The sequence below is a fragment of the Pseudophryne corroboree genome, chromosome 4 (genome assembly GCF_028390025.1).
Source record: "Pseudophryne corroboree isolate aPseCor3 chromosome 4, aPseCor3.hap2, whole genome shotgun sequence".
In the NCBI taxonomy this organism is placed as follows: Eukaryota; Metazoa; Chordata; class Amphibia; order Anura; family Myobatrachidae; genus Pseudophryne; species Pseudophryne corroboree.
The window spans coordinates 618,019,144-618,163,322 of NC_086447.1; the positions used below are offsets into that span (position 1 = coordinate 618,019,144).

Consider the following 144,179-nt stretch of genomic DNA (forward strand, 5'->3'; position numbering starts at 1 on the left):
GTGTATCTTTGCTTAGCAGAAGTGCGAACGAAAGATTAGCAGAACGGCACAGGAAAAATGTCATGCCGTTTCTGAGTAGCTCCAGACCTACCCCTATCTTGGGATGACTGTAGTCTGCTTAGTTCCTGGTTTGACGTCATAAACACGCCCTGCGTTCGGCCAGCCACTCCCCCGTTTCTCCAGCCACTCCTGCGTTTTTGCCTGGCACGCCTGCGTTTTTTAGCATACTCCCTGAAAACGCAGAGTTGCCGCCCAGAAACACCCACTTCCTGTCAATCATACTACGAACACTCGAGCGACTGAAAAACGTCACTCGAGCTTGGGTAAAACTACAAAGTTTTCTGTAAAATGCGCAAATTTGCCGCTTTTTCACTTGATCGCTGCACTGTGAAAAACGTCAGCGAGCGATCAACTCGGAGTGAGGGCCCACGTGCGGCGAGTCCAGAGCAGACTGCAAATTCCTGCGGGACACCACCAAAACAGAGTCGGGGATGGGTAACTGGAAACTAAAACGAAAACCATCAAGCAAAAACCCAGAATCCACAGAATGTGGGTAACGTGCCAGCAATTTCGACAGCTCCGGAACGAGTATGGGTGAAGGGTCCTTACTGAGTACTAGTGGAGGGGTCCCCGTGATCGGCGCAGTGGCTGCCGGGCATGGACGTATAGTCCTTGGCAGGGTGGCCTGCTCCACAAATTCGACAGAAGTGGCGAAAATTACATTTCGCCCCCCTGCCGCACATAGAGTCATTAAAAGTGAAACACTTACCCTTACCCAAGGCCCCCGCGCCCTTCCTGCTATCAGAAAAAACTTTTTTGGTAGGGGCCTCAACCTGTTGCCTGTCTTGGTTGGGGACCTCCAACCAAACCTCGACATTTTTACAACTGAAGGGCATGACCTTGGACACGTCATGTTTTTCCCTGAACTTGGTGTCATACAGCCGCCAAACGGAAACCTTATACTGTATGAGGGTTTTGTTAACCAAAAACAAATACCTAACAATGTTCTTGTATTCCCCCGGCCTAGTGTTCAAGTAGCAGGCCGAAAAAATCAAGAAACCACGAAACCATTGTTGAAAGTTGCGAAAGGAATTTTTGCCAGCGGATCTTGCCTTTTTAGCCTCAGCATAAGCTTTCTTCATCTCCGCTGTGATAGTAACAATGTCAACAAATTTACCCTTATTAATCCTATCCTTAACGCTCTTCCTCAAACCCTTAGTGACCGCCGTGTTAGCGCAATGTATCATGTCCAAGAAATCAGGCACCTCGGGTGGGCTCCTGGACTTCTGCGGGCGCCTGATGCCACCCAGTTCCTTCCTAACTGCCCTAACCACCAGCATGGCCATCTTGCGTGGGTGCGAGGAGGAGCCAGACCGGTCGCTGCTAGCTTCAGAACCAGAAAAAGAAACTACAGAGGAGGAATCAAAAACAACATGCTCACCATCAGCGGAAGGGCCGGCCGAAGGACCTGCTGTGCCGCCTCATCCAGCACCCGAAGCAGACACTGCATCCGAAACCAGGACATCCGAGGTCAGGGGAGCCCCATCCAGGCCAGCCATACGATTTCCACCACAGACCTGCAGCGACACCAGAGACCCATGATCTTCACCGCCAGTCACCTCGGGAGAGAGCAAAGGGTGAATCACCTGGCTTTCAGTAGCTGCCACTACTGGTGTACCCACCACCCCCAGGGAAAACTCAAGCGGAGTGGGACGGGGCAGCAGAGGCAATGCCGGGACAGGGAGAGGAGCCCGTGACGCGCTAGAAGGTGTGTCATAAATCTGCGCCCATGGGTAAGCCCTCAAAAGTGGAGGGAGGCCACCCCGCCTGATAGGGACCGCCGGGCATAGGAAAAGGGTTATCCGGCTGCTGGTAAAATGGGGGCGCGGCAAAAGCAGAAACTCCCGCTTGCGGCAAACCCTCGTAATACCCAAAGGGGCCCACGGGCTGCGCAATAGTATACGGCCATGCCGGAGGCGCCGTGTGCCCAGGAGGAAAAACTGGCGAAAAAAACGTGGAGCGGTAAGCGGAAAGGCCCGGGATAGGCTAGGAGGAAGGCATCCCAGCCAGCAAAAATTTCTGGTAAACTAAACCTGGGGCGGGCCCCATGGGCGGTTGCCCAGGAACACCTACGTTAGAAGACACCACCGACTGTGTGTACATAGAGAGCAGTACACTCATGTGACCATCAGGTGGCGCCACTGCTCTCCCCAACGTGTGCCCAGGGAGAGCACCAATAGCAGGACTGCCCGCAGCAGTAGGTAGAAACGCAACACGCCCCGCAGCCGCAGAGGCCCCGCCGGCGCCGTTCGTGGGGAACACCACAAGGGTACCTAATGAAAAAGGGGCCTGGGTGGCGCGGCAAGCACCACGGGAAACAGAGCCAGGGGAGAGGAAGGCGCAGGGCCACCTGCCAGTGCCGCAGGCGCAGCCAAGGCAGATCAGGGGACCCGCCCGACGGGTCCACAAGCGCCGCGCGTCCCACCGCAGGGCGCCGGGATGGCGTGATGTCATCGGGTGCCCCCCCGCTGGAGGCGGACCGTGGTGGTGAGGCAGCCGGGGACCCGGCGGGAACGGACGCTGCAGGGACAGAGGCCGCGGGCAACACAGCAGGACCAGGCAGGGTGGAGGAAGCAGCCGGAGGTGACTGCGAACGGTAACCACGACTACCCGGCAGAGGTCAGGGGGCAGGCGGCTTCAGCCAGCTAGCGGGGGGGCATTACGCCTGGGCCGAGGCATGGATACAATAAAAGCAGCAGGGACCACAGCAAAGAGGGCACTGGAAAGGCAGCAAGAGCCTAGAAAAGTAGAGAGGGGAAGGAAGAAAAAGCACAGAAATGACAGAAATGTGAAGGAGAAACAGGGAGACCACTAGCTGCTGATTTCCAGGTACCCAAAAAGGAAGTGCTGCTGCTGCCTCCCTATCTATATACCCCCCTACTGTTACCTCCCCCGCACACCCTGATAGGCTAATGCAAACACAAACCAAACCCCCCAAGGGGGAGGCTAATCTAACTAGCAAAAGCTCTCTCAGTAACCCATCACAAACCAAAGATCCCTTATATAATTTCATGCCTATACAGCTTTTATTTACTCAAATCACTTGTTTATATAAGACCAGCATATTATGCACACTCTACAGAGAGTATTTAATCATACACTTTAGCTGCTTCCCATTAAAAATTTAGCAGCCTTTTCATGTACTAATATAGGCCTGTTACACGTTTTTGCATATTTCTTTGCAATGAACCCATTCTTTACTAAGGGCCTGTGGGAACCAACATTATTTTCAGATGGTGTTGGTTCCCACTTCTTTTGGTCCAGAAGAATAAAGAATAACAGGAACTTCAGTGTGTGTGTGTGTGTGCGTGTGTGTGTGTGTGTGTGTGTGTGTGTGTGTGTGTGTGTGTGTGTGTGTGTGTGTGTGTGTGTTTTATGTAACTAATACATTATGTCCAAAAGTTTTTGATCATTCTTGCAGCTTTATTTTGCAGATAAAGATTAATGTAAAAAATAATCTACTGCAAATAGATGACCCTACTGTTCCTTTAATACTAATGAATAGACGTACTGCCCAATCAGCAGATCAGTGCTTCTCTTCATTAATATTAAAGGAACAGTCAAATATGGAAGTTGGGGTGCATTTCCTTCATACATGCTGGAATTCACGTGAACAGTAGCGGGCAGGAGCAGCTGACTACTGTATGATGTAAATTACCTGATAACAAACAGCAAGCAAAGCAGATATGGATAGCTAGCTAGAGTTAAATAGAACCATTAAAATGTAATAAAAGAAAGAACGGACACTCTGGGTGGACTAATGTGTGTGGTATGTGTTATATAGCTGTCTGTAGATCGAAACAACCCCCTCCCCCACCCCCCAACACACACACACACACACACACACACCTATTCAGGGGATTAAATACAAATAACTTGTGTGTGGATCTCCTGGGCACCACACCACAAAATGAGTTCTTGACAAATGGATGCCCAGTATCACAAAATATTGATAGTATAATCAGAAGCTTTTATATTCTGAAAGTGCATAAACAATTCATTCAATAAAAATTACAAAAAACCCAATTAACTTTTAGTAAAAAGGTAGAATGGATTCATAAATACACAGGTTAATATCTTGAAAAAGACCACTACAAAATCGAAACACATTGGTGGGGGACGAGAACAGATTTGTCACTAGACCAAAAGCATCCATGCATTGAGACCCCCTTACCTCCCTTCAGAGGAATCCGGAACTCGCTGAGAACTTGTGGTAGAAGGACCCACCAATTTCCATCTTGGTGAAATCCTATTTGTTGTCTGGAAATAGCCTATTTATTTATGAATCCATTCTCCCATTATACTAAAGGGTAGAGATGAGTGGGTTCGATTCTCAGAGAACTGAACCCACCCGAACATAGGGGATCCAGGGCGATCTGAGCCATAGCTCGGATCTCCCTGCCTGACCCGGATCCTCAAGCGAGCCAAAATCTCAGGATCCCGCTGTCGGATCCTGAAGTTTTGGCTCAGACGTCAGTCTCCATAGTAACCTACCAGAACTGTATCCCGCACTGTATTCGGTCTGCACTGTATCTCGCACTGTAGCCAATGTGCACTGTATCCAACCAGCACTGTAACCTGCACTATATACAACCCTCACGCTGACCTGCACTATATCCAACCAGCACTGTAATCTGAACTGTATCTGACCCACACTGTATCCAACCCACACTGTACCTAACCAGCACTATATACAATCTGCAATGAACTCCACCTACACTGTATACAACCTGCCCTGTATCCACCTGCACTGTATCTGACCCACACTGTAACCTGCATTGTATCTGACCCACTCTGTATCCAACCTGCACTGTAACCCGCACTGTGTCTGACCTGCACTGTATCCGACCAGCACTGTAATCTTGGTCAATATTTAACTATGTGTCCCAATGTATTCTGCACTGCACTACGCAGATACGGAATGTTGTTTTTGGTGATTGGGGAGATTTTGGGTAGCTACTCGACAAAAAGGCTGATTGAGCGGGGCATTAAATGGGCACAGGGTGCCAGTCAGCAGAGACCCAGGCTCCCAGGAGGGTGGTACAGAGGCTGCTGTTGCTATTTTACACATAGTTTCTGGGGTTTTTCTTTGCTGTTTGGTAACTACTTTAGAGCAATGATATTCTACACATGATTCTCAGGAAATGTCTGTGTTGGATTGCTTCTATTGATAGTACTTGGGAGTTGGTTTGATTGTTTTTTGCTAATACATTACTAGTTTGTAAAACAGTTTTAAACAAAAATAACTGTTGTGTGTTTGTGCTGCTGCTCTGTTGCTTAGCCAGGCTTTGGCCTATGTTGGCGAGGTGGTCAAAACTGACAGAAAATGAGTGGAAGTGAATGTTATTGAGGTAAATAATACTGTAGGAACAAATAAAAATTCTAAAAAATTACAGATCCAAAACCAAAACCCGCAAGAACAGTTTTGCCAAAACCAATCCAGATCCAAAACACGAAGGAGATACAGATTCAAAACCAAAACCACAAAAATGGCCCGGCGTACACCCCTACTAAAGGGTAATTGAGTTTCTGATCATTTTTATTGCATAAATTATTTATGTACTTTCAATCAGCTTCTTTTAATACCATCAATATTTTGTGATACTGGGTATCCATTTGTCAAAAGTTAATTTTGTGGTGTGAGCGCCCAGGAGATACTCAGACATAAGTTATTATTTGTATTTGCATTAAAAGTTAAACCTGTACATATAGCACTAATATTTTCTATAGTGGCCCTCTAAACAAGCTTAAAGATGAACAAGTAGTTACACACAATGAAGAAAAACTATGGTCATCATTTTGGGTATTCTTATCTTCTTACACAAAAAAAAGGGAACAAAACATAACTATTCAAGGAATTTTCAGTGTGTGTTATTGTTAATCTCACAAAGTAGATACAAATCTTCTCTGACATTTCTGTAATCTCATATAACCTTTAATATGGATCCAATGTCCTCTCTTTACTTTTGTCTTTAAGAACTGGCAAGTTAATTTCTTCCTTATAATTTCCAATATAGTGAGCAGTATCCAGTAAACCTAAATACTTATGATGCAACCATGTTTAGAATAAGTATACTGTAGTTCTATAAAAAAAAATAAAGAAAATTGTTTTTTACTGTGACTCTAAATCATAAAATCTTACACATTGGAGGGAGTGTAATAGCCTGCAAGAAGTAGGAAATGTGAGACTTTGTGCGAGTTCTCCCGTTTTTTAAAGCGCCAGTCATTTACACAGCAAAACCAGTATATGGGTGGAGGGTAACCCCTCAGATGATTATGCACTGGACAAATTATTCAAAACTGATAGTATAGTAAACCAACCATTTTGTGACTAATTTGTACATCCAATTGTCATGTGTCAGAGGTCTGGTGGTGGGTGTGGTATGGAAGGTAGATAGTAACTAGGTCGACAGTGTCTAGGTCGACCACTATTGGTCAACAGTAACTTGGTCGACAGGGATGCTAGGTCAACAGGGTCTCTAGGTCGACATGTTCTAGGTCGACAGGTCAAAAGGTCGACATTAGGTTTTTATGGGGGTTTTGTGTTGTTTTTTTCATAGAGTGACCGGGAACCCCAATTAGTTGACCGTGTCCCCTCACATGGCTCGCTTCGCTCGCCATGCTTCGGGCAAGGTGCCTCACTCTGCTACCACTGCGCTTGGCACAGGTTACCATTCCCAATTGTAGTCCATGTGGATTGTTAAGTATGAAAAGGTTCAAAAAAAAGAAAAAAATCATGGAAAACTCATGTTGACCTTTTAACCTGTCGACCTAGAACATGTCGACCTAGAGACCCTGTCGACCTAGAAACCCTGTCAATCTAGAGTCCCGATCCCTTTGGAGGTGCACCAGAAAGCAAAGTGCAATACTGTATGTCTATTTTAGAGTGAGTGAGCTGTTGGAGAAGTTCATTTAAGGAAGGCTTTCTTTTTGGTGCACTCTTCTATAAATTATTTTTTGTTAAAACATAACTTTTATTGAAATTATTTATTTAAAATTAAGTAACACTAGTTACACACAAAAAAAAACACTGTGAATAACAATACAATACAAGAAAAAATAATTTTTTATAAAGGATTTAGGAGATGAAGATGACTGTTAATTAAGTCATATCTCCATTGATCTATCTTGTTGTGACCAACATAGTCACTGGAGATATGACTTAATTAACAGTCATCTTCATCTCCTAAATCTTTTATAAAAAATAATTTTTTCTTGTATTATATTGTTATTCACAGTGGGGGGGGGGGGGGGGGTTGTGTGTAACTAGTGTTACTTAATTTTAAATAAATAATTTCAATAAAAGTTATGTTTTAACTAAGTAACAATCATTTATAAAAGAGTGCACCAAAAAGAAAGCCTTCCTTGAATTAGCTTTTCCAACAGCTCACTCACTCCAAAATGGGTTCACTACGGCTGGCCGGCGGTCGGGCTCCCGGCGACCAGCATCCCGGCGCCGGGAGCCCGACCGCCGGCTTACCGACAGCGTGGCGAGCGCAAATGAGCCCCTTGCGGGCTCGCTACGGGCACGGTGGCGCGCTACGCGCGCCACACTATTTTATTCTCCCTCTATGGGGGTCGTGGACCCCCACGAGGGAAAATAAGTGTCGGTATGCCGGCTGTCGGGCTCCCGGCGCCGGTATACTGAGCGCCGGGAGCCCGACCGCCGGCATACAGAAGACCACCCCTCCAAAATAGACACAGCAAAACCAACCTGTTTTTTCTGTGTAAATAGTTGTTGCTTTAAGAAAATGGGAGAACTTGCACTTCCTGCAGGCTTTTACATTCCCTCTATAATGTGAATTAATTCAATCACAAAACATAAATTTGTTCAACCACAAAACATATACTGTGCATAAATAATAATATAATACAAGTATCGAAATATAAAGCGTCTAGTGATATCCTCATTGCAGGATGGCCGCGGACATTTTATGAATCACACCAAATCCAAAATATGAAATATAAAACACATAACGGTACCTCCTAGTGCAGAAGTGTATTAAATCCACCATAAGTGCAGAAGATCATAAAAAGTCAGAGCCAGCCCTAACCAATATGATGCCTTAGCACCACCACTAGTTCAGCCACTGCCCCCTTTGCCAGCACCATCACCCCTCACCCATAGTAGTCCTCATTTTGGTGATCCTATCCCCTATATTTTAAATAGGAACAGTGCACACATTAGGCGCACAACTCAAAAATGGGCGTGTTCTTGCTGGGAAGGGGCATGGCAACACAATAGTACCCCCAATTTAAATTACGCCACACAGGCGTTACATTGTTACATCACACAGTAGTACCACTTTACCTTATATACGTTAATCCACACTGAATTGCTCCTTATTCACATTATACCAAACCATATTGCTCTTTATTCACATTAGACCACACAGTAGTGCCCTTTCTATATACGTTACACCACACCGTAGAGCACCGTATACACATATTGCCACTTATTATTAATGCCTTTATACACATAATACCTCACAGTAATGCCCCTTACACATATGACACACAATGCTAATGTCCTTATAACATAATGCACCTTACACATTATGCTAACCTTTATTAATGCCCTTATACACATAATATCCCTTACACGTATGCTGCACATTATTAGTGCACTTATACACATAATGACACACATAATGCTCCTTACACATATGCCTCACATTATTAGTGCACTTATATACATAATGACACACATAGTGCCCCTTACACATATGCCACACATTATTAATGCCCTTATACACATAATGACACACACAGTGCCCCTTACACATATGCCACAGATTATGAATGCCCTTATACACATAATGTCCCTTACACATATGCTGCACATTATTAGTGCACTTATACACATAATGACACACATAATGCCCCTTACACATATGCCACACATTATTAATGCATTTATACACATGACACACATAATGCCCCTTACTTACACATATGCGAACACTACTGCACAAACAAACCCACCCAAACACAGCACTCACATGGCCACTAACACTGTGACCTCTACTTCTGCTTGGATACAGATGTGTCCTCATACATTTTGCCTCAATACGCCATGCAGCAGGAGATGCCTGGCGTGAGTTAGCTGGCAGCTCTGCTAATGTCGGGCGCCTTTTTTGATGACAACGCTTCTTATTTACATTACTATGTGGCTAGGATGCACAAGCAGCTTCTGCCGATTAAAATGAAATGTGGCATGCCTGTATTATGTGTGTGACTGCGGCTGTTTCTGCATCCAAAATGCGACATTACAGCGATTTCCAGGATTACACTGTAATGTAGCATTTCCTATGCAGATACAGCCACAGTCACACACAGAACATAGGCATGCCGCATATCATTTTAATCAGTAGAAGCTACTTGTGCCCCAAGGCATACCAAATGCCCTAGGCATTTACCTAGTTTGCCTATGCCTTGGACCGCCTCTGTAAAAAGTGGCCCTGTACCAAATAGTAAAGTCTAACAAACTTATCGGAAATTATATTTTCACTTCATACACAGCTATCCTTTTACTATATTTTCTTTACTAGCATTCAAAAATTATATATAAACAGACATATAATTTAATCCTATTTCAACATATGCTTATCTGACAAAATTAGGAATCACACATACAATGAGTATAAAATAGCAATCCTCACCTCAATAATGATGACACAGCTAGTGTACTGTACATTACTGTAGGATACCCTTTTCTTACACAGATTTACTCTATATATAAAATATTGTGGCAGTATGAGGGTAAATGACAATATATTGACACATGTATTATGTGTGGAATAGGAGAGATCTATCCACATAGGGAAAATAATGCAGTGTAAGAACTCCTAATTACTGCAGTGGAGAGTCAGACTGGAAGACTCTGCAGTCAGGACACATTGTGGCCTGTAAAGACAAAGCCAGTCAGAGCTCAGTGTGCTGTTGAGCCATTGAGGGCCAGGAGGCCTGAGCCTAAACCTGTAGGAGACAGAAAAGGCTATGAAACTCTGGGACTGAAGGACACTTTATTGGGAAGAAGCCAGGCAGGGAGCCTTCAGTGTGTGTAGGCCGGAGTCTATGTTATGCCTGCAGGAAGCAGGACTGAGACTGTGCATGGTACCTATGAGAGACAGGACTGGGACTTCTCATTTAAGAGACTTTGGGGTAGATGTATGAAGGGTCGGTATGGGGAGAAGAGGAGGGGGGAGATATGTGCACTGATACCGCTTCCCCCCATGTATTAATTAGAGATGAGCGGGTTTGGTTCTCCGAGAACCGAACCCCCCCCCCCCCTCTCCCCGAACATCCCATTCCAAGACAGAATCCAAGTCCGGCTCGGGAATTCCTACCAGACTTGGAAACCAGAGCGAGGCAAAATGTCATCATCCCGCTGTCGGATTCTCGTGGGTTTTGGATTTCATATAAGAGTGAGGGAGACAGACCTCTGTCTCTCTGTGGGTGGTGGCATAGGGTGGGGTCAGCGCTTGCTCTCTAGGCATGCTGTTAGGGGTGCTGTGCTGTCACTGTGATGTTAGGGGTGCTGTCCTGGCTGTCACTAGTGTTTCATGTACTGTTAGGGGTGCTGCAGCTGTACATGGGTGTTGTTGCTGTTCTGGCTGTCACTGTGTTGTACAGGGAGCAGGGGCATTGTCCTCCTGTATGCTGGAAAATATAGGGGCGCTGGCCCTGTCTTGTATGCTGTAATAATTCAGCTGTGCGGTAAAATAATTGTACACTGGCCCTGTCTTGTATGCTGTAAAAATTCTGGGGTGCAGCAAAATAAATGTACACTGGCCCTGTCTTGTATGCTGCAAAAATTCTGGGGTGCAGTAAAATAAATGTACACTAGCCCTGTCTTGTATGCTGCAAACATTCTGGGGTGCAGTAAAATAAATGTACACTGGCCCTGTCTTGTATGCTGTAATTATTCCGGAGTGCAGTCAAATAAATGTACACTGGCCCTGTCTTGTATGCTGCAAAAATTCTGGGGTGCAGTAAAATAAATGTACACTGGCCCTATCTTGTATGCTGCAAAAATTCAGGGGTGCAGTAAAATAAATATACACTGGCCATGTCTTGTATGCTGTAATAATTCTGGGGTGCAGTAAAATAAATGTACACTGGTCCTGCCTTGTATGCTGTAATAATTCAGAAGTGCAGTCAAATAAATGTACATTGGCCCTGTCTTGTATACTGCTGAAAATTCAGGGGTGCAGTAAAATAAATGTACACTGGCCCTGTGTTGTATGCTGTACTAATTCAGGGATGCAGTAAAATAAATGTACACTGGTCCTGTCTTGCATGTTGTAATAATCAGGGGTGCAGTAAAATAAATGTACACTGGTCCTGTCTTGTATGCTGCAAAATTTATGGGGTGCAGTCAAATAAATGTACACTGGCCCTGTCTTGTATGCTGTAATAATTATGGGGCACAGTGAAAATAAATGTATACTGTCACTGTCTTGTATGCTGCAAAATTTTTGGGGTGCAGTAAAATAAATGTACACTGGCCCTGTCTTGTATGCTGTGATAATTCTGGGGCACAGTGAAAATAAATGTTCACTGGCACTGTCTTGTATGCTGCAAAATTCTGGGGTGCAGTAAAATAAATGTACACTGGCCCTGTCTTGTATGCTGCAAAAATTCTGGGGCACAGTAAAAATAAATGTACACTGGCACTGTCTTGTATGCTGCAAAAATTCTGGGGTGCAGTCAAATAAATGTACATTGGCCCTGTCTCGTATGCTGCAAAAATACAGGGGTGCAGTAAAATAAATGTCACTGGTCCTGTCATGTATGCTGTAATAATTCGGGGGGGGGGGGCAGTAAAATAAATGTACACTAGCCCTGTCTTGTATGCTGCAAAAACTCTGGGGTGCAGTAAAATAAATGTACACTGGCCCTGTCTTGTATGCTGCAAAAATTCTGGGGTGCAGTCAAATAAATGTACACTGGCCCTGTCTTGTATGCTGTAATAATTCTGGGGCACAGTGAAAATAAATGTACACTGGCGCTGTCTTGTATGCTACAAAAATTCTGTGGTGCAGTACAGTAAATGTACACTGGCCTTGTATGCTGTAAAAATACAGGGGTGATGCTGTTAAAATAAAGGTACACTGCTCCTGTATGCTGTAAAAATACAGGGGTGCTGCTGTTAAAATAAAAGTACACTGGTCCTGTATGCTTTAAAAATACAGGGGTGCTGCTGTTAAAATAAAAGTGCACTGGTCCTGTATGCTGAAAAAAGACAGGGGTGCTGCTGTTAAAATAAAAGTACACTGGTTCTATATGCTGTAAAAATACAGGGGTGCTGCTGTTAAAATAAAAGTGCATTGGTCCTGTATGCTGTAAAAATACAGGGGTGCAGTGAAAATAAATGTACACTGGCCTTGTCTTGTATGCTGTAAAATTACAGGGTGTTGTGAAACTAGAGGGGTGCTGGCAATGTCCGCGGTTGTTATGTCTAGGCCTGACCTTCACAACACTGTATGGGAAGAGGAGGTTCCTACTACCATTTGCATGCCCGTTGCAAGTGCTGGGAGGAGAAATGCCAGTCCAGGTGCTGATATTGAGATTGAGGATGTCACTGTAGAAGTACACTAGGATGAGGAGGATATGGGTGTAGCTGACTCTGCGGAGGAAGTTGCTGATGAGGATTCTGATGGTGATGTGGTTTGTTTGAATAAGGCACCACTGGAGACAGTTGTTGGCCATGGGATGAAAAAGCCTCTTCGGTGTGGGATTATTTATCCACAAATATGGACAACAGGTGTCAAGCCATCTGTTGCCTTTGTCAATCCATAATAAGTAGGGGTAAGGACATAAACGACCTACGAACATCCTCCCTTATACGTCACCTGCAGCACATTCATCATAAGTCATTGTCAAGTTCAGAAACATTGGGTATTAGCATAAGCAGTCCACTGACACCTAAATGATGTGGTTTTCTTTGAATATTATTTATCTGTGTAGATGAGGATGTAAACATTGAAGGGGGGGTATCTGAGGATGAGAACGACATCTTGCCACTGTAGAGCCAGTTTGTGCAAGGAGAGATTAATTGCTTGTTTTTGGTGGGTGCCCAAACAAAGCAATCATATCAGCCACAATTGTGTGGCAGACCCTGTTGCTGAAATGATTGGTTTGTTAAAGTGTGCATGTCCTGTATATACAACATAAGGGTGGGTGGAAGGGAGGGCCCAAGGACACTTCCATCTTGCACATCATTTCTTTGCCATATCATTCCAGGGGTGCTGCCATATATGGGGTGTTGCCCCTCTGCCCTATCAGTCCAGGGGTTCTGTTGCTTTCCTGCTGTGCTGTGTAATTCTCCAGGGGTGCTGCCTATGCTGTATAAATCCATGGGTTCTGTCGTATAATTCCAGGGGTGCTGCTGTACTTGATCCTAGGTTTAAATGAAAGCCTAGAGCAGATATGAAACAAACTTCACCATCACAAACAAATTTGTGAAAACATAGCCGCCAAGGTGGAAATAGAAATTGCTATTTTGACTGTGTTTTTAAATATAGTGGGGAGAGACCACATTTGTGGCCAAAGTCAGTGTGACTCAGAAGAGACTGAATCCTAATCCAGCATAACTGCCAGAGAGTTAAAGTGATATTTTCTGTTGGAGAGAGGTTCTTCTCAATTATTTCATGTTAGGGACTCACTCAAATGAATGACTCCAATTAGTCAACCTTAATTTTGATTTATTATTGATGCTCCACATTTTGGGATTATTTATTTAGAAGATGCTGCCATATATGGGGTGTTGCCCCTCTGCCCTATCAGTCCAGGGGTTCTGTTGCTTTCCTGCTGTGCTGTGTAATTCTCCAGGGGTGCTGCCTATGCTGTATAAATCCATGGGTTCTGTCGTATAATTCCAGGGGTGCTGCTGTACTTGATCCTAGGTTTAAATGAAAGCCTAGAGCAGATATGAAACAAACTTCACCATCACAAACAAATTTGTGAAAACATAGCCGCAAAGGTGGAAATAGAAATTGCTATTTTGACTGTGTTTTTAAATATAGTGGGGAGAGACCACATTTGTGGCCAAAGTCAGTGTGACTCAGAAGAGACTGAATCCTAATCCAGCATAACTGCCAGAGAGTTAAAGTGATATTTTCTGTTGGAGAGAGGTTCTTCTCAATTATTTCATGTTAGGGACTCACTCAAATGAATGACTCCAATTAGTCAACCTTAATTTTGATTTATTATTGATGCTCCACATTTTGGGATTATTTATTTAGAAGATGCGCATTTGTTGTACAGGGATCTTCTTTTCCTAAGGGCTGCATAGGGTTATCACAAGACCTTGCGGTGTTAGAAGAACAGAGTTTCAGTGATTTGCACTGCATACGCTTTCCATTGCACTGCAGCACTAGATGGGCCAGGAGCACCAGCGAGGCACAAACAGTTACTGAATAAGGTCCAGTATGGAGACTCATGGTGGCTTACAGCCAGGAAGATGTCTGGTTTGCCAGGCTGATGCATGCTGTGGGCACAGAGGTTAGCATTGTTTCCTCCCACAGTCCTACTTATAAAATGAAATGAGTTTGGACTGTAGAGTGGTAAGCTCCACTAAGGCAGGGGCTGAATAACAAAAATTCACTGCACAGTCATGATTAGTACTTTATAAAACCCACCCCGAACTCAACTTGCCCCATCCTGGGCTGCTTTGGGGGCTCAGGAGGGTCTGCTAAAACATCTAAGGGGCTGCTTTATTTAATAATTAAATATGAATAAAATAAACAAGACATGCATGTGAGGCATGCTCACATGCGTGTAACAGGGACACACAAGTATGCTCACATGCGTGTAACTGGGAGCTGTGAAAAACAAAAATAAGGCATCCGCCACAAAATATGTAAATAAAAATGCAATTAAAAACATGGGAAAAAAAGAAACCCACGAGATTTTCACAAAATAAGTCTCCAGACTCCATGGAGGGGAAAATATCCAACCTTGATCTTGTGGTATACACCAGTTTATTTGCATCCCAGCATTAAATCCGATATTATTTTACAATAATCCCTGAAAATGGAGAAGGGGGTACAATTTTGGAGGTTTTAGCCCCTAGTTTTTCAGTTTGTCCAGAAATGTAATTAATAATTATATATTTGCTTGGTTGAAGTTCTTTCTGTTCCACATCAATATAGGAGTGGAGGTGAAAGCCTGTGTGTTGTTCCTGATTGTGTGTGCCTCTCTAATTTTTAATTAACCTTCTTGACACTGTCCTTCTCCTCTTGCCTCTTCTCATAATGTCCTGTTTAAACAAAATATGGGTGGGCGGGAGGGCCCAAGACAATTCTATCTTGCGTCTCTTTTTTTTCTTTGCATTATGTGCTGTTTGGGGCCTAGTTTTTAAAACTGCCATCCTGTCTGCCACTGCAGTGCCACTCCTAGATGGGCCAGGTGTTTGTGCCGCACACTTGTGTCGCTTATCTTAGTCATCCAGCGACCTTGGTGCACCTCTTTTTTTTTTCTTTGCAATATGTGCTCTTTGGGGCCTAATTTTTAAAAGTGCCATCCTGTCTGCCACTGTAGTGCCACTCCTAGATGGGCCAGGTGTTTGTGCCGCCCACTTATGTCACTTAGCTTAGTCATCCAGCTACCTTGGTGCACCTCTTTTTTTTCTTTCTTTGCATGATGTGCTCTTTGGGGCCTAGTTTTTAAAACTGCCCCCCTGTCTGCCACTGCAGTGCCACTCCTAGATGGTCCAAGTGTCTGTGCCACCCACTCGTGGCGCTTAGCTTAGTCATCCAGTGACCTTGATGCAACATTTTGGCCTAAAAACAATATTGTGAGGTGTTCATAATAGACTGGAAATGAGTTGAAATTAATGTTATTGAGGTTAATAATACCATAGGATCAAAATTGCCCTCAAATTCTGTGATTTTAGCTGTTTTTATGTTTTTTCAAAATATCATCCAGATCCAAAACCAAAACCGAAAGGGTGGTTTTGGCAAAACCAATCCAGATCCAAAATACAAGCTGGGATCCAGAACCGAAACCAAAACACAAACCTGAAAAAAGTTTTTCTTACTGAAATGGGTAAATGTTTTCTTTGAAAAAATAGATATTAATTGAATTGGCCAAAACAAATCAGGCCAAAAAATCACGAAAAAGCCTGTTAGCAGAACTATTACCATGACTAAGTAAATTTACAAAGTTTAAATTGTGTACAAACACTGAAGAACTTTTTGAAACAAATGATGCAGTATATTCAATCAGATGTGTATTCTAAATATAATGCACTTTCCAATGGCACACCAAACACATCAACTAAATTCAAGAATCATACCTCAGGGCCTATATTTCTGTATACCAAAGTGACTACGTAACATAGTTTCCTTAGGTAGAATTTGACAATAATAGTCATATTCATAGTGCACTATAACATATGAATTCTTGCTAGATCAGTGATATTCTTTCAGAATTACTTTGCATTACTTAACGGTTATTAATAATGTTAGACATTCTCAATATACTAGCAATTAATAATAATATTCTATCGTTAATACAATCATGAATAAAAAAAATATGAACAGCGTTCATAGAAAAATAAAGCGAGGGAGAGAAAAATCTATACAAGGTTGTCAATTAATTTACAAAAAAAACCTAATTCAAAAATCTATATATACACAATTACTGTATGTGACAATGCCTGCATTTTATTAATTTGCTTCGCTTTTTTCTTTCGATATACTGTATTTGCAATGACTTTTTTTCCCTTGTTTATTTCCCACAATTAGAAAAAAATGGAGCTTACATGTAGTTTAGTCAAACATATTGCAGATCATATGGACACTGTAATAGATAAGTCACCCTCTATATTACAAATAATCCTATCTGTGCTTCTGTAACTTACTTTGATAACGTTTGGAATTTTGTGTTCTAAGATCTTTTGCAACAGTTTCATTTGTTACAATAAAAGAAGCCCATGCTCTTATTTGCCTAACTAAATCTTATTTTCCACATAGCATAGAATGAAACATTTCTGTTGAATTTTTATTTTTGCATCATTGTTTTAACAACTTTTTCATTATTCTTTTGCAAGGTATGCTCACAACAATTTATTTAAATTAATTTGAATTGTCTTCCAGTACGGTTTAACCAATTTAAAAAATGTTTTTACACACTGGATTAAAGATTTTACAATCAACTGGTTTAGTAAATGCGCCTTTACTGAGAATACCATCATTGATCTTGATATCCAGATGAAGAAATACTTCTATTAATTTGTGTATTTTTTTAATAAATTCCCTTTAATATACAATAGCTTCAAAATGTAACTAAGGGAGACACTAATGGGCAAAACCATGTTGCACTGCAGGTGGGGCAGATGTAACGTGAAGAGATTAAGCTTTGTATGGACTATATTGTTTCGGTGAAGGGAAAATACTGGTTACTTTATTTTTATACGGCAATTTAGATTTCAGTTTGAACACACCCCACCCACATCTAACTCTCTCTGCACATATTATATCTGCCCCACAAGCACTGCACATGGTTTTGCCCATTAGAGTGCTTTTTTGGGTTGCTAACAAACCTGAATAGCAGGGATCACTATTCAGAGAAATCACAAACTGAGCGATTATTGAATGACTGTGCATGCATAGCGTTCACATTGCACATGCGCGAGGGGCAATAGCAACAGAAACTGCGTACAGATCATAATCATAGCCACTGTTTGACTGGCAGGAAGCTGGTGTTTCTGGGCGGGAAGCTGCCAGTTTCCAGTTGTGTCAGCAAAAATGCAGGCGTGCCCAGGTGTTTTTGGGTAGGGTCTCTGACGTCAGCACAGACCACTTCCAGGCCGTTTCAGTCACAGATTACTTGCAGCCTCAGACCTATTCACATTTACTCAGACTGCAAAGTTTCTTTTATGTTCCGGAAATTGCGTATGCATCTGCGAGTGGATAGTGATCTGCGATGCATTCTCAATTTTGCACGAGGCGTTTCTTCTTCATGTCGGGGCGGTGCCTTTCTATTCGCAGACAATTGCAATTTCTCTGAATAGCGATCCATGCTGAATTAGGCCCTAAGTCTGCTAGTGCATCCTGCTCTAATAAGAACATCAGCAATTTACCTGCAGTTTCCAATTATTTTTTTTTACAAACACAAAATATTGTCTATACAAAGCAGTATAAAAGAATTATAATTGTAGTCGTGTTTTAAAAAATAAAAGAACGATAAATACAATATAAAAGCGTAAATTAAATCTTCAAAAATAGAAATATCCAAACTCTTTTACAATTCTATGAGCTATGATACATTAAGGACTCAGTTGACGCTTGTAAAAAAAAAATCTGTGTTTTGGAACATGGCCTCCCTACGCCAAATTTCCTCAAATCAGTCTACCATACACCTTCTGCCTATTATCTGATGAAGCAAGCAGAGTGATCAAAGGTCATCTGAAACTACTGGAGACCCCTGGGACAGATGGCTTAAGTAATTCATTTTTATAAATTACTCCAAAGCATATTTGACTACCTGACTGCTTATTTATACCCATTTCAGAGCTCCAGCTATGAACATGGGTTATTGGCACGTGAGCGCGCATAACCCATTTTCATGTGCGGTCTGAAAGGTGCCAGGGGAAAATACCGGGTCAGGTGACCCGGTATTTCAACCCTGTTAGCGAGCAGTGTGTGTGCCACTCATTCAGTGTGTGTGCCACCCATTCACTGTGTGTGTACGGGTGGCACTTGGAGATCATGTGATCTCCAAGCGCCGCCCCCACCGCCTCACCACTGAAGTCACCAACCCGACAATATACCTGGTTGCAGACAGCGGCAGCAGGGTGTCTGAGGTGGGTCGCACCCTGAGAGCTCCCAGGTCAGGCTCCCGGGTGCGACCCGCCTCAGGCGGTGTGAAAGGGGTATTAATGATATTAGTAATAATGATTTATTTTCACTTCAATTTGAGTAGTACCCTCTTCCTATCTACTCATTTCTTTATAAAATACTGTCTATAAAATGTTTACAAAAATCTCAGTGGCCAGATTTAAGTTTATTCTTCACTCTATTACACACTGTGGCCATTGCCATGGGTTACGGTGATTCCTCAAAGTCATATGACATGACAGTATGCATTCTGTGTGCCCTGGGTAAACTGTGTTCACGGTTTTATGAGTACAACCCGGCCATGACCCTGATGTGAATTATTATAGTGCTCCCAAAATGTAGATTTCATGAGTGTCTGTTTGGCATAAATTGCTACAGTAGTTTCATAACTGTATAAGCATTGTGTAAGCTACTGTACTTGCTGAACCAAGTGACGAGGTGTTAACTAAGAATTTTTTAAAGGCTAAACTTCCTTGGAAATAATAGTTGCTTTTCACAGTAGGGGGCTCTTGTTCAAGCCCTTGGACACAGACAAGCAGGCTGGAAGAGGGTCAGTGTATCAGTCTTTCGTTAATCTTTTCCTGCCATAAAAATACTATCAAGGTTGGGGGATTCCATATCCTGCAGGAGAAAGAAAAATGCTGATGCACACTCTAAGTGACGTGTCATGACTACAGTATATGCAGTCTGTGTACCCTGGGTAAACTGTGCTCACGGTTCTATAAGTAATAACCTGGCCATGACCATGATGTGAATTATTATAGTGAAATGTAGATTTCATGAGTGTCTGTTTGGTATAAATTGCTAGTTTCATAACTACAGTATATTTGTATTGTGCAAGCTACTTGCTGAACCACGTGACAAGGTGTTAACTAAGAATAGTTTGAATGCTAAACGTTTTTGGAAATATTTTTTGCTTTTCACAGTGGGGGCCCTAGTTCAAACCCTTGGACAAAGACAAGCAGGCTGGAAGAGGGTCAGCTTATCAGTCTTTTGGTAAGCTTTTCCTACCATAAAAATACTGTCCAGGTTGGGGGATCCAATATCCTACCAAAAGGTATAACTATTCTATGTCCCTTTGATGCCCAACTATCTGGATAGCCAGAATACATTTCTTAAGCAAGAGAGCTATATGATATTTAGTGTCCCTGGAGACAACTTCATTTACATCTACACAGGTATTATCAGAACAAGGAAAGCAGTCATTTTTTTAAGCCTGGAAAGGGTGAGGGGCTGCTAGAAGGACAGTGGTTGTGGGACTCTAGAGATCAGAAACCCACACTACTAAGGGTTCACTCAGGGGAGTAGGTTTGTGCTTATGTGCCTCATGTGGTTTCACCCAAACAGATCATCTAAACTTCAGAGTTAGATAATTTTGGGTTATGACTTTTATAACTTTTTATTTACTTGAAATCAATCTGTGCATTTTATAACTGAATGTCTTGTTATTTTTCTTTGTAACTTAAACCTAAAGATATTTTCACAATAAATCCTAAAAATGTATCTGCATTATTGTGCTCTATGAATTCACATTCATGGAGAAGAATAACTATGGATTATTAAGTGTGTTGTGTCTAGTGATCACAAGAGTGCTATTCCAATACTCTTCATGGTGGCAGCTTGAGTAAAACCAACATCACGTCTGCCCATCTACATCAGTGTGGCATATCTGAGCGCAAGCAGGGTTGCGGTTTTGTGACATATACCATGATCAAGGTGGTCTCATTAAGGGTTGCAAAGCTGTTGGCTGTGATAGAGTCCTTATAAGGTTAATGAGGTAGATTCCAAGTTTCTGTGAGGATGATGTATCAAACCTTGAATCAAAATAAAGTAGACAAAGGCAAAGTACCAACAATCAACTTGTCATTTTACATGCTGTGTTAAATTGGTTGATACTTTCTCTCTCTCCAAGTTTTGATACATCTCCCCCAGGACATTTACAATATCTTGATCTTTGCTTACTCACTTTTTTTTCAAATATATATCAGACTGTCTTCTTAACAATGATTATTATACAAATCTGTTATTAGAGGAAGAACTCTTCCAACCCTGTGCTTTGTCATCCCTGTTACATGTTACATACTCCACATACATTAAATATCTTTTCTTATAGGCAAAAACTGTTCTTTAAAACTACATATGCAGCTTGGCTAGTAATTATCATTTGATCTTTGCTCGCCTTACCTCCTGCTCTGGAGCAACTTTTCCTTCTTTCTTTCTTTCTTTCTTTCTTTCTTTCTTTCTTTCTTTCTTTCTTTCTTTCTGCAGATAAACCTACAATCAAGATGTGACCACTTACAGATGCTTTATCTATAAAAGATGTGTTTTGTTCCTGGAGGACTCACATTAAATTTTAAACAATTATGAGAATGCTTTAACCTTTTGCACATAAATTTCTACATGTTCATTTGGTCCCTTTATTTTCTTCAATCTCTAACACTACCTTTTATTTCTGCTTACAATTAGGGACTGGATGCACTTCTATCTTTTTCTCCAACTCATAAATTGAATTTTTTTTAATTATATTTTGATGTTTATATACAAGATGTGTGTCATGACTGACAGGCTGATTCTCTAGATACATCAATCTGAGAATTGCCACCAGAGACTTATGGTTAAAACATGTGGTTAATGAAAACCCGGTAACTGCAACTAGAAAAAGTTCCTTTAGTGATACCACATTAGATGGGTTATTCAGAGTTGTTAGCAAACCAAAAAAATTGGGCAAATCCATGAGTGCAGGTGGGGCAGATGTAACATGTGCAGAGAGATAGTTAGATTTGGGTGGGTTATATTGTTTCTGTGCATAATAAATACTGGCTTCTTAATTTTTACACTGTAATTAAGATTTCAATTTGAACACACCCCACCCAAATTTAACTCTGTGCATAGGTTACATCTTCCCCACCTGCAGTGCATCATGGTTTTGCCAAATTATGAACTCTTTTTTGGTTTTCTTTTACCTTCATACAGAATTATCAATTGCACACTCACTTAAATTTGCTGTAGGTATGTAGGTATAGGCTTTCACCTCACAGGCTCACAGATTCACCAAGAGACATGGAAAATACACTAGAATTTATTATATTTTAATTCAATCAAAATAATCCAAGGTATTATTATAACAAAAATATAAGATTACAAATATGGACAGAAATACAGTACTTGAATCTCAAAAAAAATAAACAGGGCATAATACTTCAGAAACTATCAGTTACAGAAAAAAAATACTTGATTCCAATGTGGGGGACTGCACAATTGAGCATATAGGTTCACCTCCAAAGTATAGCTGAATCCCCAAGAAATGAACACTGAGCCTTGAGGGAGAAGTGACATTATACTTTTTACAGCTCCACTCTTCCCTCCCACCTTTTTACCTAGCTAAATGCTGGACACTGGACATGAAGGGATAATGTGCTTTCTCCACATAGCTTTCCTGCAATAGATAGAATGGGGAGTTAGCCCAGAGGGACATAACATTCCACTGCTCCCTGGTGGTGACACTCTGCTTTAATTTTTTATTCCTGGCCTTGCTTGACCAGGTCTGGTTGTTTGAGAATGAAAGATGCGGTTTTCCAGCCCCAAACATTTATGACTAGTACAGAATAAGAGATGATTATCTGTTCTCCCATTTCCCTGGATAAAGTTAGGTCAACTACAGGACACAGCTTAGCATCCATGTTGTTCCACCCTAGGGTCATTTTATACACTTACATAATAGACAATTCTGATAATGCTGACTGCATGTAAATGTCACACCTTTGTCAGAATGTGTCTGTGAAAACATGCTGGGGAGTTCTGGTAGGGGAAGTAGCAGTGTATGACTCACTGGGAGTTTCCAATTAGCCTCAGTTAATTACCGCAGCTAATTGTCCCACCGGGGGATATCCTATCATTGAACCTTTGTGTTTTTGGGAGAGAATGTAATTTTTTTTACAGGCGACCAAATTGGATAGCCTGTAAAAAATATGGGTGAAACATTGAGAAAAACTTCAGATTTTTGCACCCGTTGTTTCTTCACTTCTAATTGGCTACATCCCATTGTATTTTGTATAAGCTCTTTATTCTAACTTCTGATAAAGTTATGTCTATCCCAGCTCTGTAAGAAAGTGAACCCCATTAACAACTCTTAATAAGATGTATATTTCATCTGCCCAGAGACATCACTTTGTGTCTGGAATTTTCCTGTTTCCCACCTCTTCATTATGGTGATTAACTTACTGTCTTGTTTCTTATTCTATTTATAATGACAATCAATATATGATTCTCATTTTAATTTGTTTCTTCTTTTATTTTATTTGTCATGTTTTGTGCTACATATAGACTTCTTTATGTATAAATGTATTTAAAATGTTTTGGATTCTCTGCTTTTTATTATTTGGTTTACTTATTATATTTTTTTTACCGTACAAAGTTGTTACCCCAAACAAACTATAATTTTTTCACTGGTCAATTTATATTACAAAATGCTCTGTAATTTAGTTAGCGTAGAAATTAAAATACTGTTAACGTTTTTTTCGGTTATTTTGTAATCTGGCAGATTAAAAACAAAACTAAAAAACTACAAAATGTTTTACTGTCCTAAACAATTTCTTGGAACATCTGGTCTACACATTTCTCTTTTTCACTCTTTGTTCGCAGGGAACTCCGAACTTCAGTTTCCTAACACCTCCCTTTCCTCTTTCCTTTATACCTTCCTATACTAACAATCCCATGTTTGCTCCTCTTTCATAAGGGATACTGTTTATGAATACATCAGCACATTATCCATTTTACTGCTCCGTAAAAGTTTACTTATGATACATATGTGCCTTCTTTTATTGAGTTCCATATTGACTAGTTTATGTGAAATTTGCCACTGTTGGTGTATTATCAAATAAGAAAACAATAAAAACAATTATTATGAGTGAATTATGAATTAGATCACTGTTATATTAGGTTTAGAAAAAAAAACTAATTAATTTATGGAGTTTGGGAAATATGGCTAAAGGGAACCATATGTAAGCTAACACAATTTATTGTTTTGCAGATCTTATTGATTTATTTCCCAGATATATTGTTACCAGTGGTGTGCGGTGAGGTCAGTGGCTGGTGAGGCACTGCAGCCATAATGTCCACCGAGCCCAGCCAATCACCCCTACCACCGCCAAGCCAAAGCCTGCTACTGCCCCCTAGCCGATGCCCACTACCACCACCACTAATGGCCTCTGCCCATGCAAATGGCTGCCACCTTCCTGCCCTGTCTCCCTCAAGCGCCACCATCCTGCCCTGTCTTCTTCCACACCACCATCCTGCTCTGTCTCCCTTGACGCCACCATCCTGCCCTGTCTCCCTCAATGCCACCATCCTGCCCTGTCTCTCTCGACACCACCATCCTGCCCTGTCTCCTTCTACACCACCATCCTGCCCCGTCTCCCTCAATGCCACCATCCTGCCCTGTCTCCCTCAATGCCACCATCCTGCCCTGTCTCCTTCCATGCCACCATCCTGCCCTGTCTCCTTCCATGCCATCATCCTGCACTGGCTCCCTCAACGCCACCATCCTGCCTGTCTCCTAACCAGGGCTGATGCTAGGGTGTTCGGTGCCCCTATGCAAACTATAAATTTGTGCCCTACACCCCATACCCTGTAAAGGAACAGTTTGCGCCAAAGGCGCGCTGCGCAAAAATAAGGGATGTGGTTTACACTTAATGGGCATGGTCACACAATAGTAACCCCAATTAAAATAGCACAATCTTATTCATATTACAACACATAGTAGTTTCCTTTGTTCACATTGCACAACACGGTATTTCCCCTTATACACATTATGTCACATAGTAGTGCCCATTATTTGCCTAACCTTATTTGGTTCAATTTTTCTAACTGCATGCAGGACTAATATTGTTGCTCAAGCTTCAGCCTGTGTGTGGCCAGCTGAAGTACCCTGTGTCACACCAGTATCTCCCTACCCCTGTGTCCTTGCAGCAGATACATGCCTTTGTGTCCCTCCTGCAGCTCCCTGCCCGTGTCACAGCAGTAGCTCCTTGATCCTGTGACCCTCCTGTAGCAGTTTCCCTCAGTATTTGTGACTCAGAGTGTGCTGTGTGGGAGCACAGAACCAACTCTTTCCCCAGGCTGCACATTTGTGCATGTCCCAGCCCACATCGATGACTATGCTGCAAAGTGACAGCAGCACTGTCCTGGCAAGTGGGATACCAATTCCCCTGGCAACAGACCCAGTAGCACACAGCACAGGCATATATCAGTGCTCACCCAGACAGCAGAAGATCGCTGTCAGTACCGAGGTCCTGGGGGGTGTAGTTCTACCTCCTTGCACTTGTTTGCGGTAACTGAACATAAAGAACTACAAGTCCCTGCTGCCAGGAGTCTTGCAGCAGGGACTTGTATTTATTTATGTCCAGTTAACATCATGTTAAACACTGCTGCTGGGAGCCAGCCAGGCATCAGTTCAATAATTGGGGCAGTGTGGGAGGGTCCCCATGGGGCGAACACACCACCCGCTCCCCTATAATCCATCCTTGCATGCTGACAGTGACCTAGCGCTGCTGATGAGGAATATATCAGCTACATAATTGGGATAAGGTGCAATCAGGGACATTACTAGACTTTTCATGGAGTCGGGGAGATTGCTACTCTTTCAGGGAATCTCCCTGACAATCAGTGAGAGATGGCATATATGATATATTTACATACATACATACATACATACATACATACACTTGTTATTTGTTCAATACTATATATCTGTCATTAGATGTATATCTTGCATAAATGTCTGTAAAACTCACTCTGTATCTGTTGCCTCTTGGTGTGGGTAATTAATTTCACAGGACCACATAAGTCACTCTGGGGTCTTTTCATGAAGCAGTGAAAAATGTGGAGAAGTGAGCCAGTGAAGACGTTACCCATGGCAACCAATAAGCATTTACTGTAAGTAACATTTATAATTTGAATATTATACAATTGTACGGAGCAGCTGATTAGTTCTCCACAGCCTCACTTCTCCGCTCTTTTCACTGCTTCATGAATAGACCCCTCTGTATGAGATTTCGGGGCCCATTTATTAACATTATTTTTACTAAAACAATGTGAAAAGGGGTGTTTTCACACCCTTTTCACATTATTTTAGTATTACTTAAATGTATTAAAGGGCTTTTGGAGCAGTTTTCATGAAAAACTGCTCCAAACCCTTTGTCATTTTTTTAGTAACCCAGATCGCATTCCCCATACTTATAATGGGAAATGCGATCTGGCCCAGATTTACTAAAAAAAAAAAAAAAAGTAAAAAAAAAAATACCACAGTGAGCCCTGTGATAATTTTGCCATCTCAGGCTGGCAAGATCACAGGCCAGCACTGCGATGTGCACCCTTATGCCCAGCTTTCTCTGCCCCTAGCAGAGAAAGGTGTGCGAGGAGCCAGCAGTGTGATCAGCTATGTGTGTCCAATGGACACACAAGCTGATCACAGTGTTAAAAAAAAAAACGTAAGAAAATAAAAATCATACTACCAGCCCCAGGAGCCGATGTCCGCTGCTCCGGTGAGCGCTGCCGGGCGCCGGGTCCCTCACATGCTGCTCTGTGACCCCGGTGCATTAAAGTGATCCTGCAGAGTGGCAGCGCACTTTACAGCACCGGGGGTCACAGCGCAGAAGAAGGACTCAGCGTCCGGCAGCCTCCTGAAGCAGTGGACACCGGCTACTGGACTGGTAAGTATATAATCCAGGGGCTGGAGTAGCCGCGAGGGGGGGGGGGGGGGTCTTGGCGGTGGTAGTGGTAGCGATGGGCGGTGGTGCATACTCAGCAGTTTTAGATTCCATATAAGGCCGCCGCCATTTTCCCTCCGGACTTGGAGTGTGAGGGAGACAGACCTCTATCTTTCTGTAGGTGGTGGCATTCGGTGGGATCAGTGTGTGCTGTTTAGGGGTGCTGCGCTGTCCTGTGTGCTGTTAGTGGTGCTGTCCTGTCACTGTGGTGTCCTGTGCTGTTAGGGGTGCTGTCCTGTCACTGTGGTGTCCTGTGCTGTTAGGAGTGCTGCAGCTGTACCTGGGTGTTGCTGTCCTGTCACTGTGGTGTCCTGTGCTGTTAGAGGTGCTGCAGCCGTACATGGGTGTTGCTGTCCTGTCCCTGTGCTGTACAGGGAAACTGTCCTGTATGCTGTAAAAAATACAGGGGTGTTGTAAAGGTACACTGGTCCTGTCTTGCATGCTGAAAATTAAAGAGGTGCTGTGAAAATAAATGTACACTGGCCCTGTCTTCTATGCTGTAAAAATACAGGGGTGCTGTGAAAATAAATGTACACTGGCCCTGTCTTGTATGCTGTAAAAATACAAGGGTGTTGTTGTTAAAATAAAGGTACACTGGCCCTGTCTTCTATGCTGTAAAAATACAGGGGTGCTGTGAAAATAAATGTACACTGGTCCTGTCCTGTATGCTGTAAAAATACAAGGGTGCTGTTGTTAAAATAAAGGTACACTGGCCCTGTCTTGGACACTGTAAAATTACAGGGGTGTTGTTAAATTACAGGGGTGCTGAAATGAGCTGAAATGTGTGAAAAGTGATCCATTTGGACACCCAAACGGCACTTTTCCCAATAGCGCCCATTAGTTTACTAGCTTTACGCAGCTAAACCCGACACTAGTGGATGCGATCAGTGCGATAGGGGGCGTTAATTGTATATTGTCCCCTGCGATCTCTTGCCACTTTAGATGGGAGATAAGAGGCAATGTCATTTAAATTCTCTCCATTAAGTGTTAATGTGCAATCATTACTATAAGCGCAGTGAGTCACAGCGCTGTGTGAAAAAAAAAAGAAATATGGATCAGTTGATAGACGAGCAGGAGCAGAAACCCAGTACCAGTGCTGCGGCTGCTGTCAGGATTGATAGGAATTACTTACACATCTAGTTTAGGAAAAGACCTGAAATCTAAACATTTTACATCACCTCTAATAATAAAGAGAATATTACAGCCAAAAAATGTAAATTTGACAATGTACATACACCATGCGCAGTGGCATGGAAAGGGTCAGGTCATGGCCTTTCTTTGCAATCGGTGGTCCTGCTAGCGATACTGCTGCTTTGTGCACTAGAAGAATGCAGTCAGGCATCTTCTATAACCTCATATGATGATGATGCAATATCTTCTCACTCTGCGTTAGTAGAGGTGTCACCTTTAAATAAGAGAAATCAGTACCGCGCCCCCCCCCAAAAAAAAAAAGAACATTACTAAGGCTGATGAACAAACTTTGTGTTGATAAAATCCCTGAGGAGAGTCTAGTGGTGTCCACATTAGCTGTGTTTGAGTCTGACATTTCTGACACTGCACTTGTAGAGAAGTGGCCTTCTACCATTTCTGCACCTTTTGAACATAAACAGTACAAGTAAAGTGCCACAGGATGAAGGGAATATTTGTGTATCTGGTGCTGAGGATGTTAATGATGAGGATGTGTCAAAGTACTATAAGTCAGCTACCAGTGGCAGCAGGTCTTGCCCATGATAAAAAGAAGGCCACTATCATGCCTAGGTATAAGACAAGATTTACCCAAATCCTGACATTTATTAAGTCATCTGTACCATTTGTGAATCCAAAGTAAGTAGAGGTAAGGAACCATCTAGGAACCTTCTCCCTGTTACATAATTTGGAGTGAGTTCATGCAAACTATTTGGGAAAATCTGAAACTTCTGGTAAAATAATAGCAAACAGTTCAGCATCAGCTAGCTCCCAGCTCTCAGCTATATCTAAGCACATACAATCTTCATAGCCAACACCTTCATCATCAATATCCTCATTAATGATCAGAGGTACTAACTGACTCCTCTCCTATCCAGAAGTCCCCAGAAGGGCTGCTGCTGCTGGAGGTGATCTTCATCCCAGGAGGGGACCAAAACTATTTTACTGCCTTACTTAAACTAGTGGAAAAGCAACTAGAAATACTGAAGGAGAGTATGAAATGAAACAATTCCACTAAGTATATTGGACTTGTAGATCAAGGCCCACATGTATTAAGCCTTAAAAAGTGATAAAGTGGCAGTTAGGAGCTGGTTGGCTGGTCATTCATCACTCTTTATCCATCTCCAATTTATCATTTTTTAAGGCTTAATACATTTGGACTCAAGTTCCCTGTTTGCTTCACCAGGACCAAAGGGTTGTCAACATCTTCCAATTGGATCACTACATTTTGGCAATCATGTTTGATGCTAGGTATAAGGCATATTTAATGTTTTTATTTCCAATGGATCTTAAGAGATGCAAAGAGCTCTTTGTGAACAAGTTGTCAGCTCAAGTGGCACATGACACGGCAAAGTATCTTGTTTCAGTTTCTACTACTGCTGCTGTGAAAAAATGAACCTTTTCCCAAAGACCCATTGGTGATGAGGATGAGTCAACTCCGTGCACCAGAGCGAAACAACATCATGACATCCGATCAGGCCTAAAAATATTGCCCAAAATTATTGACACATCTACCGTGAATCGGTCTGGTACAGTAACCATCGATAGAATGGTGGAGGATTATTTTAACAACAATGTACAAGTTAATGTAGCATGTCAGACAGTACCTTTGACTACTGGTAGGAAAAAAAGGCACTTTGGACCCCTTGTATTAAGTAGTTTTGGTTTACTTAAGCTGTTCACCCTCCAGTGTGTACACAGAAAGGGTGTTTAGCAAAGCTGGGAACCATGTGAGCAATCAGCATAGGAGGCTATTTCCTAAAAATGTGGGAAAGCTGATGTTTATAAAAATTAAACTACAAATTCAATGAGAAAAACCTTTCCCACCAATTACATCAAAGTACAGAGACTTTAATGGTGGATTCCAGTGGGGATGAGCTATTAAATTGTGGTGATAATGATATTAGCACTGATGGGGGTGAGGAAGCGGATGAGGAAAATGACATCTTACAACTGTAGAGCAGATTAACAAAACTGTTACCTGCCTAAATCCCATTGGGAGTTTGGTTTGTGTCCCAAACAAATCAAGCAGCCACAAAATTGGCAGTTCGTTGTCACTGAAGTGCTCGGTTTGTTAAACTGTGCAAGTACTTTTTAATATAAAACATAAGGGTAGGAGGGATGACCGAAGGACAATGCCATCTTGCACCACTTTATACTATGGGCTGTAGTTTGGGGGAGCAATTGTGATGGTCTTTGTGCATAGACAAACATTTATGGTTATTGCTCTAATACATTAGTCATTTGTTAAATCAAAATAGATGACGCATTTTTATGCCGCTGTTCTTTTGTTTAGTTTAGCCAGCCATCCTTTGATCAATATTGATGAACAATATTGTGAGTTATGAGGTGGTCAAAATTGACTAGAACAAACTGCAAATTACAGAAATGTTATTGCGGTTATTAGTATTGTATGAAGAAAAACAGTCCCAAATTACATTTGACCTAATGCCTATTACACATCCAGACATATGTATCAGTGCAAACTAACCCTACCAATTATGCTGGTGGACCATGGGGGCCTAATATTCAATAATATATCAGGGCCTTTCTAATAATAGAGCCTTGTTCTTTAAACAAAACGCCTAGTGTCCTAATTATCCCTTTTACCTTGTGCCCTAGATTTACTACCCTATTTTTTTCATCAACATTGGCTAACATACCTGTGAGCTCTTTTGCATGGGGTGTCCTGGCCAGTGGTGGTTTTAGGTATGGGCTATCAGGGTGGCAACCCGGGAGACTGATGTCTGAGGGCACGGCTGCAGTCAGCCCATCTGCTGCCATGCACCATGCTGTCCGCCTCCTGCTGGGCATCCCCAGCTGGCCGCTTCCCACTACTGACTTCCGCGAAGCTTCACGTTTGGCAGAAGTGATGTATGAAGTGGCTGCAGAGATGGTTGGGAGCCAGGGGACCTACTTCCACGGCCAGACCTGGTGAGTGACACACACACACACACACACACACACACACACTAATTCTTTCTTTATAGAGAGGTTCTAACTTAAGGGGCACTATCTGGTGCAACATGTCTAAGAGGCTCTACGTGGTGCAATGTGTATAAGGGGCTCTACGTGGCATAACATGTGTAAGGGGCTCTACCTGGCACAAAGTGTGTAAGGGGCTCTACCTTGTGCAACATGTATAAGGGGCTCTACCTGGTGCAGCATGTGTAAGGGGCTCTGTTATAACATGTGTAAGTTGCTATACTTGGTGTAACGTGTGGAAGGGGCTCTACCTGCCGTAATGTGTAAGGGGCTCTACCTGGTGCAACGTGTGTAAGGGGCTCTACCTGGCATAACATTCTTCTTCTGGCCTTTTTGCAGCAGCATTTTTCCTCTCTATTCGGCTGTTATCCTTCATACTTTATTCAATCTGGCATCTTATCTGTATTATCGTGGGAGCTTTTTCTGTTTGCTGGAGCTCATTGGGAACTTAGCGCGCTGGATGCAGAAGATGTTGGCTTCCTCCAAGATGTATCAAGAAGAGTCAGGATGTTCCTTTTTCTGGTAAATTTCCTCACCCCTCATCAGGCGCAGCTCCATCTCCTCTATTGGCATCTTCAGATTCAACACTGGGCACCACTCCTTAGCACTGATCTAATTGTTATCCCAGGAACTTGGATATAAACTAATTTACTATATTAAAAAAAGTCGGACTAGACAATAACTTACCATACACTGTGCTTGCAGTACAGTTTTCAATAACACTTGGTCTGTAGCTATTGCCATATTCAACATTGGGATCTATCATATGGAATGTGCCTGTGCATGGTAATTTTGTTTGTGCTTGGCTGGGCGCGTCAGCAGACACTGTCACTCCTCGTCCTCCCTGCTCGGTGCTGGCCTGGCTGGGCATGTCAGCAGACGTTGTCACTCCCTGGCCTCCCTTCTCGGTGTCTGCAGGCTCTGGGAGCACGGGCGGGTACGGCACGTTACATCATGACACACGTAACGTCTGCCCCACCTGCAGTGCTCCTCTGGGAACGGAACCAGGGCGAGAATTATTGGGGTGAGTCCGTGGGCGAGGTTGCCTTGCGGGAAATCCGGTCCTGGTGCCGGCATGCACACCCCCAGGACCCAGCGTTCCAGGGTGCAGCCTGATCAGCCTATTGATTGATTAGGCCTTGCTGCAAAGGCAGTATAAAAAAATCTGTGAAAAATCCTGGACTTGGGGCTAATTAGATAGCATCAGGGGATCAATTACTATGTAGAGTGGCAAAAAAACATGATTTACTTTTTCTCTCCATGAAATATTTATTATCTAAAAGAAATTCCAAGCAGCAATGCTAGCCCTAAAATTGCCTGAGAGTTTTATATGTATGCCTTAACCCAGAAATACTACAGGATTCTTATATCTGTGCTGAAATCATAATGTATTTTAAAATATATTTTGATTTCCTAAGACGAGGGGCTGCATTTCATCTTAAACCCAGTTATCAGTAATTTCAATTCAATGTATGCTTTTTTATAGATAGGCCTGTCCACCTGCTGTAGGCAGCACGCAGCACACAGAGGTGGGAGACAAAAATGGTCTTATATTACATTCATCTCCACAGAACCCTAAAACACTCTGAATCAGGCATTGGCAACATTCATAGTACCTGAAAACATCAAAGACATAAAGGCGCACATAGGAATAAGAAATATATTCTAACAACATTAATCATCTGAGTTTATTGCATTAATACTTTCCTACTTTTCCTCAGAATGAGAATAGACTAGCATGGTTGCTGATAATGTCACTTGCAGTGTATTCCGGGATGCTTCTTGGACATTGGATGTGTTTTCTAACAAGCTGACACTGTTCATTATGGGTTACATGCAGGATACACATTACTGAATTTTACACAGGCCTCTTAATTGAATATCCTTGTCTGGCTCCACAAGCCCAGCTCTGCTGGTACAACTGAAGAAGCTAAATGGCCTCATTTCTCATTACTGAGCTAATCCATTAGCCTGACAGTTCCTCCAATTGGGATTGAAATCCAATTCCTCCTTACAATTTCAGGTGCTTAGGACAAGGAATGGAGTGCTTTATTTTGCTTTCCCAGCAGCCTAACTATGCAGTGGCTTTACTGGCTTAGGATGGAAGGGAAACATAAAATAAACTGGTTTAATACCTTGCAACAGTTGTATGCTTGTTTGTAATCTGCACTCAGAAATGTGCTGTGGAAAGCTGCCATGTAATAAAGAAAACAAAAAAATCATTACCTTTAGGAAAATGTACAAGTAAGGGAAATTAGGAAATACAAAGGATTATGCTAAAATTATTTGCTGGAATCGTTATTTTCAAGTTCACCAAAACTAATATGCAATATATTAATCAGCAGGAGCCCACAGTAAACTCTGCCACCCTCAGGGAGAGCACTACCACTGGCTACACATTAGAAGCACTTTCTACTCATCATACACTGTACAGGCAGCCCTAGGAATAGTTGCTTTCTCCCCCTGGCATTTATCTACAGAGCACCAGAAATAGCTCCTTCTTACCAGGTCCAGTGGCGTTGGTTCCTCAGGCCAAAACTGGCACCCACCGCAGTTTTTCCTCACTGCCAGCAGTCCCTCTCTCACACTACTGTTCTCCCCAGCCGCTCTGGCTTCAGCTGGCTGCAGCTTCCATGAAATTTAAAGACTCAGGCGCTCCAAACCATGAAATCAAGTTGATATCAAGGCCCCCATTTTTATCAAGCTTTTATCGAGCAGGAGAAACACTTAACAGCAAAAAATAGGACTCATCGTCATGTAGGTAGACTTTACGCATTCCTCAGGTGGTGAAACAACATGGAAGAGAGCTGTGCTTTCCGCTTCTACATGAATTGCAGATACCATACAAGTGTATGTTACTGCGATTCCAGCACAGAGCAGGGCTACCACAGGAGAATTAATAATGTTCGCCGCAGTAGCCCTGGTCTGTGAATTGCGGGAAGCGGAGTAAAGCCCCACAGGAGAATTAATAATGTTCTCCCCGGTTCTCCTGGTCTGTGAATTGCGGGAAGCAGAGTAAAGCCCTGTTTACTGCAAAACGGGGCTTTTCTCTGCTTTATGAATAGACCCCAAAGTACCAGCCAACCAGCTCCTACCTGCCATGTTACAGGCTGTGTTTGAAAGATGACCGTTAGGAGCTGATTTGTCGGTACTTTATCACCGTGCAATTTATCACTCTCCAAGGCTTGATAAATCTGGGCCTGTATTTGAATCTACTCCCTGTATAAGGAAGACTGTGGGCACTATTCAGTGCCAGAGTATTGGGCTCACGTATCCACAGGGTCTGTTCTGCTAGAATGCCCTGCCTACTTACCTATGTTCTGATCAAGTCCGTATGAAGATTCTCCTTGCCTGCTCCCTTGGAACTGCTTCTTGTGACTTCCGGGTTCCGACTTTGGCTTTCTCCTGACCTGATTCTGCTTCTCCCCTGATACCGTCCTTTTCAGTTGCAGGGCCATAACCAGGTGGCAGTGCCCTGAGAGCTGGATTTGAGATGCAGGACTGAAAGCAGGGGACAGTGGGAGAAAAGCTGCCAGTCTGACTGGGTTAAAGTACTAAGCCACAGTCATTCCAGTTATGCAGTAATATTTTGCACCATCTACTATAAACTGTACACACATCTTCAATGAAGTGCCCAATACATTATCTGCTTAATGGTGCAGTAGTTAACACATCTGCTCACATCATCAGATACAGAAAACATAGGTATGGCTTTTAATGTATGTGCGGCTGCTCTCTAGCACATCCATGGTGAGGGAGAGGGAGGTGCCGGCAGAGACACATCACAGGGTCAGGCTGGCAGCTTTAATACAAGGATGAAAACTAAACCAGTTGCTGAAGTCAGTAGCACCACTCACACCTTCTATACTTTGACAGCACCAAGAAAAAACCCCAGCGTGTCTCAGCTGCCAGCCTGTCAGGAGAGGAGAGCGCGCCAGCGCGGCTGTGTCTGGCGCGGCGGCGTATAGCGGACTTCAAACCAGCTGCCGGTTCGTGAGCCAATCGGAGCTCGCGGACCGGCAGCCAATCAGGAGCTGCCGGTCCGCAAGCTCTGATTGGCTCACGAATCGGCGGCTGGTTTGAAGTCTGCTACATGCCGCCAGCGCCAGACATAGCCGCGCTGGCGGGCGCTCTCCTCTCCTGACTGACACTGTCACACCGTCACCCTGCCTCACTCACAGCCGCCCGGAGGAGCAGCAGCAGCAGTGCAGCAGCAGTAAGCAGCTGCAGCACTGGCTGCTGTGGGGGCAATTGTATACCTGGCACTATGGGGGCAATTGGCTGGCACTGTGGTGCATTTGTATGTATACCTGGCACTGTGGGGGCAATTGGCTGGCACTGTGGGGCATTTGTATGTATACCTGGCACTGTGGGGGCAATTGGCTGGCACTGTGGGGCATTTGTATGTATACCTGGCACTGTGTGGGCAATTGGCTGGCACTGTGGGGCATTTGTATGTATACCTAGCACTGTGGGGGCAATTGGCTGGCACTGTGGGGCATTTGTATGTATACCTGGCACTGTGGGGGCAATTGGCTGGCACTGTGGGGCATTTGTATGTATACCTGGCACTGTGGGGGCAATTGGCTGGCACTGTGGGGTATTTGTATGTATACCTGGCACTGTGGGGGCAATTGTTTACCTGGCACTGTGGGGGCTTTTGTATACCTGGCACTGTGAGGGCATTTGTATACCTGTCAGGTATACAATTGCCCCCACAGTCCCAGATCCACAATTGCCCCCACAGTGTCAGGTATTACCTGACTCTGTGGGGGCAATTGTGGATCTGGCACTGTGGGGGCATTTGTGGATCTGGCACTGTGGGGGCATTTGTGGATCTGGCACTGTGGGGGCATTTGTGGATCTGGCACTGTGGGGGCATTTGTATACCTGGCACTGTGGGGGCATTTGTATACCTGGCCACTGTGGGGGCAATTGTGGATCTGGCACTATGGGGGCAATTGTGGATCTGGCACTGCACTAATGGGGGCATATGTCTGTGTATCACGTCCCATTTTAATTGGACACACCCATTTTTTTGGGCGCACGCGCCAAAGGTGCGCGCACACAGTGCCTTTGTTGGGCACTCTCTGTCTGATTGGTCGCCACTTAGCCCCGCCGGGAGTGCACACAGACGCTCTCATTCTAGTGAATGGGGCGCGTGCGTGTCACGGACATGTGTACGCCCCAGACGCAGTGATAGGCCCAGGCACAGACGGAACTCCACCTGTAATGTAAGTAAGTAAGTCAGAACAAAAATATAATGCTATGGATTGTTTGAGGTAGGGGGGCCCCAAATCGGTATTTCGCTTAGGGCCCCATGAGGTCTAAATCCGCCTCTGCTGTACATAGATACCCAGACAGAGGGCCACAACCTGCAAATTAGGCGCAGTGAAGCCTAAACATCTTTCAAATGATAACATTTGGAAAAAAGCTATTTAACACTTATTTAGTGTAATTTTATTAACAGATCTTCATTTGTTTAAAAAAACAGAATCTGACATAAATAGCTATTATTTATATCATCTACTTATTTACAAAAGTAAAAGCTGAAATTTTGAGGATATTTTTGGGGAAAAATATTAGCCAGCAAATTGTTTAATACTTATGATACTATTAATTAGAGAAAATTATTTCTGTTTTTTCTCACATCATTTTTTTTTATTTTTATTTGCCATAAACGACATAAAAGCATGGATTCATCCAGCCCTATGTCAGTGGTTCACGTTAGTGGTGTTGTAATGTAATGGAGAATGTTTTCTTGGCACCCATTAAGCCAACAAAGCATTATTTATATGCCAAGGCCTACTTGAGATTTGTTGCTGACCATGTGCATGTCTTTGTGTCCATAGTCTACCTAGCTTTCTTATTGGACTATGTAAAATGTTTCTTTGTTGGGTCCGATAGTTTGCTAATGACTTGCACTCTACAATTGCAAACTTCTCCACCCAGCTAAAGCTGAGAGTGTAATGCAGGAGGTTCTGGACCATAATGCCTAGTCACATGTAAGAAACAATATTGCATCATCTTCATCCAGTGTACGCTTTAGAGAAATGTTTTTCGGAGTGCTTCTGTTGGAAATGTGTGTGTACATGCAATGTGTACATGCAGTGGTATGGCAGACGCATTGCACACCAGTGGAATGTGTCTTCACACAGTTAACAGTCCAGTGGCTTATCCAGTTGTGTGGTTTATTGAATAAAGTAGGTGCAGCTGTAGTGTTAAAGTATGAAGCAGAGCTTATAGTGGAGCTGGGTTGTAGTAGCCCACTAGTTGGTGTCTATACATGAATTGGTAGCGGGACAGGGTTGCTAGAACAGCACTAAGAGACAGGAAATGGTCGGGGGTGTGATATGCTTTACTGGCATTCGGGATGCTGGTGCTCAGAAGGCTGACAGCAGCATCCCGAAGGACAGAATTCTGACAGGATAGAAGGTAAATATACTTATCTTCCCCTAATACCCAGTAGAGGGAGCCTAGGGTGCACACCGGTAATGAGAGGTGTGACCCTGCGGAGACCTTTCAGTACTGCATACAAAGACAAGGTTGCAGGTGCACAATTCCAACACTACCAATTGATTAATAATAATCATTGCAATAAAATGTAGCATTTTAGGTAAGTATGGGTTCTTCGCATAGTTATAGCCATAAATAACAGCTTGTCCACCGCGTCCAGGTGACCTCATTAGTCGGGCAAGTACCTAACATATTGGGGGGTACAAGTCTGGGTCACGGGACACCCCAAACACAAGCAGCCGAGTGACCTCAGGGCAACACTAGAGTGAAATAAATTGAAGCTAGTTAGGATAGTGAGAGAGGCTGCTGAAAAACAGCAGTGGTAAAATAGTGAAAGAGTCCTGCACAAATGTACATTAGATTGTCAGATGGGGGGGTGGATTTCTGGGGTGTGGGTTCCCCTGGACTGCTGTGGCTGGTTGGCCTCAGAAGCAACACAGCTTAACACTTAATTTGGTATTTCCTTTCATCTTTATTGTGTGCATTGTTTCAATGTAACTAATTTCCCGCCTTTCTCACTACTTTATTTCTCACCACATTACCTCTCACTATTTTACCACTGCTGTTTTTCAGCAGCCTCTAACTGCCCCGTGATGTGATCGCAAATCAATTATGATCGCATCAAAAAGAGGTAGATCCCTGCCTGCGCAGTATGGCTGCGTATGCAGGCTGTCCAGCACCATGATTCCTATCACAGGTCTCCTCCCCCCAACGCCATGTCACCGGCCCTGGACGCCTATTGTTTGTCAATCATGGCGCAATTGCATCATGCTAGCATGTGCACTGCGGCCGCTGGAGCATGCGCAAACAGCAAAGATGCTGCCTTCAGAGCGATCGGAGCCACAGCGATCAGCTTTAATTAAGGCCCTATTTTGGTCCAATATCCATTCTGGGGTATATTCAATTAGTGTCGGATCCATTCTGACATGCATTTGTCGGTATGGATCCGACAAGGGCTATTCAAAGCCCATTTCAATTCGAGAGCCGCAGGCAGACGGGGGACAGCAGCGCTGCAGGAGGATGTGGCAAAGCCGCCTGACCTCATGGCAACGTCCACCCGGCTCCGGCAAGCGGGACCTCACTTGCTGGAGCCGGGTGGACGCTGCCATGAGCGGCGGCTATTACACATCCTCCTGCAGCGTTGTGCTGTAGCGCTGCTGTCCTTTGTTTCCCCGCTGCTCTCCCCCGTCTGCCCGCGGCTCTCCCCCCTCTCCTCCTCTCAGGTCCCCCATCTCAGTTCGACTTTTTTTGAAGTCGAACTGAGATGGTCGGAAACCGGGCCAAAACCTGTCAAATTTGGCCCCGTTTCCCACAGAAGAACGCGAATTGGCAGCTATACTGCCGATTCACGTACTATTCAACAAGTCAAATTCCCTACTTTATCGAAATAAAAATGCTCGGGACTGAATAGGTCGGAACCCCTTCCGACCCTTAAAAGTCGAAAACTGACGTCTTTTCGACAAGACAGCAGTTTCGACCTTAATTGAATATACCCCTCTGACAAAATGCATAATATCTGGATCAGCACAGTCTTGCAGCCCGAAAAGTCACAGGCTGTGATCTTCTGTCATCTTCTGAAGCTTCCTTTTTACATTATTTCCCTCCTTAAATCCTCCCTTATGGCATACCTCCCAACTTTGTCCCCTTTGAAAGAGAGACACACGCGCGGCGAAGCCGCTCGTGCTCCCGGAAAAGGGGCGTGGCCTACGTAAAAGGGCGTGGCTTCACGGGAGGACCCGCGATCGCGAGCCACGCCCCCCCCCCCCCGTTTTCGTCACTGAGGGGGCATGCCCAGCGCTCTGTGAGCCGCTGGCATGCCCCCTCTCCCTCTGACTTCAGTGAATAGACGCTGTGCGCATGCGCACAGCGTCTGTTCACCGCTGCTCTGCTAAGCAGGGCAGCGACAGACAGAGCCTCCCAACTGCCCCCCCCCCCCCCCCCACCGCGGGACACTGCGGCCCGCGGATGGGACAGCGGGACAGTCCCCAAAAAACGGGACTGTCCCGCGAAAATCGGGACAGTTGGGAGGTATGCCTTATGGTATATGTGATACTACTGACTCTGACAAGTGCAAATGGACATTGTAATATTGGAGGCTGCTTCAACAACTAGAGCCATTACATGCCAAAACTGAGACAAGCCAGGAGCAGGACAGTGAGTTTGTGGTTGGACATGAGGGCATAGGCGTGCGCACGAGCGGTGCACCCCCTAATGTCCGGCACCCCCGCACATCACGCCTGCGATCCGATCATCGCTGTCTGTGTGCTGCTATTGTTTCAGTGGTGCTACTACAACAGCACACAGATAGCGATGATTGGATCATCACCTGCTGCGCAGCGCTGGATGCTGGGCTGTCACTGCCCCTACTGCTGCGCGGCCCTGGTCAGACTCACATTCACAGCCTCCCAGGGGGTGGGTGGTTGGTCGCACAGCCCACCCGCCTTGTAGAGACCCGACTGCAGAGCTCGGGTTGCAGCAGCATGGAGCTGCTTATGAAGAGGTGAGTCCTGTAAACTGGGAGGGAACGCGGAGGTTTCCTGACTGTAGATGTGCTCCTATGTATCCTGACTAGCCGCAGCAGCTGGAGCTGGCTGTGACACCGTGAGCGGGCTGAATGATGAGCAGGTCAGAGTACACATAATACACCATACATACCATACATCTATATTAGTCGCCGTGAGTGCTGCCTACATTAATATATATATATATATATATATATATATATATCTTAGCTGAGCCAAGCAATCAGTAGTTTACTGAGTGCACCTATAGACTGTAGGTGTACTCAGTATGATTGCTTTGCTCAGCTAATATATATTTCTCTAACGTCCTAGTGGATGCTGGGGACTCCGTCAGGACCATGGGGATTAGCGGCTCCGCAGGAGACAGGGCACATCTAAAGAAAGCTTTTAGGATCACATGGTGTGTACTGGCTCCTCCCCCTATGACCCTCCTCCAAGCCTCAGTTAGGTTTTTGTGCCCGTCCGAGCAGGGTGCAATCTAGGTGGCTCTCCTAAAGAGCTGCTTAGAAAAAGTTTTTTTAGGTTTTAAATCTCAGTGAGTCCTGCTGGCAACAGGCTCACTGCATCGAGGGACTTAGGGGAGAGATTTTCAACTCACCTGCGTGCAGGATGGATTGGAGTCTTAGGCTACTGGACATAGCTTCAGAGGGAGTCGGAACACAGGTCATCCTGGGGTTCGTCCCGGAGCCGCGCCGCCGACCCCCCTTACAGATGCTGAAGATCGGAGGTCCGGAAACAGGCGGCAGAAGACTCTTCAGTCTTCATGAAGGTAGCGCACAGCATGGCAGCTGTGCGCCATTGTTGCTACACACTTCTCACTGACCAGTCACGGAGGGTGCAGGGCGCTGCTGGGGGCGCCCTGGGCAGCAATATTAAATACCTTTAGTGGCAAAGAATACATCACATATAGCCATTAAGGCTATATGTATGTATTTAACCCAGGCCAGATTTCTCAAAACCCGGGAGAAAAGCCCGCCGAAAAGGGGGCGGAGCTTATTCTCCTCAGCACTCAGCGCCATTTTCCTGCTCAGCTCCGCTGTGAGGAAGGCTCCCAGGACTCTCCCCTGCACTGCACTACAGAAACAGCGCTTATAACAAAAACAACACCTTTTAGGGTTGTTTATATACATTTATAGCGCTTTTGGTGTGTGCTGGCAAACTCTCCCTCTGTCTCCCCAAAGGGCTAAGGGGGTCCTGTCTTCGATTAGAGCATTCCCTGTGTGGCTGCTGTGTGTCGGTACGTGTGTGTCGACATGTATGAGGACGATGTTGGTGTGGAGGCAGAGCAATTGCCGGTAATGGTGATGTCACCCCCTAGGGAGTCGACACCGGAATGGATGGCTTTAGTTATGGAATTACGTGATAATGTTAGTACATTACAAAAGTCAGTAGACGAAATGAGACGGCCGGAAAACCAGTCAGTACCGGCTCAGGCGTCTCAGACACCGTCAGGGGCTGTAAAACGTCCCTTACCTCAGTCAGTCGACACGGGTACCGACACAGATGAATCTAGTGTCGACGGTGAAGAAACAAACGTATTTTCCAACAGGGCCACACGTTATATGATCACGGCAATGAAGGAGGCTTTGCAGATCTCTGATACTGCTGGTACCTCAAAAAGGGGTATTATGTGGGGGGTGAAAAAACTACCTGTAGCTTTTCCAGAATCAGAGGAATTGAATGACGTGTGTGATGAAGCGTGGGTTAACCCAGATAGAAAACTGCTAATTTCTAAGAAGTTATTGGCATTATACCCTTTCCCACCAGAGGTTAGGACGCGCTGGGAAACACCCCCTAGGGTGGATAAGGCGCTCACACGTTTATCAAAGCAAGTGGCGTTGCCGTCTCCTGATACGGCCGCCCTCAAGGATCCAGCGGATAGGAGGCTGGAAACTACCCTGAAAAGTATATACACTCATACTGGTGTTATACTGCGACCGGCAATAGCCTCAGCCTGGATGTGCAGTGCTGGGGTAGTGTGGTTGGATTCCCTGACTGAAAATATTGATACCCTGGATAGGGACAGTATTTTATTGACTCTAGAGCAATTAAAGGATGCGTTTCTTTATATGCGAGATGCTCAGAGGGATATTTGTACTCTAGCATCAAGAGTAAGTGCGATGTCCATATCTGCCAGAAGAAGTTTATGGACACGACAGTGGTCAGGTGATGCGGATTCCAAACGGCATATGGAAGTATTGCCGTATAAAGGGGAGGAATTATTTGGCGTCGGTCTATCGGATCTGGTGACCACGGCAACGGCCGGGAAATCCACCTTTTTACCTCAGACCCCCTCCCAACAGAAAAAGACACCGTCTTTTCAGCCGCAGTCCTTTCGGTCCTATAAGAACAAGCGGGCAAAAGGACAGTCATATCTGCCCCGAGGCAGAGGAAAGGGTAAGAGAGGGCAGCAAGCAGCTCCTTCCCAGGAACAGAAGCCCTCCGCGGGTTCTGCAAAGCCCTCAGCATGACGCTGGGGCTTTACAAGCGGACTCAGAAACGGTGGGGGGTCGACTCAAGAATTTCAGCGCGCAGTGGGCTTGCTCACAGGTGGACCCCTGGATCCTGCAGATAATATCTCAGGGTTACAGGTTGGAATTCGAGAAGTCTCCTCCTCGCCGGTTCCTAAAGTCTGCTCTGCCAACGTCTCCCTCAGACAGGGCGACGGTATTGGAAGCCATTCACAAGCTGTATTCTCAGCAGGTGATAGTCAAGGTACCCCTCCTACAACAGGGAAAGGGGTATTATTCCACACTATTTGTGGTACCGAAGCCGGACGGCTCGGTAAGACCTATTCTAAATCTGAAATCTTTGAACCTGTACATACAAAAATTCAGGTTCAAGATGGAGTCACTCAGAGCAGTGATAGTGAATCTGGAAGAAGGGGACTTTATGGTGTCCCTGGACATAAAAGATGCTTATCTGCATGTCCCAATTTACCCCTCACACCAAGGGTATCTCAGGTTCGTGATACAAGACTGTCATTATCAGTTTCAAACGCTGCCGTTTGGTTTGTCCACGGCCCCTCGGGTCTTTACCAAGGTAATGACCGAAATGATGGTTCTTCTACGAAGAAAAGGCGTATTAATTATCCCTTACTTGGACGATCTCCTGATAAGGGCAAAGTCCAGAGAACAGCTGGAAGTCGGTGTAGCACTAACCCAAGTAGTGCTTCAGCAACACGGGTGGATTCTGAATCTTCCAAAATCTCAATTGACCCCGACAACACGTCTGCTGTTCCTGGGAATGATTCTGGACACGGTTCAGAAAAAGGTGTTTCTCCCGGAGGAGAAAGCAAGGGAGTTATCCGAACTGGTCAGGAACCTCCTAAAACCAGGAACTGTGTCAGTACATCAATGCACAAGAGTCCTGGGAAAGATGGTGGCTTCTTACGAAGCAATTCCATTCGGCAGATTCCATGCACGAACATTTCAGTGGGATCTGCTGGACAAATGGTCCGGATCGCATCTGCACATGCATCAGCGGATAACACTGTCACCAAGAACAAGGTTGTCTCTCCTGTGGTGGTTGCAGAGTGCCCATCTGTTAGAGGGCCGCAGGTTCGGCATACAGGACTGGGTCCTGGTGACTACGGATGCCAGCCTACGGGGCTGGGGAGCAGTCACACAGGGAAGAAACTTCCAGGGTGTATGGTCAGACCTGGAGACGTCTCTTCACATAAATATACTGGAGCTAAGAGCGATATACAATGCTCTAAGCTTGGCAAAACCGCTGCTTCAGGGTCAGCCGGTGTTGATCCAGTCGGACAACATCACGGCAGTCGCCCACGTAAACAGACAAGGCGGCACGAGAAGCAGAAGAGCAATGACAGAAGCTGCAAGGATTCTTCGCTTGGCGGAAAATCATGTCATAGCACTGTCAGCAGTGTTCATCCCGGGAGTGGACAACTGGGAAGCAGACTTCCTCAGCAGACACGACCTTCACCCGGGAGAGTGGGGACTTCATCCGGAAGTTTTCCACATGATTGTGAACCGTTGGGAAAAACCAAAGGTGGATATGATGGCGTCTCGCCTCAACAAAAAACTGGACAGATATTGCGCCAGGTCAAGAGACCCTCAGGCAATAGCTGTGGACGCTCTGGTAACACCATGGGTGTACCAGTCAGTGTATGTGTTTCCTCCTCTGCCTCTCATACCAAAGGTACTGAGAATTATTCGGAAAAGGGGAGTAAGAACAATACTAGTGGCTCCGGATTGGCCAAGAAGAACTTGGTATCCGGAACTTCAAGAGATGCTCACGGAGGATCCGTGGCCTCTACCTCTAAGAAGGGATCTGCTTCAGCAGGGACCTTGTATGTTCCAAGACTTACCGCGACTGCGTTTGACGGCATGGCGGTTGAACGCCGGATTCTAAAAGAAAAGGGCATTCCAGAGGAAGTTATTCCTACCTTGATTAAGGCTAGGAAGGAAGTGACCGCACAAAATTATCACCGCATTTGGAGAAAATATGTTGCGTGGTGTGAAGCCAAGAAGGCCCCAACGGAAGAATTTCAATTGGGTCGTTTCTTACATTTCCTGCAGGCAGGATTGTCTATGGGCCTCAAATTGGGGTCTATTAAAGTTCAAATTTCGGCCTTATCAATCTTCTTCCAGAAGGAATTGGCTTCAGTGCCTGAAGTACAAACTTTTGTCAAGGGTGTACTACATATACAGCCCCCGATTGTGCCCCCAGTGGCACCGTGGGATCTAAACGTAGTTTTGGATTTTCTCAAATCTCATTGGTTTGAGCCTCTCAAATCTGTAGATTTGAAGTATCTTACATGGAAAGTAACCATGCTACTGGCCCTGGCTTCAGCCAGGAGAGTTTCAGAGTTGGCGGCTTTATCGTACAAAAGCCCATATCTGATTTTCCATTCGGACAGGGCAGAACTGCGGACACGTCCTCATTTTCTCCCTAAGGTGGTTTCGGCTTTTCACTTGAACCAGCCTATTGTGGTGCCTGCGGCTACTAGCGACTTGGAGGACTCCAAGTTACTGGACGTTGTCAGAGCATTAAAAATATATATTTCAAGGACAGCTGGAGTCAGAAAATCTGACTCGTTGTTTATATTGTATGCACCCAACAAGATGGGTGCTCCTGCGTCTAAGCAGACGATTGCGCGTTGGATCTGTAGCACAATCCAACTTGCACATTCTGTGGCAGGCCTGCCACAGCCTAAATCTGTAAAGGCCCACTCCACAAGGAAGGTGGGCTCATCTTGGGCGGCTGCCCGAGGGGTCTCGGCCTTACAACTTTGCCGAGCAGCTACGTGGTCAGGGGAGAACACGTTTGTAAAATTTTACAAATTTGATACTCTGGCTAAGGAGGACCTGGAGTTCTCTCATTCGGTGCTGCAGAGTCATCCGCACTCTCCCGCCCGTTTGGGAGCTTTGGTATAATCCCCATGGTCCTGACGGAGTCCCCAGCATCCACTAGGACGTTAGAGAAAATAAGAATTTACTTACCGATAATTCTATTTCTCATAGTCTGTAGTGGATGCTGGGCGCCCATCCCAAGTGCGGATTGTCTGCAATACTTGTACATAGTTATTGTTACAAAAATCGGGTTATTATTATTGTTGTGAGCCATCTTTTCAGAGGCTACTTCGTTTGTTATCATACTGTTAACTGGGTTCAGATCACAAGTTGTACAGTGTGATTGGTGTGGCTGGTATGAGTCTTACCCGGGATTCAAGATCCTTCCTTATTGTGTACGCTCGTCCGGGCACAGTACCTAACTGAGGCTTGAAGGAGGGTCATAGGGGGAGGAGCCAGTACACACCATGTGATCCTAAAAGCTTTCTTTAGATGTGCCCTGTCTCCTGCGGAGCCGCTAATCCCCATGGTCCTGACGGAGTCCCCAGCATCCACTACGGACTATGAGAAATAGAATTATCGGTAAGTAAATTCTTATTATATATATATATATATATATATATATATAAAACGAGTTTTATGGTAAGAACTTACCTTTGATAAAACTCTTTCTGCGAGGTACACTGGGTTCCACAAGGATAGACATAGGGGGTGTAGAGTAGGATCTTGATCCGAGGCACCAACAGGCTGAAAAGCTTTGACGGTTCCCAGAATGCATAGCGCCGCCTCCTATATCACCCCGCCTCCCAGCACAGGAGCTCAGTTTAGTTAACCAGCCCAATGCAGTAGCAGGAAAAGAGACGACAACGGTTAGTAGCCACATACACCACACTCTCACGACAGGAGAAGTGTCAGCGGCTAATGCCATACCAACCCAAAGAAGCTAAGTTCGTCAGGGTGGGCGCCTTGTGGAGCTCAGTGTACCTCGCAGAAAGAGTTTTAACAAAGGTAAGTTCTTACCATAAAACTCGTTTTCTGCTGCGGGGTACACTGGGCTCCACAAGGATAGACATAGGGTATGTCCTAAAGCAGTTCCTTATGGGAGGGGACGCACTGTAGCGGGCACAAGAACCCAGCGTCCAAAGGAAGCATCCTGGGAAGCGGCAGTATCGATGGCATAGAACCTTATAAACGTGTTCAAGGAGGACCACGTAGCCGCCTTGCACAATTGTTCAAAGGTCGCACCACAGCAGGCCGCCCAAGAAGGTCCAACAGACCGAGTAGAATGGGTCGTAATGTGAGCAGGAGCTGATAGACCAGCCCTCACATAAGCATGTGCAATCACCATTCTAATCCATCTGGCCAGAGTTTGCTTGTGAGCAGGCCAGCCCCGTTTGTGAAATCCAAACAGCACAAAGAGAGAATCAGATTTCCTAATAGAAGCAGTTCTCTTCACATAGATACGGAGAGCCCGTACCACATCCAAAGACCACTGTTTGGGAGACAGATCAGGAGAAACAAGTGCCGAAACCACGATCTCCTGGTTAAGTTGGAACGAAGAAACCACCTTAGGTAAATATCCGTGACGAGTCCTAAGAACCGCGGTGAAATATCAGATATGGGGAACTACAAGACAAGGCACCCAAATCCGACACTCTTATAGCTGAAGCAATAGCCAGCAAGAACACCACCTTAAGGGAAAGCCACTTAAGATCAGCCGAACCAAGAGGTTCAAACGGAGACTCTTGTAGCGCCTCCAAAACCACCGACAAATCCCAAGGAGCCACAGGCGGGACATAGGGAGGTTGAATATGCAACACACCCTGAGTAAAGGTATGCACATCAGGTAAGGTCGCAATCTTTCTCTGAAACCACACCAACAAGGCAGATATTTGAACCTTGAGGGAGGCCAGACGCAGGCCTAAGTCCAGGCCCTGCTGAAGAAAGGCCAACAACTTTGCTGTACTAAACTTGGAAGCGTCATAATCGTTAGATGCGCACCAAACAAAGTAAGAATGCCAGACCCTATAGTAAATCCGAGCAGAAGCCGGTTTCCGGGCCCGCAACATAGTTTGAATGACCGCCTCAGAAAACCCTTTAGCCCTTAAGACGGAAGCTTCAAGAGCCACGCCGTCAAAGACAGCCGGGCTAGGTCCTGGTAGACACAGGGGCCCTGAACGAGGAGGTCTGGGCGTTGTGGAAGTAGAATTGGACGCTCTGACGATAGGCCCTGCAGGTCTGAGAACCAGTGCCGTCTGGGCCACGCTGGAGTTATGAGAAGCAGATTTCCTTTTTCTTGCTTGAACTTCCGAATTACCCTGGGCAAGAGTGACACCGGAGGGAACACGTACGGCAGCCGAAACCTCCACGACACGGCCAGCGCATCCACGAATGCTGCTTGAGGATCCCTTGTCCTTGCTCCGAAGACCGGAACCTTGTGATTGTGTCGAGACGCCATCAGATCCACGTCTGGAAGGCCCCAATTTTCCACTAGTAGTTGAAACACTTCTGGATGGAGGCCCCACTCGTCGGCATGTATGTCCTGACGACTGAGAAAGTCCGCTTCCCAATTCAGGACTACCGGAATGAATATTGCCGATATGGCCGGTAGATGGCGTTCCGCCCAATGTGGAATCCGTGAGACTTCCTTCATTGCCAAGCAGCTTCGAGTGCCGCCTTGATGATTTATGTAAGCCACTGTGGTTGCGTTGTCCGACTGTACCTGAACAGGCTGGTTCTGAATTAAATGCTGGGCCAGGTTCAACGCATTGAAGACCGCCCGCAATTCCAGAATGTTGATCGAGAGGAGAGATTCCTCCTTGGTCCACCGACACTGAAGGGAGTGATGCTCCAGCACGGCGCCCCAACCTCTTAGACTGGCATCTGTCATCAACAGGACCCAGTTGGATATCCAGAATGGATGGCCCCTGCACAATTGTCGGCCCTGGAGCCACCATAGCAGCGACAGACGGACCTCCGGATTCAACAAGATCATGTGAGACCTGATCCGGTGAGGCAGGCCGTCCCATTTGGCTAGAATCAGCTTCTGGAGGGGGCGAGAATGGAATTGAGCATACTCCACCATGTCGAATGCTGACACCATGAGGCCCAGCACCTGCATCGCCGAATGTATCGACACTTGCAGACGAGAAAGGAAGCAACGAATCCTGTCCTGAAGCTTCAGGACTTTCTCCTGAGACAAGAACAACCTCTGGTTGTGAGTGTCCAATAGCGCTCCCAGGTGCACCATGCTCTGAGCAGGGACCAGGGAGGATTTCTTCCAGTTGATGAGCCACCCGTGGGCTTGTAGAAACCGGACAGTCATATCCAGATGACGTAGGAGAAGTTCTGGGAAATTTGCCAGGATTAACAAGTCGTCCAGATACGGCAGTATCCTGACCCCTTGACGGTAGAGAACCACCGTCATCACCGCCATAACTTTGGTGAAGACTCGCGGAGCTGTAGTTAAACCAAAAGGTAACACCCGAAACGGGTAATGGAGGTTGCCAAACGCAAACCTCAGGTATTGCTGATGTGACGCTGCTATAGGAATATGCAGGTAAGCATCCTGTATGTCCAGGGAGACCATGTAGTCCCCAGGTTCCAAGGCCAGAACTATAGAGCGAAGGGTTTCCATACGGAACTTGGAAACCTTCACAAACCTGTTCATTGCCTTGAGGTTGAGAATGGGCCGGGAGGACCCATTCGGTTTCTGGACTAGAAACAGCGGAGAATAGTACCCCCGGCCCCTCTGAGCAAGAGGCACCTGTACTACGACTCCTGAATGTAGAGTGTTTGCCTTTGTCTGGTCCAACGGGACGTCTGTCCGGCAAAATCAATGAGGGGGTCGGTTTTTGAAGGCTATGGCGTAACCTTGAGTGATGACTTCCCGTACCCAGGCATCTGAAGTGGTCTTCAACCATTCCTGGGTAAACCCTAGAAGCCATCCCCCCACCCTGGGATCCCCCAGGGGGAGGCCCGCCCCATCATGCGGCAGGCTGATCGGTCTTGGAAGCTGGCTGACGGGCCGCCCAGGCTCTTTTGGGCTTTGGCTTACCAGGTTTGGAAGTGCGGGCCTGCTTGTTGTACGCCTGGCCTTTTGCTTTACCTGAAGGACGAAAGGAGCGAAAGGAAGTACCTTTAGCCTTCGAGACAGAAGGAGCGGTACTTGGCAGACAGGCGGTTTTGGCCATAGCCAAGTCAGCCACAATCTTATTTAAGAACTCCACAAACAGAATATCTCCCTTGAAAGGGAGTACCTCCAGGGTTTTTCTAGAGTCCAGATCCACGGACCAGGATCTCAGCCACAAAATCCGGCGAGCCAGTACTGATGTAGTAGAGGCCTTGGCTGCAAGGATACCTGCATCAGAAGCCGCCTCTTTAATATAGCGAGAAGCTGTAACAATATACCGTATGAAAAGCATTGTCTAGCATGGTCAAAAGAGATTTCAGCTTCTAACTCCAAGGCCTATGCTTCAATAGCCTCAGCAGCCCATGTTGCTGCAATAGTGGGCCTTTGTGCGGCACCTGTGAGGGTGTAAATTGCTTTTAGACAACCCTCCACACATTTATCCATAGGCTCTTTTAGAGACGTGACGGTAGTGACAGGTAGAGCTGAGGAAACCACCATCCTAGCCACATGCGAGTCTATTGGAGGAGGTGTTTCCCAAATTTTAGACAGCTCTGGCGCGAGGGGATAGCGAGCCAGCATCTTCTTTTGAGGCACAAACTTCTTACCCGGGTTTTCCCTTGGTTCCTGACGTATATCCACTAGGTGGTCAGAGTGAGGTAAAATTTGTTTAACCACCTTCTGACGCTTGAACCTATCTGGTTTCTTAGGAGGGACAGATAGCTCGGGATCATCTGTAATCTGTAAAATCAACTTAATAGCCTCCAAAAGATCAGGAACATCCACATGTGAACCACCCTCCCCATCAGCAGTATCTGAGTCAGAATCTGTGGGGTCAGTGTAATTGCCATCTTCATCAGATGAGGTGTCAATGACAACTGTGGATTATGAGGAGATAAGAGCTCTCTTAGAGGACCTCTTAGGCTTAGGCGAGCGAGGGTCAGACTTTTTAGTAGTCAGGGACTGGTTCAACTTCTTCAGCTGAGCAGATAAATTGTCCGCCCACGGCGGATTAGCTGCAGGGACCACATACGGTTGTACCGGCATTGGGGGTCCCATAGGGGATGTTAATTTATTAACTAGAATGGATCTATTAGTAATCAATAAAGTAAATTAAATTATTGGTTCAATTGCAACAGACCCCAGAAACTTATCTGCACAAGTTTCAATTGGAAGAGCAGCTAAAAACAAATGTAAAGGGCCGCACTAGAGAGCCAATTAATCACAACAATGCCAGTGGTTCCAAATTAATAAAAATGTATTTAACACAGTAAAACATTTAAAATCCAAATTAATAAACAACGGACAGCACAAACATATACATATACACAGAGCAGTCAAGATACAAGTAGTAATCAAAGATGTAATTGTTACTTCTGCTTCATATGTTGCAATTTAATACATGCATGTATCTTATTCCTCAATGAGCAGTACATGATTCCAAAATATCAGGTAAGCAAATCTGATGACTCTTAAAAGCATATATAGAGAAAATAAAAGCTACATAAAACAATGTTTTCACAAAGGCTTAAAAATTAGGAATGGGGCTCATTCCAATAAATATTAAGCAAGCATAGTAAAAAACAGCAACAATTTAATAGGCACAGTCCTGCCACACATATAGGTAGCAAACGTACAAGAGACTTATAAAAATAGACAATTCATCTGTCCATAAATGCAGGTAGCACACGTACAGGATTGAATAATAAAAACAGATTATCTGTCCGCATATGGGGAGTCCAGACTTCCAGACTTATCCCCTTGATGAAGTCCACATAATAGGGCGAAACGCGTTGGACAGGGACCTGCTACTTACCCTCTGGACTCCCCATATGCGGACAGATAAGCTGTTTTTATTATTCAATCCTGTACGTGTGCTACCTACATTTATGGACAGATGAATTGCCTATTTTTATAAGTCTCTTGTACGTTTGCTACCTATATTTGTGGCAGGACTGTGCCTATTAAATTGTTGCTGTTTTTTACTATGCTTGCTTAATATTTATTGGAATGAGCCACATTCCTAATTTTTAAGCCGTTGTGAAAACATTGTTTTATGTAGCTTTTATCTTCTCTATACATGCTTTTAAGAGTCATCAGTTTTGCTTACCTGATATTTTGGAATGAGCCATATTCCTAACTTTTGAGCCGCTGTAAAAATTAGTGGTTTTTAAAAACAGTACACACTATGTTGCTTTTATCTTCTCTTTACATGCTCGGTTTCTAAGTGTCATCAGCCTGAAAGTATTTGAAGCTAAGTTGCTATTTATTTTTTTAGTAACTACACCTGACTGCACAGGTTTTATTCACCAACACTATTAGGCGCTTTTATTTACTCCATTTTTCTATCTTTATTCACATACTGTATAAGAGCTGCCACTCATTCACTGATGAGGTGTGTTGTGTAAAGAAACTATTCTTGACCCCGATTGTTCTATTAGATATACACAGGCGCTGTTCTTCACTGCTCTCAATATATATATATATATATATATAGACAGCGGTGTGGGGATCGGCACTCTGAAATAGGGGTACTAGGAATACTTGCTGCGGTGCCCTCTGTGATCCTGTGTGGGATCCAATATGGTGAGTAGAAAAAGCAGCGGCACTCAGTGAGTGCCGCTGCTTTTTCTACTCACCATATTGGATCCCACACAGGATCACAGAGGGCACCGCAGCAAGTATTCCTAGTACCCCTATTTCAGAGTGCCGATCCCCACACCGCTGTCTATTTGGGATAACCAGCACGCTGCCATGCAGGCAAAGTGTTTTGGAAAATATTCTGGATAAGGCACCAACGGGATATTCATTTACTTACTCTTTTCATACATATATCCAGGGAACATTGAATCTGTGTCACAGTTTTATACAGTGACTTTATTGATTTTTTTCTTCACTGGTGTGGGGTTTTTGATCCTCTGATCAACGCTGTTTGATCATCCAGTATATTCAACCCATATTGGGCTAACATGTCAGCACCGGATTCGGATATTGAAGCAGCTTGGGAATTGGCGCAACTTGACGCCAAGGAACGATACAGTTACTCTGACGCAGAGGCTCAAGCAATTCTTATTAAGCAAAAATTAGATGATGACCCTCCAATTTCTACTACAGAAGAATTATACCGTCAATGGCTTAAATTGAAACAGCGAGAGTGTGACTTTACATATCATGGTATTACATTATCGGACTATTACCGCACTAATCAAATACCGAGGGGATTTAGAATAAAAAATACCCCCACGATAGGCCGATATAGTATACCCTTTTGCAGACGATGGGTGGCAATCTTAAATAAGTGCTCCATGGACTTAATGTTGCTGGTAATAGAAGAGTCGACACGCGAATTGACACAGATTAAAGAGCAACTCACCACATTCGAGAGTGCTCACAAGTCAACTTTAACAGCCGACTCCACCACTAATTGGCTTGACAAGATTCAGGTCCATATGGAACAGTATAGGAGCAACTTGATTAAATACAAGAAAGAAAAATTGCAAAAAGTTCAATCTGATTATCAACAAAGAAGAGTCTATTCTTGGCTCAGTAACACCAACCCATCTCAACAGCGACCGACACACTTTAGGAGGTATCGACAGAGAAATCATCCGTTTGAGCAATCTGGCTCCAGTACATCTGTGAGCGAAACCGAACAACCTAGCACCCCCTCCACATCTAATACAGCAACGTACCCTTTAGGGGTGGCTACCCGGTCGGGACATCGCCCCGCCCCCGGACGAGGACGAGGCGGTCGGGGCAGAACAAAAGGATCCAACGTACGTCGACCACCACGCCGCTGACGGATTTAGTTATAAACTTATCCTCGACTCCACTTACTTTAACAGAACAAAGAGTTTTATCGCGAGGGTTATCATTTGTGCCAACCACCAAGCCGGATGACTTCACCGCACTAGTGGAAAATTATAAGTTCAACAGGACTTTACGTCTCAAAGAACATTTTGGAATTGCCGAGGGGCCTAAACATGACACCAATATTCCAGCAAAATTAAGAAATGTGGCTCCAAGATCCAAATTTGATCCTAATACGAATAATCCATCCATTAGGACTTTCTCGAGGATGTTGGAACAGTCATATCAACAGACTTCCACCATTACATGTCATCCTAATCTTACAAGTGAGGAACGGAGCGCTTTGAAGGACTTATCCACCAGGACTGACCTGATTATCAGGGAAGCAGATAAAGGGGGAGCTGTAGTTATACAGGACCTACCAGTATATGTGGCAGAGGGCAATCGTCTACTCTCTGATACTACCACATATAAGAGTTTAACATTTGATCCTACTATACAGTATAAAACAGAATTAGATTTGTTCTTGGCACATTGTGTAAGCACGGGTGCATTATCTAGTGATCAGGTAAAGGTCATGACAGTACAGTACCCCACCGTACCTTTATTTTACACAGTACCCAAAGTACACAAATCTTTGTCTAATCCACCGGGCCGACCTATAGTGTCGGCCAGAAAATCATTATATCACCCTATTTCTATTTTTTTGGATGCTTTTCTCAATCCATGCATTCAGGCAGTCCCTTCGTATCTGAAGGATACCACAGCTCTATTGGAGCACTTACAACGGTTGATTATCCCTTCAGAACAAGTACAGTTATGTAGTGCAGACGTTACTAGCCTCTACACCTGCATTCCACATGAAGCAGGTGTGGAGGCAGTACGGAAGTTAATCAATAATAATCCTTTATACTTGGGTCCCCCTATTGAAGTATTTCTACAACTGTTAACTTTAATTTTGACTCGTAATTATTTTTCATTTAATGGTCGTATTTTTTTACAGCTAACAGGCTGTGCGATGGGGTCCCCAGTGGCCCCATCGTACGCGAATGCCTACATGTATCAAGTGGAAACCCAATTGCTTGATAATTTACTAGGGTCATCTGTGTGCTTCTACAAGAGGTACATAGATGATCTCTTAATCTTTTGGAAAGGGCCTGCCCTATCATTATCTAAACTTTTGGATGACCATAATGCTTCTGAAAGTGTTGTGAAATTTACTTATCAGACTTCATCCCAAACCATACACTTTTTAGATGTGGCCATTTCTTTAGTTGATGGTGTTTTACAGACCAACCTTTATGTCAAACCCACAGACAGAAACTCTGTGTTGCATCATGCGAGCTTTCACCCTCTGTCTACACGAAAGGGTCTCCCGTATTCTCAGTTATTACGAGCCAGGCGTATTATCTCTGATCCCACACAGACAGTAAATACCATGGATCAAATGATAATTAAATTTGAAGAGCGGGGATACCCATATTCAGAGCTTTTGGCTAATAAGGCCAAAGCGCTTAGACAGACTAGGGAATCCCTATTGAACAGCACTGCTTCAACACGAGTGCAGAATAAAGACATCACTAGAATCCCATGGGTCAATAAATATACGACAGCTACCACTCCTCTGGTAAGGAAGGCCAAACAGCTTTGGCCAATGATAAGTACAGATAAATCCTTACCGGCACTGGCAGGTTCTAAATTACTCCCTAGCTACACTAGGGGTAAAAGTATTGCTGACACGGTCGTTAAATTGGATATTTTTCCTTTAACTAGACCTGGGCAATCACATTTCCTGCGTCCTAAACTTGGTTGTTATCGTTGCTTAGGTTGCTCCACCTGTAACACCCTTATGACGGGTCCCAATTTCAGCCACCCACTTACGGGTAAGAAATACACTATCAGGCATAGGGTAACTTGTACGTCTACACATGTAATTTACATGTTAAAATGTCCCTGTGGATTAGCCTATATAGGCAAAACACAGAGACAATTTCGGGAACGTATGGCACTGCATCGCAGTGCCATCAAATTGGCCATTGAGAAGGGCACTAGCGATCAACCTGTAGCCCGACATTGCGTACAAGCACGACATACGGTAGCCAGCATGCGGGCCATCATAATAGATCAAGTACCATTGTCACACCGTGCAGGAGATAGGAACAAGATCCTACTGCAACGAGAAAGCAGGTGGATCTTTGTTCTCAATACCCTGTCACCACGGGGTTTAAATGAGACCATGGGTCTCCAAAGCTTCCTATGATTATAGTGTGACTTTAGTTATCCCTATTTATCTTAAATAATAGTCCAATGGTGTAGGCAATAGATTTCTTCCAAAGACACTGTAATGTTGTTTACATATTGTCCTAAATCATTAATTGGCCAGTGTTAGGGGCAATGTATGTTGTAGACCCTATTATAATTGAATGTTATACCACCGGATATTCACTGGCTCGTCACTGCCTAGATCAGAGGATATAAGTTTTTAACCTTTATTGTATATATACTTTTTTAATGTTTTCTGTACCAGCGGACATGCTAAGTTTGGTGTCCGCTGCACAATAACCCTCACGCTTTCTTTGTTTATGTTTATTTTTAGTTGCTTAGCAACACTATTGTGACCGTCGGGATTGGCTCCCTGTCCGGCGCTGCTAACTGACGTCAGTGTCCGGGGACTCGTGGACACGCTGATACCCGGACGGACGCGGCGGCGGTGGCGGCGTCTGACAGGTGAGATGAATCCTGTACATGATTAATTGTTCAGCACGGGTATATATATGTTGTATGTACACTTGTATTGTTATATTGTCTGTCCCTGAAGACGGGGCTTGTTCCCCGAAACGCCGTAAGGACGTGATTAAAAGTTGTTTCTCATCATTTACTTCTGACTGCTGAGTGCCGCTGCTTTTTCTACTCACTATATATATATATATATATAACTGCTGGCAATAAGGACGGCACTTGAAGACTTTTAAAAGTGGTGAGACCAAAATGTGCTATTTATTCAACGTTTCGGGGTCGCAGCCCCTTCGTCAGGATGCTTAACAGTGATACAAACAGTGTTTAAATACCTGTACAGAGAGGAGGTCCACACCGCCGCCTCCGTCCGCGCTGCCCGGGTCCCGGTGCTAACGTCACTCCGCCGACAGGATATGACGCGACTCCGGCCCGTCTGGCTGGCGTGGTGAGGCTAGGACAGAGGTAACCAGGGAAACCATCAAACACTGCCGCGACAAACCAATCCGGTCACAGCCTATTGTAAATAGTGATGACAATCAATATTAAAGTGACCTGTGCATAACATCAACTAACCCACAATTATTGTCCCCTAAATTACCAACAATTAATGATAAAATGTAAATTCATGCATGGATAAAATATCGATCATACCTAATTAATACCCAGTACCTGATGAATACAACCAGCCGGTGCCATACAAAATGAACCTATTGTTAGTATAATACATGTAAATCCTATTGCTAAAACAACCACATGTCATTATCACATAAACAATTCTGCATTGCTCCAATAGTTACTGACAGTGATTGTAACCTGCAATACTTTAACAAGTCGATGGTATCTACAAAAAGTATCTTAAGCTGAGGGCTTCATTTAATCCCTTAGGGAATTGTGTATTTAAAATGAAAATCCATTTTGCTTCTACCTGTAGAAGTTTCTTGGACCTATCACCCCCACATATGGAGAATGGTACATGATCAATTATTTTATAGCGTAACGTCGCCATCCCATGCTTCGCTAGCACGAAGTGGCGCGCCACCGGTTGGCCACTATTACCTGATTTGATGGCTTCTCGTATGGCATACCGATGTTGTGCCATCCTCGTTTTGAAGGCACACTCTGTTTTGCCCACGTACGTCAGTCCACATGGGCACGTCAGTAAATAGATGACAAATTTAGAGTCACATGATAAGGGATATCTTATAAAATATTTCTTCCCCGTATGAGGGTGTTGGAAGGTGTCTCCGGCTATCAGATAGCTACAAGTAGTGCAGCCACTACACTTGTAGCACCCACTCTTACGTTTAAGGAAATTCAAATTAGGTTGGCCTTTACCAAATTTAGATATATCGGTTCTGACCACGTAGTCCCGTATGCTGCGGCTTCTAGAGTAGCTTGACAGCAATTTTGACTGGTATACATCTCCTAATTCCCTATCCGAAGCTACAATGGGCCACAGCTGTCTAGTGCGTTTAGCTAGGTTTTTACTGCTAGTATTATATCGTGTCACCCAGGGGGAGCCTACCCTTTAGCTGTTTTTGTTCACTAGATTTTAACAGCTGCTGGCGTGTGACTCTTAGTGCTTTGCACTTAGCTTGTTCCAGGAGATCCAGCGGGTACCCCCTTTCTCTAAATTTGATAACCATCTCCTCTAATTGTCTATCTCTGTCTGCCTCTATGTTATTAATGCGGCAGACACGTAAAAGTTGGGAATATGGCAAACCCCATACTGTGGACTGCGGGTGGAAACTATCAAATTTAAAAAGTTATTCCTATCAGTTGCCTTTGTGTATAACTTCGTATTAATGACACCCTCTTTAATCGAAATGCATACATCCAGAAAATTAATCTGTTCATCACTAACCTCTATGGTAAATTTGATCGGGCTCTGTGTGGAATTATGCTGTGCTATAATGGCCAGTAATTGGGATTTACCTCCCCAAAAAATCAACACATCATCAATATAGCGCTGGTATAGGCATAATTGTGACGAGATGGCTGTATTTTGAAGGAATAATTCCCTTTCCACCTCCCGGGACCCGGGCAGCGCAGACGGAGGCGGCGGTGTGGACCTCCTCTCTGTACAGGTATTTAAACACTGTTTGTATCACTGTTAAGCATCCTGACGAAGGTGCTGCGACCCCGAAACGTTGAATAAATAGCACATTTTGGTTTCACCACTTTTAAAAGTCTTCAAGTGCCGTCCTTATTGCCAGCAGTTGTATGTGGGACGCAGTTCCAGGAGGAAAGGCACGGGAGCAGTTTATGTACACTGGGGAGCGTGAGGAGTGCCGGGTCATTTTGGACTGTATATATATATATATATATATATATATATATATATATATATATACACATTTATTTTTATAGTCAGTCTCTCCACTCAATCACACTTCAATCACACGTGTGTGCCCTGCCAGCCCTCACTGTGCACTCTATTTAATCAAATTCCCTATATTATTTAATTTGCATTGACTGCTAATATATGGTCATAGACACACCCACTTGGCGATGCTAGACACACCCAGTAGATGGTGCTAGACACGCCACTCCAGACGTGCACCCCCTGATAAAATGTGCTGCGCACGCCTGTGCATGAGGGTAGAGACTGGGGGATGGCGAGGAGCAGAGTGCAGAGTGGGATGAGCTGCCTGGTATGCGGTTGTTAGGTCGACCAAATGTAGGTTGACAGTCAATGGGTCGACCACTAGTGGTTGACATTCAGTATGTTGACATGGTTAATACTGTACATTGAAGTTGAAAAAGGTCAACATGGCAAAGGTCTACACAGGAAAAGGTTGACGTGAATTTTTCAAATTTTTCTTCATTTATGGAACTTTTTCCTACTTTACGATTCACATGGACTACAATTGGGAAAAGTAACTTGTGCCAAGCACAGCGGTAGAGGAGCGAAGCAAACTATGTGAGGTGGACATGGCGCACTAATTGGGTTTCCCTAAAAAGTCCACTGACGAAGGCTAGCGCTGAAACGTGTTTGAAAGAGACATACTGACCCACTGGGAGAGTAACTTAAAAGTACCAGTGCTGTATACTAAGACCACAGTGGAAAGGCCAGAAGTCGGGAGACGGGACCTAAGAGCTGACTAAGTTTAATGGAGAGTCGGGCAGTGTAAAGAGCCTGTGGTGCTCTGAGAACCTGATGTGCCCTGACTGAATAACTGAATAGTCCTCATCGTGATAAGCTTGTTTTATTTCATGACCTACATGGGCTAAATTTAAGTAAAGTAATATTTGGTAGTAATGATACTATCTGACCCCCCCCCCTCCCAGTGTGTGTGTGTGTGTGTGTGTGTGTGTGTGTGTGTGTGTGTGTGTGTGTGTGTGTGTGTGTGTACTTATATAGATATATACACCCACCCTTCAGATAGATAGATAAAAATGTATACATTCTTTTTGCATCCGAATACTTCTATAAACTTCTGAGTGTTACCTTTACCAATCTTAGCAATTTCAGAATGAAATGGGCCCATTGTCTATGTCACACAGTGACACTCTGCGCTAATTACAAATGTGCTGTATAGAATTAATGTAACATACATAACATAGTATCTGAGGTTGAAAAAAGACAATTGTCCATCGAGTTCAACCTATTTGTGGTCTCCTATGCATGATGATTTGACTAAAATTTCTGACTGATGCTGCTGTCAGCCGTTGCATTTTATCCCTATTTATAGTAACTATAATGCATGACTATGCACCATACCCCTGGATATCCTTATCCATTAGGAATTTATCTAACCCATTCTTAAAGGTGTTGACAGATTCCGCCATTACAACTCCCTCGGGCAGGGAATTCCAAACACGTATTGTCCTTACCGTGAAAAAGCCTTTACGCCGTATGGTGCGGAATCTCCTCTCCTCTAACCTGAGCGAGTGTCCACGAGTCCTCTGTGTTGATCTAACCAAAAACAGGTCCCGCGCAAGCTCTGTGTATTGTCCCCTTATATATTTGTAGATGTTGATCATATCCCCTCTTAGTCTCCGCTTTTCCAATGTAAACATGCCTAGTCTTTCAAGCCTTTCCTTGTATTCCATCGTCTCCATGCCCTTAATTAGTTTGGTCGCCCTCTTCTGTACCTTTTCAAGCTCCAGGATATCCTTTTTGTAGTACGGTGCCCAGAATTGTACACAGTATTCAAGGTGTGGCCTCACTAGTGATTTATATAACGGGAGTATAATACTCTCGTCCCTAGCATCAATACCCCGTTTTATGCATGCTAATATCTTATTAGCCTTCTTTGCTGCAGTCCTACTTTGGGTACTACTGCTTAGCTTGCTATCTATGAGGACAAACAATTTGGAAGCTGCTCAATCATACCTGGAGATAATTATATATCAGGTGCTGGAAGGGGGAGGGGTCATAGACAGACAAACAAAGAGGAAGGGGGGTGCAAATCCCCACCCCCAAATTCCCTTCCGCACACTGAAAATTACCTGTAACCATCCCTGAATCTATCTGGTAATAAAATTCAGAGAATTTGTCACAAATGTTTGCAAACACATGTTTATGCTGCTGGCCACTTCACGGCTTCTCTGATACAGCAGTCCTAACTACTTAATAGCAGTGCCCACATTGGGCCATGTAATTTGTCACAGTACGCCTCATGATAAAGGTTTCCAGACAGAGAGCTAACTTACCAGGGAGCCACCCCCAGGATCTCCCATTGGCACTACAAGGAACAGCATGCCTTCCAAATGCTGCTCCCATTCAATGCCTCATGCTCACAAGCAGACAAACAATTTGGAAGCTGCTCAATCATACCTGGAGATAATTATATATCAGGTGCTGGAAGGGGGAGGGGTCATAGACAGACAAACAAAGAGGAAGGGGGGTGCAAATCCCCACCCCCAAATTCCCTTCCGCACACTGAAAATTACCTGTAACCATCCCTGAATCTATCTGGTAATAAAATTCAGAGAATTTGTCACAAATGTTTGCAAACACATGTTTAAGCTGCTGGCCACTTCACGGCTTCTCTGATACAGCAGTCCTAACTACTTAATAGCAGTGCCCACATTGGGCCATGTAATTTGTCACAGTACGCCTCATGATAAAGGTCATTACTAAAACATTTCCAGACAGAGAGCTAACTTACCAGGGAGCCACCCCCAGGATCTCCCATTGGCACTACAAGGAACAGCATGCCTTCCAAATGCTGCTCCCATTCAATGCCTCATGCTCACAAGCAGACAAACAATTTGGAAGCTGCTCAATCATACCTGGAGATAATTATATATCAGGTGCTGGAAGGGGGAGGGGTCATAGACAGACAAACAAAGAGGAAGGGGGGTGCAAATCCCCACCCCCAAATTCCCTTCCGCACACTGAAAATTACCTGTAACCATCCCTGAATCTATCTGGTAATAAAATTCAGAGAATTTGTCACAAATGTTTGCAAACACATGTTTAAGCTGCTGGCCACTTCAAGGCTTCTCTGATACAGCAGTCCTAACTACTTAATAGCAGTGCCCACATTGGGCCATGTAATTTGTCACAGTACGCCTCATGATAAAGGTCATTACTAAAACATTTCCAGACAGAGAGCTAACTTACCAGGGAGCCACCCCCAGGATCTCCCATTGGCACTACAAGGAACAGCATGCCTTCCAAATGCTGCTCCCATTCAATGCCTCATGCTCACAAGCAGACAAACAATTTGGAAGCTGCTCAATCATACCTGGAGATAATTATATATCAGGTGCTGGAAGGGGGAGGGGTCATAGACAGACAAACAAAGAGGAAGGGGGGTGCAAATCCCCACCCCCAAATTCCCTTCCGCACACTGAAAATTACCTGTAACCATCCCTGAATCTATCTGGTTATAAAATTCAGAGAATTTGTCACAAATGTTTGCAAACACATGTTTAAGCTACTGGCCACTTCACGGCTTCTCTGATACAGCAGTCCTAACTACTTAATAGCAGTGCCCACATTGGGCCATGTAATTTGTCACAGTACGCCTCATGATAAAGGTCATTACTAAAACATTTCCAGACAGAGAGCTAACTTACCAGGGAGCCACCCCCAGGATCTCCCATTGGCACTACAAGGAACAGCATGCCTTCCAAATGCTGCTCCCATTCAATGCCTCATGCTCACAAGCAGACAAACAATTTGGAAGCTGCTCAATCATACCTGGAGATAATTATATATCAGGTGCTGGAAGGGGGAGGGGTCATAGACAGACAAACAAAGAGGAAGGGGGGTGCAAATCCCCACCCCCAAATTCCCTTCCGCACACTGAAAATTACCTGTAACCATCCCTGAATCTATCTGGTAATAAAATTCAGAGAATTTGTCACAAATGTTTGCAAACACATGTTTAAGCTGCTGGCCACTTCAAGGCTTCTCTGATACAGCAGTCCTAACTACTTAATAGCAGTGCCCACATTGGGCCATGTAATTTGTCACAGTACGCCTCATGATAAAGGTCATTACTAAAACATTTCCAGACAGAGAGCTAACTTACCAGGGAGCCACCCCCAGGATCTCCCATTGGCACTACAAGGAACAGCATGCCTTCCAAATGCTGCTCCCATTCAATGCCTCATGCTCACAAGCAGACAAACAATTTGGAAGCTGCTTAATCATACCTGGAGATAATTATATATCAGGTGCTGGAAGGGGGAGGGGTCATAGACAGACAAACAAAGAGGAAGGGGGGTGCAAATCCCCACCCCCAAATTCCCTTCCGCACACTGAAAATTACCTGTAACCATCCCTGAATCTATCTGGTAATAAAATTCAGAGAATTTGTCACAAATGTTTGCAAACACATGTTTAAGCTGCTGGCCACTTCACGGCTTCTCTGATACAGCAGTCCTAACTACTTAATAGCAGTGCCCACATTGGGCCATGTAATTTGTCACAGTACGCCTCATGATAAACATATGTTTGCAAACATTTGTGACAAATTCTCTGAATTTTATTACCAGATAGATTCAGGGATGGTTACAGGTAATTTTCAGTGTGCTGAAGGGAATTTGGGGGTGGGGATTTGCACCCCCCTTCCTCTTTGTTTGTCTGTCTATGACCCCTCCCCCTTCCAGCACCTGATATATAATTATCTCCAGGTATGATTGAGCAGCTTCCAAATTGTTTGTCTGCTTGTGAGCATGAGGCATTGAATGGGAGCAGCATTTGGAAGGCATGCTGTTCCTTGTAGTGCCAATGGGAGATCCTGGGGGTGGCTCCCTGGTAAGTTAGCTCTCTGTCTGGAAATGTTTTAGTAATGACCTTTATCATGAGGCGTACTGTGACAAATTACATGGCCCAATGTGGGCACTGCTATTAAGTAGTTAGGACTGCTGTATCAGAGAAGCCGTGAAGTGGCCAGCAGCTTAAACATGTGTTTGCAAACATTTGTGACAAATTCTCTGAATTTTATTACCAGATAGATTCAGGGATGGTTACAGGTAATTTTCAGTGTGCGGAAGGGAATTTGGGGGTGGGGATTTGCACCCCCCTTCCTCTTTGTTTGTCTATCTATGAGGACACCCAAGTCCTTTTCCAGTACAGAATCCCCTAATTTTACCCCATTTAGTAGGTAGGTGTAATTTTTGTTCTTGTTACCACAGTGCATTACCTTACACTTGTCTGTGTTGAAGCGCATTCTCCATTTGGCTGCCCATGCTTCTAATTTAACTAAGTCGTTCTGAAGAGATTCGGCATCCTCCTCTGTATTTATAGCATTACACAATTTGGTATCATCTGCAAAAATTGACACCATGCTCTCTAGACCTTCTGTTAGTTCGTTAATGAAAATATTGAACAATAGCGGTCCTAATACTGAGCCTTGCGGCACACCACTTAGCACTTCAGACCAAGTTGAAAAAGATCCATTAACCACAACGCGCTGCTCCCTATTATCTAACCAGTTTTTGACCCAAGTGCATATTGTGCTTCCTAGCCCTGATTCTTGTAGCTTGTAGATAAGTCTCATGTGTGGTACAGTATCGAACGCTTTGGCAAAGTCTAAAAAGATTACATCCACGTCTTTACCCTGATCTAGGTTTGCACTTACTGTTTCATAAAAGCCAAGTAAGTTGGTTTGACAGGATCTGTCCTTCATAAACCCATGTTGATTCCTTTTAATGACCTTATTGACTTCAAGGAACTTCTGAATACTATCTCTTAGAATACCTTCCAATACTTTCCCCACTATAGATGTAAGACTAACTGGTCTATAATTACCTGGTTCAGCTTTACTTCCCTTTTTGAATATAGGCACTACTTCCGCTATACGCCAGTCTTTGGGAACCATACCTGATATAACTGAATCCTTAAAGATCAAAGATAGCGGTTTTGCCAGTTCAGAGTGAAGCTCCATTAGAACCCTTGGGTGAATACCATCGGGCCCTGGTGATTTATTAATCTTTAAATGTTTTAATCGGTCACAGACTACTTCCTAGCTTAAATAAGTACCTATCAGTGGGATATTCTCATTATTTAGATTGTGTGTCAGTCCCTGAAATGGGTCCTCTCTAGTGAATACTGTTGAAAAAAACTCATTTAGTGTGTCCGCTATGTCATTATCATTTTTGCTTAAGACTCCCAACTTGTCTTTTAAAGGGCCTATACTCTCCTTCTTGAATCTCTTACTATTAATGTATTTAAAGATTTTTTTGGGATTCGCTTTGCTTTCCTTTGCTACTAGTTTTTCAGTTTCTACTTTAGCCGCTCTTATTTCCTTTTTGCAAATTTTGTTACATTCCTTATAGTGCTGAAATGACTCTGCTTCCCCGTCAGATTTGTATTTTTTAAATGCTCGCCTTTTCTTGCCCATAAGTTCCTTAATCTTTTTGTTAAGCCACATCGGTTTATGATTTTTATTCCTTTTTTTGCTACTCATAGGAATAAATTTGAGTGCATTTTTAGCTAGCAGGAATTTTAGTACCTCCCATTTCTCCGTAGTATTTTTTCCTAAAAACAAACCTTCCCATTCAATATCCCTGAAAAATACCCTCATCTTTTCAAAATTTGCTTTGCTAAAGTTTAGAGTCCTAGTTGAGCCAGTATAGGGCTGTTTATGGAAACTAATATTGAATGTGACCATATTGTGGTCGCTGTTTCCTATAGGTTCCCCTACTATAATACCTGATACCAAATCCCCATTGTTTGTTAATACCAGGTCTAAGATTGCATTGTACCTAGTTGGACTAAGTAGTTATCATTAAGTGTGTTTAAAAACATATTTCCCCTAGCAGTATCACATGAATCGTTTTTCCAGTTTATCTCTGGATAGTTAAAATCTCCCATCACTACTATGGGGTCGATTCTATTCGGCAACTTAAGAATAGCGCCGGGAATTAGCTCCCGATGCTATTCAATTCAGCTGCTAGTGACCCGCAATTGTCGGGAATTCTTCTCTCATCCCCGGGGGATGACAGAAGAAACCCGACAAAAGTGCTGCCTCGCGGCTGGCGCGAGGCTGATTCTGTCGGGAATCAGCATCGCCGCGGGTAGTTAAGTCGGAGAATGCCCGTTCTCCCGACAAAACTACCTGTTAAGTCGGCGAGAACGGGACATCGCCGACTTAACTGGAGCTGAATTGAATAGCGTCGGGAGCTAATTCCCGGCGCTATTCTTAAATTGCCGAATAGAATCGACCCCTATGTCTCCTACTCCTGCTGCTCTTTCAATTTGCTTTAGTAACAATTCCTCATCAGATGCGTTGATACCAGGCGGCCTATAGCATACACCCAATACTAACTTTTTTATTCCTTTTTCCCCGCATGCAATTTCTACCCATAATGTCTCGACAGTGTCTACAGTCCCCTCCTGAATATCTTCCCGTATATCAGGTTTTTAAAACGGCTTTACGTAAAGACACACCCCTCCACCCTTTTTATTTAGTCTGTCTCTCCTAAACAGTGTATAGCCCTCCAGATTGACTGTCCAATCATGAGATTCATCCCACCAAGTTTCAGTAATGCCTATAATATCATACTGTTTGCTTGCTGCAAGTATTTCTAGTTCACCCTTTTTACCAGTAATGCTTCTGGCGTTTACATACATACAACTAAGATAAGTAATTTCCCTTGCGTTAGGGACATTTTTCACCTTATGTAGCAATGATGACCTGTAATCGTCATTGGGTAGTGCTTTGGTAAAATCCCTTTTAGTACCCATGTTAGTAACCTTACCGCCTGCTCTTACCCTCCCCCCTCCTAATAAACATACTATTACTCCTTGTTTTTCTTTCTTATTTCATAGATGTTCATGGTTCAGGTTAACAAGTTTCCAATTAAAACAGATGGTCTTCCCGAGCAGTCTTAAAATTTGACTGAATGCAAAATAAACTTGATAAAAATGGAGATTGTCTTTTATTGCAGACTGATTTAGCCACCATTAGTTCCAACTTCAAGAGCTAGAGACATAGGGGTATATTTACTAAGCTCCCGATTTTGACCGATTTGGTGTTTTTTCTTCAAAGTGTCATCTCGGGAATTTACTAAACTCAAATCTCGGCAGTGATGAGGGCATTCGTATTATTTTGGAAGTCAAAGTTAAAAAATACGAATGAATACACCATCGGTCAAACGCGGCTGTTTAGGTATACAACTCGGTAATTTACTATGCATTCGTATTAGAAATCTCTACCGTGAAAGTGCATTGGCGGCCGTGAAAAAAAGCGAATCGTAAAAAAAAGGCTGGAAAAAAATAGACCTGCTTTTGAGAAGCGTGTTTACATGTGTTTACAATTCTACATTAATCACACCTTCATTTTTGGCCCTTTAAAAGGGAAACAAGCACATTTTTAACATCTCTCACTCTGAAATGGCTGCTGCCGTGTGGTTCCGGTATGAACAATTGATAGTATATTGATCGACAATGATATGATCGACGCCACTTGTCCGACTCGGTGTCATGATCGACACTGTTTAAATAGACTGTGACTCCAATTAGACAATAAAGATATCGACATGTACCAATCATCGACTTCATTCATATCGACTATAGGAGATCGATCAGAATTACATAGACAGTATTAAACAATAGACATTTTATATAATCGGCAGACTATGTAATCAACAATTAAATGATCTAAATTAAGATAGTAGACATGTGCAATGGTCGACAATCGAATATCCGATCTTTAGAAGATCGAATTTAGAAGCGGTCGACAATGTATAATTAGACCCTTCAGAAGATCGACCTTGATATATAACGACACAGCCGTCTACTACCTCTAGACGCTGCCGCCCACACCAGTCCGTCACCCGCTAATCTAGCGGAGGCGCCCAGCATCCTTGCCCGTGGCACTACAGGTGCCAAAATGCCCCCCACACCTTCACCAACACTACAGTTGACACTACCGTCCACCTAGTCAACCGTGCCCCTATATTCAGTTCATCACCCCTCCCTCCAACGGTCCACCGCGACCCCGCTATCCACAGCCGTCTACTACCCCTAGACGCTGCCGCCCACACCAGTCCGTCACCCGCTAATCTAGTAGAGGCGCCCAGCATCCTTGCCCGTGGCACTACCGGTGCCAAAATACCCCCCACACCTTCACCAACACTACAGTTGACACTGCCGTCCACCAAGTCAACCGTGCCCCTATATTCAGTTCATCACCCCTCCCTCTAACGGTCCACCGCGACCCCGCTATCCACAGCCGTCTACTACCTCTAGACGCTGCCGCCCACACCAGTCCGTCACCCGCTAATCTAGCGGAGGCGCCCAGCATCCTTGCCCGTGGCACTACAGGTGCCAAAATGCCCCCCACACCTTCACCAACACTACAGCTGACACTACCGTCCACCTAGTCAACCGTGCCCCTATATTCAGTTCATCACCCCTCCCTCCAACGGTCCACCGCGACCCCGCTATCCACAGCCGTCTACTACCTCTAGACGCTGCCGCCCACACCAGTCCGTCACCCGCTAATCTAGCGGAGGCGCCCAGCATCCTTGCCCGTGGCACTACAGGTGCCAAAATGCCCCCCACACCTTCACCAACACTACAGTTGACACTACCGTCCACCTAGTCAACCGTGCCCCTATATTCAGTTCATCACCACTCCCTCCAACGGTCCACCGCGACCCCGCTATCCACAGCCGTCTACTACCTCTAGATGCTGCCACCCACACCAGTCCGTCACCCGCTAATCTAGCGGAGGCGCCCAGCATCCTTGCCCGTGGCACTACAGGTGCCAAAATGCCCCCCACACCTTCACAAACACTACAGTTGACACTACCGTCCACCTAGTCAACCGTGCCCCTATATTCAGTTCATCACCCCTCCCTCCAACGGTCCACCGCGACCCCGCTATCCACAGCCGTCTACTACCTCTAGACGCTGCTGCCCACACCAGTCCGTCACCCGCTAATCTAGCGAAGGCGCCCAGCATCCTTGTCCGTGGTACTACAGGTGCCAAAATGCCCCCACACCTTCACCAACACTACAGTTGACACTACCGTCCACCTAGTCAACCGTGCCCCTATATTCAGTTCATCACCCCTCCCTCCAACGGTCCACCGTGACCCCGCTATCCACAGCCATCTACTACCTCTAGACGCTGCCGCCCACACCAGTCCGTCACCCGCTAATCTAGCGGAGGCGCCCAGCATCATTGCCCGTGGCACTACAGGTGCCAAAATGCTTCCCATACCTTCACCAACACTACAGTTGACACTACCGTCCACCTAGTCAACCGTGCCCCTATATTCAGTTCATCACCCCTCCCTCCAACGGTCCACCGCTACCCCGCTATCCACAGCCGTCTACTACCTCTAGATGCTGCCGCCCACACCAGTCCGTCACCCGCTAATCTAGCGGAGGCGCCAAGCATCCTTGCCCGTGGCACTACAGGTGCCAAAATGCCCCCCACACCTTCACCAACACTACAGCTGACACTACCGTCCACCTAGTCAACCGTGCCCCTATATTCAGTTCATCACCCCTCCCTCCAACGGTCCACCGCAACCCCGCTATCCACAGCCGTCTACTACCCCTAGACGCTGCCGCCCACACCAGTCCGTCACCCGCTAATCTAGCGGAGGTGCCCAGCATCCTTGCCCGTGGCACTACAGGTGCCAAAATGCCCCCCACACCTTCACCAACACTACAGTTGACACTACCGTCCACCTAGTCAACCGTGCCCCTATATTCAGTTCATCACCACTCCCTCCAACGGTCCACCGCGACCCCGCTATCCACAGCCGTCTACTACCTCTAGACGCTGCCGCCCACACCAGTCCGTCACCCGCTAATCTAGCGGAGGCGCCCAGCATCCTTGCCCGTGGTACTACAGGTGCCAAAATGCCCCCCACACCTTCACCAACACTACAGTTGACACTACCGTCCACCTAGTCACCCGTGCCCCTATATTCAGTTCATCACCCCTCCCTCCAACGGTCCACCGCGACCCCGCTATCCACAGCCGTCTACTACCTCTAGACGCTGCCGCCCACACCAGTCCGTCACCCGCTAATCTAGTGGAGGCGCCCAGCATCCTTGCCCGTGGCACTACAGGTGCCAAAATGCCCCCCACACCTTCACCAACACTACAGTTGACACTACCGTCCACCTAGTCAACCGTGCCCCTATATTCAGTTCATCACCCCTCCCTCCAACGGTCCACTGCGACCCCGCTATCCACAGCCGTCTACTACCTCTAGTCGCTGCCGCCCACACCAGACCGTCACCTGCTAATCTAGCGGAGGCGCCCAGCATCCTTGCCCGTGGCACTACAGGTGCCAAAATGCCCCCCACACCTTCACCAACCATAGGCGTGCGCAGAACATTTTATTAGGGGGTGCACTGATGGAGGGGCGTGTCTAGCACTGCCTATTGGGCGTGTCTAGCACTGCCTATTGGGCGTGTCTATCACCGCTTATTGGCACGCAATACAATATAAATCACATACCACAAGGGGCCTGCTACTGCAAACAAATGAATGGGGGGGGTGTCAACATGACAGCAGCACATCACTGCCTCACTGACAGCAGCACATCCCCCGCCTCACTGACAGCAGCACATCCCCCGCCTCACTGACAGCAGCACATCCCCCACCTCACTGACAGCAGCACGTCCCCCGCCTCACTGACAGCAGCACATTCCTGCCTCACTGACAGCAGCACATTCCTGCCTCACTGACAAGAGCACATCCCCGCCTCACTGACAGGAGCACATCCCGCCTCACTGACAGGAGCACATTCCTGCCTCGCTGACAGCAGCACATCCCCGTCTCACTGACAGGAGCACATTCCTGCCTCACTGAAGAGAGAGAGAGATGGAAGAAAGAAAAAATAAATAAATAATAAATATGGCAGCACTCACAGCATATACATCCCAAAAAAATATTCTCAGGTATATGCTGTGAGTGATGTCAATTTATTTATTTTGATACATGCTGTTTTTGGATGGCACCCAGCTAGATGTATATTGGAGAGGAGATTGCAGAATTATTTGAATTACACAGCACCAAATCTGGGAATGTAGTCACGATCCCGACCAAATCTAGCCAACATTAAGTTACAGAGTATCCACATTTGCCCCAGCGTTCAGATACCCACTGTAGCCACAACCACCTCAGCTCTCATCCATAGAGTACTACCCCCATCAGACCCAGCTCTCACCGAGAGAGTACCTATTATATCCCCTGAAGCTCTCACCCAGAGAGTATTATGCTCATCAGGCCCAGCTCTCACCCATTGATTACTAACCCCATACTTTCCAGCCATACCATTTGGTCCCAGCTCTCATCCAGAAAGTACTACCCCAATCTATTCCAGCTCTCACCCAGGGAGTTCTACCATCACCAGGCCCAGTTCCCAAGAGTATGACCCCCATCTTCTCCAAGTAAAATACCTACACTATGCTTCTCACCTCTAAACCAGAGAGTGCTTCCCCCATCCTCCCTAGCTCTCATCCAGAGTGTATGACCCCTATCCTCCCCACCTCTCATCCAGAAATCACTACCCGCATCCGCCACACATCTCAGCCAAAGTAGTACCCCCATTCTCCCCAGCCAGAATTTACTAACCTTATCCTCCCCATCCACAGCTTACTACCTCCATCCTCCCAATCCACCGTGTACTACCCCTATCCTCCCAAGCCAGAGTACCTACCCTCTCCTCCACAGCTCTCAACCAGAGTACTACCACCATCTGGCCCAGCTATCACCAGGAATATGACCTCCATCCGCCCCAGCTCTCACCCAGAGTGCACTGCTCCCATCCTCTCCAGCTCTTAGCCAAAGTACTACCTCCATCCCCCCAAGCCAAAGAGTAATACCCCCACGCCCCCAACTCTCATACAGAGTGTACGGACCCCACCCAGAGAGCACTACCCAAGGCTGTTTCTTTGGCTCCCAGTGCGAGATTTAAAAATGCGCCTAACCCCCCCCCCCCCCCCCCATTGATATAAAAATATATATACCCCATAGATTTAAAAATAAAAACTATGCAAGGGGCGTAGCCTCATTTAAATGGACATGGCCATAATTAGAATGGGCGTGGCCTCATCTATAAATGGCTAGCTTACACCCCAGTTTTTGACCCTGCACCAACAGATCAAGGCCACCACAGGAAAAAAAAATTCTACCATATTAAGCCCCACACAGTAATGCCCCCTGCACCATATTATGCCACACACCTCAATGCCCTTGATACATTAAATCCCCATTTTACACATTACGGCATGCAAGTGTTCCAACTTTACACATTACGGCAGGCAAGAGTCCCCATTTTACACATTACGGCAGGCAAGAGTCCCCATTTTACACATTACGGCAGGCAAGAGTCCCCATTTTACACAGTACGGCAGGCAAGAGTCCCCATTTTACACATTACGGCAGGCAAAAGTCCCCACTTTACACATTACGGCAGGCAAAAGTCCCCACTTTACACATTACGGCAGGCAAGAGTGCCCATTTTACACATTGCGGCAGGCAAGAGTCCCCACTTTACACATTACGGCAGCCAAGAGTCCTCACTTTACACACTACGACAGGCAAGTGTCCCCATTTTACACGTTACGGCAGGCAAGAGTCCCCATTTTACACATTATAGCAGGCAGAGTCCCCTGCTACAAAGAAAGAGTGAGAGAGAGAAAAAAAGTTATACTTACGTTTGCACTGCAGCGGCATCCGCCGGCCAGAGGTCTTCTTCCATCCCGCTGCCCGCTCTTCGTTCGGCCCGCCTCTGCCGCCGTCACCCCGGCTCCCCTCCTCCCTGTCATCAGTACTCGGCTTGGGGACGGAGTTTCGTGTAATGACGCGTTTGCGTCGTGACGTCACGACGCAAATGCGTCATTGCACAAAACGCTGCCCCTGAGCGGAATAGTAATGACGGGGAGGAGGAGGAGCACAAACAAAGCAACCTAGAGCTGTAGCGGGCACCCCGTGCGAATGCACGCCTCGCTCGCCACAAGAAACGGCTCTGGCACTACCCCCCCTATCCTCCCCACCTCTCAGCTAAAGTACTACCTCCCTCCGCCCCAGAGAGTACTGCCCTCATCCTCAGCAGTACTTCCATCCTCCCCACCCAGTAAGCACCACTCCCATCCTCCCCAACCAGAGTACTGTCCCCATCCTCACCAGCCAGTGAGCACCACTCCCATCCTCCCCAGCCAGTGAGCACCACTCCCATCCTCCCCAGCCAGAGTACTGCCCCCATCCTCCACAGCCAGAGAGCACCACTCCCATTCTCCCCAGCCAGAGTACTGCCCCCATCCCCAGCAGCCACAGTATTACCCACATCCTTCTCACCCAGAATAACTTATGCAATAAGTGCTCCAAGGAGACCACTTACCAGCACTGGCTCTGGCTCACCTCTACAGGACATTTCCTGGGACCGCCAGTACCTTAGTGTCTCACTGCACAGCCCTCCGCAGTGTCTGCTGACTCAAGCACTGAGTAGCCACCATGCTCTACTTGGTGGTTCCTGGGAGAAGATGGAGGACAGTCGCGGCCCGTGGAAGGGGCGGGGCTTGAAATAGGGGGCGGGGCTTCAGCAACTATAGCTGCTGTAGCAGAAGAGAAACTTTTTTGTCAACAGCAGCAGCAGCATTGTCGGGGGATCCGATCGGCGCTCAGCTGAGGTGCCTTGATTTTGCTGGTCTGCAGCTACCTGTCATACAGTTTGACAGGAGCCGCACAGCACAGCAACAGATAGCGGCGGAGCAGGACGAGCGCCTCTGTAACCCGGCGGCTCCCTGTATTGCTGACCTCGCCGAGCTCATTGTGCCGGCTCTGCGCGCAGCAGCTCTTCACAAATGTTGCCTCTGACTGCACATCGCAGCAAAGAAGGGGTGAGTGCATTCCGCTGAGGGGACAACGGGACCAGCCTAGGATGATCTGTGACTGTCCCGGCTTCCTGGCGTCAGTGTGTGAGAGGGTGCCGCACATTAGGGGGTGCCTGTGCGCACCAGGCACCCCTCGTGCGCACGCCTATGTCACCAAGACTACAGTTGACACTACCGTCCACCTAGTCAACCGTGCCCCTATATTCAGTTCATCACCCCTCCCTCCAACGGTCCACCGTGACCCCGCTATCCACAGCCGTCTACTACCTCTAGACGCTGCCGCCCACACCAGTCCGTCACCCGCTAATCTAGCGGAGGCGCCCAGCATCCTTGCCCGTGGCACTACAGGTGCCAAAATGCCCCCCACACCTTCACCAACACTACAGCTGACACTACCGTCCACCTAGTCAACCGTGCCCCTATATTCAGTTCATCACCCCTCCCTCCAACGGTCCACCGCGACCCCGCTATCCACAGCCGTCTACTACCTCTAGACGCTGCCGCCCACACCAGTCCGTCACCCGCTAATCTAGCGGAGGCGCCCAGCATCCTTGCCCGTGGCACTACAGGTGCCAAAATGCCCCCCACACCTTCACCAACACTACAGTTGACACTACCGTCCACCTAGTCAACCGTGCCCCTATATTCAGTTCATCACCCCTCCCTCCAACGGTCCACCGCGACCCCGCTATCCACAGCCGTCTACTACCTCTAGACGCTGCCCCTCACACCAGTCTGTCACCCGCTAATCTAGCGGAGGCGCCCAGCATCCTTGCCCGTGGCACTACAGGTGCCAAAATGCCCCCCACACCTTCACCAACACTACAGTTGACACTACCGTCCACCTAGTCAACCGTGCCCCTATATTCAGTTCATCACCCCTCCCTCCAACGGTCCACCGCGACCCCGCTATCCACAGCCGTCTACTACCCCTAGACGCTGCCGCCCACACCAGTCCCTCACCCGCTAATCTAGCGGAGGTGCCCAGCATCCTTGCCCGTGGCACTACAGGTGCCAAAATGCCCCCCACACCTTCACCAACACTACAGCTGACACTACCGTCCACCTAGTCAACCGTGCCCCTATATTCAGTTCATCACCCCTCCCTCCAACGGTCCACCGTGACCCCGCTATCCACAGCCGTCTACTACCTCTAGACGCTGCCGCCCACACCAGTCCGTCACCCGCTAATCTAGCGGAGGCACCCAGCGTCTTTGCCCATGGCACTACAGGTGCCAAAATGCCCCCCACACCTTCACCAACACTACAGCTGACACTACCGTCCACCTAGTCAACCGTGCCCCTATATTCAGTTCATCACCCCTCCCTCCAACGGTCCACCGTGACCCCGCTATCCACAGCCGTCTACTACCTCTAGACGCTGCCGCCCACACCAGTCCGTCACCCGCTAATCTAGCGGAGGCGCCCAGCATCCTTGCCCATGGCACTACAGGTGCCAAAATGCCCCCCACACCTTCACCAACACTACAGCTGACACTACCGTCCACCTAGTCAACCGTGCCCCTATATTCAGTTCATCACCCCTCCCTCCAACGGTCCACCGTGACCCCGCTATCCACAGCCGTCTACTACCTCTAGACGCTGCCGCCCACACCAGTCCGTCACCCGCTAATCTAGCGGAGGCGCCCAGCATCCTTGCCCGTGGCACTACATGTGCCAAAATGCCCCCCTCACCTTCACCAACACTACAGTTGACACTACCGTCCACCTAGTCAACCGTGCCCCTATATTCAGTTCATCACCCCTCCCTCCAACGTTCCACCGCGACCCCGCTATCCACAGCCGTCTGCTACCCCTAGACGCTGCCGCCCACACCAGTCCGTCACCCGCTAATCTAGCGGAGGCACCCAGCATCCTTGCCCGTGGCACTACAGGTGCCAAAATGCCCCCCACACCTTCACCAACACTACAGTTGACACTACCGTCCACCTAGTCAACCGTGCCCCTATATTCAGTTCATCACCCCTCCCTCCAACGGTCCACCGCGACCCCGCTATCCACAGCCGTCTACTACCTCTAGACGCTGCCGCCCACACCAGTCCGTCACCCGCTAATCTAGCGGAGGCACCCAGCATCCTAGCCCGTGGCACTACAGGTGCCAAAATGCCCCCCACACCTTCACCAACACTACAGTTGACACTACCGTCCACCTAGTCAACCGTGCTCCAATATTCAGTTCATCACCCCTCCCTCCAACCGTCCACCGCGACCCCGCAATCCACAGCCGTCTACTACCTCTAGACGCTGCCGCCCACACCAGTCTGTCACCCGCTAATCTAGCGGAGGCGCCCAGCATCCTTGCCCGTGGCACTACAGGTGCCAAAATGCCACCCACACCTTCACCAACACTACAGTTGACACTACCGTCCACCTAGTCAACCGTGCCCCTATATTCAGTTCATCACCCCTCCCTCCAACGGTCCACCGCGACCCCGCTATCCACAGCCGTCTACTACCTCTAGACGCTGCCGCCCACACCAGTACGTCACCCGCTAATCTAGCGGAGGCGCCCAGCATCCTTGCCCGTGGCACTACAGGTGCCAAAATGCCCCCCACACCTTCACCAACACTACAGCTGACACTACCGTCCACCTAGTCAACCGTGCCCCTATATTCAGTTCATCACCCCTACCTCCAACGGTCCACCGCGACCCCGCTATCCACAGCCGTCTACTACCTCTAGACGCTGCCGCCCACACCAGTCCGTCACCCGCTAATCTAGCGGAGGCGCCCAAAATCCTTGCCCATGGCACTACAGGTGCCAAAATGCCCCCCACACCTTCACCAACACTACAGTTGACACTACCGTCCACCTAGTCAACCGTGCCCCTATATTCAGTTCATCACCCCTCCCTCCAACGGTCCACCGCGACCCCGCTATCCACAGCCGTCTACTACCCCGAGACGCTGCCGCCCACAACAGTCCGTCACCCGCTAATCTAGTGGAGGCGCCCAGCATCCTTGCCCGTGGCACTACAGGTGCCAAAATGCCCCCCACACCTTCACCAACACTACAATTGACACTACCGTCCACCTAGTCAACCGTGCCCCTATATTCAGTTCCTCACCCCTCCCTCCAACGGTCCACCGCGACCCCGCTATCCACAGCCGTCTACTACCTCTAGACGCTGCCGCCCACACCAGTCCGTCAACCGCTAATCTAGCGGAGGCGCCCAGCATCCTTGCCCGTGGCACTACAGGTGCCAAAATGCCCCCCACACCTTCACCAACACTACAGTTGACTCTACCGTCCACCTAGTCAACCGTGCCCCTATATTCAGTCCATCACCCCTCCCTCCAACGGTCCACCGCGACCCCGCTATCCACAGCCGTCTACTACCTCTAGACGCTGCCGCCCACACCAGTCCGTCACCCGCTAATCTAGTGGAGGCGCCCAGCATCCTTGCCCGTGGCACTACAGGTGCCAAAATGCCCCCCACACCTTCACCAACACTACAGTTGACACTACCGTCCACCTAGTCAACCGTGCCCCTATATTCAGTTCATCACCCCTCCCTCCAACGGTCCACCGCGACCCCGCTATCCACAGCTGTCTACTACCCCTAGACGCTGCCGCCCACACCAGTCCGTCACCCGCTAATCTAGCGGAGGCGCCCAGCATCCTTGCCCGTGGCACTACAGGTGCCAAAATGCCCCCCACACCTTCACCAACACTACAGTTAACACTACCGTCCACCTAGTCAACCGTGCCCCTATATTCAGTTCATCACCCCTCCTTCCAACGGTCCACCGCGACCCCGCTATCTACAGCCGTCTACTACCCCTAGACGCTGCCGCCCACACCAGTCCGTCACCCGCTAATCTAGCGGAGGCGCCCAGCATCCTTGCCCGTGGCACTACAGGTGCCAAAATGCCCCCCACACCTTCACTAACACTACAGCTGACACTACCGTCCACCAAGTCAACCGTGCCCCTATATTCAGTTCATCACCCCTACCTCCAACGGTCCACCGCGACCCCGCTATCCACAGCCGTCTACTACCTCTAGACGCTGCCGCCCACACCAGTCCGTCACCCGCTAATCTAGCGGAGGCGCCCAGCATCCTTGCCCGTGGCACTACAGGTGCCAAAATGCCCCCCACACCTTCACCAACACTACAGTTGACACTACCGTCCACCTAGTCAACCGTGCCCCTATATTCAGTTCATCACCCCTCCCTCCAACGGTCCACCGCGAACCCCGCTATCCACAGCCGTCTACTACCTCTAGACGCTGCTGCCCACACCATTCCGTCACCCGCTAATCTAGCGGAGGCGCCCAGCATCCTTGCCCGTGGCACTACAGGTGCCAAAATGCCCCCCACACCTTCACCAACGCTACAGTTGACACTACCGTCCACCTAGTCAACCGTGCCCCTATATTCAGTTCATCACCCCTCCCTCCAACAGTCCACCGCGACCCCGCTATCCACAGCTGTCTACTACCCCTAGACGCTGACGCCCACACCAGTCCGTCACCCGCTAATCTAGCGGAGGCGCCCAGCATCCTTGCCCGTGGCACTACAGGTGCCAAAATGCCCGCCACACCTTCACCAACACTACAGTTAACACTACCGTCCACCTAGTCAACCGTGCCCCTATATTCAGTTCATCACCCCTCCCTCCAACGGTCCACCGTGACCCCGCTATCTACAGCCGTCTACTACCCCTAGACGCTGCCGCCCACACCAGTCCGTCACCCGCTAATCTAGCGGAGGCGCCCAGCATCCTTGCCCGTGGCACTACAGGTGCCAAAATGCCCCCCACACCTTCACCAACACTACAGCTGACACTACCGTCCACCTAGTCAACCGTGCCCCTATATTCAGTTCATCACCCCTACCTCCAACGGTCCACCGCGACCCCGCTATCCACAGCCGTCTACTACCTCTAGACGCTGCCGCCCACACCAGTCCGTCACCCGCTAATATAGCGGAGGCGCCCAGCATCCTTGCCCGTGGCACTACAGGTGCCAAAATGCCCCCCACACCTTCACCAACACTACAGTTGACACTACCGTCCACCTAGTCAACCGTGCCCCTATATTCAGTTCATCACCCCTCCCTCCAACGGTCCACCGCGACCCCCCTATCCACAGCCGTCTACTACCTCTAGACGCTGCCGCCCACACCAGTCCGTCACCCGCTAATCTAGCGGAGGCGCCCAGCATCCTTTCCCGTGGCACTACAGGTGCCAAAATGCCCCCCACACCTTCACCAACACTACAGCTGACACTACCGTCCACCTAGTCAACCGTGCCCCTATATTCAGTTCATCACCCCTACCTCCAACGGTCCACCGCGACCCCGCTATCCACAGCCGTATACTACCTCTAGACGCTGCCGCCCACACCAGTCCGTCACCCGCTAATCTAGCGGAGGCACCCAGCATCCTTGCCCGTGGCACTACAGGTGCCAAAATGCCCCCCACACCTTCACCAACACTACAATTGACACTACCGTCCACCTAGTCAACCGTGCCCCTATATTCAGTTCCTCACCCCTCCCTCCAACGGTCCACCGCGACCCCGCTATCCACAGCCGTCTACTACCTCTAGACGCTGCCGCCCACACCAGTCCGTCACCCGCTAATCTAGCGGAGGCGCCCAGCATCCTTGCCCGTGGCACTACAGGTGCCAAAATGCCCCCCACACCTTCACCAACACTACAGTTGACACTACCGTCCACCTAGTCAACCGTGCCCCTATATTCAGTCCATCACCCCTCCCTCCAACGGTCTACCGCGACCCCGCTATCCACAGCCGTCTACTACCTCTAGACGCTGCCGCCCACACCAGTCCGTCACCCGCTAATCTAGCGGAGGCGCCCAGCATCCTTGCCCGTGGCACTACAGGTGCCAAAATGCCCCCCACACCTTCACCAACACTACAGTTGACACTACCGTCCACCTAGTCAACCGTGCCCCTATATTCAGTTCATCACCCCTCCCTCCAATGGCCCACCGCGACCCCGCTATCCACAGCCGTCTACTACCTCTAGACGCTGCCGCCCACACCAGTCCGTCACCCGCTAAACTAGCGGAGGCGCCCAGCATCCTTGCCCGTGGCACTACAGGTGCCAAAATGCCCCCCACACCTTCACCAACACTACAGTTGACACTACCGTCCACCTAGTCAACTGTACCCCTATATTCAGTTCATCACCCCTCCCTCCAACGGTCCACCGCGACCCCGCTATCCACAGCTGTCTACTACCCCTAGACGCTGCCGCCCACACCAGTCCTTCACCCGCTTATCTAGATGAGGCGCCCAGCATCCTTGCCCGTGGCACTACAGGTGCCAAAATGCCCCCCACACCTTCACCAACACTACAGTTAACACTACCGTCCACCTAGTCAACCGTGCCCCTATATTCAGTTCATCACCCCTCCCTCCAACGGTCCACCGCGACCCCGCTATCTTCAGCCGTCTACTACCCCTAGACGCTGCCTCCCACACCAGTCCGTCACCCGCTAATCTAGCGGAGGCGCCCAGCATCCTTGCCCGTGGCACTACAGGTGCCAAAAAGCCCCCCACACCTTCACCAACACTACAGCTGACACTACCGTCCACCTAGTCAACCGTGCCCCTATATTCAGTTCATCACCCCTACCTCCAACGGTCCACCGCGACCCCGCTATCCACAGCCGTCTACTACCTCTAGACGCTGCCGCCCACACCAGTCCGTCACCCGCTAATCTAGCGGAGGCGCCCAGCATCCTTGCCCGTGGCACTACAGGTGCCAAAATGCCCCCCACACCTTCACCAACACTACAGTTGACAGTACCATCCACCTAGTCAACCGTGCCCCTATATTCAGTTCATCACCCCTCCCTCCAACGGTCCACCGCGACCCCGCTATCCACAGCCGTCTACTACCCCTAGACGCTGCCGCCCACACCAGTACGTCACCCGCTAATCTAGTGGAGGCGCCCAGCATCCTTGCCCGTGGCACTACAGGTGCCAAAATGCCCCCCACACCTTCACCAACACTACAATTGACACTACCGTCCACCTAGTCAACCGTGCCCCTATATTCAGTTCCTCACCCCTCCCTCCAACGGTCTACCGCGACCCCGCTATCCACAGCCGTCTACTACCTCTAGACGCTGACGTCCACACCAGTCCGTCACCCGCTAATCTAGTGGAGGCGCCCAGCATCCTTGCCCGTGGCACTACAGGTGCCAAAATGCCCCACACACCTTCACCAACACTACAGCTGACACTACCGTCCACCTAGTCAACCGTGCCCCTATATTCAGTTTATCACCCCTCCCTCCAACGGTCCACCGCGACCCCGCTATCCACAGCCGTCTACTACCTCTAGACGCTGCCGCCCACACCAGTCCGTCACCCGCTAAACTAGCGGAGGCGCCCAGCATCCTTGCCCGTGGCACTACAGGTGCCAAAATGCCCCCCACAATTCACCAACACTACAGTTGACACTACCGTCCACCTAGTCAACCGTGCCCCTATATTCAGTTCATCACCCCTCCCTCCAACGGTCCACCGTGACCCCGCTATCCACAGCCGTCTACTACCTCTAGACGCTGCCGCCCACACCAGTCCGTCACCCGCTAATCTAGCGGAGGCGTCCAGCATCCTTGCCCGTGGCACTACAGGTGCCAAAATGCCCCCCACACCTTCACCAACACTACAGTTGACACTACCGTCCACCTAGTCAACCGTGCCCCTATATTCAGTTCATCACCCCTCTCTCTAACGGTCCACCGTGACCCCGCTATCCACAGCCGTCTACTACCTCTAGACGCTGCCGCCCACACCAGTCCGTCACCCGCTAATCTAGCGGAAGCGCCCAGCATCCTTGCCCGTTGCAGTACAGGTGCCAAAATGCCCCCCACGCCTTCACCAACACTACAGCTGACACTACCGTCCACCTAGTCAACCGTGCCCCTATATTCAGTTCATCACCCCTCCCTCCAACGGTCCACCGCGACCCCGCTATCCACAGCCGTCTACTACCCCTAGACGCTGCCGCCCACACCAGTCCGTCACCCGCTAATCTAGCGGAGGCGCCCAGCATCCTTGCCCGTGGCACTACAGGTGCCAAAATGCCCCCCACACCTTCACCAACACTACAGTTAACACTACCGTCCACCTAGTCAACCGTGCCCCTATATTGAGTTCATCACCCCTCCCTCCAACGGTCCACCGCGACCCCGCTATCCACAGCCGTCTACTACCCCTAGACGCTGCCACCCACACCAGTCCGTCACCCGCTAATCTAGCGGAGGCGCCCAGCATCCTTGCCCGTGGCACTACAGGTGCCAAAATGCCCCCCACACCTTCACCAACACTACAGCTGACACTACCGTCCACCTAGTCAACCGTGCCCCTATATTCAGTTCATCACCCCTACCTCCAACGGTCCACCGCGACCCCGCTATCCACAGCCGTCTACTACCCCTAGACGCTGCCGTCCACACCAGTCCGTCACCCGCTAATCTAGTGGAGGCGCCCAGCATCCTTGCCCGTGGCACTACAGGTGCCAAAATGCCCCCCACACCTTCACCAACACTACAATTGACACTACCGTCCACCTAGTCAACCGTGCCCCTATATTCAGTTCCTCACCCCTCCCTCCAACGGTCCACCGTGACCCCGCTATCCACAGCCGTCTACTACCTTTAGACGCTGCCGCCCACACCAGTCCGTCACCCGCTAATCTAGCGGAGGCGCCCAGCATCCTTGCCCGTGGAACTACAGGTGCCAAAATGCCCCACACACCTTCACCAACACTACAGCTGACACTACCGTCCACCTAGTCAACCGTGCCCCTATATTCAGTTCATCACCCCTCCCTCCAACGGTCCACCGCGACCCCGCTATCCACAGCCATCTACTACCTCTAGACGCTGCCGCCCACACCAGTCCGTCACCCGCTAATCTAGCGGAGGCGCCCAGCATCCTTGCCCGTAGCGCTACAGGTGCCAAAATGCCCCCCACACCTTCACCAACACTACAGTTGACACTACCGTCCACCTAGTCAACCGTGCCCCTATATTCAGTTCATCACCCCTCCCTCCAACGGTCCACCGCGACCCCGCTATCCACAGCCGTCTACTACCTCTAGACGCTGCCGCCCACACCAGTCCGTCACCCGCTAATCTAGCGGAGGTGCCCAGCATCCTTGCCCGTGGCACTACAGGTGCCAAAATGCCCCCCACACCTTCACCAACACTACAGTTAACACTACCGTCCACCTAGTCAACCGTGCCCCTATATTCAGTTCATCACCCCTCCCTCCAACGGTCCACCGCGACCCCGCTATCCACAGCCGTCTACTACCCCTAGACGCTGCCGCCCACACCAGTCCGTCACCCGCTAATCTAGCGGAGGCGCCCAGCATCCTTGCCCGTGGCACTACAGGTGCCAAAATGCCCCCCACACCTTCACCAACACTACAGTTGACACTACGTCCACCTAGTCAACCGTGCCCCTATATTCAGTTCATCACCCCTCCCTCCAACGGTCCACCGTGACCCCGCTATCCACAGCCGTCTACTACCTCTAGACGCTGCCGCCCACACCAGTCCGTCACCCGCTAATCTAGCGGAGGCGCCCAGCATCCTTGCCCGTGGCACTACAGGTGCCAAAATGCCCCCCACACCTTCACCAACACTACAGCTGACACTACCGTCCACCTTGTTAACCCTGCCCCTATATTCAGTTCATCACCCCTCCCTCCAACGGTCCACCGCAACCCCGCTATCCACAGCCGTCTACTACCTCTAGACGCTGCCGCCCACACCAGTCCGTCACCCGCTAATCTAGCGGAGGCGCCCAGCATCCTTGCCCGTGGCACTACAGGTGCCAAAATGCCCCCCACACCTTCACCAACACTACAGTTGACACTACCGTCCACCTAGTCAACCTTGCCCCCGCGACCCCGCTATCCACAGCCGTCTACTACCCCTAGATGCATCCGCCTAAAACGATACTCGTTTAATACATTGCATTCGCCAGTTTAATTTATGTTTAAATTTAAAAAATGTGCCTTATACATTTTAAATAAGCATAATCTCTTTATATAAATAATGAAATTTGAATCCAACCAGTCATAAATTTTAATACACCCATCTTGAAATATTATTGGCTCGACCCCACATCATCTAAAATCATTAGCCCATATACTCTGACATCAAGGGTTCCACAGAAATATCCAATAAAAAATTGAATTTTTAAAAACAAATATTTATGTTTCCTCCACTAAAATTATCTGCGTTATATGTCAGTTGACGTCCCTCATTATAGCTTATAAAAGCAAAGTCCCGCCATAGATTAGGCGCCATTTCCATCTGACTTGGTAGACATCGAGATAGCCTCTTGAACTTGGACAAGCGTCTTGAACTTGGCTTCATCGTCCTGAACTTGGCCTGATTGTCTTCTACTTGGCTTTCCACAAAATTCGAATAAGCAGAGGAAGATATTTCCATCACACATTTTCAAAGCATATTTCAGGTAAGCTACATTTAAAATTTTATTTCCTATTTTTGACCATTTTTTTTTAATATACATTAAACAGATAGATATATATATATATATATAAATATATATATATATATATATATATATATATAATTTATTATTTAATTATTGATACTTTAGGACTATATCAAATTAGGGGAGGGTCGAGAGGGGAATAAGTCACGTTGGCACCACATATAATATTTTACCTTACTAACTCGACAAACATTGGCCATCCAGGCATACTGACAGCGCATCACCCCAGCGCTGCACTGTTTACCCCACAGTAGGCTTATCATATTGTATTTTCCCACCCAGCCAGTTGAGCAAACAGTGGAGGTGATTACTAAACTGTCTATGATACATAGTTTTAGCGTATTCTATTCATACTCGCTCATTTTTTTTTTTTTTAAACTGGCATTGTGGGTGCATATGCTGCCTGGCACTTTGTGGGCATTTCTCAACAGGCACTGTGGGTGAAAATGATAACTGGCATTGTGGGTGCATATGCTGCCTGGCACTGTGTGGGCATTTCTCAACTGGCACTGTGGGTGAAAATGATAACTGGCATTGTGGGTGCATATGCTGCCTGGCACTGTGTGGGCATTTCTCAACTGGCACTCTGGTGTAAAATGATAACTGGCATTGTGGGTGCATATGCTGCCTGGCACTGTGTGGGCATTTCTCAACTGGCACTGTGGGTGAAAATGATAACTGGCATTGTGGGTGCATATGCTGCCTGGCACTGTGTGGGCATTTCTCAACAGGCACTGTGGGTGAAAATGATAACTGGCATTGTGGGTGCATATGCTGCCTTGCACTGTGTGGGCATTTCTCAACTGGCACTCTGGTGTAAAATGATAACTGGCATTGTGGGTGCATATGCTGCCTGGCACTGTGTGGGTATTTCTCAACTGGCACTCTGGTGTAAAATGATAACTGGCATTGTGGGTGCATATGCTGCCTTGCACTGTGTGGGCATTTCTCAACTGGCACTCTGGTGTAAAATGATAACTGGCATTGTGGGTGCATATGCTGCCTGGCACTGTGTGGGCATTTCTCAACTGGCACTCTGGTGTAAAATGATAACTGGCATTGTGGGTGCATATGCTGCCTGGCACTGTGTGGGCATTTCTCAACTGGCACTCTGGTGTAAAATGATAACTGGCATTGTGGGTGCATATGCTGCCTGGCACTGTGTGGGCATTTCTCAACTGGCACTCTGGTGTAAAATGATAACTGGCATTGTGGGTGCATATGCTGCCTGGCACTGTGTGGGCATTTCTCAACTAGCACTCTGGTGTAAAATGATAACTGGCATTGTGGGTGCATATGCTACCTGGCACTGTGTGGGCATTTCTCAACTGGCACTGTGGGTGAAAATGATAACTGGCATTGAGGGTGCATATGCTGCCTGGCACTGTGTGGGCATTTCTCAACTGGCACTCTGGTGTAAAATGATAACTGGCATTGTGGGTGCATATGCTGCCTGGCACTGTGTGGGCATTTCTCAACTGGCACTGTGGGTGAAAATGGTAACTGGCATTGTGGGTGCATATGCTGCCTGGCACTGTGTGGGCATTTCTCAACTGGCACTCTGGTGTAAAATGATAACAAGCATTGTGGGTGCATATGCTGCCTTGCACTGTGTGGGCATTTCTCAACTGGCACTCTGGTGTAAAATGATAACTGGCATTGTGGGTGCATATGCTGCCTGGCACTGTGTGGGCATTTCTCAACTGGCACTCTGGTGTAAAATGATAACTGGCATTGTGGGTGCATATGCTGCCTGGCACTGTGTGGGCATTTCTCAACTGGCACTCTGGTGTAAAATGATAACTAGCATTGTGGGTGCATATGCTGCCTTGCACTGTGTGGGCATTTCTCAACTGGCACTCTGGTGTAAAATGATAACTGGCATTGTGGGTGCATATGCTGCATGGCACTGTGTGGGCATTTCTCAACTGGCACTGTGGGTGAAAATGATAACTGGCATTGTGTGTGCATATGCTGCCTGGCACTGTGTGGGCATTTCTCAACTGGCACTGTGGGTGAAAATGATAACTGGCATTGTGTGTGCATATGCTGCCTGGCACTGTGTGGGCATTTCTCAACTGGCACTCTGGTGTAAAATGATAACTGGCATTGTGGGTGCATATGCTGCATGGCACTGTGTGGGCATTTCTCAACTGGCACTGTGGGTGAAAATGATAACTGGCATTGTGTGTGCATATGCTGCCTGGCACTGTGTGGGCATTTCTCAACTGGCACTGTGGGTGAAAATGATAACTGGCATTGTGTGTGCATATGCTGCCTGGCACTGTGTGGGCATTTCTCAACTGGCACTCTGGTGTAAAATGATAACTGGCATTGTGGGTGCATATGCTACCTGGCACTGTGTGGGCATTTCTCAACTGGCACTGTGGGTGAAAATGATAACTGGCATTGTGGGTGCATATGCTGCCTGGCACTGTGTGGGCATTTCTCAACTGGCACTCTGGTGTAAAATGATAATTGTCATTGTGGGTGCATATGCTGCCTGGCACTCTGTGGGCATTTCTCAACTGGCACTGTGGGTGAAAATGATAACTGGCATTGTGGGTGCATATGCTGCCTGGCACTGTGTGGGCATTTCTCAACTGGCACTCTGGTGTAAAATGATAACTGGCATTGTGGGTGCATATGCTGCCTGGCACTGTGTGGGCATTTCTCAACTGGCACTCTGGTGTAAAATGATAACTAGCATTGTGGGTGCATATGCTGCCTTGCACTGTGTGGGCATTTCTCAACTGGCACTCTGGTGTAAAATGATAACTGGCATTGTGGGTGCATATGCTGCCTGGCACTGTGTGGGCATTTCTCAACTGGCACTCTGGTGTAAAATGATAACTGACATTGTGGGTGTTTATGCTGCTTGGCACTGTGTGAGCATTTCTCAACTGGCACTGTGGGTGAAAATGATAACTGGCATTGTGTGTGCATATGCTGCCTGGCACTGTGTGGGCATTTCTCAACTGGCACTGTGGGTGAAAATGATAACTGGCATTGTGTGTGCATATGCTGCCTGGCACTGTGTGGGCATTTCTCAACTGGCACTCTGGTGTAAAATGATAACTGGCATTGTGGGTGCATATGCTGCCTGGCACTGTGTGGGCATTTCTCAACTGGCACTCTGGTGTAAAATGATAACTGGCATTGTGGGTGCATATGCTGCCTGGCACTGTGTGGGCATTTCTCAACTGGCACTCTGGTGTAAAATGATAATTGTCATTGTGGGTGCATATGCTGCCTGGCACTCTGTGGGCATTTCTCAACTGGCACTCTGGTGTAAAATGCTAACTGGCATTGTGGGTGCATATGCTGCATGGCACTGTGTGGGCATTTCTCAACTGGCACTGTGGGTGAAAATGTTAACTGGCATTGTGTGTGCATATGCTGCCTGGCACTGTGTGGGCATTTCTCAACTGGCACTCTGGTGTAAAATGATAACTGGCATTGTGGGTGCATATGCTGCCTGGCACTGTGTGGGCATTTCTCAACTGGCACTCTGGTGTAAAATGATAACTGGCATTGTGGGTGCATATGCTGCCTGGCACTGTGTGGGCATTTCTCAACTGGCACTGTGGATGAAAATGATAACTGGCATTGTGGGTGCATATGCTGCCTGGCACTGTGTGGGTATTTCTCAACTGGCACTCTGGTGTAAAATGATAACTGGCATTGTGGGTGCATATGCTGCCTGGCACTGTGTGGGCATTTCTCAACTGGCACTCTGGTGTAAAATGATAACTGGCATTGTGGGTGCATATGCTGCCTGGCACTGTGTGGGCATTTCTCAACTGGCACTCTGGTGTAAAATGATAACTGGCATTGTGGGTGCATATGCTGCATGGCACTGTGTGGGCATTTCTCAACTGGCACTGTGGGTGAAAATGATAACTGGCATTGTGTGTGCATATGCTGCCTGGCACTGTGTGGGCATTTCTCAACTGGCACTGTGGGTGAAAATGATAACTGGCATTGTGTGTGCATATGCTGCCTGGCACTGTGTGGGCATTTCTCAACTGGCACTCTGGTGTAAAATGATAACTGGCATTGTGGGTGCATATGCTGCCTGGCACTGTGTGGGCATTTCTCAACTGGCACTCTGGTGTAAAATGATAACTGGCATTGTGGGTGCATATGCTGCATGGCACTGTGTGGGCATTTCTCAACTGGCACTGTGGGTGAAAATGATAACTGGCATTGTGTGTGCATATGCTGCCTGGCACTGTGTGGGCATTTCTCAACTGGCACTGTGGGTGAAAATGATAACTGGCATTGTGTGTGCATATGCTGCCTGGCACTGTGTGGGCATTTCTCAACTGGCACTCTGGTGTAAAATGATAACTGGCATTGTGGGTGCATATGCTACCTGGCACTGTGTGGGCATTTCTCAACTGGCACTGTGGGTGAAAATGATAACTGGCATTGTGGGTGCATATGCTGCCTGGCACTGTGTGGGCATTTCTCAACTGGCACTCTGGTGTAAAATGATAATTGTCATTGTGGGTGCATATGCTGCCTGGCACTCTGTGGGCATTTCTCAACTGGCACTGTGGGTGAAAATGATAACTGGCATTGTGGGTGCATATGCTGCCTGGCACTGTGTGGGCATTTCTCAACTGGCACTCTGGTGTAAAATGATAACTGGCATTGTGGGTGCATATGCTGCCTGGCACTGTGTGGGCATTTCTCAACTGGCACTCTGGTGTAAAATGATAACTAGCATTGTGGGTGCATATGCTGCCTTGCACTGTGTGGGCATTTCTCAACTGGCACTCTGGTGTAAAATGATAACTGGCATTGTGGGTGCATATGCTGCCTGGCACTGTGTGGGCATTTCTCAACTGGCACTCTGGTGTAAAATGATAACTGACATTGTGGGTGTTTATGCTGCATGGCACTGTGTGGGCATTTCTCAACTGGCACTGTGGGTGAAAATGATAACTGGCATTGTGTGTGCATATGCTGCCTGGCACTGTGTGGGCATTTCTCAACTGGCACTGTGGGTGAAAATGATAACTGGCATTGTGTGTGCATATGCTGCCTGGCACTGTGTGGGCATTTCTCAACTGGCACTCTGGTGTAAAATGATAACTGGCATTGTGGGTGCATATGCTGCCTGGCACTGTGTGGGCATTTCTCAACTGGCACTCTGGTGTAAAATGATAACTGGCATTGTGGGTGCATATGCTACCTGGCACTGTGTGGGCATTTCTCAACTGGCACTGTGGGTGAAAATGATAACTGGCATTGTGGGTGCATATGCTGCCTGGCACTGTGTGGGCATTTCTCAACTGGCACTCTGGTGTAAAATGATAATTGTCATTGTGGGTGCATATGCTGCCTGGCACTCTGTGGGCATTTCTCAACTGGCACTGTGGGTGAAAATGATAACTGGCATTGTGGGTGCATATGCTGCCTGGCACTGTGTGGGCATTTCTCAACTGGCACTCTGGTGTAAAATGATAACTGGCATTGTGGGTGCATATGCTGCCTGGCACTGTGTGGGCATTTCTCAACTGGCACTCTGGTGTAAAATGATAACTGGCATTGTGGGTGCATATGCTGCCTGGCACTGTGTGGGCATTTCTCAACTGGCACTCTGGTGTAAAATGATAACTGGCATTGTGGGTGCATATGCAGCATGGCACTGTGTGGGCATTTCTCAACTGGCACTGTGGGTGAAAATGTTAACTGGCATTGTAGGTGCATATGCTGCCTGGCACTGTGTGGGCATTTCTCAACTGGCACTCTGGTGTAAAATGATAACTGGCATTGTGGGTGCATATGCTGCCTGGCACTGTGTGGGCATTTCTCAACTGGCACTCTGGTGTAAAATGATAACTGGCATTGTGGGTGCATATGCTGCCTGGCACTGTGTGGGCATTTCTCAACTGGCACTGTGGATGAAAATGATAACTGGCATTGTGGGTGCATATGCTGCCTGGCACTGTGTGGGCATTTCTCAACTGGCACTCTGGTGTAAAATGATAACTGGCATTGTGGGTGCATATGCTGCCTGGCACTGTGTGGGCATTTCTCAACTGGCACTCTGGTGTAAAATGATAACTGGCATTGTGGGTGCATATGCTGCCTGGCACTGTGTGGGCATTTCTCAACTGGCACTCTGGTGTAAAATGATAACTGGCATTGTGGGTGCATATGCTGCATGGCACTGTGTGGGCATTTCTCAACTGGCACTGTGGGTGAAAATGATAACTGGCATTGTGTGTGCATATGCTGCCTGGCACTGTGTGGGCATTTCTCAACTGGCACTCTGGTGTAAAATGATAAATGGCATTGTGGGTGCATATGCTGCCTGGCACTGTGTGGGCATTTCTCAACTGGCACTGTGGATGAAAATGATAACTGGCATTGTGGGTGCATATGCTGCCTGGCACTGTGTGGGCATTTCTCAACTGGCACTCTGGTGTAAAATGATAACTGGCATTGTGGGTGCATATGCTGCCTGGCACTGTGTGGGCATTTCTCAACTGGCACTGTGGGTGAAAATGATAACTGGCATTGTGGGTGCATATGCTGCCTGGCACTGTGTGGGCATTTCTCAACTGGCACTCTGGTGTAAAATGATAATTGGCATTGTGGGTGCATATGCTGCCTGGCACTGTGTGGGCATTTCTCAACTGGCACTCTGGTGTAAAATGATAACTGGCATTGTGGGTGCATATGCTGCCTGGCACTGTGTGGGCATTTCTCAACCGGCAGTGTGCGTGCAAATGTTAACTTGCATATGTGGTCATATGTGTATTTAGCAAACTGCAGATATGTATAAGCCAACCACAAAGATTAAGTGTATCACGTCCAACCATTATGTGTATCTGACCCACATGTACATTGTCCATGCACCATTTGGCATGTGTAAAGACAATTATTTGTGAATTAACAACAAAAGGCCCACCCTAATAAAACCACTTCATAAAAAATTTGAATTTCCACACTGAATGTGACAAATATCAAATGCTCCACTTGGCTGTGTAACACAGTCCAGCTCTGAGTCAACACAGGTATCCGTTCAGTTTATCGACCTACACTACCATCAACACACTACCACTGGCTGTGACAGGGGGACAGACAGCGAGAAGCACAATTTAAAAATGTAATTGCTAAATAAATGGTATGTGACACAGTTTAATGGGGTTGATTGGCATGGCACTCTGACACGGTTTGCTTAGTTGAAGGCGAACACTCCGAAGTAGCAAGTAATGTATTTTTTATAATTATTACTCATGTTGAAACAACTGTAAACAATATGTACTGAGTTCAACACCAGTCTTTGGCATGTTATGTGCATATATGCTTTATCTCATTGTCCTGAAAATGTAAAAATAGTTAATTTTAAATTAGTTTTTATAGCACTAGACATTAAAATGTTTTTAACATGTAATTTTTATGTTTATAATAAACAATTAAGTCAAGCAAATATTGTATAATATAATATAGCTAATGATATATATATTTATATATATATAATATATATGTACACACACACCTATATATATTGATATTTAAAATCAGATTTTATTATTTTTAAATATTCACATTGTTTTTATTTAATTAATGTTTCAGTGTTTAATGTTTAATACTGTAACTGTTCACAGTTTTTTTCAGGAATGTCCAAAGAGCGCCGACGTTCCACTGCCAGTAAAGAGCAACAGGCAATGTCTTCCTCACAACCATTTGGAGGTTCTGAAACCCAGGGTCAAAATACACAGGAAGAAGAAGACCCAGATGAGGGACCTAGCGTACGAGCTCCTAACTTCAGCGATGAAGAAAGTCTTGCACTCATCAATGCAGTAATTATGCACAGTTCTCTTCTGTTTGGGCCACAGGCAACAAATGTGCAGCTCAAGAATTCAACTTGGGAACAGATTGTCAAAGCTGTGAAGGATGCTGGAGGTAATGATAGGAGCATCGACAGCTGCAAGAAAAGACTTAGAGATTGCAGACCGATGACTCAACTGAAGATTAATTCCAAAAATAAAAAATTGAAGGAGTGGGAAAAGAAAACAAAGGACTACTTCCTGTTGGTTGAGGAAGAAAGTCCATCCATGAGGGAGAAGGTGCAGAAAGTTGATACTCCACACAAGAGAAAAACACCCCATTAGAAAGGACAATCCACCTTGAGTGAAGTTTTACCCCAAAAAAAGAGAAAAATACTTTTCTCTCCTGTCAAGGGCGATGAAACACAAAGTTCACCAGCTGAAGGACCTGCGGGAGACATCAGTATTGCCATGCCTGCGGGATACTCTGATATTCCTAAGAATGTAGGAGAGTCCGCTATTCACAGGCCTGTTGAGGAGTCTGATATTTACATGCAAACACTAGAGTCCGATATTGCAATGCCTGCTGGAGAGTCCAACATTGCAAAGCCTGCTGTAGAATCAGACATTGCAACGCGTGATGTAGAGTCCGACATTGCCATGCCTGCTGGAGAGTCCGATACTGGCAGTCCTGCTGGAGAGTCCGACATTGCAATGCGTGGTGGGGAGCCCGAGATTGCCAGGCCTACTGGAGAGTCCAACATTGCAACGCCTGCTGGAGAATCAGACATTGCAACGCCTGCTGGAGAATCAGACATTGCAACGCCTGATGTAGAGTCCGACATTGCCATGCCTGCTGGAGAGTCCCAAATTGCCAGGCCTACTGGAGAGTCCAACATTGCAACGCCTGTTGGAGAATCAGACATTGCAACGCCTGATGTAGAGTCCGACATTGCCATGCCTGCTGGAGAGTCCGATACTGGCAGTCCTGCTGGAGAATCCGACATTGCAATGCGTGGTGGGGAGCCCGAGATTGCCAGGCCTACTGGAGAGTCCAACATTGCAACGCCTGCTGGAGAATCAGACATTGCAACGCCTGATGTAGAGTCCGACATTGCCATGCCTGCTGGAGAGTCCCAAATTGCCAGGCCTACTGGAGAGTCCAACATTGCAACGCTTGTTGGAGAATCAGACATTGCAACGCCTGATGTAGAGTCCGACATTGCCATGCCTGCTGGAGAGTCCCAAATTGCCAGGCCTACTGGAGAGTCCAACATTGCAACGCCTGTTGGAGAATCAGACATTGCAACGCCTGATGTAGAGTCCGACATTGCCATGCCTGCTGGAGAGTCCCACATTGCCAGGCCTACTGGAGAGTCCAACATTGCAACGCCTGTTGGAGAATCAGACATTGCAACGCCTGATGTAGAGTCCGAGCTTGCCAGGCCTGCTGGAGAGTCCCACATTGCCAGGCCTGCTGGAGAGTCAGACATTGCAACCCGTGAAGGAGAGTCCGAGCTTGCCAGGCCTGCTGGAGATTTGCATATTGCCGACCATTTCATAGCACTGAGCATAGAAGATAGAGATATTGTCACACAAGCACATGTAGACCGTGCCCATCATGAAACACATGGAGGAAATATTCAATCCATTGAACCTGGTATTCCACAAACCACTGCATCTGAACAAACGTTAACAGATAGGGAATATATGCAACATTCATTTTCAATAATTAGCCATGAAATTCAAACAATGTCACTGAGGATGGATGAACATTATTTAAGACTGTCGCAGAGAATGGACCAGATTCAAGAGACACAGAGTGTACATGCCCAGTTGATGATCACAATTGGGAGAAGTATTGACTATCCGAAAGACAGGCTCAGTGGAATACCCTGTTGGGTCAGTTTCATTTGGGATTACTGCACCTCCTTAGCTGGCAACAACAAGCAAATGTGAACACAGCACTGATTGCCACTAACCTTCATCAAATGGCTGAATCTGGCAGAGGATCAGCTCGAGACAACACTACGACCACACCAGAACATGTGCAAGCAACATCAACTCAGACTGATGCTTTTGAACCTTTCAGAACACCTCCATTTGACTATGATCTGTTGTATAGGATTCAATAAGCATATGACAGATGGAGAAACGGTCAACGTACCCCTGATCCTGACCATGATCAAGATACATGAATGAAAACCTAATGGAAATGAAGGTACCCCTACTGTATATTTTAAATTTGTAAGGAATATAATTCTATAAATAAAAAACACTCTCACCTTACAAATATAATTACCTTTTTTTTTTTTAAATAACTATAATAAAATAATATTATAAATAAAAGCAACTTTTTTAATTTTCGGACACCTTTATGGTGAACCAAGTAACCATGCTATTCTCCACTATACAACTCTCAGTCTGTCAGTGTGCTGCTTACTGCAACCTAAATCACACTCTTAACATAATGTCACTGTCATATGCATACCTGTTTTCCCAGACATATCATGCATGTCTGTGCTGCTGGGCCACCCTTAGGGTTGTGATGGGTGTGTTACCCATAGAGTCTTTGTTCACAGATTATAAATTATATTTGTACCAGGTATGTTGTCAATTGGACTATGCATTTCAGAGTTGTCCTTCATCCTGATATGATATTTTCCCCTATAACCATCGAGTCTATCTCATTTTTGCATTTTATATATATATATAGCTTAGTAACATTTTATACAAAAAAAATCATACTTGAATGCTAATGCGTTCATGTAAAACAGGGCTGGCCAAACCGGTCCTCAAGATCTACCAACAGGTCACGTTTTCCATGCCTTCTGGAGATCTGTAGAATTGTCAGTTAGGAATGAATGCAGCACATCTTGATTTGTAATGACTACACCTGTGCACCAGCTAGGTGGTCTTGAAAATGTGAACTGTTGGTAGATCTCAAGGACCGTTTTGGCCAGCCCTGATGTAAAAACATTTACAATATAGAAAAATTTATGTATGTCCTGAATCTGGCTTTTGATATTTAATTTTTTATATACTCTGAATATTTTTTCTGCAAAATTTTCGCTGCTATCTGTAAAATTAATACATATTTACATGTGTGTGTGCTTTACTCAAAACAAGTGCACAACATGAATCATTAAAAGCGTATATTAAGACATATTTGAAGACGTGATATGTAGTGAAATGAGATTAGGTAATTTGTAAAATGATAGACATAACACTACTGTGTCTGCAGAGCTGAATCATGTTTGTTAAATTAATAAAAAATATATTAAGCATTGAAATAGTGTGCATTGTACGTAGTTACAAAAGAATGTGCATTTGCATGTCTACATTAGTGGGTCATGTTAGAGCATCACAATCTACAATTTTATTTAAACATGCCCACTATTTAAATATATATTTGGAATGACCTAGTTATATATTTACATTAACCAAATATTTTATTTCAAATATATATAATATATTTATTTAATATCAATACATTTTTTTAACAAATATTGACATTATCATGTGCTTTATTTAAAAAAAGGATTTTAGTCATAATCTTTAAAAAAAACTTGAAATTATTATGTATGCATGTACATTTTCAACAGTTGTTTTTGGATCAAATAACTAATTTTCACGTTTAGTGTACCATAATAATCATCAAAAAATTTAAATGTTGTACAGTATTTAATGTGATATATATTGCATTAGTTTTAAACTTATTTAACAAATATTAAAAATATTTAATGAAATCATTTTAATTGTTTGTTTGTTTTTTATTTCCATAACAGAATAACATGATTGACACTTTCGGATGGACCTCTGCACAGAACAAAGTGAACGGGCTCAAGCGGAATATGTTGCATTATAAATCATTAATAAAAAACATTGCTATTATCTTTCGTTTATTATTTATAAAGTACTGTGCGGATAATACGTTTTTAATTTTGGTAAATTTTTATTGAAGTCAACGTAATAAAGATCCAACGTAACATGATATCTTAACAGTTGTTGGTGCTTTGATATTTTATAAAAATGTATATATAAAAATAATATGTAAGCTTGATTATATTTTCAAGGAATGATTCCTCTGGAGATAGACATTTTTGAAGTTTCCTTGTTGAACTTGCTTGATTTTTTATTTTTTTTCAAACTGTGGATATATAAAAATTTTAGATCATTAATTACGCAAAACATTATTTTCATGGAATGTAAAGATTATATTTTTGGACTAAATTACAAAAAGTAATAATTATTAAAATATATATGTTTTCATATCACTGTGATGACTGCATTATTATATTTCTATTATCCATAAATATTAGTATTATAAGTAATATACAAGGGATAAAGAATATTATTAAAGCTATATACATTAAAATGAATCTAATGAAATTTTGATGTATAAATTGGCAAAATAAATCCTGTATTCAAGAACACAAAAAAAAGGTTACATCAACAAAATTTACGCTAAATGTTAACTATTTATTTAAATGCATAATTGAGTTATGAATACAACCGTGAAACATAGAGCTTTGCAGGTAAATTTGAATCTGTTGGCAAATGACTCGGTTTTTTAATACTACAGTTGTGGACCAATTCTTTTTCCAATGGCATACTCAGACACCAGCAAGTAATAAATATAATGTTGCACAATGAGGACTTAAGTTTATGTAAGAAGAAAATAAAAATATTCACATGGTAACTGTGGGGTCCAATTGCGGCTCGGACAACAATAAGGTATACTGTCTGCATAGTTAAATAGGGATTATAGAATTCAGGCATTTAAATAGATGCTGAACATTATATTAGATATATATATAATATTTTATTTTTAAATTAAGCATATCAAAACATATGTAGATGTAGGAAACATACCTAACATATCTAATTCCAATTGATAATTGTATTATAATACTAAAGTATATAGTATGAACAAAAGGGAAATGGTGGAGAAGTGAGACAATGGAGAAGTTGGACATGGCAAGCAATGATTGTATGAATTCATATTAGAATTTCCACAATATAATAATGTCATCAAAAGATGACTATTTGCCATTACATAATTAGCGGTAGGATAAAATAACAGAACTTTTCGATTGATCAGAAAAATAACACTTTTATTCATTATGTTATGTATTTTCAGTTTTATATAAATCTTAATTTTTTGGACTTACATGATTATCAATAATTGCCAGGAGTATTATAAATCTTCAGTATGGACAATCCTTGATGGAGACTTATTTTTCTATAGCATCTTGGAATAACTGTAGCAATGTAGACATTGAAATATATCAAAAATCAGGGTTAATTTCTGAAGGTGAGGTTATGGTACAATAAAATTTAGACAAATAAATATTTTCTGCTGCCAAATTATAATCATTACAATACTAATTAAAATATAATGTTAATACTGCTAAGAACATAACATTCACTTTGGGATTGAACAAGTAGCTAGGTGCATTTATTGCTATGGAGCTGGGGAGAAGTTGTGTCAGTATCAATGCATAATATTCTCTAAAAATAATTCTGTCAGTCTTTTAACATATAAAAGCATTGTGGAACCTGTAGACCACACACCTAGCTAATTAGTCATTCTCGACCGCCGTGTGAATGGGGTGTGAGGGATAGGCGGAAGCGACTAGGTGAAGGCGCAAGCAGGGTGAAGAGAGGGGATAAGGTTAGTGGGGTGAAGGGGACAAATATAGGTACTGCGTCAAGGAAGCATATATGACCATTAGGCACACAAAAAGGATTCAGTCAGTCTTTAATCATATAGAAGCATTGTGGAACCTGTAGTCCACCCACCTAGCTAAGCAGTCAGTCTCATCCGCCGTGGGAATGGGGTGTGAGGGATAGGCGGCAGCGACTAGCTGAAGGCGCAAACAGGTTGAAGAGTGGATAAGGTTAGCGGTTTGAAGGATTATAATATATTATATATGGATTTACATAAATACATAAATAAGGATACAGTGTGTTAATATTATAAAGAGCATATATAAATATATTGATGAGAATCTACTTTTCATTAATCTTTAAAGTGTTATATTCATCGTAAGTTAGAGATTATAAAGTATACTAATCAAATATAGAAAAGAAGTATTGATCCATCCATCATTCCATAATATTTAAATGGAAACTTTGTTTAATTATAAACTTAACAAAAACAATTGTTGAATCCAACATAACTCCTTAAAAAATAAAACGGAAATTAAAATTTTGTAAGGAAGTATAACTATTATAAACGAGGAAGGAAAAAAGAACTCAGTCTAAACGTAGATGGAAAGCTATGCCCCGTAGATAATCCATACACGGGACAATTCCTAGCTGGTCAACACATCTCAGGATTGCTTCTTCCCTGGTTTTTAATTCCCGCTTCGTTGGGGTTCTCAGGACATTGGCATTTATTTTTTCCAGGAGTGTAGTTGTTACCTGCTGTTCTTTGTGAAAACATTCGATAACACGATAAACTCCTAATTTCTTTTCACCAAGGATGGTATTCCATCTTTTATGCCATCCTTCCAACTTGTTCTGGGTTCTTGGAACGCCTACAAGGATATTTTCATGTACTGACCATGTATTTGGTGGGAATAGTGGGGGAGATCTGGTCTGACCTCGTGCTGTTCTAATACGACCTAATATGTAAGTCTCCTCAAAATAATTGACTAATGGTGCGGCATTAGGGGGCATTTTATCTTTCAATTTTTCAAATGCCGCTGGAATATCTCCAGATGGGAGAAAAGCAAGGGCTTGCAGGTGCCTCAGTAGCATAGAAAATTCAATGTCTTTGCCATATTGTGTGGCAAGTCCTGATGATTGTATTTTGCGCCAAATGTTTTGACCAAAATGGAATAAACAGCATTTGTGAGTGCTGGAAGGGAAAACACATTTGCATGCATGGATAGCAGAGTTTTCAAAGTCTGTAACAATATACATAGGTGCAAATTCTAAATCAAATTGTCCGCCATATTCCTGCAAATCTTCCAGAAGGCGGACATAGCAGTCCTCAGTCTTACTACTTAACAATGCGTAGACTAGAGGCAAAAAACGCTGTGTTTGCTCATCAGTGCCAACCAGAGCGTGAATGGAATATATCTGTCGAAATAGGGTGGGACAAGTTTTGAATGTTCCATCCATCACCCAGTATGAGGCCTCATGCAGCTTTTTAACATTCTCCTCTGTCGTAAAGAGCAATGTTCTTTCATTATGAAAAACACTGTCCTTCACTAGAAATTCAACCCCATTTATAAAGGCTAGATTTTGAGGGACATCTATCTCCTCCAAGGTACTGGGCTCAATAGGGAAATCATCTCGCCTTGCCCTTTTGATCATTTGACGGAGGGCATCCCTGTTTGGCAGATATGCCGCACTTGTCGATGGCATCTGAGACGTTACCTGTTGGATGATTTGTGCAGAGGGATCATTACTTTGCTTTGCCCGTTCTTTAATACACGCTTTCGCGATGTTGATCACCGTTTTTTCGGGGCGTGGAGGATGATTATGGTCTCCATGGGTATTCAATATGTGCTGTCCATTAACAATGGTGGTCTTCGCAAAACAACGACAATAGCAGTGCCAGTACACTACATCAAGACGCTGCTTATTCTTTGCGAGATCCGTCAAGATTTAAGAGAATTCCTCGATGAGAAGGAACCAGGATACATTCGTTTGATTAGCCATTGTAGATAACTTGAAATGTTTAAATCTTCCAAAATCTTAAATACAATAGATGTGGCTGATGGTTTGTTAGCTAAGGCTTTTATACACTTTAAGATGGGAGTGTTTAAAAAAAAATTCTCTGGCCAATTACTGTGCTTCTACAATATTTAAATTAAATAACCTTGTGATAGTTAACTTAAAATAAAATAACCTTGTGAACTTTAAGTTTGGAATGAGTCACGGGGTTCATTGACAATGATTTATAGCAGACACTTTGACGCCAGTAACAAACTTTATATGAACCTATATGATAAAGAGGCCTAAGTGCTTTCTTTAAATTTCATTTAATACTGTACTTATGATGTAGGAAAAATATAAGGTTTATTATGAAACCTGGATAACAGAACTATGGGATTTGTTATACCATTGTCCACATGGAAATGATGGCGGCAGACACAGCTGTATTGGAGGTTGACTTTATAGTTGTTAGCGTCTAGGGCTAGCTGGGTATAGCAGGGAATGGGGAAACATTAGGTGAAGTGATGCTTAAGTGTGAATATGGAAAACTTTGGCTAGGTGGACGGTAGTGTCAGCTGTAGTGTTGGTGAAGGTGTGGGGGCATTTTGGCACCTGTAGTGCCACGGGCAAGGATGCTGGGTGCCTCCGCTAGATTAGCGGGTGACGGACTGGTGTGGGCGGCAGCGTCTAGGGGTAGTAGACGGCTGTAGATAGCGGGGTCGCGGTGGACCGTTGGAGGGAGGGGTGATGAACTGAATATAGGGGCATGGTTGACTAGGTGGACGGTAGTGTCAGCTGTAGTGTTGGTGAAGGTGTGGGGGGCATTTTGGCACCTGTAGTGCCACGGGCAAGGATGCTGGGCGCCTCCGCTAGATTAGCGGGTGACGGACTGATGTGGGCGGCAGCGTCTAGGGGTAGTAGACGGCTGTGGATAGCGGGGTCGCGGTGGACCGTTGGAGGGAGGGGTGATGAACTGAATATAGGGGCATGGTTGACTAGGTGGACGGTAGTGTCAGCTGTAGTGTTGGTGAAGGTGTGGGGGGCATTTTGGCACCTGTAGTGCCATGGGCAAGGATGCTGGGCGCCTCCGCTAGATTAGCGGGTGACGGACTGGTGTGGGCGGCAGCGTCTAGGGGTAGTAGACGGCTGTGGATAGCGGGGTCGCGGTGGACCGTTGGAGGGAGGGGTGATGAACTGAATATAGGGGCAAGGTTGACTAGGTGGACGGTAGTGTCAGCTGTAGTGTTGGTGAAGGTGTGGGTGGCATTTTGGCACCTGTAGTGCCACGGGAAAGGATGCTGGGCGCCTCCGCTAGATTAGCGGGTGACGGACTGGTGTGGGCGGCAGCGTCTAGGGGTAGTAGACGGCTGTGGATAGCGGGGTGCTGGTGACCGTTTGATGGAGGGTTGTGAAGTGCATATAGGGGAAAGTTTGTATAGGTGTAAGGATGTAGGTAGATAGAGTGTTAGGAAAGGTTGGTTATTGCATTTTTACACCTGTAGTTTCACGGGGAGTGATGCAGGTCGAATACTGTGTATTAACAGGTGACGTTTTAGGCGGGAGAGTATATGCTCTGGCTGGGAGTTAAAAGGATTGACTTACAGTGACTTGCGATTGACCTTCTGTTCACTGATGACACTTTTTTTTGGACATGTCATGTGATGTGTCATCTTCATAAATTACGTTACTGATAATCGCAGAGTGTAAAGTGGAGTGAACCGAGGTTCATGCGTGTTCAGAAAAACTTTAGTTAATGATAATAGCTGTGTGCAAAGTGGGGTGAAGCAACGTTCAGGAGTGCTCAGCACGGGTATCCGTTCAGTAACAGGGTGTGAAAGTAGTGAGAAAATATAACCATGGTTATGTATTAATGGGGTAAAACTCTAAGCGGCAGCGTCTAGGGGTAGTAGACGGCTGTGGATAGCGGGGTCGCGGTGGACCGTTGGACGGAGGGGTGATGAACTGAATATAGGGGCACTATGTGTGGACTCTTCTTTGTTCCAGATCATTCCATCTCATTATCCAGATCAGTTTGACATATGAAAGTAAAAAAGTTATGTATAGTGTAATACCGTTTTAATTAACAATGACACAATAGCATAACATATAAAAAGATAAAACAAATGAGCTTTGCAACATAGATTGTGGGGTCAAATTATTTAGCCAAATCCCCTGAAGAGGCAAGTGAGGCAATGTGCATTTACCAGAATTATAGGGAACTGTGGTTTAGACAGTCCCTAACAGCGCGTGTGTCCCGTAATGGGTGTTCCGGACCAGCCCATCCACCGCACAGATCTTTATTGCTGTATCCTGGATAAGTACTCCCTCCTCACTGGCGTCTTAAGTGGGAAACCAACGCGTTTCAACTCTCAACTGGAGTCTTTTTCAAGGTTTGAATAATGACCCTCTTGACAGTTACATTTTTAAATATCCCTCCACCAATCACACTCCGTGGTTTGCAGCAGGAGAAGATTAAATAATTAGTCCTTCCTTGATGACGTCAGCTCAAGTCCCGCCGTCCATTCCTATTTACAGCGGTTGTCATGGCGACCGTTGTCATAGCAGGCGTTCCCTATTCTACTGCGCCTGTGATGCCGCCGAACGTCTCTGTTCCGGCTTCCTCGTTGCCCTGGCAACCCGTTTGTCCTTTGGCGCGACGTCATTTCCGGTGATGCTTAACTGGAATGTATAACCTTCCAGTACTCGTTTTGAGGATCCACGTCCATCATTATCTTAACATCTCTAATACCTATATGACGGACATTTATTTGAGTAAATTTAGAAACAATTCTTGTTCTGTAGCGGAACGTCACTTCCGGTGACATAAGGACAGGGATTGGTGTTTCTAAAATAATTGAATCATACAGAAAATAATTGGATCATACTAACAAAATATACACATGAGTAATCAAACTGAGTAATAACAGTATATACATTAAAAATATACCATTATAAATAACTTATTTTTAAAATGTATTAATAATCTCCTATGTTAAAAAACCTATAAAAACCATTTGATTTCAAAATCCGAGTTTAGGCCACCGGGTTTGAGTGTTCCCAAATCATAAATAGCCTTCATTTCGGCTTTTGCTAGTTGATTGGTTTTATCATTTCGCCTCCAATGACCTTTTATATGCCGAATACCACAGAACATTTTAATTGCCCCTGTGTTTCTCTGGTGATGTGTTAAAAAATGTTCTGACAATGAATGCGTTATCAGTCCATTTTTGATGTTCCGTAAATGCTCGCTGATGCGAACTTTGAGGGGTCTTCATGTACGTCCTATATACCAAAGTCCACAATTACAATTTATGGCATACACCACATTGGAACTATTACAAGTAATAAAATCACTTATTTTCCAATTATTTCCATTTATGGACGCTTCTGTGATTTTTCCTGTATCTGACTTTACACCTCTACACCCTAGGCACAGTCCACACCTAAAGAAGCCTTTGGATTTAATCATAGACATCGGCTTAATTGGTGGTTGTGTGCTTTTTACCAAAGAAGTTTTCAGACTGGGGGCTTTTCTAAATATACATTTAGGCTTTATAGGTAGACAATTCCCAATGACTGGGTCTTTTTTCAAAATTCCCCAGTGTTTCTTAAGGGATTGTTCTATGTTCTTATACTGACTACTAAATGATGTAATAAAGGCCCACTCAAATTTATTCGTTTCTCTATCGAGCGGTCAGGAATGTAGTAGGTCCTTTCTTTCTATGGTTGCCACCTTATTCATGGCATCCTGTACTTTATTATTCTGATACCCTGAGGATAGAAATTTTTCTTTCATTTCTTCCGCTTGAGTTTCAAACAGTTTGGGGGGGGTGCAATTTAGTTTTAAGCGTTTAAATTGTCCCTCTGGTATGGACGCCAACCAGTTAGGGTGGTGACAGCTGGTGAAACCTATATATGCCCCAGAGTCAGTCGGTTTTTTAAAATTCATTGTTTGAATATGGTTATCTTCAATGAATAATGTTACATCTAAAAAATTAATCCTATCCTTACTAGACTCAAAGGTAAAGTGGATATTCAAAGTATTATTGTTTAAATAATTCTTAAAATCCATTAATAAATCTTCCCCTCCTCTCCAAATAAAAAACACGTCATCTATATATCTCCGCCATGACACCAGGCTCGCTCCGAATGGGCAGTGACTCCAGATATAATCCGTTTCCCACTGGCCCATAAAAATGTTGGCATAGCTCGGAGCGAACCTGGTGCCCATGGCGGTGTCGACACTTTGAAGATAAAAAGCACTATTAAATGAAAAATAATTATTTTGTAAAATGAATAAGACACCTTTTTGTATAAAATCCTGTAAACCTTTATCTAGGCTACTTTTATTTAATGCCGTATTTAACGCTTTTATCCCTGCGGAGTGCTCGATAATTGTGTACAGGGAGCGAACATCCGCGGTTACTAATATGTAACCTTCTTCCCATTGGGTATTTTCTATAAAATTCAAAAAATCTCTCGTATCTTTTAAGTGTGCCTTATTTTTAACCACGAGGGGTTGCAGAAAAAAATCAATGAATTCGGATAGATTGGTGGTCACGGACCCCACACCTGAAATGATTGGATGTCCAGGCGGCTTTACAGGATCTTTATGAACTTTAGGTAAAATGTAGATTACTGGGATTATGGGTTCCTCTACATACAGGAACTTTTTTTCTCTTTCTTCCAACACCCCTTTTGACACGTATTCATCTATCAGTTTGCCCAGTTCTGTCTTGATACGGTTTGTGGGGTCTGTCCTCAATTTCCTATAGGTAATTCCGTCCTCCAACTGTTTTAAAATCTCCATTTCATAGTTTTCTCTTGTCATAATGACTATTCCACCCCCCTTATCGGCCGGCTTGATGACAAGGTTCTCATTATCTTTTAAACTCCGTAATGCCTTTCTTTCTTTAAATGTTAAATTTGGTCTGGGTACTTTGGTCTGTAAATCTTGTATATCGTCCATAACAAGTTTTAAAAAGGTTTCTAAAAAGTTTCCTCGTACATGTACCGGATTAAAAACAGACTTCGGTTTAAAAGGAGTGTTGTTCTTACTTAAAATTCTCCCTTGTGTGCTATCCTCATTCATTAAAAAGAATTTTTTAATACTTAACTTTCTAATATATTTATGTAGGTCCACGAATGTACTGAACTTATTAAGGGGGAGCGAAGGTGCGTATTTTAAGCCCTTTTCCAACAAAGTAATTTCTTCCTTTGCTAGAAGATGATTGGTTAGGTTAAAGATTTTCATCCTTCCCGGAGGTACTAAGTTTTCACTCTGTGTACACTCCTTAGGTTTATTCAAATTTCTTTTTCTTCGTTTTGATGGCTTATTTTTCCTTTTCTTTAGGTTTTTACCTCCCCTTTTTCCCCTTCTTTTTATCTTAGTGTTCTCATCTCTCTCCGCTTGGCTAAAAAAGCTGGTGTGTCATCTTGATCTTCTAGTGGCCTATATCTATTAGTTGTTCGTATCTCTATAGGGGTAGTTTCTCTTCTATTCCTCCATCCATTTCTATATGGTGATCTCCTTTCCCTAATTGTTCTTTCGTAATAGGGTACTGGTTTATTATATCCCCATCTGTCTCTATTATCCCTATAAGTCACTGGCTTCCAATTAGTATTATATTGGAGGGGCCTGAGTTCTGGGTCTGTGTAATGTTCTAATTGGTATTGATTCCTTCTTCCTTGGCCCCTATCAAATGCATAGTCTCGTCTTTTCTCGGTTGACTTTTGGGTGTGTTGTTTCTTTCTCATTTGGATTGGAGAAGAAATGGTAGACATACAGTCCTCCAATTCTTCCTCCTCTCCATCACCTTCCATTGGTGCCACTTCCTTATCTCCTTTATCTAATTTTTGGTCCCTGTTAAACTTTCGTACCTTTTTCTCAATTAGTGCTTTTTCGTTCTTTTTTAAATTAATCTCTATTCTCTTTTCCAAGTCCTTATATTCTTGGAGGTCTGAAAAGGGATGGACGAGGGTTTTATATTCATTGATCTTTTTTTCCAGATCTATTAATTCACGTTTTCTATCAGTTATAATTAAACTAATTAGGGACAATGAGCAAGTTTTCAAGATATTTTCCCATTCAGATTTGAACCTCTCATCTGATGATGAGAAGGAGGCCTTTTTCTGAATACACAATCCCTTTGGGACAATCTGGTGGGAGAGGTATCTTTCCATTGTTACCAATTCCCACCAGATTTTACTTTCTTTTAACAGTGTGCCTTCTAATTTTCTCATTAGGCTCTCTAAATTTTCATCTATAAGGGTTAAGGTGTTACCCTCTTCCCTAAATACATAGTCAAAGGTGGTCTTTCGATTTTCCCTTAATTTGAACATTACAAATAATGCAGCACAATGTGAACTCTATTAAAGGAAATAACAACAGTGAAACAGAATAGATTATAGAGAACTACTCAGTGCGCAAACCAGCAGCTTAAAAAAGTGTTTTTCTCCTATGAGGTTCCTTTAACCCTCACCACAAGTGTAAAGAAATAGAGTATGGAGATTTCCACTTAACTAGCGCTATGTGTGGACTCTTCTTTGTTCCAGATCATTCCATCTCATTATCCAGATCAGTTTGACATATGAAAGTAAAAAAGTTATGTATAGTGTAATACCGTTTTAATTAACAATGACACAATAGCATAACATATAAAAAGATAAAACAAATGAGCTTTGCAACATAGATTGTGGGGTCAAATTATTTAGCCAAATCCCCTGAAGAGGCAAGTGAGGCAATGTGCATTTACCAGAATTATAGGGAACTGTGGTTTCATATGTCAAACTGATCTGGATAATGAGATGGAATGATCTGGAACAAAGAAGAGTCCACACATAGCGCTAGTTAAGTGGAAATCTCCATACTCTATTTCTTTACACTTGTGGTGAGGGTTAAAGGAACCTCATAGGAGAAAAACACTTTTTTAAGCTGCTGGTTTGCGCACTGAGTAGTTCTCTATAATCTATTCTGTTTCACTGAATATAGGGGCACGGTTGACTAGGTGGACGGTAGTGTCAGCTGTAGTGTTGGTGAAGGTGTGGGGGGCATTTTGGCACCTGTAGTGCCACGGGCAAGGATGCTGGGCGCCTCCGCTAGATTAGCGGGTGACGGACTGGTGTGGGCGGCAGCGTCTAGGGATAGTAGACGGCTGTGGATAGCGGGGTCGCGGTGGACCGTTGGAGGGAGGGGTGATGATCTGAATATAAGGGCAAGGTTGACTAGGTGGACGGTAGTGTCAGCTGTAGTGTTGGTGAAGGTGTGGGTGGCATTTTGGCACCTGTAGTGCCACGGGCAAGGATGCTGGGCGCCTCCGCTAGATTAGCGGGTGACGGACTGGTGTGGGCGGCAGCGTCTAGGGGTAGTAGACGGCTGTGGATAGCGGGGTCGCGGTGGACCGTTGGAGGGAGGGGTGATGAACTGAATATAGGGGCAAGGTTGACTAGGTGGACGGTAGTGTCAACTGTAGTCGAATGTCGATCATTTGTACTATCGAAGCGGAGTATAATCTAACAAATGTTGGGGTCGATGTATGAATGTCGATCATTTGTACTATCGAAGCGGAGTATAATCTAACAAATGTTGGTGTCGATGTATTGTGGTTCTATCTAATGTATGCCGCTGTTACAGTTGTAGATCATTTATTCAGTCTATTGTTACGTTTGTCGATCAGGTAATTTGTCGATGTATATTTTTGTCTATCTGATGTATGTCTGTGTCCCAACTGTCTGACATATGTTAGGTCGATTAAAATTAATGTCGATCATATGCATTGATTGATCTAATGTGTAGTCTGTCTGGTAATGTGTCAATGATTAATTTTTCGATCATTTGTTCCGTTGCTGGAAGTTTTGTCGATCATGTTTGTTTCGATCTAACATATTATCTATTTATAGTCATTCGATGTTTGTATTGTAGATTATGTGCCACGTAGATCTTTAATTATGTCGATCATATGTCTGTCGCACTATTGTTTTTCTTTTATCGGACTTGCCGATGTGGTGATGCTGTCGATGAGAGCGATGTCGACCTTGTTATTCAGTCGATCAATTGATTGTCGATCATGTGTAGCTGTCGATCATTCGTTGTTCGATCATGTGGCGTCGATCTTTGGATTGTCGATCTAGAGTAGGTAGATAAACTGAACGGATACCCTGCCGTGTGTAGTACTGTTTTTTTTTTTTGCCTGTGGGATACCTGAGAGTGCTCCAGCAGGCTACAATAAAACAGGGCAACAAAACTGACCATGGTCAGCAGGTTGACCAGGTTCCGCGGAGGCTGCGCAGGGCTCGTTTTTTTAGGGGGCGTTTAAACATTGGCCGATGACCAGCTCATACATATGTTCTGGCTACATACAAACATCAATTCCCGTCTGTGTGACCTTGTCAAACTGGACCTAGACCCTGAGACAGCACGCTCTCGCTCTGTCTCAGGCCTGGACAAATTCCTGGCTGTGTTGCACTTTCTGGCTACTGTCAGCTTTCACGCTGTGACTGGCGATGTAATTTCTATCTCACAGGCCACCTTTTCTAAATTTTATAATCAGGTAAGTTAACACATACGTACTCCTCTATGTCTAAGTTGTGCTTCTGTTATGTAATATAACACAGTATTGTATTTTAAACACGTTCATGACACTCACCTTATATTTTGAAATGTCCGCTCAGGTTTGGGATGCTTTGTATCCACACATAGATACCTCTATCTGCTTCCCTACCTAGTGGCAGTCAGGGTATCTTTCTATGAGCTTGCAGGCATGCCCAATGTGCTGGGTGCCATAGATTGCACACATGAAGTAAACAGTCAGCAAGTAGAGGAGATAGAAACATCTTGCGACAGTGAGTACAGATGTAGGGAGGCAGGTAAGCCAGTAACGGATTATGCGTCATTTTACAGGTAAATCTTAATTTATCTAACTGGACATTGGCTAACCCCAAACATAAAATATATGTATTTATGAATTATGTTTGTGAAGCGTTTTTGTTTGATATTAGGCATGTTGTTTACAATTACTCAATAACATTTTCAGATTACACTGTCAGTCAATAACAAATTAAACATGACACATAGCATTTGAGTTATTTATTATCTTAAACACTATAATTGTGTTGGGCACAAATCTAGAATCGTGAGTTATATGTGACAATACTTTATTATTTTTTTTGTTGCTTCCTCATTTTTTTTTGTTTTTTTGGTGGCTGCAGAGGATTCTGTTGGCACATTGGGCCGTGTTCTGCTTGATCGCCTAACTGGGGAGGAAATTGGGGTCTGGCTAGGTGTGGTTGTCCCCGAGCTTGAGCCTTGTTGCTGGGCTGCCAACAAATTGATGTTTTGGCTCAGGTTGTTGATGCTTGCTGTCAGTTGTGTTGTTGCGGCTGTGTTGTTGGCGACTATTCTGGACATACTTTCTGTGATGAGCTGATTGTTCTGGATTAGTTGTATGAGGGCTTGTTGCTGGCGGTTTTGTTCGTACATGATGCGTTGAAAGCTTCCTATCATTTGGCTGTTGTCTGCTCTCATTTGTTCCATGCTATTGGCCACTCTGCCAAGTTGTACAATCAGTCTGCCTGAGTTTCTACTCAGTCTCGGTAGATGATGTGGCAGACTGGCAAGGTATTGGCTGTGGTTTTGCAGATAGGCATAGTGTTGGGCCTGTTGTGTGGACCAACTGGACCAAAAGTCTTGTCCCATTTGTGGCTGGGGTGGTGTTGGGCTCAATTGTTGGGTGGGGGTTGTTTGGGGTGAGGGAGTAATGTCAGCCGGCGTGGTTGGCTGGTTTGGATCAACTGCTTGCAGGTGTAGTGTGAAAGTTTGCTGCAAGTCAGTTTCCTGCTGGGTATCCTGGGGCATGATGTCTGGATCTGTATGGGGTTGAAGACAGCCACAATTTAGTTACTGTTGGGCTTCTGCTTTTATTGTGCTTTATGACAACATGCATAACTTTTTAATATGCATGTAGAAAATGATAAGTAGAGTGTGGGCTAAACTTATGATTATATTGGACAGTATATTTTAAAAATGTGGCTTCTTTGGTTCCCTACTCATTACAACAATCTTTAAGGTAAATGTTGGGCTATGAGCTTAACTTAATGGTCAAACACGTAGAACTGTAAAAATGCTATATTACACCCTTTACATATTCTGTTTAAAGCTTCCTTTTGGGCAAAAAACAGAATACATTAAATGTGTACAACATTACACTCATACATTGTTAAAGGCTGTCAGTCTTTCCCAGTAAACATTTTCAATTATAGTGAAAAAACATATACTTAAAAATATGGTTGGCATAAGTGGCCACACCTATTTAGCGCATATTGTTAATTTGAGATGTGTACCACGAAATAATGCTTACCATGGGGTCAAATTACTAAGATTGAATTTGATTTTAAGATGGGATGTTGTCTATAGCAACCAATAACATTGCAGGGATTATATTCGAGAAGGTGCTGTATTAATGTTACGGAGAATAGGATTGGTTGGTATGGGCAACATCACATCTTAAATAGAAGTCCCATCTTAGTAACGTTACCCACAAGTGTTTGCTGGTGTTGCTTACTGCAAGGATGAGTGTGTTCTTTTGTTTTTTTTGTAAAAACACTGTGAAAAATGCATTTAATTTTAATAAATAAGGTTTACTCAACAGACAGCTGAGGGGATTGTGGCTCATCGCTTTGTGGACTGGCCAAAATGGCTTCTGGTGGCTGAGCCAACACAGTTGAGATGCGCCGTTGTGGTGGTGAGGATGCGGGTGTAGTTACCGCCTCAAGACGGCATCTCTTACTACCCATCTTCTGGAGACTGCCAGACCCCTGCGAATGTCGTCTTAGTGGAGTGCGGTGCGATGATGAAGTTCCTATGGGATAATATAAACATTATAATTCTATCTTTCTATGGGGTCTATCCATGGCAACCAATCAGCATTAACGTAACATTTATAATTTGCATACTTTCATGAACCAATTACAACAAATAATCCATACCCTAAGGCAGGCATGTCCAAACTGCAGCCCTCCAGCTGTTGGGAAACTACATATCCCAGCATGCCCTGACCCAGTTTTGTTGTCAGAGAATGGTAAAGATGTGTCAGGGCATGCTGGGATATGTAGTTTCACAACAGCTGGAGGGCCGCAGTTTGGACATGCCTGCCCTAAGATGCATAATTAACAATATTATACAACTACAAAACCAACCGTGGAACTTTAACACAACAAGAATATTAGTCTGTTAGAAACATAAAAATTGGAGCCACAAATAACTCTCAAAAAACAAATATATTATTATCAATAAAAAATGTAAAAATTATTCTGCGGCAATAATCACATCTTGCACACAAAGGCCTATCCACAACAACATACATTAACCAAAAAAACATTAAATAAAATGTATGAAACATTCATGAAAACACATGAGTCACACTTCATTTAAATGGGGAAAAAAAACACACAAAAAAAAAACAATTTTGAGGCTGCAAAAGGGACAGGACAACTGCTAACTTCACAAGACAAAGGGAAACAACATAACTATTTATGCTAAAAAAAACATCACCAACACATTTCAATAATTAAGCCACTTACAAACAGAATCAGCTACAATACATTTCACACAACTAAGGACAAAGCACATATGTTAAAATAATATAAATATTGTACCACAAACTCACCATCCTGCCTTGGATGATCCGAATCCCGGACATAAGTCGCACCAACCACTTCTGACGGAATAAGGGACCGCACAGGCTCCTCCCAATCACGATATGACGCTCTGAAGGGATGGCCACCCCCTGTTTGCCTGGCAGACTTTGCCTCCTTGGCCATCTTCGCCTTGACACGGCGCTTGATATCGTAGAAACGCTTACGACACGTGTAATCGGTCCTCCTCACCACACCCTCACTATTAACTGCCGCTACTACCTTCCCCCACAGAACACTCTTCCTGTGTGAAGGTACCTTGGCAGCATCATGGCCAAACAGCTGATGATGATGTTTCATCAGCTCCCGCACCAATGTGACATTCTCTGCATAGCTGAACTTTACATTGCGCCCAGTCTTTGTAGTGGTGCGTGGCTGCGGAGCCACAGCACCATCACTGTCACTATCACTCGAGCCCGCAGCAGCAACCTCCCCCTCCTCACTAACCTCCTCCTCCTCACTCACCTCCTCCCTCTCACTCACCTCCTCCACCTCACTCACCTCTGACTGGGACATATTCCGGACAAACAACAAATAACAATTATAAAAAATAAACACACAACACACTCCTCCACTACCACTACACACCACACACCAAACACACACACACACTCACAAACAATGACAATAGACTGAATTTTTTTTTTACAAAGACAAAAAAGTAAACAGACTTTTAAATAACTACACAACAAGTGTGACAAGACTACTTACACACACAGTACAGCACTCAGCAATCGCAAAAAACCACCTCCAAACCACAAAATACTCCAAACTACTCACCAACACCAAACACCACTTCCTCTCACCTCTCCACTAGCTAAACCCACGAGGTTCGGACGGTTTGGGGCGGTTTTATAGTAATGAGCACAGACACTCCTCCATCAGGAAACAAACCAATCACGGATGAGTGACAAAAACGAAAGTTAGAAAAAAAACGCGGCCGGGAACGGAGAAACACTGCCGTAACATACAAATGACGCATTCGTTTAAAAAAAAAAAACATGGCCGCAAAAACACAAAATCGGCCGCATTCTACCTTTAAAAAACACGAATGACATCGACATCGAAAAATGAGAAAAATCAAAATACGACAGCTTAGTAAATGAGGCGTAAAAAAAACAAAAAGTTGCAAATTCACACATTCGATGTCATTCGTGTTTAATTACACTCCAAATCGACACAGATACGAATTTTAGTAAATATACCCCATAATTGCTGTAAAATCCCAAATGATGGCTTGTTAAAATAAGTGTAAATACTTACCCTAGACTTGGAGTTAATCCAGTCCACCTGCAGTCAAGTGATTATTATTTCTTTATTAACAGTTTCTTATATAGCGCAACAAATTCCTGTGCGCTTTACACTTGGAAACCTCAATTAATAAATAAAACTGGGAAATAGCAAACAGTCACACAGGTAGGAAGAACCTACTTGCAAGCTTACAACATATAGGAAAGTAGGCATTGATGCATAAGAATATGTGCTACCCAACTAACTAGGAATTTTTCTCCCCCAAGCCAAAAAATTCTCCCATAAACGGACACCTCCCATAAACGGCACTATAAAAGGGAATATGCGCGCGCCTACGGCGCACGTGCCGGAAAAGGGGGCGTGGGCTCACTAAAATGGGTGTGGCTTCATTGAAAGGGGCGTGACAATGCAGGTAAAGTCTTCCTTATACCCCAGTTTTGCAACCTGCACGCCGAGACATTGGCCACCACAGGGAAAAAAAATAATCCTGATTCATGTCCCTAACATTATTTGTCATTTTTCCTCTTTATAGTAATGCCCCTTACACATTATGCCACACACTGCAATGGCCCTTAGACATAATGCCACACCATAATGCGCATCACACAATATGCCACACACCATAATGCCCCTGACACATTATACCACACACCGTAATGCCTGTGACACATTATGCCACACATCGCAATGCCCATTATAAATTATGCCACACACTGTAATGCCCAAGACATTATACCACATACCATAATGTCCGTGATACACTATGCCACACACCGCAATGCCCATTACACATTAAGACTAGTGATGAGCGGGTTCGGTTCCTCGGAATCCGAACCCTCCCGAACTTCACCCATTTTACACGGGTCCGAGGCAGACTCGGATTCTCCCGTATGGCTCGGTTAACCCGAGCGCGCCCGAACGTCATCATCCCGCTGTCGGATTCTCGCAAGATTCAGATTCTATATAAGGAGCCGCGCGTCGCCGCCATTTTTCACTCGTGCATTGGAAATGATAGTGAGAGGACGTGGCTGGCGTCCTCTCACTTTGTTTCAGGGGGCTGCAAATATCTTTATCCTGGGGACCAGCAGTATTATAGGAGGAGTACTGTGCAGAGTTTTGCTGACCAGTGACCACCAGTATTATACGTCCTCTGCCTGAAAAACGCTCCATATCTGTGCTCAGTGTGCTGCATATATCTGTGCTCACACTGCTTTATTGTGGGGACTGGGGACCAGCAGTATTATATAGGAAGAGCACAGTGCAGAGTTTTGCTGACCAGTGACCACCAGTATTATACGTTCTCTGCCTGAAAAACGCTCCATATCTGTGCTCAGTGTGCTGCATATATCTGTGCTCACACTGCTTTATTGTGGGGACTGGGGACCAGCAGTATTATATAGGAGGAGTACAGTGCAGAGTTTTGCTGACCAGTGACCACCAGTATTATACGTTCTCTGCCTGAAAAACGCTCCATATCTGTGCTCACACTGCTTGATTGTGGGGACTGGGGACCAGCAGTATTATATAGGAGGAGTACAGTGCAGAGTTTTGCTGACCAGTGACCACCAGTATTATACGATCTCTACCTGAAAAACGCTCCATATCTGTGCTCAGTGTGCTGCATATATCTGTGCTCACACTGCTTTATTGTGGGGACTGGGGACCAGCAGTATTATATAGGAGGAGTACAGTGCAGAGTTTTGCTGACCAGTGACCACCAGTATTAAACGTTCTCTGCCTGAAAAACGCTCCATATCTGTGCTCAGTGTGCTGCATATATCTGTGCTCACACTGCTTTATTGTGGGGACTGGGGACCAGCAGTATTATATAGGAGGAGTACAGTGCAGAGTTTTGCTGACCAGTGACCACCAGTATTATACGTTCTCTGCCTGAAAAACGCTCCATATCTGTGCTGCATTGTAGTATATAGTAGGAGTACAGTGCATAATTATACTGACCACCAGTATATAATATATAGGAGTATGGTACAGAAGGCCACTGCTCTACCTACCTCTGTGTCATCAAGTATACTATCCATCCATACCTGTGGTGCATTTCAGTTTTGCATAGTTTGCTGACCACCAGTATATAATATATAGCAGTACGGTACAGTAGGCCACTGCTCTACCTACCTCTGTGTCGTCAAGTATACTATCCATCCATACCTGTGGTGCATTTCAGTTTTGCATAGTTTGCTGACCACCAGTATATAATATATAGCAGTACGGTACAGTAGGCCACTGCTCTACCTACCTCTGTGTCGTCAAGTATACTATCCATCCATACCTGTGGTGCATTTCAGCTTTGCACAGTTTGCTGACCACCAGTATATAATATATAGCAGTACGGTACAGTAGGCCACTGCTCTACCTACCTCTGTGTCGTCAAGCATACTATCCATCCATGCCTGTGGTGCATTTCAGTTTTGCACAGTTTGCTGACCACCAGCATATAATATATAGCAGTACGGTACAGTAGGCCACTGCTCTACCTACCTCTGTGTCGTCAAGTATACTATCCATCCATACCTGTAGTGCATTTCAGTTTTGCACAGTTTGCTGACCACCAGTATATAATATATAGCAATACGGTACAGTAGGCCACTGCTCTACCTACCTCTGTGTCGTCAAGTATACTATCCATCCATACCTGTGGTACATTTCAGTTTTGCACAGTTTGCTGACCACCAGTATATAATATATAGCAGTACGGTACAGTAGGCCACTGCTCTACCTACCTCTGTGTCGTCAAGTATACTATCCATCCATACCTGTGGTGCATTTCAGTTTTGACCAGTTTGCTGACCACCAGTATATAATATATAGCAGTACGGTACAGTAGGCCACTGCTCTACCTACCTCTGTGTCGTCAAGTATACTATCCATCCATACCTGTGGTGCATTTCAGTTTTGCACAGTTTGCTGACCACCAGTATATAATATATAGCAGTACGGTACAGTAGGCCACTGCTCTACCTACCTCTGTGTCGTCAAGTATACTATCCATCCATACCTGTGGTGCATTTCAGTTTTGCACAGTTTGCTGACCACCAGTATATAATATATAGCAGTACGGTACAGTAGGCCACTGCTCTACCTACCTCTGTGTCGTCAAGTATACTATCCATCCATACCTGTGGTACATTTCAGTTTTGCAGTTTGCTGACCACCAGTATATAATATATAGCAGTACGGTACAGTAGGCCACTGCTCTACCTACCTCTGTGTCGTCAAGTATACTATCCATCCATACCTGTGGTGCATTTCAGTTTTGCACAGTTTGCTGACCACCAGTATATAATATATAGCAGTACGGTACAGTAGGCCACTGCTCTACCTACCTCTGTGTCGTCAAGTATACTATCCATCCATACCTGTGGTGCATTTCAGTTGTGCGCAGTATATATAGTAGTAGGCCATTGCTATTGATACTGGTATATAATTCCACACATTAAAAAATGGAGAACAAAAATGTGGAGGGTAAAATAGGGAAAGATCAAGATCCACTTCCACCTCATGCTGAAGCTGCTGCCACTAGTCATGGCCGAGACGATGAAATGCCATCAACGTCGTCTGCCAAGGCCGATGCCCAATGTCATAGTAGAGAGCATGTAAAACCCAAAAAACAAAAGTTCAGTAAAATGACCCAAAAATCAAAATTAAAAGCGTCTGAGGAGAAGCGTAAACTTGCCAATATGCCATTTACGACACGGAGTGGCAAGGAACGGCTGAGGCCCTGGCCTATGTTCATGGCTAGTGGTTCAGCTTCACATGAGGATGGAAGCACTCATCCTCTCGCTAGAAAAATGAAAAGACTTAAGCTGGCAAAAGCACAGCAAAGAATTGTGCGTTAATCTAAATCACAAATCCCCAAGGAGAGTCCAATTGTGTCGGCTGCGATGCCTGACCTTCCCAACACTGGACGGGAAGAGCTTGCGCCTTCCACCATTTGCACGCCCCCTGCAAGTGCTGGAAGGAGCACCCGCAGTCCAGTTCCTGATAGTCAAATTGAAGATGTCACTGTTGCAGTACCCCAGGATGAGGATATGGGTGTTGCTGGCGCTGAGGAGGAAATTGACAAGGAGGATTCTGATGGTGAGGTGGTTTGTTTAAGTCAGGCACGCGGGGAGACACCTGTTGTCCGTGGGACTAATATGGCCATTGACATGCCTGGTCAAATTACAAAAAAAATCACCTCTTCGGTGTGGAATTATTTTAACATAAATGCGGACAACAGGTGTCAAGCCGTGTGTTGCCTTTGTCAAGCTGTAATAAGTAGGGGTAAGGACGTTAACCACCTCGGAACATCCTCCCTTATATGTCACCTGCAGCGCATTCATCATAAATCAGTGACAAGTTCAAAAACTTTGGATGATAGCGGAAGCAGTCCACTGACCACTAAATCCCTTCCTCTTGTAACCAAGCTCCTGCAAACCACACCACCAACTCCCTCAGTGTCAATTTCCTCCTTACACAGGAAAGCCAATAGTCCTGCAGGCCATGTCATTGGCAAGTCTGACGAGTCCTCTCCTGCCTGGGATTCCTCCGATGCATCCTTGAGTGTAACGCCTACTGCTGCTGGCGCTGCTGTTGTTGCTGCTGGGAGTCGATCGTCATCCCAGAGGGGAAGTCGGAAGACCACTTGTACTACTTCCAGTAAGCAATTGACTGTCCAACAGTCCTTTGCGAGGAAGAAGAAATATCACAGCAGTCATCCTGCTGCAAAGCGGATAACTCAGGCCTTGGCAGCCTGGGCGGTGAGAAACGTGTTTCCGTTATCCACCGTTAATTCACAGGCAACTACAGACTTGATTGAGGTACTGTGTCCCCGGTACCAAATACCATCTAGGTTCCATTTCTCTAGGCAGGCGATACTGAAAATGTACACAGACCTCAGAAAGAGTCACCAGTGTCCTAAAAAATGCAGTTGTACCCAATGTCCACTTAACCACGGACATGTGGACAAGTGGAGGGCAGACTCAGGACTATATGACTGTGACAGCCCACTGGGTAGATGTATTGCCTCCCGCAGCAAGAACAGCAGCGGCGGCACCAGTAGCAGCATCTCGCAAACGCCAACTCGTTCCTAGGCAGGCTACGCTTTGTATCACCACTTTCCAGAAGAGGCACACAGCTGACAACCTCTTACGGAAACTGAGGAAGATCATCGCAGAATGGCTTACCCCAAATGGACTCTCCTGGGGATTCGTAACATCGGACAACGCCAGCAATATTGTGCGTGCATTACATCTGGGCAAATTCCAGCACGTCCCATGTTTTGCCCATACATTGAATTTGGTGGTGCAGAATTATTTAAAAAACGACAGGGGCATGCAAGAGATGCTGTCGGTGGCCCGAAGAATTGCGGGCCACTTTCGGCATTCAGCCACCGCGTGCCGAAGACTGGAGCACCAGCAAACAGTCCTGAACCTGCCCTGTCATCATCTGAAGCAAGAGGTGGTAACGAGGTGGAATTCAACCCTCTATATACTTCAGAGGATGGAGGAGCAGCAAAAGGCCATTCAAGCCTATACATCTGCCTACGTTATAGGCAAAGGAGGGGGAATGCACCTGACTCAAGCGCAGTGGAGATTGATTTCAACGTTGTGCAAGGTTCTGCAACCCTTTGAACTTGCCACACGTGAAGTCAGTTCAGACACTGCCAGCATGAGTCAGGTTTAAAGACCTGCTGGTGAGAAAATTGTCAAGTCAAGCGGAACGTGACCCGTCAACAGCTGCTCCTTCACATTCTCCCGCAACTGGGGGTGCAAGGAAAAGGCTATGGATTCCGAGCCCACCCGCTGGCGGTGATGCAGGGCAGTCTGGAGCGAGTGCTGACATCTGGTCCGGACTGAAGGACCTGCCAACGATTACCGACATGTCGTCTACTGTCACTGCATATGATTCTCTCACCATTGAAAGAATGGTGGAGGATTATATGAGTGACCGCATCCAAGCAGGCACGTCAGACAGTCCGTACGTATACTGGCAGGAAAAAGAGGCAATTTGGAGGCCCTTGCAGACACTGGCTTTATTCTACCTAAGTTGCCCCCCCTCCAGTGTGTACTCCGAAAGAGTGTTTAGTGCAGCCGCTCACCTTGTCAGCAATCGGCGTACGAGGTTACTTCCAGAAAATGTGGAGAAGATGATGTTCATCAAAATGAATTATAATCAATTCCTCCGTGGAGACATTCACCAGCAATTGCCTCCAGAAAGTACACAGGGACCTGAGATGGTGGATTCCAGTGGGGACGAATTAATAATCTGTGAGGAGGGGGATGTACACAGCAGAGGCGTCACTAGGGTTGGTGTCACCCGGTATGGTAACTCATGGTGTCACCCCCATGGACCTCCTTCTGTATCACACCACACAGAACCCTTAGTAATGTTTTTGTACTAGTTTTACTTGTAAATCATAATTCCCGTGTATATATTCCGTGCTCTAACTGGCGCAACATTTATAACGTGCTCTACCTGGCGCAATGTGTATAACGTGCTCTACCTGGCGCAACATTTATAACGTGCTCTACCTGGCGCAATGTGTATAACGTGCTCTACCTGGCGCATTGTGTATAACGTGCTCTACCTGGCGCATTGTGTATAACGTGCTCTACCTGGCGCATTGTGTATAACGTGCTCTACCTGGCGCATTGTGTATAACGTGCTCTATCTGGCGCAATGTGTATAACGTGCTCTACCTGGTGCAATGTGTATAACATGCTCTACTTGGCTCAATGTATATAATGTGCTCTATCTGGCGCAGTGTGTATAACGTGATCTACCTGTCGCATTTGTAAAAAATAATAATGTGTAATATTATATATATATATATATATATATATATATATATATACATACACACACTTTAAAAAAAATAATAATACTGGATTATATTGAAATTAACCATTTGTTTGTACAAACAAATGGTACTAATTTCAATAAAATCCATGTTTACTTCAGGAAAAAAAATTAATTAATTGACTATATAATATTTTTTTTTACTGTAAATACTAACTTATTATTGAAGTTTCCACAAACGAATTGCAGCCAGCCAAGGAGTGACAGCAGGAGGTTGAGAATGAGCCTGAGGTGCGCAACCAACTTCAAGGCAGACCCTACGACCCTAGGCTCCCTGTAGTAAATGCAGCACTGAGATGAGCAGCACTAACCTCCTCCCACTTCTCCCTCCCAGCAGTGCAAGCGGGCGAGCGGCGGCGTGATGACGTCACGGGACTTGCATGATGAAGACGTGATCGTGTGTATGGACCCGGCCGCGGCGGAGTCTCCCAGCCGGGAGGAAGGTATGCAATGATAATTGTGCCGTAGTGGAGTCTTCTTGTTGCAGGCGGGGGTGTAGGATTTTGAGTTGATGGGGGCGCGATCGTAACTGTTGTGCTTGGTGCCAGACGGCAAACAGAGCATTACAGTTACGATCGTACCCCCGTCGACTCAAAATCCTACACCCCCGCCTGCAACAAGAAGACTCCACTACGGCACAGTTTTAATCGCATACCATCCACCCCCTCCCGGCTGGAGGACTCCGCAGCGGCACAGTTACAATTGCTCCCCCAATGCCTCCCCCGCCCCGCTGACTGAAAGTCACACACCCCGCCTGGAAGACTCCGCCGGGTCCGTGCTGTGTGACAGTGTCATGAAGCAGGGGATGCAGCAGGTGTGAGTGTGCAGCTTAATTTGGTGTCACCCCATTGAAGGGTGACACCCGGGTGCGGGCCGCACCCCCCGCACCCGCCTCATGACGCCACTGGTACACAGTGAAAGGTGTGAGGAATCGGACGATGAGGAGGAGGTGGACATCTTGCCTCTGTAGAGCCAGTTTGTGCAAGGAGAGATTGATTGCTTCTTTTTTGGGGGGGGGTCCAAACCAACCAGTCATTTCAGTCAAAGTTGTGTGGCAGACCCTGTCGCTGAAATGATGGGTTTGCATGTCCTGTTTATACAACATAAGGGTGGGTGGAAGGGCCCAAGGACAATTCCATCTTGCACCTCTTTTATCTTTCATTTTTCTTTGCATCATGTGCTGTTTGGGGACTATATGTTTGAAGTGCCATCCTGCCTGACACTGCAGTGCCACTCCTAGATGGGCCAGGTGTTTGTGTCGGCCACTTGTGTCGCTTAGCTTAGCCATCCAGCGACCACAGTGCACCTCTTTTTTTCTTTGCATCATGTGCTGTTTGGGGACTATTTTTTAAATCGACCATCCTGTCTGACACTGCAGTGCCACTCCTAGATGGGCCAGGTGTTTGTGTCGGCCACTTGGGTTGCTTAGCTTAGTCATCCAACGACATCGGTGCAAATTTTAGGACTAAAAATAATATTGTGAGGTGTGAGGTGTTCAGAATAGACGGGAAATGAGTGGAAATTATGGTTATTGAGGTTAATAATACTATGGGATCAAAATGACCCCCAAATTCTATGATTTAAGCTGTTTTTGAGGGTTTTTTTGTAAAAACACCCAAATCCAAAACACACCCGAATCCGAAAAAAAAATATCAGGGAGGTTTTGCCAAAACGCGTCCGAATCCAAAACACGGCCGCGGAACCGAATCCAAAATGAAAACACAAAACCCGAAAAATGTCCGGTGCACATCACTAATTAAGACCTACAGTAAGGCTTCTAATTACTTTTAAATTACCGCTCGTTGCCAGGGATTTCATGCTCTTGGTTCCATGCACAGTGCCAGGGGTTGTCATGCTCAGGGTGTCATACGTGTTGCCAGGGGTTTCATGAGCTGGGTGTTGTGCTTGTAACCAGGGGGTAATGCTTGTTGCTAGGGCTGTGCTCCCAGTGCCACATATGCCCCCAGTGCCAGATATTCCCCAACAGTGCTAGGTACACATTGCCCCACAGTGCCAGATATGCCCCCAGTGCCAGATACAGAGATGCCCCAGTGCCAGATACACCTGTCCCCCCAGTGCCAGTTATGCCTCCAGTGCCAGATACAGACATGCCCCCAGTGCCAGATACACCTGTCCCCCCAGTGCCAGTTATGCCCCCAGTGCCAGATACAGAAATGACCCCACAGTACCAGATATGCCCCCAGTGCCAGATACAGAGATGATCCCAGTGCCAGATACAGAAATGCCCCCCCAATGCCAGATATGCCCCAAGTGCCAGATTCAGATATGCCCCCAGTGTGCCCCCAGTGCCAGATACATACATGCCCCCCAATGCCAGATATGCCCCCAGTGCCAGATACATAAATGCCCCCAATGCTAGATATGCCCCCAGTACCAGATACATAAATGCCCCCCAATGCCAGATATGCCCCCAGTGCCAGATTCAGATATGCCCTCAGTACCAGATACATAAATGCCCCCAATGCCAGATACAGAGATGCCCCCAGTGCTAGCTATGCCCCCAGTGCCAGATACATAAATGCCCCCCAATGCCAGATACAGAAATGCCCCCAATGCCAGATATACCCCCAGTAACACTGCCAGATTCAGATATGCCCCCAGTGCCAGTTACATATGTCCTGTGTCCCCCCCCCCCCCCCCCTTCTTACCGCGCTGCTGCTGCCCTGTGTTTTAGTGTTAGGGGAGGAGAGCGCAGCGTGCGCCTCTCCTGCCCCTCAGCTCAGTCTCCGGCAGTGCGGGTGTCTCTGATTGGCTCACGGGCCGGCGCCAAATTTAAAGTAGACACAGAGGGGCAGGAGAGGCACACGCTGCGCGCTCTCCTCCCCTCAAGAAGCAGCAACAGCAGCATCATCAGCGGACGGAAGGAGGGAGACAGCAGATTGACATGCGGACGGCTCGTCTGCATGTCAATCTGCGCTAAGTCAGTGGCAGGGCTCCCCGCAGCCCTGTGTCTCCAAGCCACCACGAGGGCTGCGGGGGCAGTAGTTACGCCACTGGTGCTACCTATTGCATATTTGTCCACCAGATTGCAAAGGATCTTGGTGAGCTGCATGATATGGCCACACAGCAATGATGAACCGTGGTCAAAAGCAGAGCCCGCCCTAACCAATATGATGCCCTAGGCAAGATTTTGTCTGGTGCCTCCTTGCACAGATGCTAGTTCCGCCTCTCACCCCTCACCCATAGCAGTCCTCATTTTAGTGCTCCTATCCCCTATATTTTAAATAGGAACAGTGTGCACATTCAGTGAACAGCCCCAAACAGTGCGTGTTCTTGCTGGGAAGGGGCATAGCCACACAATAATACCCCCAGTTGAAATGACGCCATACAGTAGGGCAACTTTATTCACATTATATCATGCAATAGTGCCTCTAAGTCACGATACATCACAAAGTAATACCATGTTACACCTCACAGTAGTGCTCCTTATTCACATCACACCACACCAATATGCTCTTTATTCACATTAGACCACACAGTAGTGACCTTTCTATAGGTTTTGTCACCAAGTACTGTAGTACACCTTATACACATAATGCCAAACATTAGTAAGGCATTTCGTATGAAGTTAGAGCCGCAGTCACACACAGAATATAGGCATGCTGCATATCATTTTAATCAGCAGAAGCTGCTTGTGCCCCTAGGCATTTGCCTAGTTTGCCTATGCCTAGGGTCGGCTCTGATCAGAAGGAAGATAAAGTGAAGAAAGAGAAAGAAAAAATATATGTGGACTGTACAGTTTGGCTGTAATTGGATAAGCTTATGAAGGTTATGTTGGCGGTTATGGAATTTGATAAGCTTGCCTGAAGAGGTAAGTTTTCAGGGAAAGCTTGAAGGTTTGGAAACTAGAGGAGAGTCTTATTGTGAGTAGTAGGGCATTCCACAGAGTGAGTGCAGCCCAAAGAAAGTCCTGCAATCGTGAAAGCGAGCGAATAATGAGTGTGGACAAGAGACGAAGATCTTGTGAAGAGCGAAGAGGTCGGATTTGGAGATATTTTGAGATAAGCGAAGAGATGTACATTGGTAGTTTGGTTAATGGCTTTGTGTGTGAGTAAAAGTATTTTATATTGAATATGGTAGAATACAGGTAACCAATGGAGGGACTGACAGAGTGGATAGGCAGACAATGAATGTCTATTGAAGATGAATAGCCGCGCAGCTACATTCAGAATGGATTGTAGTGGTAAGAATCTCTTTTTGTTAAGACCAGTAAGAAGGTTATTGTAATAATCAATGTGGGAGATAATGAGAGCATGGATTAGAGCTTTTGCAGTGTCTTGTATAAGGTATGATCATATTTTTGATATTTGTTTTAGATGCATGTAACATGATTTTGAGACAGATTAAATGTGGGGAACAAAGGACAGTCCAGAGTCATGGATGACACCAAGGCAGCGAGCTTGTGGGGTAGGACTGATTGTCAAGTTAACAACAGTGATAGAGATATCAGGTTGGTAACTACTATTGGCCGGTGGAAATATAATTACTCCTATTTTGGAAATATTAAGTTTGAGGTGGCGAGATGACATCCAAGATGAATCATCAGAAAGGCATTCAGTGACACGGACTAATACAGATGATGACACATCTGGGGAGGATAAGTAAGTTTGAATATCATCTACGTACAGATGATACTGAAATCCAAAGAGTTGATTAGTTTACCAAGGGATGTGGTATAGATTTAGAAAAGCAGAGGACCGAAGACTGAGCCTTGCGGTATTCCAACTAAAAGAGGTAGTGACGAGGAGGTGCATTCAGAGAACCAAACACTGAAGGAGTGATTAGACAGGTAAGGTAGGAACCAAGAAAGGTCTGTGTCTTCAATACCTAGGGATTGTAGTGTTTGTCTGAGAAGTGGTCAACAGTGTCATAAAGCAGCAGAGAGATCTAGAAGAATAAGAAGTGAGTAATAGTCTTTAGATTTTGCAGTGACCAGATCATTCACTACTTTAGTCAGTGCTGTCTCCATGGATTGTTGGGAACGAAAGCCTTACTGGAGTGGGTCCAATAAGTTATGTGAGTTAAGAAAGTGTGTGAGGTGAGTGTAGGCAAGTCTCTCAAGTAGCTTAGAGAGGCAAGGGAGCTGACAGATAGGGCGGTAGTTTCAGAGAGCGTAAGGCTCAGAATTTTGTTTTGTTTTATCAAAATGGGAGTAATCACTACATGGTTGAACAGTGAAGGAAAGATACCAGAAGAGAAAAAAGTGTGTGAGAGAAAGAGCGAGATTACAGATGTTAGTTAAGGTTGGGCTGAGCACAGCTGTTAAGAACATGTAACTGTAAAATTTCATATAATCTCTAGTGTTCACACCATTCATTATGTGTTTATGGAATAGGTCACATACTGTGTATACTGCACGATCGCTCAAGTAAGCACCTGCTACGGACATATCAGTTGTATCATAATCATGTATTTAGCAAATTTGTATGAACAACAGTTTTTTGCGAGTGTTTGGGAGCAAAGTGTCGATTGTCATTTGCTCTTATTCTTTACCAGATTTTCATACCAACCAGCCAGATCTGACAGATGATCTGCCAGATAATTGTATAGTGTATGTATGCCCTGCTTAAAACTAGTTTAAAACTACTATTATACAGTCAATTTTTCTTTATTAAGCTGCAATATTTTGTGCAAAGAGAAAAGCAAAGCACCCAGAGTTAACCCATATGGGTACAATGACAACATACAAACTCCACAGTAATAGAGATGATAATACTGACTTATGAATTGGGCATTCAATGACTAACTTCCACACTATGGGTAAGTGTTCAGGCACTTATTTTATTATTTTCTGAATTATTTGAAATTACTATAAATCTTTCAGTTTCTAGACTACAGTAGCTATAAGAATTAGATACTATACCTCAAAAAATATTTTGGTACTGCATTCAATTGTGTGCCATCAGCAAAAAATAACATTATTATTGTGTTGCCATAGCAACTGCAGTTTCTTACAACTCACTGTACGCTAACTTTATGCTAAAAGAATTGATCTGGACTCTGCTTATTGCTGCTGACTTAACAGTTGCAAGTAGTTTAGTAAAGTGACCCTACAACAAGAAAAGATGAGCAGAGATCAGATATGACATGCAGTAGCTGGTCTAATTATAATCTTGTTACCCTTAAAGAGCATTCTTGTTTACAAAGTGCTGATTTCGTCTCACAATGATTCAACAGGACTTTATAACTGTATTGAATATATTTCAATAAGAATCTATTATAAGCAGTAACACAAAAGCTGGATCATTTGTGCATAGTAACCTGTGACTCTCATAATAACAAGAATTAGAAAAATGGCTCCGTATTGGTACAACTCTGAAAATGTTTTAGAAACACTTTTATATAAGAGAATGTATAGTTTAAGCTTAGAGGCTCTGTGAAGAGTTTTTACATTTTACTAAAAGAGAGACTAACACAATATTTTATTTTAAGGTGCCATATACCCTTTTTGAAAACTTCTTGAAACACTCTTAGTGGGTTTCAACTAGGACTGTACTTCAGATTAAGGTAACTCAGTAGCATTCAGTACTACTACCCCGTCCCCATCCTAACCACTCAGTGAACAGTCAGACTAATAGTACAATGTGTATGAGTTTGATGGCTCCGCAATTTGGAATAGCCATCATGCTGTGCTTGCAGTACAGTTGTACAGTATTTGACATCACAGCTTATTATTCTATGATCTTTCATAGCTGTCAAGCTTCTGACTGTTGGCCCTTAACCTGTGTCTATCTTATGTTTGTCGGACTTCAAACTGTCAATGTCTTAACTGTCAGACTTGTGGATATCAATGATTTTACTGTCCACCATTCATGCGGTCCATCTTATTATTCTCTGCGTGATATATTGTTCAGCCTTTTATTGTGTCTGCAGTTCAGTTGTCGACCTTTGTTGCTTTGTATCTATGTCTTGTCGATGTTTCAACCTTGTTGATTTTTGTGTTGCTGACCTTCTTAACCAATCTACCTTATGTATTGTCAATTAACATGTCATCCAGGTACCCATTCATAATGTAGCTGTAAAGGGAAAACTACAGGGCAGAAAGGAGGGAGGGTGTGTGTCCAGGGATTTAAAGCCTAGAGGTTATGGTGGGACTACTGGTCACTTACGTGTCTCATACATGTAGCTCTGATACTGTACAATGTACTATGATATTACAATATGACATTGAGGTCTCCAGCTACAGAAATGAAGGGCAGTGGTCACCAGTGTCCCACAGACAAGCACATGTGCTTATTATTCAGGATAATGATGCCCTGTTGGCTGTGTCACATATATATTGTTGTGTTTTTTTTCTTAATGCCTGCTTTGTCACCATATTCTATTGTAATGGACAAGATCCATATTAAGGGCATGTCTGATTGTCATCATTCATTAAGGGGTTTGTAGAGATATTTCTTCCATTATCTCTATTGAGAGAGTCATAACACTTGTTGCTAATTCAAGAACTGTAATTGCTTTGATGGAGTGACTAGAGATGCAGTGAGAGGTACTAGGGCCAATACCTGTATCTATGTCACTAAAAAGTCGCACAGCGCAAGTGTCCCACAATGTGTACACACAGAGATGCAGTAACGATTGAGACGGGTTGGTTATGTTTTCAGAATACCGAACATGGCATCCCAAAGATCGGAATCTAGACAGGGGAAGGTAAGTATACTTACCTTCCCACCTGGCACCCTAACGCTCCCTCCCTGCAGCCTAAACCTAACTCTTCCCCCCGGAAGCCTAACACTAACCCTCGGCAGTGGTGCCTAAACCTAATCCCCCTCCCCACAGCCTAACCCTAACCTCCCCCATGCAGCCTTAATTTAAACCGCCAGGGCCACAGTCTAACCCTAACCCTCGCACCCTCGCCCAGCAACCTAAGCCTACCCCCCCCCCCCCTTCATCGTGGCTTACCTTTACCAGGGCCCAGTGTCTTGTCATCTTGGGTGTCGAGGTTGGGATTCCGGCAGGCGGAATGTTGAGCCTATTCGGGATCCCGGTGTTGGTATTCTGAATAATGCTGGAATTCCGGTGTCTGTATTCTGACTGCCGGGATCCAGACAGCCAGAACCCTGACCGGACCCCATTGAGACGCATGGTAGAGGTTGAGACAGTACAGCAATTTAAACATGCTTGGGATAGACATAAGAATATTCTTACAAAGGACTAAGGATAAAAAAATTGAAACATAGATTTTGTCAGCAGATAAGAACCACTTGGCCCATCTAGTCTGCCCATTTTATTTTATCCTTTAGGTGATCTCAATCCTTCCTTAGTTCTTTAAAGGGATATTCATATGCCTATCCCAAGCATGTTTACATTGCATTCTATAGGCCCGTACACACTAGTCCTGAGTGACGTTGTTTTCTTTATAGACTAGTGTGTATGCCGTAAAGGACACTGTAACGGACGAGTGATGAAAGGCCCTGCCGGTCATTAACATCCCTCGGTCTCGGCCATGCATGCAGCTCAATTTGGACTCATCGTCCAAAGCTGCATGCTCTGGCCACGGCATGACATCACTGTGTGATATCGCTAACGTCAAGCGGCCCAGCCCGGGGACACACTAGGTGATGTCGCTCACCGAGCCTGTGTACCCACCTTATGACCCCTGATGTGAGGCTATTGTACTTTTTAGAGGATCAAATAGTGTTGAGGTTACCAAAAGGTGTAAAAGGAGCAGACAAACATGAACATTACTATAGATACTACCCCTGCTCTGACTTACTGTGAGTAACAGGGCTGTGTCTAATTATTTTGTATACTTTTTAATCACGTGGATAATACTTCTTTACTCATATTACCTACCTATATGTGGCATTAATGTTGTTTATACTTCACATACTGCTACTGTGATACATGTGAAACCTTTTTTTTTTTTTATACATGCTTCAATAAATCTAGGGGCAGACTAGATGAGCCAAGTGGTTCTTATCTGTCATCATATTCTATGGGGGAGATTCAAATGTTTGAAAAGTCAATTGGGAGTCTGTTTTTTCCTATCTAATAAACAGGAAAAAACAGACACCCAACCGACTTTTCAAACATTTGAATCTCCCCCTATGTTTCTATGGTCAAAGAAGTGTATTATCCTAGTGTAACACCCACCTTTTGCATATGATGGTTTGGATAGGTTAAATCAATTATAACAGGTATCCTTCCTCGATATAGATGTCTGTACTTCATATCGTCTAAATTGCCCATTTGATATCGTCCAGAGTGTAGGCATAATTGACCATCGATTGTATCGTTGGTCGATATATCTATGGTTGATTACATCGCTCGGTGTGTAGGTCCCTTAAGGCTGCAGCCATTTTTTCCAATCACAATTTAACTGTGGCCACAGCCTAGTAAGCAAAAAACTTTATCTGGCCTAGCTGATAACTGCTTAAGGTTATAATTGATGAAGTCCCTGGTTAACTGTCTACCCTCCTGTATACAGCAGCTTTATAATAAGGGTGATTACTGCCCACAAAGTTACCTTCCGGATCTGTAGTAAATACAGCTCTCCATTTGTCCACTCAGCCAGAAGCCTTTCCACTACCTGTCACTACCTCCTGAGGTCTGGGTCCGCCTGGGAGTTGTTTTCTCTCTCTCTCTCTCTCTCTCTCTCTCTCTGTGTAGGCTGCGCTCCTCCTGTCAAAGCTGTAGGGAATCCAACTTGCAGCCCAGCACACAAGTCTGCTTCTCAGCAACTGCCATGCCCTATTTATGTGCCTCTGACTCTACCCTGTTCTGGAGAGCCATGGCTAAATCAGCCTCAGCCCCCAGCTAAAGTGCCCGCTTCTTCTCCATCCCTCTGCTGCGCTGTGGTCTCTCTCTCCAACTGCTCCAACTGTCACTCCTCCAGGCTCCAACTGATCACATTTAAATCAATTTTATTCTAAAATTACACTGGCATTAACCCCATTTCTCTGACGTCCTAGTGGATGCTGGGAACTCCGTAAGGACCATGGGGAATAGACGGGCTCCGCAGGAGACTGGGCACTCTAAAAGAAAGATTAGGTACTATCTGGTGTGCACTGGCTCCTCCCACTATGACCCTCCTCCAGACCTCAGTTAGATTTCTGTGCCCGGCCGAGCTGGATGCACACTAGGGGCTCTCCTGAGCTCCTAGAAAGAAAGTTTATTTTAGACCCGCTCCCTCAGATGGCAGACACAGATGTCGACACGGAGTCTGACTCCAGTGTCGACGAGGTTGAGACATATACACAATCCACTAGGAACATCCGTTACATGATCCCGGCAATAAAAAATGTGTTACACATTTCTGACATTAACCCAAGTACCACTAAAAAAGGGTTTTATGTTTGGGGAGAAAAAGCAGGCAGTGTTTTGTTCCCCCATCAAATGAGTGAATGAAGTGTGAAAAAGCGTGGGTTCCCCCGATAAGAAACTGGTAATTTCTAAAAAGTTACTGATGGCGTACCCTTTCCCGCCAGAGGATAAGTTACGCTGGGAGATATCCCCTAGGGTGGATAAGGCGCTCACACGTTTGTAAAAAAAGGTGGCACTGCCGTCTTAGGATACGGCCACTTTGAAGGTACCTGCTGATAAAAAGCAGGAGGCTATCCTGAAGTCTGTATTTACACACTCAGGTACTAGACTGAGACCTGCAGATAGTGCTGCTGCAGCGTGGTCTGTGACCCTGTCAAACAGGGATACTATTTTGCGAACATAAGAGCATATTAAAGACGTCGTCTTATATATGAGGGATGCACAGAGGGATATTTTGCCGGCTGGCATCCAGAATTAATGCAATGTCCATTCTGTCAGGAGGGTATTAGAGACCCGACACTGGACAGGTGATGCTGACTTTAAAAGGCACATAGAGCCTTATAAGGGTGAGGAATTGTTTGGGGATGGTCTCTGGGACCTCTTATCCACAGCAACAGCTGGGAAGAAAAATTTTTACCTCAGGTTTCCTCACAGCCTAAGAAAGCACTGTATTATCAGGAACAGTCCTTTCGGCTTCAGAAAAGCAAGCGGGTCAAAGGCGCTTCCTTTCTGCACAGAGACGAGGGAAGAGGGAAAAAGCTGCACCAGTCAGCCAGTTCCCAGAATCAAAATTCTTCCCCCGCTTCCCCTGAGTCCACCGCATGACGCGGGGGCTCCACAGGCGTAGCCAGGTACGGTGGGGGGCCGCCTCAAAAATTTCAGCGATCAGTGGGCTCGCTCACAGGTGGATCCCTGGATCCTTCAAGTAGTATCTCAGGGGTACAAGCTGGAATTCGAGGCGTCTCCCCCCCCGCCGTTTCCTCAAATCTGCCTTGCCGACAACTCCCTCAGGCAGGGAGGCTGTGCTAGAGGCAATTCACAAGCTGTATTCCCAGCAGGTGATAGTCAAGGTGCCCCTACTTCAACAAGGACGGGGTTACTATTCCACACTGTTTGTGGTACCGAAACCGGACGGTTCGGTGAGACCCATTTTAAATTTGAAATCCTTGAACACATACATAAAAAAATTCAAGTTCAAGATGGAATCGCTCAGGGCGGTTATTGCAAGCCTGGAGGAGGGGGATTACATGGTATCCCTGGACATCAAGGATGCTTACCTACATGTCCCCATTTACCATCCTCACCAGGAGTACCTTAGATTTGTGGTACAGGATTGCCATTACCAATTCCAAACACTGCCGTTTGGACTGTCCACGGCACCGAGGGTCTTTACCAAGGTAATGGCAGAAATGATGATACTCCTTCGAAAAAAGGGAGTTTTAATTATCCCGTACTTGGACGATCTCCTTATAAAGGCGAGGTCCAAGGAGCAGTTGTTGGTCGGAGTAGCACTATCTCGGGAAGTGCTACAACAGCACGGATGGATTCTATACATTCCAAAGTCACAGCTGGTTCCTACCACACGCCTACTGTTCCTGGGGATGGTTCTGGACACAGAACAGAAAAAAGTGTTTCTCCCGCAGGAGAAAGCCAAGGAGCTGTCATCTCTAGTCAGAGACCTCCTGAAACCAAAACAGGTATCAGTGCATCACTGCACACGAGTCCTGGGAAAAATGGTAGCTTCTTACGAAGCAAAATTCCATTCGGCAGGTTCCATGCAAGAACCTTTCAGTGGGACCTCTTGGACAAGTGGTCGGGATCGCATCTTCAGATGCATCGGCTGATAACCCTGTCTCCAAGGACCAGGGTATCTCTACTGTGGTGGCTGCAGAGTGCTCATCTTCAAGAGGGCCGCAGAGTCGGCATACAGGACTGGGTCCTGGTAACCACTGATGCCAGCCTTCGAGGCTGGGGGGCAGTCACACAGGGAAGAAATTTCCAAGGATTTTGGTCAAGTCAGGAGTCGTCCCTACACATAAATATTCTGGAACTGAGGGCCATTTACAATGCCCTAAGTCTGGCAAGGCCTCTGCTTCAAAACCAGCTGGTACTGATCCAATCAGACAACATCACGGCAGTCGCCCATGTAAACCGACAGGGCGGCACAAGAAGCAGGATGGCGATGGCAGAAGCCACAAGGATTCTCCGATGGGCGGAAAATCACGTCTTAGCACTGTCAGCAGTGTTCATTCCGGGAGTGGACAACTGGGAAGCAGACTTCCTCAGCAGACACGACCTACACCCGGGAGAGTGGGGACTTCATCCAGAAGTCTTCCGACTGTTGGTAAACCGTTGGGAAAGGCCACAGGTGGACATGATGGCGTCCCGCCTAAACAAAAAACTAGATATTGCGCCAGGTCAAGGGACCCTCAGGCAATAGCTGTGGACACTCTAGTGACACCGTGGGTGTACCAGTCGGTTTATGTATTCCCTCCTCTGCCTCTCATACCAAAGGTACTGAGAATAATAAGAAAACGAGGAGTAAGAACGATACTCGTGGTTCCGGATGGGCCAAGAAGAGCTTGGTACCCAGAACTTCAAGAAATGATATCAGAGGACCCATGGCCTCTACCGCTCAGACAGGATCTGCTACAGCAGGGGCCCTGTCTGTTCCAAGACTTACCGCGGCTGCGTTTGACGGCATGGCGGTTGAATTCCGGATCCTAAAGGAAAAGGGCATTCCGGAGGAAGTCATTCCTACGCTGATAAAAGCCAGGAAAGAAGTAACCGCAAACCACTATCACCGTATGTGGTGAAAATATGTTGCGTGGTGTGAGGCCAGGAAGGCCCCAACAGAGGATTTTCAGCTGGGTCGTTTTCTGCACTTCCTACAGTCAGGAGTGACTATGGGCCTAAACTTGGGTTCTATTAAGGTCCAGATTTCGGCTCTGTCGATTTTCTTCCAGAAAGAACTGGCTTCACTGCCTGGAGTTCAGACATTTGTAAAGGGAGTGCTACATATTCAGCCCCCTTTTGTGCCTCCTGTGGCACCTTGGGATCTCAACGTGGTGTTGAGTTTCCTAAAATCACATTGGTTTGAGCCACTTAAAACTGTGGATTTTAAATATCTCACGTGGAAAGTGGTCATGTTATTGGCCTTGGCTTCGGCCAGGCGTGTGTCAGAATTGGCGGCTTTGTCATGTAAAAGCCCTTATCTGATTTTCCATATGGATAGGGCAGAATTGAGGACTCGTCCCCAGTTTCTCCCTAAGGTGGTATCAGCTTTTCACTTGAACCAACCTATTGTAGTGCCTGCGGCTACTAGGGACTTGGAAGATTCCAAGTTACTGGACGTAGTCAGGGCCTTAAAAATTGATATTTCCAGGACGGCTGGAGTCAGGAAAACTGACTCGCTCTTTATCCTGTAGGCACCCAACAAAATAGGTGCTCCTGCTTCTAAGCAGACTATTGCTCGCTGAATTTGTAGCACAATTCAGCTGGAGCATTCTGCGGCTGGATTGCCGCATCCTAAATCAGTAAAAGCCCATTCCACGAGGAAAGTGGGCTCATCTTGGGCGGCTGCCCGAGGGGTCTCGGCTTTACAACTTTGCCGAGCTGCAACTTGGTCAGGGGCAAACACGTTTGCTAAATTCTACAAATTTGATACCCTGGCTGAGGAGGACCTTGAGTTCTATCATTCGGTGCTGCAGAGTCATCCACACTCTCCCGCCTGTTTGGGAGCTTTGGTATAATCCCCATGGTCCTTACGGAGTTCCCAGCATCCACTAGGACGTCAGAGAAAATAAGATTTTACTCACCGGTAAATCTATTTCTCGTAGTCCGTAGTGGATGCTGGGCGCCCATCCCAAGTGCGGATTGTCTGCAATACTTGTATGTAGTTATTGCCTAACTAAGGGTTATTGTTGAGCCATCTGTTGAGAAACTCAGTTATATTTCATGCTGTTAACTGGGTATAGTATCACGAGTTATACGGTGTGATTGGTGTGGCTGGTATGAGTCTTACCCGGGATTCAAAATCCTTCCTTATTGTGTCAGCTCTTCCGGGCACAGTATCCTAACTGAGGTCTGGAGGAGGGTCATAGTGGGAGGAGCCAGTGCACACCAGATAGTACCTAATCTTTCTTTTAGAGTGCCCAGTCTCCTGCGGAGCCCGTCTATTCCCCATGGTCCTTACGGAGTTCCCAGCATCCACTACGGACTACGAGAAATAGATTTACCGGTGAGTAAAATCTTATTTTTAAAATGGCAACTGTATTTACGTTCTCAAACCAAATGTAATAACAATAATAATAATAATAATAAATTGTATTTTTATGTTTTATAGGTAAGTTAGTATACATATATTATTTTCCCAGCTTGGAGTTTGTTCACTCTTTTTGTATTTGTTTTTGTTTTATAACTCTCCCCTCTCTCTGTACTATTGTATTTCATCAAAATATTTACATTGCTTTCATTTTGCTACTTAACAACTATACATTTTTCAACCTCTTTATCATTAATTGTCATGAGCTATGGGTAAAATAGATTTTTTTTTTAAAAATAGGTTTAAAAATTAGCAACTTCAAGTACTGTACTTCTGTATGTTTCTGAGATTTTCTCTATTATACAGTAATCATCCATTTATGAGGAAATTCATTAAAAAAAACCTAAACAACACACACATTTGGGCTGACAGTCATGGTTCATTAGGGCATAGAGAATAAAGATAGAGGTGTGATGCTAAAGCGCTGTATTTTGTGTGCGCTGTTCAGAAAAATAAGCCTGACTGCGTGGGAAAAATCTCTGAACAGACGCATTCAGATGAGAACAATTCTTTGCTGAACGATAAGCCATGTATTCATGCAATAGTGGTAGGCTGCACATCATTGATAATAGAAACAATCCACGTACAAGAGATATTTTGAAAGCAGGTGACTTGAATATGAAAAGCCAGAATTCTTAATAAACAAAAAATGAAAAATGTACTGAAGTACAGTATATAGACAGAAATCAGGTAAATTAGTTCAGTGTCACTTTCTTCTGTGTTTATATATCTAAGGTGAGATGTCTTAACATCTTGTACACTTCTTATCTGGTGGCTAATTATATGGAGGACTAGTCTTGGCGCTAGATGGTTAGCAGGTCTTCATAATGTGGACAGTTCTAAGTAACCAATTTTGTACATGTAAAATGTACCTAACATTAATGTACCGTATATACTCGAGTATAAGCCGACTTTTTCAGCACCTTTTTTTGTGCTGAAAAAGCCTCTTCGGCTTATACACGAGTGAGTATTTAGGAGGGACATGGGAGGGCACAGCGCGCGGCTCTCCTGTGTCCCTCCGGCGGCAGCGGCGTGTGTGTGTGTTAAAGGAGGGACACGGAGGGCACAGCGCGCGGCTCTCCTGTGTCCCTCCTGTGTCTCCGGCGGCAGCGGCGTGTGTGTGTTAAAGGAAGTGCCGGAAACCGGCACTTCCTTTAACACACACACGCCGCTGCCGCCGGAGACGCAGGAGGGACACAGGAGAGCCGCGCGCTGTGCTCTCCGTGTCCCTCCTTCAGAAGACAGCGCGGGAGCAACGGGACAGCGCGGGAGCGACGGAGGGTAAGTAACAAACTGGCACTGTGGGGCATATCTGGCACTGTGGGGCATATCTGGCACTGTGGGGTATATCTGGCACATCTGGCACTGTGGGGCATATCTGGCAGCATGAGGGCATATTTGGCACTGTGGCGCATATCTGGCACATCTGGCACTGTGGGGCATATCTGGCACATCTTGCAGTGTGGGGCATATCTGGCAGCATGAGGGCATATCTGGCACTGTGGGGCATATCTGGCAGCATGAGGGCATATCTGGCACATCTGGCATTGTGGGGCATATCTGTGAGCATGAGGGCATATCTGGCACTGTGGGGCATATTTGGCAGCATGAGGGCATATCTGGCACTGTGGGGCATATCTGGCACATCTGGCATTGTGGGGCATATCTGGCAGCATGAGGGCATATCTGGCAGCATGAGGGCATATCTGGCACTGTGGGGCATATCTGGCACATCTGGCATTGTGGGGCCTATCTGGCAGCATGAGGGCATATCTGGCACTGTGGGGGCATATCTGGCACTGTGGGGGCATATCTGGCACTGAGGGCTGTGTACGGCTAGAGCTGCATTTCCCACCCTAGGCTTATACTCGAGTCAATAAGTTTTCCCAGGTTTTTGTGGTAAAATTAGGTGCCTCGGCTTATATTCGGGTCGACTTATACTCGAGTATATACGGTATGTCTTTTCTTTGAGCTGATGTTCTTTCTGGGGATTGGAAATATCCTCATTGACATTGAAGGAGTTACTATCTATCTATGGAAGAATCCGTTTTTGGCTGTAATCAGCATATATTTCTGATTAATGGTAAGGGGAATGGTGTATGTGTTTGTGCAACAGACCAATCATGTGATGACTCTCATCTTGTACTCTTTGATTGGTGCCTCCACCCAGATTTTGATATGCCTCCGCCTCAATCTTACATTCACCAGGCTGTGCTCAGTTTCGGAATTCACTACACTCCTTTCCCTCTCTCAGATTACAACCTTATCACCTGCATGTTTTCCTCCATTACGTTAAACTCATTGTCACTGAAGACCTCCAATCTTCCTGAAACCGGCAAATGCAAAAATATTAACATGATTAATTTTCAAGAATTTTCCACCTCTCTGCAACTGCCCTCACCTATTTCTGCATACATTTATCCTGAGACAGCTGTATCACAACTGAACTCAACACTACAAATAAATAACCCCACTTAACAGAGAAAGCACTGACTAAAGTAGTGAATGATCTAGTCACTGCAAAGTCTAAAGGAAAGGAGAAGGTCCAGGTAAGTGAGGCTGCTGCAGAGGGATGAGCTGAGGCTATGGAGATACATGGGGTGGGGAGGGAGGCTGCTGCAAAGACACAGGGTGAGCTAAGGCTATGCAGAAACACATGGGAGGGCTGAGAGGCTGCAATAGAGACAGTGACCTGAGGCTATGGAGAGAAAAAGGGGGTGAGCTGAGATTATGGAGAGAAAAAGGGGGTGAGCTGAGATTATGGAGAGAAAAAGGGGGTGAGCTGAGATATGGAGAGAAAAAGGGTGTGATCTGAGATTATGGAGAGACACAAGGGGGTGAGCTGAGATTATGGAGAGAAAAAGGGGGTGAGCTGAGATTATGGAGAGAAAAAGGGGGTGAGCTGAGATATGGAGAGAAAAAGGGTGTGATCTGAGATTATGGAGACACACAAGGGGGTGAGCTGAGATTATGGAGAGAAAAAGGGGGTGAGCTGAGATTATGGAGCGAAAAAGGGTGTGATCTGAGATTATGGAGAGACACAAGGGGGTGCTGATGCTATGGTCAGACACAAGTGGAGGAGTGAGTTGAGGCTGCTAGATAGACACATGGGGGGGAAGACACAGTGGGGGATGCTCAGGCTGAGAGACATGGTGGGATGAGACTGTAGAAGTAACACAGTGGGGAAGTTGCTGGAGATTTTCCGCAACTTTCAAGATTAGAAGGAAAAGACAGGGGTCCAGTAATCTTCATAAAAGTGAGAATACCAATTCTAATAAAAAAATCACATTACCTATGTTACATGATGAGGACATCACTTATAGTCTTACGTAAAAAGATGTCTTCCAGCTACATGAATAGTGAACACAGACTGAAGTTACCTTCTGCCCAGGCAGCATTAATTTCTTCCCCATTTCAGAGAAACCACCATATATACAGTAGGTAAGAAAAGTCTGGCCTGTACCTAGTAGGGAGAGAAAATTAGTGTACCAGGCCCAAAAAATTCTGTTGCCGGCCCTACAACTATACGGGGATGATTCTGCTCGTCTCTAGCTTCCACCTACTGTCTCATGAAGGGTGCTGGAGAGAAAGCACGCACACAGTCAGGCGGCGGTGCTCACAAAAGGGAGAGAGCCACCGTCATAAGAATCCCGGGCTTCCCAAATGCTTAATCCAGCCCTGGACATATGCCTTCGCCACTCGACCCATACTGCAAAGAAAATGCAATGTCCAATTATGTAAAGCTTCAAGCTGCATATTAAAACATTACATCACAATCAAAATGAAACCTAATGGGCCATACACACTGGCAGATGATACTGCATGATATGAACGTTCTCGTTCATTAATGAACGAGATACCGTTGATATCGTGCAGTGTGGAGGCACCAGCGATGAACGACACGCGGCCCCGTGCTCGTTCATCGCTGGTGCCCCGTCACTTGTGCATGCAGGCCAATATGGATGAGATCGTCCATATTTGCCTGCACTGCTATGGAGCCGGATGATGGGGGAAGTGAGGAAACTTCACTCCCCCCGTCACTAACCCCCGCCACCAGGTCGCCCGTCGGCCGTATCCGTGGCGGATCTATCAGTGTGTAGGGCCCATAACACTTGCTGTTCTCTACTGATGTTTCAGTTTTTATTTTCCTTTTCAGAGCAGCTTTTGTCTCATGTTGGTTTGAAGAGTAATTGGAAATACAGAAATCCAAATTCTGTGATATTTATATATTCGTATGTCAATGCTCATTTACTTTATGTCACAGCATTTCCCCTATAGTCCTGTTATTATACTGCAACAATATAGGCCAGGACTATGGGGAATAATTTATAAGTGTCCATATTTTCATCAGTATCTATATTGTACATAGAGTATTTGCATCCCTAAATATTAGCACAAGGAAAATCTGCTCAGTGGGGGAGGTTATAATTGTTCTTACATAGCGAATTTAACATTTTGTTTTCATTTTATGTTTTATTGTTCAGTTTTCCAATGTCTTCAGCATTGCTTGAAACATAAATCTTCTATAGTAGATTATATAGTACAAGTTTCATGGTGTGTTTCAATTCTTGTTTGCCCATTTTAGAACATGAAAATGGAACAATTTTTCACCAAGCAGATCAATGTTTTGTGGAAAGGACTACTTCGTATATGATTCCACTGCAGGTTTCATGTTACACTCTGTTTGAAAGGTTACAAGCAATTTTAAAATAAAGCGTAATCTCAATTGTTTGTGTTGCTATAGAGATTTACTGCATACGGGGCATGATTCAGATGTGGTTGGAGTTGCTATCGCTGCTGCTTATATAAAAACAGCAGCAATAGCTCTAATGCAGCAGGAGGTCTCACGCATCCTGCATGCATTACTTATCCAAACTGCGTCTCGCAGGCCGCTGCCACATCAACAACAAAGAGGCCAGGAAATCTCATCCTCAGATGGAGATCTTGGCCTCATCCCACCCCAGCAGTGGCCGTGATATGCCTCCATTTTTAAAAATGAACGCACCTGCCCCCATGTTATCAGACTGTCAATCACTGACAGTCTGATGCCAAGGTGCGACCGACATTGCAGACCCATACTGCACATGCGCGGTATGGGTATGCCGCATGCACCGAACCGATACTCTGCAGCATGCGCCACTACTTCATATCTGAATCATGCTCAGTATGTGTTAGTATTACCTTAGAATACTGTTGTGTAGTATAAATATGACAGATTAACAACAATGTATATTGTTGCTGAAAATGTTTAAAATAATTAAATCATTTAAATAATTTAGTGATCGTTTTATTAAAATCACTGGTGCATCTGAGCAATACTTTGCTCCCCAGTAAGCAGATACTTACCATATTGCAGGTTAGTATGGGTCCAGTCTGCACACGTCACCCAACATTGATTGGTCAGATAAGCGCACTGAACTGGAAGCTCAGCCTCTGCCTTTCTAGTTTGTAAAAAAAAAAATTATATATACAGGTTGAGTATCCCTTATCCAAAATGCTTGGGACCAGAGGTATTTTGGATATCGGATTTTTCCGTATTTTGGAATAATTGCATACCATAACGAGATATCATGGTGATGGGACCTAAATCTAAGCACAGAATGCATTTATGTTACATATACACCTTATACACACAGCCTGAAGGTCATTTTAGCCAATATTTTTTATAACTTTGTACATTAAACAAAGTGTGTCTACATTCACACAATTCATTTATGTTTCATATACACCTTATACACACAGCCTGAAGGTCATTTAATACAATATTTGTAATAACTTTGCGTATTAAACAAAGTTTATGTACATTGAGCCATCAAAAAACAAAGGTTTCACCATTTCACTCTCACTCAAAAAAGTCCGTATTTCTGAATATTTGGATATGGGATACTCAACCTGTATATATATACACACACATATATATATATATATATATATATACACATACATACATACATACATACATACATACATACATACATACATATATATACATACACTAGTGGATTTGGTGTGTGGGTGTCTCCGGACCTGTGACAGAGTTACTGGCATACTGGCAGCTGGAGTGGTGTTGTGCTGGAAACTGGGTGGTCAGATATATTTTCTTCTCATAGAGTTGTCAGAGGCTCTTTTACCCTAGGAGGGACTGTGGGTTACGAAAACTAGCACCATGTAGTTATCTGGACGCAGAGCTGGGGCGCAGAATCTGACCTTGCCAGTGGTTTTCTCTATTGAACCCTGCAAGGGAATTTGGGTTTCACTGCACCTGACGGGCTGGTAGTGGCCCCCTGTCTGGGTTACCTGGACTAGCACTAAAGGGAAATGGAGTTGAGATGTCTGGCGTGCGTGTCGAAAAAATGGGCACGGCCACGCACCAGAAGGGGTGTGGCCACGCACCAGAAGGGGTGTGGCCATGCACCAGAAGGGGTGTGGCCACTGAAAATGGCCCACAGTGCCAGTTACATTGCCCCACAGTGCCAGATACAATGCCCCACTGTGCCAGATACATGCCCCACTGTGCCAGTTACATTGCCCCACAGTGCCGGATACAATGCCCGACAGTGCTGGATACAATGCCCGACAGTGCCAGATACATTGCCCCACTGTGCCAGATACATTGCCCCACTGTGCCAGATACATGCCCCACTGTGCCAGATACATGCCCCACAGTGCCAGTTACATTGCCCCACAGTGCCAGTTATATTGCCCCACAGTGCCAGATACTTGCCCCACAGTGCCAGATACATTGCCCCACAGTGCCAGATACATTGCCCCCCTGTGCCAGATACATTGCCCCACTGTGCCAGATACATGCCCCACTGTGCCAAATACATGCCCCACTGTGCCAGTTACATGCCCCACAGTGCCAGATACATGCCCCACAGTGCCAGTTACATTGCCCCACAGTGCCAGATACTTGCCCCACAGTGACAGTTACATGCCCCACAGTGCCAGTTACATTGCCCCACAGTGCCAGATACAATGCCCCACTGTGCCAGATACATGCCCCACTGTGCCAGTTACATGCCCCACAGTGCCAGTTACATTGCCCCACAGTGCCAGTTACATTGCCCCACAGTGCCAGTTACATTGCCCCACAGTGCCAGATACAATGCCCCACTGTGCCAGATACATGCCCCACTGTGCCAGTTACATGCCCCACAGTGCCAGTTACATTGCCCCACAGTGCCAGTTACATTGCCCCACAGTGCCAGTTACATTGCCCCACAGTGCCAGATACAATGCCCCACAGTGTCAGATACAATGCCCCACAGTGCCGGATACATGCCCCACTGTGCCAGATACATGCCCCACTGTGCCAGATACATGCCCCACTGTGCCAGATACATGCCCCACTGTGCCAGATACATGCCCCACTGTGCTCCCCCCCCCCCGGTCACTCACCGCTTGTGGCTCCGGCTCGCCTCTGATATGTGAGGGGAGGAGAGCGCAGCGCAGCGCCTCTCCTTCCCCTCACCGCTCCAGGTCTCCGGCGGCTGTGTGGCACCAGTTCGCTAGCCATTCAGAGCTCACGGACCGGCAGCCAATCAGGAGCTGGTCCGCAAGCTCTGATTGGCTAACGCCGCTGGAGACCGGACTCCTGGGCCTGCCAAGGCGCCCAGGGCACGTGCCCCACTCGCCCTACCCTAGTTACGCCTCTGCTTATGGCACTGGAAACCTGAACAATGAGAAGCAGGAAGCTTTAAACCCCTTGGTGACACAGGATTGGCTGTGACTGTCAGCTGACCCTAAGACTGCTCAGCTGACACTAAGCAAGATGGCGTTGTCCATGCTGCTGGGCCGGCAGAAGCATTGCACACAGAGGACCCAGCCCCACTTGATGATAGTACTGCTGGACCGCCAGAGCACACTGGACCCTCACAAGTGGTAGGAAACAGGGACTCACCTTAGCAGCATCCCGTGGGGCCATGTGTGTGTGTATATATATATATATATATATATATATATAGAAGAAACAAAGGGGAATCTCTTGGGAGCTTAACCACCATAGATATCTAATACATATGATAAAAATATTGTTTATTCAAACAACATATAACAATATTGTCATATAAACCTCCTTAGCATGAATAGATGGATCATACATGTTAATTGAATCATACAGTCATTTGCAATAATCTATTATATAGTCACTAGATGTTCTCAGTTGTTAGGTGAAGTAGTTACTCTTCGTAGCTGTTAGCTGTGAGGTGAACCTTGAGGCACTACAAAAGGGATTCCACTGATTAGTGTTTGAATCAATCTGGTCTGCTATTCCACTATTGATGTTGAGGTCCAATATGATACATTAAAAGGGATTACACGGATTTACCTTTTGATCCATTTCGGTCACACCCATAGCGTGAAATCCAATTAGTGGCACCTATAAGGAACACATTCTCAGCAATTCTACACATTGCATGTATTGATGAAGCCATTTTGACGCCTTATCCGATTTTGAATAATGTCCATCCTTGCGGCCTGTCAGGATGGGATATTGAATTTTGCAAATACTGTCTTTTGATGTTAACCCCTGATGAAGTCCTAACGGACGAAACGCTTTGGATTTCTACGAATTTATGAATAGATCATACACGTGATTTTGGGTCGAAGAGTAACTACTTCACCTAACAACTGAGAACATCTAGTGACTATATAATAGATTATTGCAAATGACTGTATAATTCAATTAACATGTATGATCCATCTATTCATGCTAAGGAGATGTTGTTTGAATAAACTATATTTTTATCATATGTATTAGATATCTGTGGTGGTTAAGCTCCCAAGAGAATCCCCTTTGTTTCTTCTATTCTATGTCCTACCTCTTCTGACAGGAGGTATTTCTCAGTGGTTTGAGCTCATTGGTTATAGCGCAGATAAGGGGTCTTAGTTCTCCTTTTTTATATATATATATATATATATATATATTGTGTACAAAAGGTGCAAATAGCGCTACAACCTGAATATTCTATAACCAGATATCCCTGAGATGGGAGATCATAAATTACACATGAAATAGTGCAAAGTATAGCAAATTAATTACTTAGAAAACACTCCCAAAATAAATGGTGTCGCAACCAGATTTCAAAATGTCCAATTCCCAGGGGAACTTAATTCTCAAATTTGTTTCTAGTGGTAAATCGGTTGCGCCTTCAGTGTTCGTGAATAATACGTTGCAAATCCTTAAGTGATAGTTAAAATATGCGTACCAGACATACGTGGAACATTCGCCTTATTTAGGGTGTCTTTGCATCTGGATGTTCCTTACTCGTACTGACTCTCCGTTCCCATCCGTCCAGGCATTGGTGTGGAGTTTGTACGTATATGCAAGACAGTGTGTCAATATACTGCTCTTAAAAAGTGACTTGGTGCTATTTTTGTGCAAAGTTTGCAATAAAGTGAGTATGTGCAGAAGAAGTGCTGTAAGTGCTTGTTAAAAATATATATAATATGAATAAAAATGAATATGTTACTGGCAGTGTGCTAATTCCCTTTTTTCCTTAGGTAATGTGCTTAAATACCATTTATTAAGGGTGCAACACCATATAGCTCAGTAATTCAGAGGAGATCTAGAGAGGAGGTATATTTATTATAGATGAGCGAGGTTCGGTTTTACTCGGTTTTACTCGGTTCTCAAAACGGCATCTTATTGGCTATCCAAAACACGTGACATCCGTGAGCCAATAAGATGCCGTTTTGAGAACCGAGTAAAACCGAGTAAAACCGAGTAAAACCGAACCCGCTCATCACTAATATTTATATGAGGCACTTACATCTAAAGTTGCAATGAATTAAAAAGATGCTGCCGTCATTCCGTCATCAGACTTATATACCTTTAAAAAAGTCCCATGCGGGAAGGAAAAGCCTCTGATAGTGTAGTATTATTTAAAAAAACATTTTAATAATACATAAAGCGACAAAAAACATATAGATGGACTCGTACAATTTAGAAATGCATATAAGCTTATCTGTTATTTCCTCAGATAGGAGCGGAGTGCCGGTAGGTGCCCAATGCGTTTCGTCCCTTAGTTCATCTCTGGGACTTCCTCAGGGGTCAATGGACCATTGACCCCTGAGGAAGTCCCAGAGATGAACTAAGGGATGAAACGCGTTGGGCACCTACCGGCACTCCGCTCCTATCTGAGGAAATAACAGATAAGCTTATATGCATTTCTAAATTGTACGAGTCCATCTATATGTTTTTTGTCGCTTTATGTATTATTAAAATGTTTTTTTAAATAATACTACACTATCAGAGGCTTTTCCTTCCCGCATGGGACTTTTTTAAAGGTATATAAGTCTGATGACGGAATGACGGCAGCATCTTTTTAATTCATTGCAACTTTAGATGTAAGTGTCTCATATAAATATACCTCCTCTCTAGATCTCCTCTGAATTACTGAGCTATATGGTGTTGCACCCTTAATAAATGGTATTTAAGCACATTACCTAAGGAAAAAAGGGAATTAGCACACTGCCAGTAACATATTCATTTTTATTCATATTATATATATTTTTAACAAGCTCTTACAGCACTTCTTCTGCACATACTCACTTTATTGCAAACTTTGCACAAAAATAGCACCAAGTCACTTTTTAAGAGCAGTATATTGA

General features: G+C 45.4%; 1 long non-coding RNA gene across 1 annotated transcript; it reads left to right on the forward strand.

Moving 5' to 3' along the window:
- Window positions 1-34,934: 34,934 nt before the first annotated feature.
- LOC134911645 (uncharacterized) lies at window positions 34,935-95,648 on the forward strand. The gene is made up of 3 exons (XR_010176735.1): window positions 34,935-35,060; window positions 55,733-55,863; window positions 95,269-95,648. It is a non-coding gene; the product is annotated as an uncharacterized LOC134911645 (long non-coding RNA).
- Window positions 95,649-144,179: the final 48,531 nt, after the last annotated feature.